Here is a 144,179-nt window from a genome sequence, read left to right on the forward strand (position 1 = left end):
CCAGCACCTGTGGAAATAGAAGCATACCCTTTGCCCCACGTTATTAATTGAAACGGGCCTTCCATCTGTCCAGAGTCAGGGTTTCTAATTAGAAGAGGAGGATGTTCTTTCAGTTTTGCCTGTGTGCTATTTGAAAAGTGTCTAAAGATTGGTGGATCTGCTTCTGTACTTGAACTATTTAGAAAATTAAAACCATACAAAGCCTTACTCAGTCTCATCTGTGGGGTGATTTCCGTTCCCCCTCTCTGTTGATCTAATATGCGTTTTAAGGTTTGATGTGTTCTTTCAATGATTGCTTGGCTTGTGGGAGAGTGGGGAATACCAAAAATGTGTCGAACACCCCATTCATTTAAAAATGTGGCCAATTTTTGAGATATGTATGCGGGACCATTGTCAGTTTTTACTTCTTGGGGTATACCCAATGAAGCAAAAGCTTGCAGGAAATGATGACAGGCATGGCTGCCAGTTTCACCTGTGTGAAGGGAAGCAAAAACTGCACCAGAGAACGTGTCTATGGAAACATGAATATTTTTAAATTTACCAAAAGAAGGCTATTTAGTAACACCTGTTTGCCACAACTGTAGGCTTTGTAAGCCTCGGGGGTTGATTGCTCCTGTAGAAACAGGAGGTTGTACCAATTGACAGTCAGGGCAAGTATGAATGATAGCTTTAGCTTGACTTTTAGTGATTTGGAACATTCGCATGAGTGCTTGTGCATTTTGGTGGAAAAAGGCATGACTCAATTTTGCTTGTTCAAAAATATTTGGCAATGTGTTAGAAATGACCATTGTCAGCTTGTCCGCTCTTGCATTTCCTTCCACTAAAAATCCAGGAAGTGAAGAATGCGCCCTAATGTGAGAAACAAAATATGGATTAGTTCTATATTGCAAAGTTATAAAAAGACATGAAAGCCAATGATGTAAGTTTCATTACTAACATCCTTTAAAATGGAACCTTCTATTCTCCTGACTACATTAGCAACATAAGCAGAATCTGTGACCAAATTAAAAGGCTGAGGAAACAGCTGAAAAGCTCAAACTACTGCAGCAAGCTCAACAATTTGAGGGGATCCCTCTACTGTTTGAATATCAGATTCCCAAACATCAGTCTTTTGATTAAACCAAGTCACAACGGACTTGTGGCTTTTACCAGAGCCATCAGTGAAGAGAGTCACAGCATGTAAAGGTTCTTCACTTAATTTAGGTTTTTCTCTGAAACTCAGTTTTGCTTGCAGTAGTTTGTGAGCTGGATAGTGTATGGAACAAACACCTGGAAAACCTAAGAATGCATATTGTAAATCATCAGAATTTTGCATTGCCCAATTGAAATAATCATTTTTCAATGGCAAATAGATAACTGAACATTCTTGACCTGCCAAAGTTAACAATCTGGTTCTAGCCTTAATTATAATGTATGCAATCATTTCTAAAACTGAGCAAATGGTCTTTGAAAACCTGTAGGGAGGAAAAACCCATTCCATTATTAACAAAGGATCTTGTTCTGTGGCATCCCACTGGAAAATGAGACCACAAAGCTGCATCTTCTCTCCTAAGATTGCAAGAAAGAAAGGATTTTCAGGAACGCAGCGATGAGCTTGTCTTTTTTGAAGAGCTTCTGTGACTTTGTCGAGAGCAGCACGAGCTTCAGGGGTTAAAGTTCTTGGCGAAGTGATGTCGCAACTTCCTCTCAGCAAATGGAAGAGCGGACTCAGTTCATCATTGGTGATTCCCAGCATCGGTCTGACCCAGTTGATTTCTCCTAGAAGTTGTTGTAACTCTTGTAGGTTGTTGACTCTGGTTCGGATCTGAATTTTCTGTGGTATTATTGTCGTCTTCCATCGTCTTCCATCATCTTCCATCCCAGGTACTTCTAAGGTGAAACTTGTTGAATTTTCGTTGCAGAGATTTCAAGTCCAGCTTTTTGAATTTCAGCAACAACACAGTCGCGAGTTTCTTCCATCTCTTCCTTTCAAAGGACTCCACCCTTAAAGCCAATTTTTCTTTCTCTGTATCTATAGATTGACAAACACCAGAACAACCATGTTTTTGCTTAAGTGAAAAAGAGTTCCCCGGAACCACAATTTCCCGAGTGGAAGCAGCCACCTCAGCCTCCACCCCAGGCCCAACAGAATCCAATTCAGGTTTCAGTGTCCCTGCACAAACAATTTTAGGAAGTACAGTCACATTTTCATTTCCATCTTTTACACACTTTGTTCCATCCCCCTTACAAGAGTCACATATTTTTACATTAACAGAACAACGCGAAGAAAAGTCCAAAAGAGTCTCATTTTTTCCCAGAGAGAGAGAAGAAAGATTTTGTTCAACAGAGTTCAAAGCAATACTTTCAGCATTTGCAACAACACTTGTAACATTCTCCGATACTCACACAGTCTCCGGTTTACTGGAATTTAATGAGACAGAACCAGAAGCTTTGTTTTCTGAGTCCAAGTTGATCTTATTATTATCAGTTTGTTTAAAACAGTGCTCCAACAGCGCTCTACAAACCGGCATAAGTTCTCTTAAGCTTTCATCTTTTTTGAGAGAGACTAGATTATAGATTCTCCTGTTTATCTGATCCCAAAAATGAAAAGTAAAAGCAGACTGCAGATTTAAATCTTGCGTATTCGCTTTAACCCAGATAAGTAAGTTTTTAAGCTCAGTTTTTGAAATTTCAGAGTGACCTTTTTCTTGTAACATTGTCTCTAATTGATGAAAAACATCCCATTCAACTTTTGATAAATTCGTTCCCATTTTTGTGTTCTTTTAATAATTTTCTTTTTCTCTATTTTGCCTCCCAACGTCACCCAAGCGCTCTCCCGAGATAAGTTACTTACAATTTTCTTGGCTTCGGCGGGAGAGATGATACAGTGTGCTCCTTGTTAACACTTGGGTCTCCGCAGCTGGTACTTCCACGATTTTTCTTTGTTTTTCTTCTATTCTACGTTCTCACACGAGGCACCAATATGCGGGGGACGGGACAGGTATAAGTCCAATAGTGTCAGGAACCCACGCCTTAAAAAAGGAACCCACTAGGCCGCGGCAAAATATCCAAATATGGATAACATGGTAACCAGACCAGTGAAGAGATTTTTGCTTTTATTTCCAGCACATCAGTCTCAAAATACAAAATGGAGACATGACAGCTCACTGATCCACACCAAAAAATGTCTCCTTCAACAGGGCTCATACAGCAATACATAAAATCATCTCAGACTAGAATTCAGCCAATCAGACACAGAAAACACATCTTGACAAGCATTCTATCCAATCTTATAAAACATAGGTAATCGTAGCTAAAACAAAGACTAGTTGATAAGAGACAAAGAACAGAGTTCTATTCATGCTAACCTTCTAAAGATATACATTAAATAACCTTGTTGCCATCCTAAAGCCAATTCTACAGAAGCCTATTGTTATTTGTCACGTCTACTGCTTGGGAAACTTTTCTGCTTGCATGGAAAACTTTTTCTGCTTGCATGGGAAACTTTTCTGCAATGCTAACAAAACTCCTGTCTAAGGCCTACATACTTCTTTGTAACCATTTCTTAAAAATCCTCTAACCTTATGGATTCCAACATTTCCCCCTCTCTGTTTGACCCAGAAGCTTTCATTTTCTTGTCGCTTGCTATTTGCGTTTCATAGCTCTATTGCAAAATTTCTGCTTATTATCTGCTGAAGACCTATTTTCACTAAACTGAAGCATTGCTATATTACGGCACAGCAACTTAATGCTGTGAAGACCCAATCCCTGAAAGAGAGATATGAATCACGTTTGGCAACAGTCACAAGGCATCGTTCAAAAAACTCTGGTCGATTCCAAGGCCTTAATTCAAAACCTTCGTTCATGTCAATACCCTCATCTACTGCTTTCGTGAGATTTCGTACACTCTCTGTGCTTCTACTTCCTAGTTCTCCTGCTTGAATGACAAAAACTTCTTGGACTGTTTTGTTCATCATTCGCCGAACACAACAGAGTATACAAGGTGCCACTATCAATATCAGTATTAGAACACCTAATATGTAAAGACCTATCTTGCAAAGTTGCCTTAGCCAAGGTGCAAAACTCCAATTTTGAAACAAATCATCCAACCAGGAACCTCCATCTTCTTTAATTTGGGCTGTCAGATCCTTTAATTTTTGAATGCTTTTGTGAATGGATTCGGAATGATCAGACAAATTCATACAACACAATCCTTCAAATTCCTCACAACCATGTCCTTGTGCCAGTAAAAGAAAATCAATGGCTGCTCTGTTTTGAAGAGTAGCATGTCTAATACTATCAACATCGGTCAACATATCACTGATTGCGGAGGATGTGGCATTAGCTTGTTTGCTCAGCCAACATCCAACTTGATCTAATTGTCTCAATGCCACAGCTGAAGCCAATTGGGGTAGAAATATACCTGCTGAAAGCCTTCTGGCGGCATTCCAAGGCATAAAATCACTCTGACAGTTCTCATCATAATGAGGAACAGCTCTTGTTTTCCTTTGTTTCTTTTTCATCACTGCTTTGGCAGTGGGGGCAATTATGGTAAGCATACCAATGCTACAAGGGCCACCTTCAAGGTGGGCTGGAATGCCTTGCCAACCTCTGTCTCCGCAAATGATCCAATACCCTTTTGGCAATTGCCGTGGATATTGGTCCGTCTCCAGAAACACATCCCAACTGTTTGAAACATTTGCTGCCCTGAGAAGTTTTTTCGAACAAATGTTCCAATTGAAGGAAGGACTGTTTCCATTGTCAATTCCACCTGGTTTACCATTGGATTCTTTTCTGACCAAAGGAAACTCTTTCACTGGCACACCAACCAAACAGGTTGAGAAAGGCTTTTCTGGTTCCGAATTAGACAGGCATATAGTATCCGATCCGGCAGCCTTGGCTAAGGTCACCCAAACACTCGTTTTCGGTTGATCCACAGGCAAATCTGCACGACAAAAAACAATTAAAATCAAGCAAAACAAGTATACCATTTGATTCTTCCCCATCTCTTTCAAGAACTAAGTTTTGGCAGAATTCTTTCTAAACAAAAACAATAACCTAAATTTTCAGCCAAAAATTAGCTTTGTTAAACAAACATTCAGCATTCAATTCGTATACTCATAAATAACATTGGCACAAAATCAGAGTTCATGGGTTCCACCGATGCACAAAGAACGTCAGGCACAAGAGGCGTCAGGCGAGACCCGGGATCCTTCCATTCGGTCCACGTCTGCGTACTCGCTTCCTCAGTTCTAGGCTCGACAACAGGTTCTGAAGTGCGATACGGTTTGACGTTTTTGGCAGGAACCCACTTAATTCTTCCAGCACCTGTGGAAATAGAAGCATACCCTTTGCCCCACGTTATTAATTGAAACGGGCCTTCCATCTGTCCAGAGTCAGGGTTTCTAATTAGAAGAGGAGGATGTTCTTTCAGTTTTGCCTGTGTGCTATTTGAAAAGTGTCTAAAGATTGGTGGATCTGGTTCTGTACTTGAACTATTTAGAAAATTAAAACCATACAAAGCCTTACTCAGTCTCATCTGTGGGGTGATTTCCGTTCCCCCTCTCTGTTGATCTAATATGCGTTTTAAGGTTTGATGTGTTCTTTCAATGATTGCTTGGCTTGTGGGAGAGTGGGGAATACCAAAAATGTGTCGAACACCCCATTCATTTAAAAATGTGGCCAATTTTTGAGATATGTATGCGGGACCATTGTCAGTTTTTACTTCTTGGGGTATACCCAATGAAGCAAAAGCTTGCAGGAAATGATGACAGGCATGGCTGCCAGTTTCACCTGTGTGAAGGGAAGCAAAAACTGCACCAGAGAACGTGTCTATGGAAACATGAATATTTTTAAATTTACCAAAAGAAGGCTATTTAGTAACACCTGTTTGCCACAACTGTAGGCTTTGTAAGCCTCGGGGGTTGATTGCTCCTGTAGAAACAGGAGGTTGTACCAATTGACAGTCAGGGCAAGTATGAATGATAGCTTTAGCTTGACTTTTAGTGATTTGGAACATTCGCATGAGTGCTTGTGCATTTTGGTGGAAAAAGGCATGACTCAATTTTGCTTGTTCAAAAATATTTGGCAATGTGTTAGAAATGACCATTGTCAGCTTGTCCGCTCTTGCATTTCCTTCCACTAAAAATCCAGGAAGTGAAGAATGCGCCCTAATGTGAGAAACAAAATATGGATTAGTTCTATATTGCAAAGTTATAAAAAGACATGAAAGCCAACGATGTAAGTTTCATTACTAACATCCTTTAAAATGGAACCTTCTATTCTCCTGACTACATTAGCAACATAAGCAGAATCTGTGACCAAATTAAAAGGCTGAGGAAACAGCTGAAAAGCTCAAACTACTGCAGCAAGCTCAACAATTTGAGGGGATCCCTCTACTGTTTGAATATCAGATTCCCAAACATCAGTCTTTTGATTAAACCAAGTCACAACGGACTTGTGGCTTTTACCAGAGCCATCAGTGAAGAGAGTCACAGCATGTAAAGATTCTTCACTTAATTTAGGTTTTTCTCTGAAACTCAGTTTTGCTTGCAGTAGTTTGTGAGCTGGATAGTGTATGGAACAAACACCTGGAAAACCTAAGAATGCATATTGTAAATCATCAGAATTTTGCATTGCCCAATTGAAATAATCATTTTTCAATGGCAAATAGATAACTGAACATTCTTGACCTGCCAAAGTTAACAATCTGGTTCTAGCCTTAATTATAATGTATGCAATCATTTCTAAAACTGAGCAAATGGTCTTTGAAAACCTGTAGGGAGGAAAAACCCATTCCATTATTAACAAAGGATCTTGTTCTGTGGCATCCCACTGGAAAATGAGACCACAAAGCTGCATCTTCTCTCCTAAGATTGCAAGAAAGAAAGGATTTTCAGGAACGCAGCGATGAGCTTGTCTTTTTTGAAGAGCTTCTGTGACTTTGTCGAGAGCAGCACGAGCTTCAGGGGTTAAAGTTCTTGGCGAAGTGATGTCGCAACTTCCTCTCAGCAAATGGAAGAGCGGACTCAGTTCATCATTGGTGATTCCCAGCATCGGTCTGACCCAGTTGATTTCTCCTAGAAGTTGTTGTAACTCTTGTAGGTTGTTGACTCTGGTTCGGATCTGAATTTTCTGTGGTATTATTGTCGTCTTCCATTGTCTTCCATCATCTTCCATCCCAGGTACTTCTAAGGTGAAACTTGTTGAATTTTCGTTGCAGAGATTTCAAGTCCAGCTTTTTGAATTTCAGCAACAACACAGTCGCGAGTTTCTTCCATCTCTTCCTTTCAAAGGACTCCACCCTTAAAGCCAATTTTTCTTTCTCTGTATCTATAGATTGACAAACACCAGAACAACCATGTTTTTGCTTAAGTGAAAAAGAGTTCCCCGGAACCACAATTTCCCGAGTGGAAGCAGCCACCTCAGCCTCCACCCCAGGCCCAACAGAATCCAATTCAGGTTTCAGTGTCCCTGCACAAACAATTTTAGGAAGTACAGTCACATTTTCATTTCCATCTTTTACACACTTTGTTCCATCCCCCTTACAAGAGTCACATATTTTTACATTAACAGAACAACGCGAAGAAAAGTCCAAAAGAGTCTCATTTTTTCCCAGAGAGAGAGAAGAAAGATTTTGTTCAACAGAGTTCAAAGCAATACTTTCAGCATTTGCAACAACACTTGTAACATTCTCCGATACTCACACAGTCTCCGGTTTACTGGAATTTAATGAGACAGAACCAGAAGCTTTGTTTTCTGAGTCCAAGTTGATCTTATTATTATCAGTTTGTTTAAAACAGTGCTCCAACAGCGCTCTACAAACCGGCATAAGTTCTCTTAAGCTTTCATCTTTTTTGAGAGAGACTAGATTATAGATTCTCCAGTTTATCTGATCCCAAAAATGAAAAGTAAAAGCAGACTGCAGATTTAAATCTTGCGTATTCGCTTTAACCCAGATAAGTAAGTTTTTAAGCTCAGTTTTTGAAATTTCAGAGTGACCTTTTTCTTGTAACATTGTCTCTAATTGATGAAAAACATCCCATTCAACTTTTGATAAATTCGTTCCCATTTTTGTGTTCTTTTAATAATTTTCTTTTTCGCTATTTTGCCTCCCAACGTCACCCAAGCGCTCTCCCGAGATAAGTTACTTACAATTTTCTTGGCTTCGGCGGGAGAGATGATACAGTGTGCTCCTTGTTAACACTTGGGTCTCCGCAGCTGGTACTTCCACGATTTTTCTTTGTTTTTCTTCTATTCTACGTTCTCACACGAGGCACCAATATGCGGGGGACGGGACAGGTATAAGTCCAATAGTGTCAGGAACCCACGCCTTAAAAAAGGAACCCACTAGGTCGCGGCAAAATATCCAAATATGGATAACATGGTAACCAGACCAGTGAAGAGATTTTTGCTTTTATTTCCAGCACATCAGTCTCAAAATACAAAATGGAAACATGACAGCTCACTGATCCACACCAAAAAATGTCTTCTTCAACAGGGCTCATACAGCAATACATAAAATCATCTCAGACTAGAATTCAGCCAATCAGACACAGAAAACACATCTTGACAAGCATTCTATCCAATCCTATAAAACATAGGTAATCGTAGCTAAAACAAAGACTAGTTGATAAGAGACAAAGAACAGAGTTCTATTCATGCTAACCTTCTAAAGATATACATTAAATAACCTTGTTGCCATCCTAAAGCCAATTCTACAGAAGCCTATTGTTATTTGTCACGTCTACTGCTTGGGAAACTTTTCTGCTTGCATGGAAAACTTTTTCTGCTTGCATGGGAAACTTTTCTGCAATGCTAACAAAACTCCTGTCTAAGGCCTACATACTTCTTTGTAACCATTTCTTAAAAATCCTCTAACCTTATGGATTCCAACATTTCCCCCTCTCTGTTTGACCCAGAAGCTTTCATTTTCTTGTCGCTTGCTAATTGCGTTTCATAGCTCTATTGCAAAATTTCTGCTTATTATCTGCTGAAGACCTATTTTCACTAAACTGAAGCATTGCTATATTACGGCACAGCAACTTAATGCTGTGAAGACCCAATCCCTGAAAGAGAGATATGAATCACGTTTGGCAACAGTCACAAGGCATCGTTCAAAAAACTCTGGTCGATTCCAAGGCCTTAATTCAAAATCTTCGTTCATGTCAATACCCTCATCTACTGCTTTCGTGAGATTTCGTACACTCTCTGTGCTTCTACTTCCTAATTCTCCTGCTTGAATGACAAAAACTTCTCGGACTGTTTTGTTCATCACTCGCCGAACACAACAGAGTATACAAGGTGCCACTATCAATATCAGTATTAGAACACCTATTATGTAAAGACCTATCTTGCAAAGTTGCCTTAGCCAAGGTGCAAAACTCCAATTTTGAAACAAATCATCCAACCAGGAACCTCCATCTTCTTTAATTTGGGCTGTCAGATCCTTTAATTTTTGAATGCTTTTGTGAATGGATTCAGAATGATCAGACAAATTCATACAACCCAATCCTTCAAATTCCTCACAACCATGTCCTTGTGCCAGTAAGAGAAAATCAATGGCTGCTCTGTTTTGAAGAGTAGCATGTCTAATACTATCAACATCGGTCAACATATCACTGATTGCGGAGGATGTGGCATTAGCTTGTTTGCTCAGCCAACATCCAACTCAATCTAATTGTCTCAATGCCACAGCTGAAGCCAATTGGGGTAGAAATATACCTGCTGAAAGCCTTCTGGCGGCATTCCAAGGCATAAAATCACTCTGACAGTTCTCATCATAATGAGGAACAGCTCTTGTTTTCCTTTGTTTCTTTTTCATCACTGCTTTGGCAGTGGGGGCAATTATGGTAAGCATACCAATGCTACAAGGGCCACCTTCAAGGTGGGCTGGAATGCCTTGCCAACCTCTGTCTCCGCAAATGATCCAATACCCTTCTGGCAATTGCCGTGGATATTGGTCCGTCTCCAGAAACACATCCCAACTGTTTGAAACATTTGCTGCCCTGAGAAGTTTTTTCGAACAAATGTTCCAATTGAAGGAAGGACTGTTTCCATTGTCAATTCCACCTGGTTTACCATTGGATTCTTTTCTGACCAAAGGAAACTCTTTCACTGGCACACCAACCAAACAGGTTGAGAAAGGCTTTTCTGGTTCCGAATTAGACAGGCATATAGTATCCGATCCGGCAGCCTTGGCTAAGGTCACCCAAACACTCGTTTTCGGTTGATCCACAGGCAAATCTGCACGACAAAAAACAATTAAAATCAAGCAAAACAAGTATACCATTTGATTCTTCCCCATCTCTTTCAAGAACTAAGTTTTGGCAGAATTCTTTCTAAACAAAAACAATAACCTAAATTTTCAGCCAAAAATTAGCTTTGTTAAACAAACATTCAGCATTCAATTCGTATACTCATAAATAACATTGGCACAAAATCAGAGTTCATGGGTTCCACCGATGCACAAAGAACGTCAGGCACAAGAGGCGTCAGGCGAGACCCGGGATCCTTCCATTCGGTCCACGTCTGCGTACTCGCTTCCTCAGTTCTAGGCTCGACAACAGGTTCTGAAGTGCGATACGGTTTGACGTTTTTGGCAGGAACCCACTTAATTCTTCCAGCACCTGTGGAAATAGAAGCATACCCTTTGCCCCACGTTATTAATTGAAACGGGCCTTCCATCTGTCCAGAGTCAGGGTTTCTAATTAGAAGAGGAGGATGTTCTTTCAGTTTTGCCTGTGTGCTATTTGAAAAGTGTCTAAAGATTGGTGGATCTGGTTCTGTACTTGAACTATTTAGAAAATTAAAACCATACAAAGCCTTACTCAGTCTCATCTGTGGGGTGATTTCCGTTCCCCCTCTCTGTTGATCTAATATGCGTTTTAAGGTTTGATGTGTTCTTTCAATGATTGCTTGGCTTGTGGGAGAGTGGGGAATACCAAAAATGTGTCGAACACCCCATTCATTTAAAAATGTGGCCAATTTTTGAGATATGTATGCGGGACCATTGTCAGTTTTTACTTCTTGGGGTATACCCAATGAAGCAAAAGCTTGCAGGAAATGATGACAGGCATGGCTGCCAGTTTCACCTGTGTGAAGGGAAGCAAAAACTGCACCAGAGAACGTGTCTATGGAAACATGAATATTTTTAAATTTACCAAAAGAAGGCTATTTAGTAACACCTGTTTGCCACAACTGTAGGCTTTGTAAGCCTCGGGGGTTGATTGCTCCTGTAGAAACAGGAGGTTGTACCAATTGACAGTCAGGACAAGTATGAATGATAGCTTTAGCTTGACTTTTAGTGATTTGGAACATTCGCATGAGTGCTTGTGCATTTTGGTGGAAAAAGGCATGACTCAATTTTGCTTGTTCAAAAATATTTGGCAATGTGTTAGAAATGACCATTGTCAGCTTGTCCGCTCTTGCATTTCCTTCCACTAAAAATCCAGGAAGTGAAGAATGCGCCCTAATGTGAGAAACAAAATATGGATTAGTTCTATATTGCAAAGTTATAAAAAGACATGAAAGCCAACGATGTACAGTTTCATTACTAACATCCTTTAAAATGGAACCTTCTATTCTCCTGACTACATTAGCAACATAAGCAGAATCTGTGACCAAATTAAAAGGCTGAGGAAACAGCTGAAAAGCTCAAACTACTGCAGCAAGCTCAACAATTTGAGGGGATCCCTCTACTGTTTGAATATCAGATTCCCAAACATCAGTCTTTTGATTAAACCAAGTCACAACGGACTTGTGGCTTTTACCAGAGCCATCAGTGAAGAGAGTCACAGCATGTAAAGGTTCTTCACTTAATTTAGGTTTTTCTCTGAAACTCAGTTTTGCTTGCAGTAGTTTGTGAGCTGGATAGTGTATGGAACAAACACCTGGAAAACCTAAGAATGCATATTGTAAATCATCAGAATTTTGCATTGCCCAATTGAAATAATCATTTTTCAATGGCAAATAGATAACTGAACATTCTTGACCTGCCAAAGTTAACAATCTGGTTCTAGCCTTAATTATAATGTATGCAATCATTTCTAAAACTGAGCAAATGGTCTTTGAAAACCTGTAGGGAGGAAAAACCCATTCCATTATTAACAAAGGATCTTGTTCTGTGGCATCCCACTGGAAAATGAGACCACAAAGCTGCATCTTCTCTCCTAAGATTGCAAGAAAGAAAGGATTTTCAGGAACGCAGCGATGAGCTTGTCTTTTTTGAAGAGCTTCTGTGACTTTGTCGAGAGCAGCACGAGCTTCAGGGGTTAAAGTTCTTGGCGAAGTGATGTCGCAACTTCCTCTCAGCAAATGGAAGAGCGGACTCAGTTCATCATTGGTGATTCCCAGCATCGGTCTGACCCAGTTGATTTCTCCTAGAAGTTGTTGTAACTCTTGTAGGTTGTTGACTCTGGTTCGGATCTGAATTTTCTGTGGTATTATTGTCGTCTTCCATCGTCTTCCATCATCTTCCATCCCAGGTACTTCTAAGGTGAAACTTGTTGAATTTTCGTTGCAGAGATTTCAAGTCCAGCTTTTTGAATTTCAGCAACAACACAGTCGCGAGTTTCTTCCATCTCTTCCTTTCAAAGGACTCCACCCTTAAAGCCAATTTTTCTTTCTCTGTATCTATAGATTGACAAACACCAGAACAACCATGTTTTTGCTTAACTGAAAAAGAGTTCCCCGGAACCACAATTTCCCGAGTGGAAGCAGCCACCTCAGCCTCCACCCCAGGCCCAACAGAATCCAATTCAGGTTTCAGTGTCCCTGCACAAACAATTTTAGGAAGTACAGTCACATTTTCATTTCCATCTTTTACACACTTTGTTCCATCCCCCTTACAAGAGTCACATATTTTTACATTAACAGAACAACGCGAAGAAAAGTCCAAAAGAGTCTCATTTTTTCCCAGAGAGAGAGAAGAAAGATTTTGTTCAACAGAGTTCAAAGCAATACTTTCAGCATTTGCAACAACACTTGTAACATTCTCCGATACTCACACAGTCTCCTGTTTACTGGAATTTAATGAGACAGAACCAGAAGCTTTGTTTTCTGAGTCCAAGTTGATCTTATTATTATCAGTTTGTTTAAAACAGTGCTCCAACAGCGCTCTACAAACCGGCATAAGTTCTCTAAAGCTTTCATCTTTTTTGAGAGAGACTAGATTATAGATTCTCCAGTTTATCTGATCCCAAAAATGAAAAGTAAAAGCAGACTGCAGATTTAAATCTTGCGTATTTGCTTTAACCCAGATAAGTAAGTTTTTAAGCTCAGTTTTTGAAATTTCAGAGTGACCTTTTTCTTGTAACATTGTCTCTAATTGATGAAAAACATCCCATTCAACTTTTGATAAATTCGTTCCCATTTTTGTGTTCTTTTAATAATTTTCTTTTTCTCTATTTTGCCTCCCAACGTCACCCAAGCGCTCTCCCGAGATAAGTTACTTACAATTTTCTTGGCTTCGGCGGGAGAGATGATACAGTGTGCTCCTTGTTAACACTTGGGTCTCCGCAGCTGGTACTTCCACGATTTTTCTTTGTTTTTCTTCTATTCTACGTTCTCACACGAGGCACCAATATGCGGGGGACGGGACAGGTATAAGTCCAATAGTGTCAGGAATCCACGCCTTAAAAAAGGAACCCACTAGGCCGCGGCAAAATATCCAAATATGGATAACATGGTAACCAGACCAGTGAAGAGATTTTTGCTTTTATTTCCAGCACATCAGTCTCAAAATACAAAATGGAGACATGACAGCTCACTGATCCACACCAAAAAATGTCTCCTTCAACAGGGCTCATACAGCAATACATAAAATCATCTCAGACTAGAATTCAGCCAATCAGACACAGAAAACACATCTTGACAAGCATTCTATCCAATCTTATAAAACATAGGTAATCGTAGCTAAAACAAAGACTAGTTGATAAGAGACAAAGAACAGAGTTCTATTCATGCTAACCTTCTAAAGATATACATTAAATAACCTTGTTGCCATCCTAAAGCCTATTCTACAGAAGCCTATTGTTATTTGTCACGTCTACTGCTTGGGAAACTTTTCTGCTTGCATGGAAAACTTTTTCTGCTTGCATGGGAAACTTTTCTGCAATGCTAACAAAACTCCTGTCTAAGGCCTACATACTTCTTTGTAACCATTTCTTAAAAATCCTCTAACCTTATGGATTCCAACATTTCCCCCTCTCTGTTTGACCCAGAAGCTTTCATTTTCTTGTCGCTTGCTATTTGCGTTTCATAGCTCTATTGCAAAATTTCTGCTTATTATCTGCTGAAGACCTATTTTCACTAAACTGAAGCATTGCTATATTACGGCACAGCAACTTAATGCTGTGAAGACCCAATCCCTGAAAGAGAGATATGAATCACGTTTGGCAACAGTCACAAGGCATCGTTCAAAAAACTCTGGTCGATTCCAAGGCCTTAATTCAAAACCTTCGTTCATGTCAATACCCTCATCTACTGCTTTCGTGAGATTTCGTACACTCTCTGTGCTTCTACTTCCTAGTTCTCCTGCTTGAATGACAAAAACTTCTTGGACTGTTTTGTTCATCATTCGCCGAACACAACAGAGTATACAAGGTGCCACTATCAATATCAGTATTAGAACACCTAATATGTAAAGACCTATCTTGCAAAGTTGCCTTAGCCAAGGTGCAAAACTCCAATTTTGAAACAAATCATCCAACCAGGAACCTCCATCTTCTTTAATTTGGGCTGTCAGATCCTTTAATTTTTGAATGCTTTTGTGAATGGATTCGGAATGATCAGACAAATTCATACAACACAATCCTTCAAATTCCTCACAACCATGTCCTTGTGCCAGTAAAAGAAAATCAATGGCTGCTCTGTTTTGAAGAGTAGCATGTCTAATACTATCAACATCGGTCAACATATCACTGATTGCGGAGGATGTGGCATTAGCTTGTTTGCTCAGCCAACATCCAACTCGATCTAATTGTCTCAATGCCACAGCTGAAGCCAATTGGGGTAGAAATATACCTGCTGAAAGCTTTCTGGCGGCATTCCAAGGCATAAAATCACTCTGACAGTTCTCATCATAATGAGGAACAGCTCTTGTTTTCCTTTGTTTCTTTTTCATCACTGCTTTGGCAGTGGGGGCAATTATGGTAAGCATACCAATGCTACAAGGGCCACCTTCAAGGTGGGCTGGAATGCCTTGCCAACCTCTGTCTCCGCAAATGATCCAATACCCTTTTGGCAATTGCCGTGGATATTGGTCCGTCTCCAGAAACACATCCCAACTGTTTGAAACATTTGCTGCCCTGAGAAGTTTTTTCGAACAAATGTTCCAATTGAAGGAAGGACTGTTTCCATTGTCAATTCCACCTGGTTTACCATTGGATTCTTTTCTGACCAAAGGAAACTCTTTCACTGGCACACCAACCAAACAGGTTGAGAAAGGCTTTTCTGGTTCCGAATTAGACAGACATATAGTATCCGATCCGGCAGCCTTGGCTAAGGTCACCCAAACACTCGTTTTCGGTTGATCCACAGGCAAATCTGCACGACAAAAAACAATTAAAATCAAGCAAAACAAGTATACCATTTGATTCTGCCCCATCTCTTTCAAGAACTAAGTTTTGGCAGAATTCTTTCTAAACAAAAACAATAACCTAAATTTTCAGCCAAAAATTAGCTTTGTTAAACAAACATTCAGCATTCAATTCGTATACTCATAAATAACATTGGCACAAAATCAGAGTTCATGGGTTCCACCGATGCACAAAGAACGTCAGGCACAAGAGGCGTCAGGCGAGACCCGGGATCCTTCCATTCGGTCCACGTCTGCGTACTCGCTTCCTCAGTTCTAGGCTCGACAACAGGTTCTGAAGTGCGATACGGTTTGACGTTTTTGGCAGGAACCCACTTAATTCTTCCAGCACCTGTGGAAATAGAAGCATACCCTTTGCCCCACGTTATTAATTGAAACGGGCCTTCCATCTGTCCAGAGTCAGGGTTTCTAATTAGAAGAGGAGGATGTTCTTTCAGTTTTGCCTGTGTGCTATTTGAAAAGTGTCTAAAGATTGGTGGATCTGGTTCTGTACTTGAACTATTTAGAAAATTAAAACCATACAAAGCCTTACTCAGTCTCATCTGTGGGGTGATTTCCGTTCCCCCTCTCTGTTGATCTAATATGCGTTTTAAGGTTTGATGTGTTCTTTCAATGATTGCTTGGCTTGTGGGAGAGTGGGGAATACCAAAAATGTGTCGAACACCCCATTCATTTAAAAATGTGGCCAATTTTTGAGATATGTATGCGGGACCATTGTCAGTTTTTACTTCTTGGGGTATACCCAATGAAGCAAAAGCTTGCAGGAAATGATGACAGGCATGGCTGCCAGTTTCACCTGTGTGAAGGGAAGCAAAAACTGCACCAGAGAACGTGTCTATGGAAACATGAATATTTTTAAATTTACCAAAAGAAGGCTATTTAGTAACACCTGTTTGCCACAACTGTAGGCTTTGTAAGCCTCGGGGGTTGATTGCTCCTGTAGAAACAGGAGGTTGTACCAATTGACAGTCAGGGCAAGTATGAATGATAGCTTTAGCTTGACTTTTAGTGATTTGGAACATTCGCATGAGTGCTTGTGCATTTTGGTGGAAAAAGGCATGACTCAATTTTGCTTGTTCAAAAATATTTGGCAATGTGTTAGAAATGACCATTGTCAGCTTGTCCGCTCTTGCATTTCCTTCCACTAAAAATCCAGGAAGTGAAGAATGCGCCCTAATGTGAGAAACAAAATATGGATTAGTTCTATATTGCAAAGTTATAAAAAGACATGAAAGCCAACGATGTACAGTTTCATTACTAACATCCTTTAAAATGGAACCTTCTATTCTCCTGACTACATTAGCAACATAAGCAGAATCTGTGACCAAATTAAAAGGCTGAGGAAACAGCTGAAAAGCTCAAACTACTGCAGCAAGCTCAACAATTTGAGGGGATCCCTCTACTGTTTGAATATCAGATTCCCAAACATCAGTCTTTTGATTAAACCAAGTCACAACGGACTTGTGGCTTTTACCAGAGCCATCAGTGAAGAGAGTCACAGCATGTAAAGGTTCTTCACTTAATTTAGGTTTTTCTCTGAAACTCAATTTTGCTTGCAGTAGTTTGTGAGCTGGATAGTGTATGGAACAAACACCTGGAAAACCTAAGAATGCATATTGTAAATCATCAGAATTTTGCATTGCCCAATTGAAATAATCATTTTTCAATGGCAAATAGATAACTGAACATTCTTGACCTGCCAAAGTTAACAATCTGGTTCTAGCCTTAATTATAATGTATGCAATCATTTCTAAAACTGAGCAAATGGTCTTTGAAAACCTGTAGGGAGGAAAAACCCATTCCATTATTAACAAAGGATCTTGTTCTGTGGCATCCCACTGGAAAATGAGACCACAAAGCTGCATCTTCTCTCCTAAGATTGCAAGAAAGAAAGGATTTTCAGGAACGCAGCGATGAGCTTGTCTTTTTTGAAGAGCTTCTGTGACTTTGTCGAGAGCAGCACGAGCTTCAGGGGTTAAAGTTCTTGGCGAAGTGATGTCGCAACTTCCTCTCAGCAAATGGAAGAGCGGACTCAGTTCATCATTGGTGATTCCCAGCATCGGTCTGACCCAGTTGATTTCTCCTAGAAGTTGTTGTCACTCTTGTAGGTTGTTGACTCTGGTTCGGATCTGAATTTTCTGTGGTATTATTGTCGTCTTCCATCGTCTTCCATCATCTTCCATCCCAGGTACTTCTAAGGTGAAACTTGTTGAATTTTCGTTGCAGAGATTTCAAGTCCAGCTTTTTGAATTTCAGCAACAACACAGTCGCGAGTTTCTTCCATCTCTTCCTTTCAAAGGACTCCACCCTTAAAGCCAATTTTTCTTTCTCTGTATCTATAGATTGACAAACACCAGAACAACCATGCTTTTGCTTAAGTGAAAACGAGTTCCCCGGAACCACAATTTCCCGAGTGGAAGCAGCCACCTCAGCCTCCACCCCAGGCCCAACAGAATCCAATTCAGGTTTCAGTGTCCCTGCACAAACAATTTTAGGAAGTACAGTCACATTTTCATTTCCATCTTGTGCACACTTTGTTCCATCCCCCTTACAAGAGTCACATATTTTTACATTAACAGAACAACGCGAAGAAAAGTCCAAAAGAGTCTCATTTTTTCCCAGAGAGAGAGAAGAAAGATTTTGTTCAACAGAGTTCAAAGCAATACTTTCAGCATTTGCAACAACACTTGTAACATTCTCCGATACTCACACAGTCTCCGGTTTACTGGAATTTAATGAGACAGAACCAGAAGCTTTGTTTTCTGAGTCCAAGTTGATCTTATTATTATCAGTTTGTTTAAAACAGTGCTCCAACAGCGCTCTACAAACCGGCATAAGTTCTCTTAAGCTTTCATCTTTTTTGAGAGAGACTAGATTATAGATTCTCCAGTTTATCTGATCCCAAAAATGAAAAGTAAAAGCAGACTGCAGATTTAAATCTTGCGTATTTGCTTTAACCCAGATAAGTAAGTTTTTAAGCTCAGTTTTTGAAATTTCAGAGTGACCTTTTTCTTGTAACATTGTCTCTAATTGATGAAAAACATCCCATTCAACTTTTGATAAATTCGTTCCCATTTTTGTGTTCTTTTAATAATTTTCTTTTTCTCTATTTTGCCTCCCAACGTCACCCAAGCGCTCTCCCGAGATAAGTTACTTACAATTTTCTTGGCTTCCGCGGGAGAGATGATACAGTGTGCTCCTTGTTAACACTTGGGTCTCCGCAGCTGGTACTTCCACGATTTTTCTTTGTTTTTCTTCTATTCTACGTTCTCACACGAGGCACCAATATGCGGGGGACGGGACAGGTATAAGTCCAATAGTGTCATGAACCCACGCCTTAAAAAAGGAACCCACTAGGCCGCGGCAAAATATCCAAATATGGATAACATGGTAACCAGACCAGTGAAGAGATTTTTGCTTTTATTTCCAGCACATCAGTCTCAAAATACAAAATGGAGACATGACAGCTCACTGATCCACACCAAAAAATGTCTCCTTCAACAGGGCTCATACAGCAATACATAAAATCATCTCAGACTAGAATTCAGCCAATCAGACACAGAAAACACATCTTGACAAGCATTCTATCCAATCTTATAAAACATAGGTAATCGTAGCTAAAACAAAGACTAGTTGATAAGAGACAAAGAACAGAGTTCTATTCATGCTAACCTTCTAAAGATATACATTAAATAACCTTGTTGCCATCCTAAAGCCAATTCTACAGAAGCCTATTGTTATTTGTCACGTCTACTGCTTGGGAAACTTTTCTGCTTGCATGGAAAACTTTTTCTGCTTGCATGGGAAACTTTTCTGCAATGCTAACAAAACTCCTGTCTAAGGCCTACATACTTCTTTGTAACCATTTCTTAAAAATCCTCTAACCTTATGGATTCCAACATTTCCCCCTCTCTGTTTGACCCAGAAGCTTTCATTTTCTTGTCGCTTGCTATTTGCGTTTCATAGCTCTATTGCAAAATTTCTGCTTATTATCTGCTGAAGACCTATTTTCACTAAACTGAAGCATTGCTATATTACGGCACAGCAACTTAATGCTGTGAAGACCCAATCCCTGAAAGAGAGATATGAATCACGTTTGGCAACAGTCACAAGGCATCGTTCAAAAAACTCTGGTCGATTCCAAGGCCTTAATTCAAAACCTTCGTTCATGTCAATACCCTCATCTACTGCTTTCGTGAGATTTCGTACACTCTCTGTGCTTCTACTTCCTAGTTCTCCTGCTTGAATGACAAAAACTTCTTGGACTGTTTTGTTCATCATTCGCCGAACACAACAGAGTATACAAGGTGCCACTATCAATATCAGTATTAGAACACCTAATATGTAAAGACCTATCTTGCAAAGTTGCCTTAGCCAAGGTGCAAAACTCCAATTTTGAAACAAATCATCCAACCAGGAACCTCCATCTTCTTTAATTTGGGCTGTCAGATCCTTTAATTTTTGAATGCTTTTGTGAATGGATTCGGAATGATCAGACAAATTCATACAACACAATCCTTCAAATTCCTCACAACCATGTCCTTTTGCCAGTAAAAGAAAATCAATGGCTGCTCTGTTTTGAAGAGTAGCATGTCTAATACTATCAACATCGGTCAACATATCACTGATTGCGGAGGATGTGGCATTAGCTTGTTTGCTCAGCCAACATCCAACTCGATCTAATTGTCTCAATGCCACAGCTGAAGCCAATTGGGGTAGAAATATACCTGCTGAAAGCTTTCTGGCGGCATTCCAAGGCATAAAATCACTCTGACAGTTCTCATCATAATGAGGAACAGCTCTTGTTTTCCTTTGTTTCTTTTTCATCACTGCTTTGGCAGTGGGGGCAATTATGGTAAGCATACCAATGCTACAAGGGCCACCTTCAAGGTGGGCTGGAATGCCTTGCCAACCTCTGTCTCCGCAAATGATCCAATACCCTTTTGGCAATTGCCGTGGATATTGGTCCGTCTCCAGAAACACATCCCAACTGTTTGAAACATTTGCTGCCCTGAGAAGTTTTTTCGAACAAATGTTCCAATTGAAGGAAGGACTGTTTCCATTGTCAATTCCACCTGGTTTACCATTGGATTCTTTTCTGACCAAAGGAAACTCTTTCACTGGCACACCAACCAAACAGGTTGAGAAAGGCTTTTCTGGTTCCGAATTAGACAGACATATAGTATCCGATCCGGCAGCCTTGGCTAAGGTCACCCAAACACTCGTTTTCGGTTGATCCACAGGCAAATCTGCACGACAAAAAACAATTAAAATCAAGCAAAACAAGTATACCATTTGATTCTGCCCCATCTCTTTCAAGAACTAAGTTTTGGCAGAATTCTTTCTAAACAAAAACAATAACCTAAATTTTCAGCCAAAAATTAGCTTTGTTAAACAAACATTCAGCATTCAATTCGTATACTCATAAATAACATTGGCACAAAATCAGAGTTCATGGGTTCCACCGATGCACAAAGAACGTCAGGCACAAGAGGCGTCAGGCGAGACCCGGGATCCTTCCATTCGGTCCACGTCTGCGTACTCGCTTCCTCAGTTCTAGGCTCGACAACAGGTTCTGAAGTGCGATACGGTTTGACGTTTTTGGCAGGAACCCACTTAATTCTTCCAGCACCTGTGGAAATAGAAGCATACCCTTTGCCCCACGTTATTAATTGAAACGGGCCTTCCATCTGTCCAGAGTCAGGGTTTCTAATTAGAAGAGGAGGATGTTCTTTCAGTTTTGCCTGTGTGCTATTTGAAAAGTGTCTAAAGATTGGTGGATCTGGTTCTGTACTTGAACTATTTAGAAAATTAAAACCATACAAAGCCTTACTCAGTCTCATCTGTGGGGTGATTTCCGTTCCCCCTCTCTGTTGATCTAATATGCGTTTTAAGGTTTGATGTGTTCTTTCAATGATTGCTTGGCTTGTGGGAGAGTGGGGAATACCAAAAATGTGTCGAACACCCCATTCATTTAAAAATGTGGCCAATTTTTGAGATATGTATGCGGGACCATTGTCAGTTTTTACTTCTTGGGGTATACCCAATGAAGCAAAAGCTTGCAGGAAATGATGACAGGCATGGCTGCCAGTTTCACCTGTGTGAAGGGAAGCAAAAACTGCACCAGAGAACGTGTCTATGGAAACATGAATATTTTTAAATTTACCAAAAGAAGGCTATTTAGTAACACCTGTTTGCCACAACTGTAGGCTTTGTAAGCCTCGGGGGTTGATTGCTCCTGTAGAAACAGGAGGTTGTACCAATTGACAGTCAGGGCAAGTATGAACGATAGCTTTAGCTTGACTTTTAGTGATTTGGAACATTCGCATGAGTGCTTGTGCATTTTGGTGGAAAAAGGCATGACTCAATTTTGCTTGTTCAAAAATATTTGGCAATGTGTTAGAAATGACCATTGTCAGCTTGTCCGCTCTTGCATTTCCTTCCACTAAAAATCCAGGAAGTGAAGAATGCGCCCTAATGTGAGAAACAAAATATGGATTAGTTCTATATTGCAAAGTTATAAAAAGACATGAAAGCCAACGATGTACAGTTTCATTACTAACATCCTTTAAAATGGAACCTTCTATTCTCCTGACTACATTAGCAACATAAGCAGAATCTGTGACCAAATTAAAAGGCTGAGGAAACAGCTGAAAAGCTCAAACTACTGCAGCAAGCTCAACAATTTGAGGGGATCCCTCTACTGTTTGAATATCAGATTCCCAAACATCAGTCTTTTGATTAAACCAAGTCACAACGGACTTGTGGCTTTTACCAGAGCCATCAGTGAAGAGAGTCACAGCATGTAAAGGTTCTTCACTTAATTTAGGTTTTTCTCTGAAACTCAATTTTGCTTGCAGTAGTTTGTGAGCTGGATAGTGTATGGAACAAACACCTGGAAAACCTAAGAATGCATATTGTAAATCATCAGAATTTTGCATTGCCCAATTGAAATAATCATTTTTCAATGGCAAATAGATAACTGAACATTCTTGACCTGCCAAAGTTAACAATCTGGTTCTAGCCTTAATTATAATGTATGCAATCATTTCTAAAACTGAGCAAATGGTCTTTGAAAACCTGTAGGGAGGAAAAACCCATTCCATTATTAACAAAGGATCTTGTTCTGTGGCATCCCACTGGAAAATGAGACCACAAAGCTGCATCTTCTCTCCTAAGATTGCAAGAAAGAAAGGATTTTCAGGAACGCAGCGATGAGCTTGTCTTTTTTGAAGAGCTTCTGTGACTTTGTCGAGAGCAGCACGAGCTTCAGGGGTTAAAGTTCTTGGCGAAGTGATGTCGCAACTTCCTCTCAGCAAATGGAAGAGCGGACTCAGTTCATCATTGGTGATTCCCAGCATCGGTCTGACCCAGTTGATTTCTCCTAGAAGTTGTTGTAACTCTTGTAGGTTGTTGACTCTGGTTCGGATCTGAATTTTCTGTGGTATTATTGTCGTCTTCCATCGTCTTCCATCATCTTCCATCCCAGGTACTTCTAAGGTGAAACTTGTTGAATTTTCGTTGCAGAGATTTCAAGTCCAGCTTTTTGAATTTCAGCAACAACACAGTCGCGAGTTTCTTCCATCTCTTCCTTTCAAAGGACTCCACCCTTAAAGCCAATTTTTCTTTCTCTGTATCTATAGATTGACAAACACCAGAACAACCATGCTTTTGCTTAAGTGAAAACGAGTTCCCCGGAACCACAATTTCCCGAGTGGAAGCAGCCACCTCAGCCTCCACCCCAGGCCCAACAGAATCCAATTCAGGTTTCAGTGTCCCTGCACAAACAATTTTAGGAAGTACAGTCACATTTTCATTTCCATCTTGTGCACACTTTGTTCCATCCCCCTTACAAGAGTCACATATTTTTACATTAACAGAACAACGCGAAGAAAAGTCCAAAAGAGTCTCATTTTTTCCCAGAGAGAGAGAAGAAAGATTTTGTTCAACAGAGTTCAAAGCAATACTTTCAGCATTTGCAACAACACTTGTAACATTCTCCGATACTCACACAGTCTCCGGTTTACTGGAATTTAATGAGACAGAACCAGAAGCTTTGTTTTCTGAGTCCAAGTTGATCTTATTATTATCAGTTTGTTTAAAACAGTGCTCCAACAGCGCTCTACAAACCGGCATAAGTTCTCTTAAGCTTTCATCTTTTTTGAGAGAGACTAGATTATAGATTCTCCAGTTTATCTGATCCCAAAAATGAAAAGTAAAAGCAGACTGCAGATTTAAATCTTGCGTATTTGCTTTAACCCAGATAAGTAAGTTTTTAAGCTCAGTTTTTGAAATTTCAGAGTGACCTTTTTCTTGTAACATTGTCTCTAATTGATGAAAAACATCCCATTCAACTTTTGATAAATTCGTTCCCATTTTTGTGTTCTTTTAATAATTTTCTTTTTCTCTATTTTGCCTCCCAACGTCACCCAAGCGCTCTCCCGAGATAAGTTACTTACAATTTTCTTGGCTTCGGCGGGAGAGATGATACAGTGTGCTCCTTGTTAACACTTGGGTCTCCGCAGCTGGTACTTCCACGATTTTTCTTTGTTTTTCTTCTATTCTACGTTCTCACACGAGGCACCAATATGCGGGGGACGGGACAGGTATAAGTCCAATAGTGTCATGAACCCACGCCTTAAAAAAGGAACCCACTAGGCCGCGGCAAAATATCCAAATATGGATAACATGGTAACCAGACCAGTGAAGAGATTTTTGCTTTTATTTCCAGCACATCAGTCTCAAAATACAAAATGGAGACATGACAGCTCACTGATCCACACCAAAAAATGTCTCCTTCAACAGGGCTCATACAGCAATACATAAAATCATCTCAGACTAGAATTCAGCCAATCAGACACAGAAAACACATCTTGACAAGCATTCTATCCAATCTTATAAAACATAGGTAATCGTAGCTAAAACAAAGACTAGTTGATAAGAGACAAAGAACAGAGTTCTATTCATGCTAACCTTCTAAAGATATACATTAAATAACCTTGTTGCCATCCTAAAGCCAATTCTACAGAAGCCTATTGTTATTTGTCACGTCTACTGCTTGGGAAACTTTTCTGCTTGCATGGAAAACTTTTTCTGCTTGCATGGGAAACTTTTCTGCAATGCTAACAAAACTCCTGTCTAAGGCCTACATACTTCTTTGTAACCATTTCTTAAAAATCCTCTAACCTTATGGATTCCAACATTTCCCCCTCTCTGTTTGACCCAGAAGCTTTCATTTTCTTGTCGCTTGCTATTTGCGTTTCATAGCTCTATTGCAAAATTTCTGCTTATTATCTGCTGAAGACCTATTTTCACTAAACTGAAGCATTGCTATATTACGGCACAGCAACTTAATGCTGTGAAGACCCAATCCCTGAAAGAGAGATATGAATCACGTTTGGCAACAGTCACAAGGCATCGTTCAAAAAACTCTGGTCGATTCCAAGGCCTTAATTCAAAACCTTCGTTCATGTCAATACCCTCATCTACTGCTTTCGTGAGATTTCGTACACTCTCTGTGCTTCTACTTCCTAGTTCTCCTGCTTGAATGACAAAAACTTCTTGGACTGTTTTGTTCATCATTCGCCGAACACAACAGAGTATACAAGGTGCCACTATCAATATCAGTATTAGAACACCTAATATGTAAAGACCTATCTTGCAAAGTTGCCTTAGCCAAGGTGCAAAACTCCAATTTTGAAACAAATCATCCAACCAGGAACCTCCATCTTCTTTAATTTGGGCTGTCAGATCCTTTAATTTTTGAATGCTTTTGTGAATGGATTCGGAATGATCAGACAAATTCATACAACACAATCCTTCAAATTCCTCACAACCATGTCCTTTTGCCAGTAAAAGAAAATCAATGGCTGCTCTGTTTTGAAGAGTAGCATGTCTAATACTATCAACATCGGTCAACATATCACTGATTGCGGAGGATGTGGCATTAGCTTGTTTGCTCAGCCAACATCCAACTCGATCTAATTGTCTCAATGCCACAGCTGAAGCCAATTGGGGTAGAAATATACCTGCTGAAAGCTTTCTGGCGGCATTCCAAGGCATAAAATCACTCTGACAGTTCTCATCATAATGAGGAACAGCTCTTGTTTTCCTTTGTTTCTTTTTCATCACTGCTTTGGCAGTGGGGGCAATTATGGTAAGCATACCAATGCTACAAGGGCCACCTTCAAGGTGGGCTGGAATGCCTTGCCAACCTCTGTCTCCGCAAATGATCCAATACCCTTTTGGCAATTGCCGTGGATATTGGTCCGTCTCCAGAAACACATCCCAACTGTTTGAAACATTTGCTGCCCTGAGAAGTTTTTTCGAACAAATGTTCCAATTGAAGGAAGGACTGTTTCCATTGTCAATTCCACCTGGTTTACCATTGGATTCTTTTCTGACCAAAGGAAACTCTTTCACTGGCACACCAACCAAACAGGTTGAGAAAGGCTTTTCTGGTTCCGAATTAGACAGACATATAGTATCCGATCCGGCAGCCTTGGCTAAGGTCACCCAAACACTCGTTTTCGGTTGATCCACAGGCAAATCTGCACGACAAAAAACAATTAAAATCAAGCAAAACAAGTATACCATTTGATTCTGCCCCATCTCTTTCAAGAACTAAGTTTTGGCAGAATTCTTTCTAAACAAAAACAATAACCTAAATTTTCAGCCAAAAATTAGCTTTGTTAAACAAACATTCAGCATTCAATTCGTATACTCATAAATAACATTGGCACAAAATCAGAGTTCATGGGTTCCACCGATGCACAAAGAACGTCAGGCACAAGAGGCGTCAGGCGAGACCCGGGATCCTTCCATTCGGTCCACGTCTGCGTACTCGCTTCCTCAGTTCTAGGCTCGACAACAGGTTCTGAAGTGCGATACGGTTTGACGTTTTTGGCAGGAACCCACTTAATTCTTCCAGCACCTGTGGAAATAGAAGCATACCCTTTGCCCCACGTTATTAATTGAAACGGGCCTTCCATCTGTCCAGAGTCAGGGTTTCTAATTAGAAGAGGAGGATGTTCTTTCAGTTTTGCCTGTGTGCTATTTGAAAAGTGTCTAAAGATTGGTGGATCTGGTTCTGTACTTGAACTATTTAGAAAATTAAAACCATACAAAGCCTTACTCAGTCTCATCTGTGGGGTGATTTCCGTTCCCCCTCTCTGTTGATCTAATATGCGTTTTAAGGTTTGATGTGTTCTTTCAATGATTGCTTGGCTTGTGGGAGAGTGGGGAATACCAAAAATGTGTCGAACACCCCATTCATTTAAAAATGTGGCCAATTTTTGAGATATGTATGCGGGACCATTGTCAGTTTTTACTTCTTGGGGTATACCCAATGAAGCAAAAGCTTGCAGGAAATGATGACAGGCATGGCTGCCAGTTTCACCTGTGTGAAGGGAAGCAAAAACTGCACCAGAGAACGTGTCTATGGAAACATGAATATTTTTAAATTTACCAAAAGAAGGCTATTTAGTAACACCTGTTTGCCACAACTGTAGGCTTTGTAAGCCTCGGGGGTTGATTGCTCCTGTAGAAACAGGAGGTTGTACCAATTGACAGTCAGGGCAAGTATGAATGATAGCTTTAGCTTGACTTTTAGTGATTTGGAACATTCGCATGAGTGCTTGTGCATTTTGGTGGAAAAAGGCATGACTCAATTTTGCTTGTTCAAAAATATTTGGCAATGTGTTAGAAATGACCATTGTCAGCTTGTCCGCTCTTGCATTTCCTTCCACTAAAAATCCAGGAAGTGAAGAATGCGCCCTAATGTGAGAAACAAAATATGGATTAGTTCTATATTGCAAAGTTATAAAAAGACATGAAAGCCAACGATGTACAGTTTCATTACTAACATCCTTTAAAATGGAACCTTCTATTCTCCTGACTACATTAGCAACATAAGCAGAATCTGTGACCAAATTAAAAGGCTGAGGAAACAGCTGAAAAGCTCAAACTACTGCAGCAAGCTCAACAATTTGAGGGGATCCCTCTACTGTTTGAATATCAGATTCCCAAACATCAGTCTTTTGATTAAACCAAGTCACAACGGACTTGTGGCTTTTACCAGAGCCATCAGTGAAGAGAGTCACAGCATGTAAAGGTTCTTCACTTAATTTAGGTTTTTCTCTGAAACTCAATTTTGCTTGCAGTAGTTTGTGAGCTGGATAGTGTATGGAACAAACACCTGGAAAACCTAAGAATGCATATTGTAAATCATCAGAATTTTGCATTGCCCAATTGAAATAATCATTTTTCAATGGCAAATAGATAACTGAACATTCTTGACCTGCCAAAGTTAACAATCTGGTTCTAGCCTTAATTATAATGTATGCAATCATTTCTAAAACTGAGCAAATGGTCTTTGAAAACCTGTAGGGAGGAAAAACCCATTCCATTATTAACAAAGGATCTTGTTCTGTGGCATCCCACTGGAAAATGAGACCACAAAGCTGCATCTTCTCTCCTAAGATTGCAAGAAAGAAAGGATTTTCAGGAACGCAGCGATGAGCTTGTCTTTTTTGAAGAGCTTCTGTGACTTTGTCGAGAGCAGCACGAGCTTCAGGGGTTAAAGTTCTTGGCGAAGTGATGTCGCAACTTCCTCTCAGCAAATGGAAGAGCGGACTCAGTTCATCATTGGTGATTCCCAGCATCGGTCTGACCCAGTTGATTTCTCCTAGAAGTTGTTGTAACTCTTGTAGGTTGTTGACTCTGGTTCGGATCTGAATTTTCTGTGGTATTATTGTCGTCTTCCATCGTCTTCCATCATCTTCCATCCCAGGTACTTCTAAGGTGAAACTTGTTGAATTTTCGTTGCAGAGATTTCAAGTCCAGCTTTTTGAATTTCAGCAACAACACAGTCGCGAGTTTCTTCCATCTCTTCCTTTCAAAGGACTCCACCCTTAAAGCCAATTTTTCTTTCTCTGTATCTATAGATTGACAAACACCAGAACAACCATGCTTTTGCTTAAGTGAAAACGAGTTCCCCGGAACCACAATTTCCCGAGTGGAAGCAGCCACCTCAGCCTCCACCCCAGGCCCAACAGAATCCAATTCAGGTTTCAGTGTCCCTGCACAAACAATTTTAGGAAGTACAGTCACATTTTCATTTCCATCTTGTGCACACTTTGTTCCATCCCCCTTACAAGAGTCACATATTTTTACATTAACAGAACAACGCGAAGAAAAGTCCAAAAGAGTCTCATTTTTTCCCAGAGAGAGAGAAGAAAGATTTTGTTCAACAGAGTTCAAAGCAATACTTTCAGCATTTGCAACAACACTTGTAACATTCTCCGATACTCACACAGTCTCCGGTTTACTGGAATTTAATGAGACAGAACCAGAAGCTTTGTTTTCTGAGTCCAAGTTGATCTTATTATTATCAGTTTGTTTAAAACAGTGCTCCAACAGCGCTCTAAAAACCGGCATAAGTTCTCTTAAGCTTTCATCTTTTTTGAGAGAGACTAGATTATAGATTCTCCAGTTTATCTGATCCCAAAAATGAAAAGTAAAAGCAGACTGCAGATTTAAATCTTGCGTATTTGCTTTAACCCAGATAAGTAAGTTTTTAAGCTCAGTTTTTGAAATTTCAGAGTGACCTTTTTCTTGTAACATTGTCTCTAATTGATGAAAAACATCCCATTCAACTTTTGATAAATTCGTTCCCATTTTTGTGTTCTTTTAATAATTTTCTTTTTCTCTATTTTGCCTCCCAACGTCACCCAAGCGCTCTCCCGAGATAAGTTACTTACAATTTTCTTGGCTTCCGCGGGAGAGATGATACAGTGTGCTCCTTGTTAACACTTGGGTCTCCGCAGCTGGTACTTCCACGATTTTTCTTTGTTTTTCTTCTATTCTACGTTCTCACACGAGGCACCAATATGCGGGGGACGGGACAGGTATAAGTCCAATAGTGTCATGAACCCACGCCTTAAAAAAGGAACCCACTAGGCCGCGGCAAAATATCCAAATATGGATAACATGGTAACCAGACCAGTGAAGAGATTTTTGCTTTTATTTCCAGCACATCAGTCTCAAAATACAAAATGGAGACATGACAGCTCACTGATCCACACCAAAAAATGTCTCCTTCAACAGGGCTCATACAGCAATACATAAAATCATCTCAGACTAGAATTCAGCCAATCAGACACAGAAAACACATCTTGACAAGCATTCTATCCAATCTTATAAAACATAGGTAATCGTAGCTAAAACAAAGACTAGTTGATAAGAGACAAAGAACAGAGTTCTATTCATGCTAACCTTCTAAAGATATACATTAAATAACCTTGTTGCCATCCTAAAGCCAATTCTACAGAAGCCTATTGTTATTTGTCACGTCTACTGCTTGGGAAACTTTTCTGCTTGCATGGAAAACTTTTTCTGCTTGCATGGGAAACTTTTCTGCAATGCTAACAAAACTCCTGTCTAAGGCCTACATACTTCTTTGTAACCATTTCTTAAAAATCCTCTAACCTTATGGATTCCAACATTTCCCCCTCTCTGTTTGACCCAGAAGCTTTCATTTTCTTGTCGCTTGCTATTTGCGTTTCATAGCTCTATTGCAAAATTTCTGCTTATTATCTGCTGAAGACCTATTTTCACTAAACTGAAGCATTGCTATATTACGGCACAGCAACTTAATGCTGTGAAGACCCAATCCCTGAAAGAGAGATATGAATCACGTTTGGCAACAGTCACAAGGCATCGTTCAAAAAACTCTGGTCGATTCCAAGGCCTTAATTCAAAACCTTCGTTCATGTCAATACCCTCATCTACTGCTTTCGTGAGATTTCGTACACTCTCTGTGCTTCTACTTCCTAGTTCTCCTGCTTGAATGACAAAAACTTCTTGGACTGTTTTGTTCATCATTCGCCGAACACAACAGAGTATACAAGGTGCCACTATCAATATCAGTATTAGAACACCTAATATGTAAAGACCTATCTTGCAAAGTTGCCTTAGCCAAGGTGCAAAACTCCAATTTTGAAACAAATCATCCAACCAGGAACCTCCATCTTCTTTAATTTGGGCTGTCAGATCCTTTAATTTTTGAATGCTTTTGTGAATGGATTCGGAATGATCAGACAAATTCATACAACACAATCCTTCAAATTCCTCACAACCATGTCCTTTTGCCAGTAAAAGAAAATCAATGGCTGCTCTGTTTTGAAGAGTAGCATGTCTAATACTATCAACATCGGTCAACATATCACTGATTGCGGAGGATGTGGCATTAGCTTGTTTGCTCAGCCAACATCCAACTCGATCTAATTGTCTCAATGCCACAGCTGAAGCCAATTGGGGTAGAAATATACCTGCTGAAAGCCTTCTGGTGGCATTCCAAGGCATAAAATCACTCTGACAGTTCTCATCATAATGAGGAACAGCTCTTGTTTTCCTTTGTTTCTTTTTCATCACTGCTTTGGCAGTGGGGGCAATTATGGTAAGCATACCAATGCTACAAGGGCCACCTTCAAGGTGGGCTGGAATGCCTTGCCAACCTCTGTCTCCGCAAATGATCCAATACCCTTTTGGCAATTGCCGTGGATATTGGTCCGTCTCCAGAAACACATCCCAACTGTTTGAAACATTTGCTGCCCTGAGAAGTTTTTGGGACCAAATGTTCCAATTGAAGGAGGGACTCTTTCCATTGTCAATTCCACCTGGTTTACCATTGGATTCTTTTCTGACCAAAGGAAACTCTTTCACTGGCACACCAACCAAACAGGTTGAGAAAGGCTTTTCTGGTTCCGAATTAGACAGACATATAGTATCCGATCCGGCAGCCTTGGCTAAGGTCACCCAAACACTCGTTTTCGGTTGATCCACAGGCAAATCTGCACGACAAAAAACAATTAAAATCAAGCAAAACAAGTATACCATTTGATTCTGCCCCATCTCTTTCAAGAACTAAGTTTTGGCAGAATTCTTTCTAAACAAAAACAATAACCTAAATTTTCAGCCAAAAATTAGCTTTGTTAAACAAACATTCAGCATTCAATTCGTATACTCATAAATAACATTGGCACAAAATCAGAGTTCATGGGTTCCACCGATGCACAAAGAACGTCAGGCACAAGAGGCGTCAGGCGAGACCCGGGATCCTTCCATTCGGTCCACGTCTGCGTACTCGCTTCCTCAGTTCTAGGCTCGACAACAGGTTCTGAAGTGCGATACGGTTTGACGTTTTTGGCAGGAACCCACTTAATTCTTCCAGCACCTGTGGAAATAGAAGCATACCCTTTGCCCCACGTTATTAATTGAAACGGGCCTTCCATCTGTCCAGAGTCAGGGTTTCTAATTAGAAGAGGAGGATGTTCTTTCAGTTTTGCCTGTGTGCTATTTGAAAAGTGTCTAAAGATTGGTGGATCTGGTTCTGTACTTGAACTATTTAGAAAATTAAAACCATACAAAGCCTTACTCAGTCTCATCTGTGGGGTGATTTCCGTTCCCCCTCTCTGTTGATCTAATATGCGTTTTAAGGTTTGATGTGTTCTTTCAATGATTGCTTGGCTTGTGGGAGAGTGGGGAATACCAAAAATGTGTCGAACACCCCATTCATTTAAAAATGTGGCCAATTTTTGAGATATGTATGCGGGACCATTGTCAGTTTTTACTTCTTGGGGTATACCCAATGAAGCAAAAGCTTGCAGGAAATGATGACAGGCATGGCTGCCAGTTTCACCTGTGTGAAGGGAAGCAAAAACTGCACCAGAGAACGTGTCTATGGAAACATGAATATTTTTAAATTTACCAAAAGAAGGCTATTTAGTAACACCTGTTTGCCACAACTGTAGGCTTTGTAAGCCTCGGGGGTTGATTGCTCCTGTAGAAACAGGAGGTTGTACCAATTGACAGTCAGGGCAAGTATGAATGATAGCTTTAGCTTGACTTTTAGTGATTTGGAACATTCGCATGAGTGCTTGTGCATTTTGGTGGAAAAAGGCATGACTCAATTTTGCTTGTTCAAAAATATTTGGCAATGTGTTAGAAATGACCATTGTCAGCTTGTCCGCTCTTGCATTTCCTTCCACTAAAAATCCAGGAAGTGAAGAATGCGCCCTAATGTGAGAAACAAAATATGGATTAGTTCTATATTGCAAAGTTATAAAAAGACATGAAAGCCAACGATGTACAGTTTCATTACTAACATCCTTTAAAATGGAACCTTCTATTCTCCTGACTACATTAGCAACATAAGCAGAATCTGTGACCAAATTAAAAGGCTGAGGAAACAGCTGAAAAGCTCAAACTACTGCAGCAAGCTCAACAATTTGAGGGGATCCCTCTACTGTTTGAATATCAGATTCCCAAACATCAGTCTTTTGATTAAACCAAGTCACAACGGACTTGTGGCTTTTACCAGAGCCATCAGTGAAGAGAGTCACAGCATGTAAAGGTTCTTCACTTAATTTAGGTTTTTCTCTGAAACTCAGTTTTGCTTGCAGTAGTTTGTGAGCTGGATAGTGTATGGAACAAACACCTGGAAAACCTAAGAATGCATATTGTAAATCATCAGAATTTTGCATTGCCCAATTGAAATAATCATTTTTCAATGGCAAATAGATAACTGAACATTCTTGACCTGCCAAAGTTAACAATCTGGTTCTAGCCTTAATTATAATGTATGCAATCATTTCTAAAACTGAGCAAATGGTCTTTGAAAACCTGTAGGGAGGAAAAACCCATTCCATTATTAACAAAGGATCTTGTTCTGTGGCATCCCACTGGAAAATGAGACCACAAAGCTGCATCTTCTCTCCTAAGATTGCAAGAAAGAAAGGATTTTCAGGAACGCAGCGATGAGCTTGTCTTTTTTGAAGAGCTTCTGTGACTTTGTTGAGAGCAGCACGAGCTTCAGGGGTTAAAGTTCTTGGCGAAGTAATGTCGCAACTTCCTCTCAGCAAATGGAAGAGCGGACTCAGTTCATCATTGGTGATTCCCAGCATCGGTCTGACCCAGTTGATTTCTCCTGGAAGTTGTTGTAACTCTTGTAGGTTGTTGACTCTGGTTCGGATCTGAATTTTCTGTGGTATTATTGTCGTCTTCCATCGTCTTCCATCATCTTCCATCCCAGGTACTTCTAAGGTGAAACTTGTTGAATTTTCGTTGCAGAGATTTCAAGTCCAGCTTTTTGAATTTCAGCAACAACACAGTCGCGAGTTTCTTCCATCTCTTCCTTTCAAAGGACTCCACCCTTAAAGCCAATTTTTCTTTCTCTGTATCTATAGATTGACAAACACCAGAACAACCATGTTTTTGCTTAACTGAAAAAGAGTTCCCCGGAACCACAATTTCCCAAGTGGAAGCAGCCACCTCAGCCTCCACCCCAGGCCCAACAGAATCCAATTCAGGTTTCAGTGTCCCTGCACAAACAATTTTAGGAAGTACAGTCACATTTTCATTTCCATCTTTTACACACTTTGTTCCATCCCCCTTACAAGAGTCACATATTTTTACATTAACAGAACAACGCGAAGAAAAGTCCAAAAGAGTCTCATTTTTTCCCAGAGAGAGAGAAGAAAGATTTTGTTCAACAGAGTTCAAAGCAATACTTTCAGCATTTGCAACAACACTTGTAACATTCTCCGATACTCACACAGTCTCCGGTTTACTGGAATTTAATGAGACAGAACCAGAAGCTTTGTTTTCTGAGTCCAAGTTGATCTTATTATTATCAGTTTGTTTAAAACAGTGCTCCAACAGCGATCTACAAACCGGCATAAGTTCTCTTAAGCTTTCATCTTTTTTGAGAGAGACTAGATTATAGATTCTCCAGTTTATCTGATCCCAAAAATGAAAAGTAAAAGCAGACTGCAGATTTAAATCTTGCGTATTCGCTTTAACCCAGATAAGTAAGTTTTTAAGCTCAGTTTTTGAAATTTCAGAGTGACCTTTTTCTTGTAACATTGTCTCTAATTGATGAAAAACATCCCATTCAACTTTTGATAAATTCGTTCCCATTTTTGTGTTCTTTTAATAATTTTCTTTTTCGCTATTTTGCCTCCCAACGTCACCCAAGCGCTCTCCCGAGATAAGTTACTTACAATTTTCTTGGCTTCGGCGGGAGAGATGATACAGTGTGCTCCTTGTTAACACTTGGGTCTCCGCAGCTGGTACTTCCACGATTTTTCTTTGTTTTTCTTCTATTCTACGTTCTCACACGAGGCACCAATATGCGGGGGACGGGACAGGTATAAGTCCAATAGTGTCAGGAACCCACGCCTTAAAAAAGGAACCCACTAGGTCGCGGCAAAATATCCAAATATGGATAACATGGTAACCAGACCAGTGAAGAGATTTTTGCTTTTATTTCCAGCACATCAGTCTCAAAATACAAAATGGAAACATGACAGCTCACTGATCCACACCAAAAAATGTCTTCTTCAACAGGGCTCATACAGCAATACATAAAATCATCTCAGACTAGAATTCAGCCAATCAGAAACAGAAAACACATCTTGACAAGCATTCTATCCAATCCTATAAAACATAGGTAATCGTAGCTAAAACAAAGACTAGTTGATAAGAGACAAAGAACAGAGTTCTATTCATGCTAACCTTCTAAAGATATACATTAAATAACCTTGTTGCCATCCTAAAGCCAATTCTACAGAAGCCTATTGTTATTTGTCACGTCTACTGCTTGGGAAACTTTTCTGCTTGCATGGAAAACTTTTTCTGCTTGCATGGGAAACTTTTCTGCAATGCTAACAAAACTCCTGTCTAAGGCCTACATACTTCTTTGTAACCATTTCTTAAAAATCCTCTAACCTTATGGATTCCAACATTTCCCCCTCTCTGTTTGACCCAGAAGCTTTCATTTTCTTGTCGCTTGCTATTTGCGTTTCATAGCTCTATTGCAAAATTTCTGCTTATTATCTGCTGAAGACCTATTTTCACTAAACTGAAGCATTGCTATATTACGGCACAGCAACTTAATGCTGTGAAGACCCAATCCCTGAAAGAGAGATATGAATCACGTTTGGCAACAGTCACAAGGCATCGTTCAAAAAACTCTGGTCGATTCCAAGGCCTTAATTCAAAATCTTCGTTCATGTCAATACCCTCATCTACTGCTTTCGTGAGATTTCGTACACTCTCTGTGCTTCTACTTCCTAATTCTCCTGCTTGAATGACAAAAACTTCTCGGGCTGTTTTGTTCATCACTCGCCGAACACAACAGAGTATACAAGGTGCCACTATCAATATCAGTATTAGAACACCTAATATGTAAAGACCTATCTTGCAAAGTTGCCTTAGCCAAGGTGCAAAACTCCAATTTTGAAACAAATCATCCAACCAGGAACCTCCATCTTCTTTAATTTGGGCTGTCAGATCCTTTAATTTTTGAATGCTTTTGTGAATGGATTCAGAATGATCAGACAAATTCATACAACCCAATCCTTCAAATTCCTCACAACCATGTCCTTGTGCCAGTAAAAGAAAATCAATGGCTGCTCTGTTTTGAAGAGTAGCATGTCTAATACTATCAACATCGGTCAACATATCACTGATTGTGGAGGATGTGGCATTAGCTTGTTTGCTCAGCCAACATCCAACTCGATCTAATTGTCTCAATGCCACAGCTGAAGCCAATTGGGGTAGAAATATACCTGCTGAAAGCCTTCTGGCGGCATTCCAAGGCATAAAATCACTCTGACAGTTCTCATCATAATGAGGAACAGCTCTTGTTTTCCTTTGTTTCTTTTTCATCACTGCTTTGGCAGTGGGGGCAATTATGGTAAGCATACCAATGCTACAAGGGCCACCTTCAAGGTGGGCTGGAATGCCTTGCCAACCTCTGTCTCCGCAAATGATCCAATACCCTTTGGCAATTGCCGTGGATATTGGTCCGTCTCCAGAAACACATCCCAACTGTTTGAAACATTTGCTGCCCTGAGAAGTTTTTTCGAACAAATGTTCCAATTGAAGGAAGGACTGTTTCCATTGTCAATTCCACCTGGTTTACCATTGGATTCTTTTCTGACCAAAGGAAACTCTTTCACTGGCACACCAACCAAACAGGTTGAGAAAGGCTTTTCTGGTTCCGAATTAGACAGACATATAGTATCCGATCCGGCAGCCTTGGCTAAGGTCACCCAAACACTCGTTTTCGGTTGATCCACAGGCAAATCTGCACGACAAAAAACAATTAAAATCAAGCAAAACAAGTATACCATTTGATTCTTCCCATCTCTTTCAAGAACTAAGTTTTGGCAGAATTCTTTCTAAACAAAAACAATAACCTAAATTTTCAGTCAAAAATTAGCTTTGTTAAACAAACATTCAGCATTCAATTCGTATACTCATAAATAACATTGGCACAAAATCAGAGTTCATGGGTTCCACCGATGCACAAAGAACGTCAGGCACAAGAGGCGTCAGGCGAGACCCGGGATCCTTCCATTCGGTCCACGTCTGCGTACTCGCTTCCTCAGTTCTAGGCTCGACAACAGGTTCTGAAGTGCGATACGGTTTGACGTTTTTGGCAGGAACCCACTTAATTCTTCCAGCACCTGTGGAAATAGAAGCATACCCTTTGCCCCACGTTATTAATTGAAACGGGCCTTCCATCTGTCCAGAGTCAGGGTTTCTAATTAGAAGAGGAGGATGTTCTTTCAGTTTTGCCTGTGTGCTATTTGAAAAGTGTCTAAAGATTGGTGGATCTGGTTCTGTACTTGAACTATTTAGAAAATTAAAACCATACAAAGCCTTACTCAGTCTCATCTGTGGGGTGATTTCCGTTCCCCCTCTCTGTTGATCTAATATGCGTTTTAAGGTTTGATGTGTTCTTTCAATGATTGCTTGGCTTGTGGGAGAGTGGGGAATACCAAAAATGTGTCGAACACCCCATTCATTTAAAAATGTGGCCAATTTTTGAGATATGTATGCGGGACCATTGTCAGTTTTTACTTCTTGGGGTATACCCAATGAAGCAAAAGCTTGCAGGAAATGATGACAGGCATGGCTGCCAGTTTCACCTGTGTGAAGGGAAGCAAAAACTGCACCAGAGAACGTGTCTATGGAAACATGAATATTTTTAAATTTACCAAAAGAAGGCTATTTAGTAACACCTGTTTGCCACAACTGTAGGCTTTGTAAGCCTCGGGGGTTGATTGCTCCTGTAGAAACAGGAGGTTGTACCAATTGACAGTCAGGGCAAGTATGAATGATAGCTTTAGCTTGACTTTTAGTGATTTGGAACATTCGCATGAGTGCTTGTGCATTTTGGTGGAAAAAGGCATGACTCAATTTTGCTTGTTCAAAAATATTTGGCAATGTGTTAGAAATGACCATTGTCAGCTTGTCCGCTCTTGCATTTCCTTCCACTAAAAATCCAGGAAGTGAAGAATGCGCCCTAATGTGAGAAACAAAATATGGATTAGTTCTATATTGCAAAGTTATAAAAAGACATGAAAGCCAACGATGTACAGTTTCATTACTAACATCCTTTAAAATGGAACCTTCTATTCTCCTGACTACATTAGCAACATAAGCAGAATCTGTGACCAAATTAAAAGGCTGAGGAAACAGCTGAAAAGCTCAAACTACTGCAGCAAGCTCAACAATTTGAGGAGATCCCTCTACTGTTTGAATATCAGATTCCCAAACATCAGTCTTTTGATTAAACCAAGTCACAACGGACTTGTGGCTTTTACCAGAGCCATCAGTGAAGAGAGTCACAGCATGTAAAGGTTCTTCACTTAATTTAGGTTTTTCTCTGAAACTCAGTTTTGCTTGCAGTAGTTTGTGAGCTGGATAGTGTATGGAACAAACACCTGGAAAACCTAAGAATGCATATTGTAAATCATCAGAATTTTGCATTGCCCAATTGAAATAATCATTTTTCAATGGCAAATAGATAACTGAACATTCTTGACCTGCCAAAGTTAACAATCTGGTTCTAGCCTTAATTATAATGTATGCAATCATTTCTAAAACTGAGCAAATGGTCTTTGAAAACCTGTAGGGAGGAAAAACCCATTCCATTATTAACAAAGGATCTTGTTCTGTGGCATCCCACTGGAAAATGAGACCACAAAGCTGCATCTTCTCTCCTAAGATTGCAAGAAAGAAAGGATTTTCAGGAACGCAGCGATGAGCTTGTCTTTTTTGAAGAGCTTCTGTGACTTTGTCGAGAGCAGCACGAGCTTCAGGGGTTAAAGTTCTTGGCGAAGTGATGTCGCAACTTCCTCTCAGCAAATGGAAGAGCGGACTCAGTTCATCATTGGTGATTCCCAGCATCGGTCTGACCCAGTTGATTTCTCCTAGAAGTTGTTGTAACTCTTGTAGGTTGTTGACTCTGGTTCGGATCTGAATTTTCTGTGGTATTATTGTCGTCTTCCATCGTCTTCCATCATCTTCCATCCCAGGTACTTCTAAGGTGAAACTTGTTGAATTTTCGTTGCAGAGATTTCAAGTCCAGCTTTTTGAATTTCAGCAACAACACAGTCGCGAGTTTCTTCCATCTCTTCCTTTCAAAGGACTCCACCCTTAAAGCCAATTTTTCTTTCTCTGTATCTATAGATTGACAAACACCAGAACAACCATGTTTTTGCTTAAGTGAAAAAGAGTTCCCCGGAACCACAATTTCCCAAGTGGAAGCAGCCACCTCAGCCTCCACCCCAGGCCCAACAGAATCCAATTCAGGTTTCAGTGTCCCTGCACAAACAATTTTAGGAAGTACAGTCACATTTTCATTTCCATCTTTTACACACTTTGTTCCATCCCCCTTACAAGAGTCACATATTTTTACATTAACAGAACAACGCGAAGAAAAGTCCAAAAGAGTCTCATTTTTTCCCAGAGAGAGAGAAGAAAGATTTTGTTCAACAGAGTTCAAAGCAATACTTTCAGCATTTGCAACAACACTTGTAACATTCTCCGATACTCACACAGTCTCCGGTTTACTGGAATTTAATGAGACAGAACCAGAAGCTTTGTTTTCTGAGTCCAAGTTGATCTTATTATTATCAGTTTGTTTAAAACAGTGCTCCAACAGCGCTCTACAAACCGGCATAAGTTCTCTTAAGCTTTCATCTTTTTTGAGAGAGACTAGATTATAGATTCTCCAGTTTATCTGATCCCAAAAATGAAAAGTAAAAGCAGACTGCAGATTTAAATCTTGCGTATTCGCTTTAACCCAGATAAGTAAGTTTTTAAGCTCAGTTTTTGAAATTTCAGAGTGACCTTTTTCTTGTAACATTGTCTCTAATTGATGAAAAACATCCCATTCAACTTTTGATAAATTCGTTCCCATTTTTGTGTTCTTTTAATAATTTTCTTTTTCGCTATTTTGCCTCCCAACGTCACCCAAGCGCTCTCCCGAGATAAGTTACTTACAATTTTCTTGGCTTCGGCGGGAGAGATGATACAGTGTCCTCCTTGTTAACACTTGGGTCTCCGCAGCTGGTACTTCCACGATTTTTCTTTGTTTTTCTTCTATTCTACGTCCTCACACGAGGCACCAATATGCGGGGGACGGGACAGGTATAAGTCCAATAGTGTCAGGAACCCACGCCTTAAAAAAGGAACCCACTAGGCCGCGGCAAAATATCCAAATATGGATAACATGGTAACCAGACCAGTGAAGAGATTTTTGCTTTTATTTCCAGCACATCAGTCTCAAAATACAAAATGGAAACATGACAGCTCACTGATCCACACCAAAAAATGTCTCCTTCAACAGGGCTCATACAGCAATACATAAAATCATCTCAGACTAGAATTCAGCCAATCAGAAACAGAAAACACATCTTGACAAGCATTCTATCCAATCTCATAAAACATAGGTAATCGTAGCTAAAACAAAGACTAGTTGATAAGAGACAAAGAACAGAGTTCTATTCATGCTAACCTTCTAAAGATATACATTAAATAACCTTGTTGCCATCCTAAAGCCAATTCTACAGAAGCCTATTGTTATTTGTCACGTCTACTGCTTGGGAAACTTTTCTGCTTGCATGGAAAACTTTTTCTGCTTGCATGGGAAACTTTTCTGCAATGCTAACAAAACTCCAGTCTAAGGCCTACATACTTCTTTGTAACCATTTCTTAAAAATCCTCTAACCTTATGGATTCCAACATTTCCCCCTCTCTGTTTGACCCAGAAGCTTTCATTTTCTTGTCGCTTGCTATTTGCGTTTCATAGCTCTATTGCAAAATTTCTGCTTATTATCTGCTGAAGACCTATTTTCACTAAACTGAAGCATTGCTATATTACGGCACAGCAACTTAATGCTGTGAAGACCCAATCCCTGAAAGAGAGATATGAATCACGTTTGGCAACAGTCACAAGGCATCGTTCAAAAAACTCTGGTCGATTCCAAGGCCTTAATTCAAAACCTTCGTTCATGTCAATACCCTCATCTACTGCTTTCGTGAGATTTCGTACACTCTCTGTGCTTCTACTTCCTAATTCTCCTGCTTGAATGACAAAAACTTCTCGGACTGTTTTGTTCATCACTCGCCGAACACAACAGAGTATACAAGGTGCCACTATCAATATCAGTATTAGAACACCTAATATGTAAAGACCTATCTTGCAAAGTTGCCTTAGCCAAGGTGCAAAACTCCAATTTTGAAACAAATCATCCAACCAGGAACCTCCATCTTCTTTAATTTGGGCTGTCAGATCCTTTAATTTTTGAATGCTTTTGTGAATGGATTCAGAATGATCAGACAAATTCATACAACCCAATCCTTCAAATTCCTCACAACCATGTCCTTGTGCCAGTAAAAGAAAATCAATGGCTGCTCTGTTTTGAAGAGTAGCATGTCTAATACTATCAACATCGGTCAACATATCACTGATTGTGGAGGATGTGGCATTAGCTTGTTTGCTCAGCCAACATCCAACTCGATCTAATTGTCTCAATGCCACAGCTGAAGCCAATTGGGGTAGAAATATACCTGCTGAAAGCCTTCTGGCGGCATTCCAAGGCATAAAATCACTCTGACAGTTCTCATCATAATGAGGAACAGCTCTTGTTTTCCTTTGTTTCTTTTTCATCACTGCTTTGGCAGTGGGGGCAATTATGGTAAGCATACCAATGCTACAAGGGCCACCTTCAAGGTGGGCTGGAATGCCTTGCCAACCTCTGTCTCCGCAAATGATCCAATACCCTTTGGCAATTGCCGTGGATATTGGTCCGTCTCCAGAAACACATCCCAACTGTTTGAAACATTTGCTGCCCTGAGAAGTTTGTTGGAACAAATATTCCAATTGAAGGAAGGACTGTTTCCATTGTCAATTCCACCTGGTTTACCATTGGATTCTTTTCTGACCAAAGGAAACTCTTTCACTGGCACACCAACCAAACAGGTTGAGAAAGGCTTTTCTGGTTCCGAATTAGACAGACATATAGTATCCGATCCGGCAGCCTTGGCTAAGGTCACCCAAACACTCGTTTTCGGTTGATCCACAGGCAAATCTGCACGACAAAAAACAATTAAAATCAAGCAAAACAAGTATACCATTTGATTCTGCCCCATCTCTTTCAAGAACTAAGTTTTGGCAGAATTCTTTCTAAACAAAAACAATAACCTAAATTTTCAGCCAAAAATTAGCTTTGTTAAACAAACATTCAGCATTCAATTCGTATACTCATAAATAACATTGGCACAAAATCAGAGTTCATGGGTTCCACCGATGCACAAAGAACGTCAGGCACAAGAGGCGTCAGGCGAGACCCGGGATCCTTCCATTCGGTCCACGTCTGCGTACTCGCTTCCTCAGTTCTAGGCTCGACAACAGGTTCTGAAGTGCGATACGGTTTGACGTTTTTGGCAGGAACCCACTTAATTCTTCCAGCACCTGTGGAAATAGAAGCATACCCTTTGCCCCACGTTATTAATTGAAACGGGCCTTCCATCTGTCCAGAGTCAGGGTTTCTAATTAGAAGAGGAGGATGTTCTTTCAGTTTTGCCTGTGTGCTATTTGAAAAGTGTCTAAAGATTGGTGGATCTGGTTCTGTACTTGAACTATTTAGAAAATTAAAACCATACAAAGCCTTACTCAGTCTCATCTGTGGGGTGATTTCCGTTCCCCCTCTCTGTTGATCTAATATGCGTTTTAAGGTTTGATGTGTTCTTTCAATGATTGCTTGGCTTGTGGGAGAGTGGGGAATACCAAAAATGTGTCGAACACCCCATTCATTTAAAAATGTGGCCAATTTTTGAGATATGTATGCGGGACCATTGTCAGTTTTTACTTCTTGGGGTATACCCAATGAAGCAAAAGCTTGCAGGAAATGATGACAGGCATGGCTGCCAGTTTCACCTGTGTGAAGGGAAGTAAAAACTGCACCAGAGAACGTGTCTATGGAAACATGAATATTTTTAAATTTACCAAAAGAAGGCTATTTAGTAACACCTGTTTGCCACAACTGTAGGCTTTGTAAGCCTCGGGGGTTGATTGCTCCTGTAGAAACAGGAGGTTGTACCAATTGACAGTCAGGGCAAGTATGAATGATAGCTTTAGCTTGACTTTTAGTGATTTGGAACATTCGCATGAGTGCTTGTGCATTTTGGTGGAAAAAGGCATGACTCAATTTTGCTTGTTCAAAAATATTTGGCAATGTGTTAGAAATGACCATTGTCAGCTTGTCCGCTCTTGCATTTCCTTCCACTAAAAATCCAGGAAGTGAAGAATGCGCCCTAATGTGAGAAACAAAATATGGATTAGTTCTATATTGCAAAGTTATAAAAAGACATGAAAGCCAACGATGTAAGTTTCATTACTAACATCCTTTAAAATGGAACCTTCTATTCTCCTGACTACATTAGCAACATAAGCAGAATCTGTGACCAAATTAAAAGGCTGAGGAAACAGCTGAAAAGCTCAAACTACTGCAGCAAGCTCAACAATTTGAGGGGATCCCTCTACTGTTTGAATATCAGATTCCCAAACATCAGTCTTTTGATTAAACCAAGTCACAACGGACTTGTGGCTTTTACCAGAGCCATCAGTGAAGAGAGTCACAGCATGTAAAGGTTCTTCACTTAATTTAGGTTTTTCTCTGAAACTCAATTTTGCTTGCAGTAGTTTGTGAGCTGGATAGTGTATGGAACAAACACCTGGAAAACCTAAGAATGCATATTGTAAATCATCAGAATTTTGCATTGCCCAATTGAAATAATCATTTTTCAATGGCAAATAGATAACTGAACATTCTTGACCTGCCAAAGTTAACAATCTGGTTCTAGCCTTAATTATAATGTATGCAATCATTTCTAAAACTGAGCAAATGGTCTTTGAAAACCTGTAGGGAGGCAAAACCCATTCCATTATTAACAAAGGATCTTGTTCTGTGGCATCCCACTGGAAAATGAGACCACAAAGCTGCATCTTCTCTCCTAAGATTGCAAGAAAGAAAGGATTTTCAGGAACGCAGCGATGAGCTTGTCTTTTTTGAAGAGCTTCTGTGACTTTGTCGAGAGCAGCACGAGCTTCAGGGGTTAAAGTTCTTGGCGAAGTGATGTCGCAACTTCCTCTCAGCAAATGGAAGAGCGGACTCAGTTCATCATTGGTGATTCCCAGCATCGGTCTGACCCAGTTGATTTCTCCTAGAAGTTGTTGTAACTCTTGTAGGTTGTTGACTCTGGTTCGGATCTGAATTTTCTGTGGTCTTCTTGTCGTCTTCCATCGTCTTCCATCAACTTCCATCCCAGGTACTTCTAAGGTGAAACTTGTTGAATTTTCGTTGCAGAGATTTCAAGTCCAGCTTTTTGAATTTCAGCAACAACACAGTCGCGAGTTTCTTCCATCTCTTCCTTTCAAAGGACTCCACCCTTAAAGCCAATTTTTCTTTCTCTGTATCTATAGATTGACAAACACCAGAACAACCATGTTTTTGCTTAACTGAAAAAGAGTTCCCCGGAACCACAATTTCCCGAGTGCAAGCAGCCACCTCAGCCTCCACCCCAGGCCCAACAGAATCCAATTCAGGCTTCAGTGTCCCTGCACAAACAATTTTAGGAAGTACAGTCACTTTTTCATTTCCATCTTTTACACACTTTGTTCCATCCCCCTTACAAGAGTCACATATTTTTACATTAACAGAACAACGCGAAGAAAAGTCCAAAAGAGTCTCATTTTTTCCCAGAGAGAGAGAAGAAAGATTTTGTTCAACAGAGTTCAAAGCAATACTTTCAGCATTTGCAACAACACTTGTAACATTCTCCGATACTCACACAGTCTCCGGTTTACTGGAATTTAATGAGACAGAACCAGAAGCTTTGTTTTCTGAGTCCAAGTTGATCTTATTATTATCAGTTTGTTTAAAACAGCGCTCCAACAGCGCTCTACAAACCAGCATAAGTTCTCTTAAGCTTTCATCTTTTTTGAGAGAGACTAGATTATAGATTCTCCAGTTTATCTGATCCCAAAAATGAAAAGTAAAAGCAGACTGCAGATTTAAATCTTGCGTATTCGCTTTAACCCAGATAAGTAAGTTTTTAAGCTCAGTTTTTGAAATTTCAGAGTGACCTTTTTCTTGTAACATTGTCTCTAATTGATGAAAAACATCCCATTCAACTTTTGATAAATTCGTTCCCATTTTTGTGTTCTTTTAATAATTTTCTTTTTCTCTATTTTGCCTCCCAACGTCACCCAAGCGCTCTCCCGAGATAAGTTACTTACAATTTTCTTGGCTTCGGCGGGAGAGATGATACAGTGTGCTCCTTGTTAACACTTGGGTCTCCGCAGCTGGTACTTCCACGATTTTTCTTTGTTTTTCTTCTATTCTACGTTCTCACACGAGGCACCAATATGCGGGGGACAGGACAGGTATAAGTCCAATAGTGTCAGGAACCCACGCCTTAAAAAAGGAACCCACTAGGCCGCGGCAAAATATCCAAATATGGATAACATGGTAACCAGACCAGTGAAGAGATTTTTGCTTTTATTTCCAGCACATCAGTCTCAAAATACAAAATGGAGACATGACAGCTCACTGATCCACACCAAAAAATGTCTCCTTCAACAGGGCTCATACAGCAATACATAAAATCATCTCAGACTAGAATTCAGCCAATCAGACACAGAAAACACATCTTGACAAGCATTCTATCCAATCTTATAAAACATAGGTAATCGTAGCTAAAACAAAGACTAGTTGATAAGAGACAAAGAACAGAGTTCTATTCATGCTAACCTTCTAAAGATATACATTAAATAACCTTGTTGCCATCCTAAAGCCAATTCTACAGAAGCCTATTGTTATTTGTCACGTCTACTGCTTGGGAAACTTTTCTGCTTGCATGGAAAACTTTTTCTGCTTGCATGGGAAACTTTTCTGCAATGCTAACAAAACTCCAGTCTAAGGCCTACATACTTCTTTGTAACCATTTCTTAAAAATCCTCTAACCTTATGGATTCCAACATTTCCCCCTCTCTGTTTGACCCAGAAGCTTTCATTTTCTTGTCGCTTGCTATTTGCGTTTCATAGCTCTATTGCAAAATTTCTGCTTATTATCTGCTGAAGACCTATTTTCACTAAACTGAAGCATTGCTATATTACGGCACAGCAACTTAATGCTGTGAAGACCCAATCCCTGAAAGAGAGATATGAATCACGTTTGGCAACAGTCACAAGGCATCGTTCAAAAAACTCTGGTCGATTCCAAGGCCTTAATTCAAAACCTTCGTTCATGTCAATACCCTCATCTACTGCTTTCGTGAGATTTCGTACACTCTCTGTGCTTCTACTTCCTAGTTCTCCTGCTTGAATGACAAAAACTTCTCGGACTGTTTTGTTCATCATTCGCCGAACACAACAGAGTATACAAGGTGCCACTATCAATATCAGTATTAGAACACCTAATATGTAAAGACCTATCTTGCAAAGTTGCCTTAGCCAAGGTGCAAAACTCCAATTTGGAAACAAATCATCCAACCAGGAACCTCCATCTTCTTTATTTGGGCTGTCAGATCCTTTAATTTTTGAATGCTTTTGTGAATGGATTCGGAATGATCAGACAAATTCATACAACACAATCCTTCCAATTCCTCACAACCATGTCCTTGTGCCAGTAAAAGAAAATCAATGGCTGCTCTGTTTTGAAGAGTAGCATGTCCAATACTATCAACATCGGTCAACATATCACTGATTGCGGAGGATGTGGCATTAGCTTGTTTGCTCAGCCAACATCCAACTCGATCTAATTGTCTCAATGCCACAGCTGAAGCCAATTGGGGTAGAAATATACCTGCTGAAAGCCTTCTGGCGGCATTCCAAGGCATAAAATCACTCTGACAGTTCTCATCATAATGAGGAACAGCTCTTGTTTTCCTTTGTTTCTTTTTCATCACTGCTTTGGCAGTGGGGGCAATTATGGTAAGCATACCAATGCTACAAGGGCCACCTTCAAGGTGGGCTGGAATGCCTTGCCAACCTCTGTCTCCGCAAATGATCCAATACCCTTTGGCAATTGCCGTGGATATTGGTCCGTCTCCAGAAACACATCCCAACTGTTTGAAACATTTGCTGCCCTGAGAAGTTTGTTGGAACAAATATTCCAATTGAAGGAAGGTCTGTTTCCATTGTCAATTCCACCTGGTTTACCATTGGATTCTTTTCTGACCAAAGGAAACTCTTTCACTGGCACACCAACCAAACAGGTTGAGAAAGGCTTTTCTGGTTCCGAATTAGACAGACATATAGTATCCGATCCGGCAGCCTTGGCTAAGGTCACCCAAACACTCGTTTTCGGTTGATCCACAGGCAAATCTGCATGACAAAAAACAATTAAAATCAAGCAAAACAAGTATACCATTTGATTCTTCCCCATCTCTTTCAAGAACTAAGTTTTGGCAGAATTCTTTCTAAACAAAAACAATAACCTAAATTTTCAGCCAAAAATTAGCTTTGTTAAACAAACATTCAGCATTCAATTCGTATACTCATAAATAACATTGGCACAAAATCAGAGTTCATGGGTTCCACCGATGCACAAAGAACGTCAGGCACAAGAGGCGTCAGGCGAGACCCGGGATCCTTCCATTCGGTCCACGTCTGCGTACTCGCTTCCTCAGTTCTAGGCTCGACAACAGGTTCTGAAGTGCGATACGGTTTGACGTTTTTGGCAGGAACCCACTTAATTCTTCCAGCACCTGTGGAAATAGAAGCATACCCTTTGCCCCACGTTATTAATTGAAACGGGCCTTCCATCTGTCCAGAGTCAGGGTTTCTAATTAGAAGAGGAGGATGTTCTTTCAGTTTTGCCTGTGTGCTATTTGAAAAGTGTCTAAAGATTGGTGGATCTGGTTCTGTACTTGAACTATTTAGAAAATTAAAACCATACAAAGCCTTACTCAGTCTCATCTGTGGGGTGATTTCCGTTCCCCCTCTCTGTTGATCTAATATGCGTTTTAAGGTTTGATGTGTTCTTTCAATGATTGCTTGGCTTGTGGGAGAGTGGGGAATACCAAAAATGTGTCGAACACCCCATTCATTTAAAAATGTGGCCAATTTTTGAGATATGTATGCGGGACCATTGTCAGTTTTTACTTCTTGGGGTATACCCAATGAAGCAAAAGCTTGCAGGAAATGATGACAGGCATGGCTGCCAGTTTCACCTGTGTGAAGGGAAGCAAAAACTGCACCAGAGAACGTGTCTATGGAAACATGAATATTTTTAAATTTACCAAAAGAAGGCTATTTAGTAACACCTGTTTGCCACAACTGTAGGCTTTGTAAGCCTCGGGGGTTGATTGCTCCTGTAGAAACAGGAGGTTGTACCAATTGACAGTCAGGGCAAGTATGAATGATAGCTTTAGCTTGACTTTTAGTGATTTGGAACATTCGCATGAGTGCTTGTGCATTTTGGTGGAAAAAGGCATGACTCAATTTTGCTTGTTCAAAAATATTTGGCAATGTGTTAGAAATGACCATTGTCAGCTTGTCCGCTCTTGCATTTCCTTCCACTAAAAATCCAGGAAGTGAAGAATGCGCCCTAATGTGAGAAACAAAATATGGATTAGTTCTATATTGCAAAGTTATAAAAAGACATGAAAGCCAACGATGTAAGTTTCATTACTAACATCCTTTAAAATGGAACCTTCTATTCTCCTGACTACATTAGCAACATAAGCAGAATCTGTGACCAAATTAAAAGGCTGAGGAAACAGCTGAAAAGCTCAAACTACTGCAGCAAGCTCAACAATTTGAGGGGATCCCTCTACTGTTTGAATATCAGATTCCCAAACATCAGTCTTTTGATTAAACCAAGTCACAACGGACTTGTGGCTTTTACCAGAGCCATCAGTGAAGAGAGTCACAGCATGTAAAGGTTCTTCACTTAATTTAGGTTTTTCTCTGAAACTCAATTTTGCTTGCAGTAGTTTGTGAGCTGGATAGTGTATGGAACAAACACCTGGAAAACCTAAGAATGCATATTGTAAATCATCAGAATTTTGCATTGCCCAATTGAAATAATCATTTTTCAATGGCAAATAGATAACTGAACATTCTTGACCTGCCAAAGTTAACAATCTGGTTCTAGCCTTAATTATAATGTATGCAATCATTTCTAAAACTGAGCAAATGGTCTTTGAAAACCTGTAGGGAGGAAAAACCCATTCCATTATTAACAAAGGATCTTGTTCTGTGGCATCCCACTGGAAAATGAGACCACAAAGCTGCATCTTCTCTCCTAAGATTGCAAGAAAGAAAGGATTTTCAGGAACGCAGCGATGAGCTTGTCTTTTTTGAAGAGCTTCTGTGACTTTGTCGAGAGCAGCACGAGCTTCAGGGGTTAAAGTTCTTGGCGAAGTGATGTCGCAACTTCCTCTCAGCAAATGGAAGAGCGGACTCAGTTCATCATTGGTGATTCCCAGCATCGGTCTGACCCAGTTGATTTCTCCTAGAAGTTGTTGTAACTCTTGTAGGTTGTTGACTCTGGTTCGGATCTGAATTTTCTGTGGTATTATTGTCGTCTTCCATCGTCTTCCATCATCTTCCATCCCAGGTACTTCTAAGGTGAAACTTGTTGAATTTTCGTTGCAGAGATTTCAAGTCCAGCTTTTTGAATTTCAGCAACAACACAGTCGCGAGTTTCTTCCATCTCTTCCTTTCAAAGGACTCCACCCTTAAAGCCAATTTTTCTTTCTCTGTATCTATAGATTGACAAACACCAGAACAACCATGTTTTTGCTTAACTGAAAAAGAGTTCCCCGGAACCACAATTTCCCGAGTGGAAGCAGCCACCTCAGCCTCCACCCCAGGCCCAACAGAATCCAATTCAGGCTTCAGTGTCCCTGCACAAACAATTTTAGGAAGTACAGTCACTTTTTCATTTCCATCTTTTACACACTTTGTTCCATCCCCCTTACAAGAGTCACATATTTTTACATTAACAGAACAACGCGAAGAAAAGTCCAAAAGAGTCTCATTTTTTCCCAGAGAGAGAGAAGAAAGATTTTGTTCAACAGAGTTCAAAGCAATACTTTCAGCATTTGCAACAACACTTGTAACATTCTCCGATACTCACACAGTCTCCGGTTTACTGGAATTTAATGAGACAGAACCAGAAGCTTTGTTTTCTGAGTCCAAGTTGATCTTATTATTATCAGTTTGTTTAAAACAGCGCTCCAACAGCGCTCTACAAACCAGCATAAGTTCTCTTAAGCTTTCATCTTTTTTGAGAGAGACTAGATTATAGATTCTCCAGTTTATCTGATCCCAAAAATGAAAAGTAAAAGCAGACTGCAGATTTAAATCTTGCGTATTCGCTTTAACCCAGATAAGTAAGTTTTTAAGCTCAGTTTTTGAAATTTCAGAGTGACCTTTTTCTTGTAACATTGTCTCTAATTGATGAAAAACATCCCATTCAACTTTTGATAAATTCGTTCCCATTTTTGTGTTCTTTTAATAATTTTCTTTTTCTCTATTTTGCCTCCCAACGTCACCCAAGCGCTCTCCCGAGATAAGTTACTTACAATTTTCTTGGCTTCGGCGGGAGAGATGATACAGTGTCCTCCTTGTTAACACTTGGGTCTCCGCAGCTGGTACTTCCACGATTTTTCTTTGTTTTTCTTCTATTCTACGTCCTCACACGAGGCACCAATATGCGGGGGACGGGACAGGTATAAGTCCAATAGTGTCAGGAACCCACGCCTTAAAAAAGGAACCCACTAGGCCGCGGCAAAATATCCAAATATGGATAACATGGTAACCAGACCAGTGAAGAGATTTTTGCTTTTATTTCCAGCACATCAGTCTCAAAATACAAAATGGAAACATGACAGCTCACTGATCCACACCAAAAAATGTCTCCTTCAACAGGGCTCATACAGCAATACATAAAATCATCTCAGACTAGAATTCAGCCAATCAGAAACAGAAAACACATCTTGACAAGCATTCTATCCAATCTCATAAAACATAGGTAATCGTAGCTAAAACAAAGACTAGTTGATAAGAGACAAAGAACAGAGTTCTATTCATGCTAACCTTCTAAAGATATACATTAAATAACCTTGTTGCCATCCTAAAGCCAATTCTACAGAAGCCTATTGTTATTTGTCACGTCTACTGCTTGGGAAACTTTTCTGCTTGCATGGAAAACTTTTTCTGCTTGCATGGGAAACTTTTCTGCAATGCTAACAAAACTCCAGTCTAAGGCCTACATACTTCTTTGTAACCATTTCTTAAAAATCCTCTAACCTTATGGATTCCAACATTTCCCCCTCTCTGTTTGACCCAGAAGCTTTCATTTTCTTGTCGCTTGCTATTTGCGTTTCATAGCTCTATTGCAAAATTTCTGCTTATTATCTGCTGAAGACCTATTTTCACTAAACTGAAGCATTGCTATATTACGGCACAGCAACTTAATGCTGTGAAGACCCAATCCCTGAAAGAGAGATATGAATCACGTTTGGCAACAGTCACAAGGCATCGTTCAAAAAACTCTGGTCGATTCCAAGGCCTTAATTCAAAACCTTCGTTCATGTCAATACCCTCATCTACTGCTTTCGTGAGATTTCGTACACTCTCTGTGCTTCTACTTCCTAATTCTCCTGCTTGAATGACAAAAACTTCTCGGACTGTTTTGTTCATCACTCGCCGAACACAACAGAGTATACAAGGTGCCACTATCAATATCAGTATTAGAACACCTAATATGTAAAGACCTATCTTGCAAAGTTGCCTTAGCCAAGGTGCAAAACTCCAATTTTGAAACAAATCATCCAACCAGGAACCTCCATCTTCTTTAATTTGGGCTGTCAGATCCTTTAATTTTTGAATGCTTTTGTGAATGGATTCAGAATGATCAGACAAATTCATACAACCCAATCCTTCAAATTCCTCACAACCATGTCCTTGTGCCAGTAAAAGAAAATCAATGGCTGCTCTGTTTTGAAGAGTAGCATGTCTAATACTATCAACATCGGTCAACATATCACTGATTGTGGAGGATGTGGCATTAGCTTGTTTGCTCAGCCAACATCCAACTCGATCTAATTGTCTCAATGCCACAGCTGAAGCCAATTGGGGTAGAAATATACCTGCTGAAAGCCTTCTGGCGGCATTCCAAGGCATAAAATCACTCTGACAGTTCTCATCATAATGAGGAACAGCTCTTGTTTTCCTTTGTTTCTTTTTCATCACTGCTTTGGCAGTGGGGGCAATTATGGTAAGCATACCAATGCTACAAGGGCCACCTTCAAGGTGGGCTGGAATGCCTTGCCAACCTCTGTCTCCGCAAATGATCCAATACCCTTTGGCAATTGCCGTGGATATTGGTCCGTCTCCAGAAACACATCCCAACTGTTTGAAACATTTGCTGCCCTGAGAAGTTTGTTGGAACAAATATTCCAATTGAAGGAAGGACTGTTTCCATTGTCAATTCCACCTGGTTTACCATTGGATTCTTTTCTGACCAAAGGAAACTCTTTCACTGGCACACCAACCAAACAGGTTGAGAAAGGCTTTTCTGGTTCCGAATTAGACAGACATATAGTATCCGATCCGGCAGCCTTGGCTAAGGTCACCCAAACACTCGTTTTCGGTTGATCCACAGGCAAATCTGCACGACAAAAAACAATTAACATCAAGCAAAACAAGTATACCATTTGATTCTGCCCCATCTCTTTCAAGAACTAAGTTTTGGCAGAATTCTTTCTAAACAAAAACAATAACCTAAATTTTCAGCCAAAAATTAGCTTTGTTAAACAAACATTCAGCATTCAATTCGTATACTCATAAATAACATTGGCACAAAATCAGAGTTCATGGGTTCCACCGATGCACAAAGAACGTCAGGCACAAGAGGCGTCAGGCGAGACCCGGGATCCTTCCATTCGGTCCACGTCTGCGTACTCGCTTCCTCAGTTCTAGGCTCGACAACAGGTTCTGAAGTGCGATACGGTTTGACGTTTTTGGCAGGAACCCACTTAATTCTTCCAGCACCTGTGGAAATAGAAGCATACCCTTTGCCCCACGTTATTAATTGAAACGGGCCTTCCATCTGTCCAGAGTCAGGGTTTCTAATTAGAAGAGGAGGATGTTCTTTCAGTTTTGCCTGTGTGCTATTTGAAAAGTGTCTAAAGATTGGTGGATCTGGTTCTGTACTTGAACTATTTAGAAAATTAAAACCATACAAAGCCTTACTCAGTCTCATCTGTGGGGTGATTTCCGTTCCCCCTCTCTGTTGATCTAATATGCGTTTTAAGGTTTGATGTGTTCTTTCAATGATTGCTTGGCTTGTGGGAGAGTGGGGAATACCAAAAATGTGTCGAACACCCCATTCATTTAAAAATGTGGCCAATTTTTGAGATATGTATGCGGGACCATTGTCAGTTTTTACTTCTTGGGGTATACCCAATGAAGCAAAAGCTTGCAGGAAATGATGACAGGCATGGCTGCCAGTTTCACCTGTGTGAAGGGAAGCAAAAACTGCACCAGAGAACGTGTCTATGGAAACATGAATATTTTTAAATTTACCAAAAGAAGGCTATTTAGTAACACCTGTTTGCCACAACTGTAGGCTTTGTAAGCCTCGGGGGTTGATTGCTCCTGTAGAAACAGGAGGTTGTACCAATTGACAGTCAGGGCAAGTATGAATGATAGCTTTAGCTTGACTTTTAGTGATTTGGAACATTCGCATGAGTGCTTGTGCATTTTGGTGGAAAAAGGCATGACTCAATTTTGCTTGTTCAAAAATATTTGGCAATGTGTTAGAAATGACCATTGTCAGCTTGTCCGCTCTTGCATTTCCTTCCACTAAAAATCCAGGAAGTGAAGAATGCGCCCTAATGTGAGAAACAAAATATGGATTAGTTCTATATTGCAAAGTTATAAAAAGACATGAAAGCCAACGATGTAAGTTTCATTACTAACATCCTTTAAAATGGAACCTTCTATTCTCCTGACTACATTAGCAACATAAGCAGAATCTGTGACCAAATTAAAAGGCTGAGGAAACAGCTGAAAAGCTCAAACTACTGCAGCAAGCTCAACAATTTGAGGGGATCCCTCTACTGTTTGAATATCAGATTCCCAAACATCAGTCTTTTGATTAAACCAAGTCACAACGGACTTGTGGCTTTTACCAGAGCCATCAGTGAAGAGAGTCACAGCATGTAAAGATTCTTCACTTAATTTAGGTTTTTCTCTGAAACTCAATTTTGCTTGCAGTAGTTTGTGAGCTGGATAGTGTATGGAACAAACACCTGGAAAACCTAAGAATGCATATTGTAAATCATCAGAATTTTGCATTGCCCAATTGAAATAATCATTTTTCAATGGCAAATAGATAACTGAACATTCTTGACCTGCCAAAGTTAACAATCTGGTTCTAGCCTTAATTATAATGTATGCAATCATTTCTAAAACTGAGCAAATGGTCTTTGAAAACCTGTAGGGAGGAAAAACCCATTCCATTATTAACAAAGGATCTTGTTCTGTGGCATCCCACTGGAAAATGAGACCACAAAGCTGCATCTTCTCTCCTAAGATTGCAAGAAAGAAAGGATTTTCAGGAACGCAGCGATGAGCTTGTCTTTTTTGAAGAGCTTCTGTGACTTTGTCGAGAGCAGCACGAGCTTCAGGGGTTAAAGTTCTTGGCGAAGTGATGTCGCAACTTCCTCTCAGCAAATGGAAGAGCGGACTCAGTTCATCATTGGTGATTCCCAGCATCGGTCTGACCCAGTTGATTTCTCCTAGAAGTTGTTGTAACTCTTGTAGGTTGTTGACTCTGGTTCGGATCTGAATTTTCTGTGGTCTTCTTGTCGTCTTCCATCGTCTTCCATCAACTTCCATCCCAGGTACTTCTAAGGTGAAACTTGTTGAATTTTCGTTGCAGAGATTTCAAGTCCAGCTTTTTGAATTTCAGCAACAACACAGTCGCGAGTTTCTTCCATCTCTTCCTTTCAAAGGACTCCACCCTTAAAGCCAATTTTTCTTTCTCTGTATCTATAGATTGACAAACACCAGAACAACCATGTTTTTGCTTAACTGAAAAAGAGTTCCCCGGAACCACAATTTCCCGAGTGGAAGCAGCCACCTCAGCCTCCACCCCAGGCCCAACAGAATCCAATTCAGGCTTCAGTGTCCCTGCACAAACAATTTTAGGAAGTACAGTCACTTTTTCATTTCCATCTTTTACACACTTTGTTCCATCCCCCTTACAAGAGTCACATATTTTTACATTAACAGAACAACGCGAAGAAAAGTCCAAAAGAGTCTCATTTTTTCCCAGAGAGAGAGAAGAAAGATTTTGTTCAACAGAGTTCAAAGCAATACTTTCAGCATTTGCAACAACACTTGTAACATTCTCCGATACTCACACAGTCTCCGGTTTACTGGAATTTAATGAGACAGAACCAGAAGCTTTGTTTTCTGAGTCCAAGTTGATCTTATTATTATCAGTTTGTTTAAAACAGCGCTCCAACAGCGCTCTACAAACCAGCATAAGTTCTCTTAAGCTTTCATCTTTTTTGAGAGAGACTAGATTATAGATTCTCCAGTTTATCTGATCCCAAAAATGAAAAGTAAAAGCAGACTGCAGATTTAAATCTTGCGTATTCGCTTTAACCCAGATAAGTAAGTTTTTAAGCTCAGTTTTTGAAATTTCAGAGTGACCTTTTTCTTGTAACATTGTCTCTAATTGATGAAAAACATCCCATTCAACTTTTGATAAATTCGTTCCCATTTTTGTGTTCTTTTAATAATTTTCTTTTTCTCTATTTTGCCTCCCAACGTCACCCAAGCGCTCTCCCGAGATAAGTTACTTACAATTTTCTTGGCTTCGGCGGGAGAGATGATACAGTGTGCTCCTTGTTAACACTTGGGTCTCCGCAGCTGGTACTTCCACGATTTTTCTTTGTTTTTCTTCTATTCTACGTTCTCACACGAGGCACCAATATGCGGGGGACGGGACAGGTATAAGTCCAATAGTGTCAGGAACCCACGCCCTAAAAAAGGAACCCACTAGGCCGCGGCAAAATATCCAAATATGGATAACATGGTAACCAGACCAGTGAAGAGATTTTTGCTTTTATTTCCAGCACATCAGTCTCAAAATACAAAATGGAGACATGACAGCTCACTGATCCACACCAAAAAATGTCTCCTTCAACAGGGCTCATACAGCAATACATAAAATCATCTCAGACTAGAATTCAGCCAATCAGACACAGAAAACACATCTTGACAAGCATTCTATCCAATCTTATAAAACATAGGTAATCGTAGCTAAAACAAAGACTAGTTGATAAGAGACAAAGAACAGAGTTCTATTCATGCTAACCTTCTAAAGATATACATTAAATAACCTTGTTGCCATCCTAAAGCCAATTCTACAGAAGCCTATTGTTATTTGTCACGTCTACTGCTTGGGAAACTTTTCTGCTTGCATGGAAAACTTTTTCTGCTTGCATGGGAAACTTTTCTGCAATGCTAACAAAACTCCAGTCTAAGGCCTACATACTTCTTTGTAACCATTTCTTAAAAATCCTCTAACCTTATGGATTCCAACATTTCCCCCTCTCTGTTTGACCCAGAAGCTTTCATTTTCTTGTCGCTTGCTATTTGCGTTTCATAGCTCTATTGCAAAATTTCTGCTTATTATCTGCTGAAGACCTATTTTCACTAAACTGAAGCATTGCTATATTACGGCACAGCAACTTAATGCTGTGAAGACCCAATCCCTGAAAGAGAGATATGAATCACGTTTGGCAACAGTCACAAGGCATCGTTCAAAAAACTCTGGTCGATTCCAAGGCCTTAATTCAAAACCTTCGTTCATGTCAATACCCTCATCTACTGCTTTCGTGAGATTTCGTACACTCTCTGTGCTTCTACTTCCTAGTTCTCCTGCTTGAATGACAAAAACTTCTCGGACTGTTTTGTTCATCATTCGCCGAACACAACAGAGTATACAAGGTGCCACTATCAATATCAGTATTAGAACACCTAATATGTAAAGACCTATCTTGCAAAGTTGCCTTAGCCAAGGTGCAAAACTCCAATTTGGAAACAAATCATCCAACCAGGAACCTCCATCTTCTTTATTTGGGCTGTCAGATCCTTTAATTTTTGAATGCTTTTGTGAATGGATTCGGAATGATCAGACAAATTCATACAACACAATCCTTCCAATTCCTCACAACCATGTCCTTGTGCCAGTAAAAGAAAATCAATGGCTGCTCTGTTTTGAAGAGTAGCATGTCCAATACTATCAACATCGGTCAACATATCACTGATTGCGGAGGATGTGGCATTAGCTTGTTTGCTCAGCCAACATCCAACTCGATCTAATTGTCTCAATGCCACAGCTGAAGCCAATTGGGGTAGAAATATACCTGCTGAAAGCCTTCTGGCGGCATTCCAAGGCATAAAATCACTCTGACAGTTCTCATCATAATGAGGAACAGCTCTTGTTTTCCTTTGTTTCTTTTTCATCACTGCTTTGGCAGTGGGGGCAATTATGGTAAGCATACCAATGCTACAAGGGCCACCTTCAAGGTGGGCTGGAATGCCTTGCCAACCTCTGTCTCCGCAAATGATCCAATACCCTTTGGCAATTGCCGTGGATATTGGTCCGTCTCCAGAAACACATCCCAACTGTTTGAAACATTTGCTGCCCTGAGAAGTTTTTTCGAACAAATGTTCCAATTGAAGGAGGGACTGTTTCCATTGTCAATTCCACCTGGTTTACCATTGGATTCTTTTCTGACCAAAGGAAACTCTTTCACTGGCACACCAACCAAACAGGTTGAGAAAGGCTTTTCTGGTTCCGAATTAGACAGCCATATAGTATCCGATCCGGCAGCCTTGGCTAAGGTCACCCAAACACTCGTTTTCGGTTGATCCACAGGCAAATCTGCATGACAAAAAACAATTAAAATCAAGCAAAACAAGTATACCATTTGATTCTTCCCCATCTCTTTCAAGAACTAAGTTTTGGCAGAATTCTTTCTAAACAAAAACAATAACCTAAATTTTCAGCCAAAAATTAGCTTTGTTAAACAAACATTCAGCATTCAATTCGTATACTCATAAATAACATTGGCACAAAATCAGAGTTCATGGGTTCCACCGATGCACAAAGAACGTCAGGCACAAGAGGCGTCAGGCGAGACCCGGGATCCTTCCATTCGGTCCACGTCTGCGTACTCGCTTCCTCAGTTCTAGGCTCGACAACAGGTTCTGAAGTGCGATACGGTTTGACGTTTTTGGCAGGAACCCACTTAATTCTTCCAGCACCTGTGGAAATAGAAGCATACCCTTTGCCCCACGTTATTAATTGAAACGGGCCTTCCATCTGTCCAGAGTCAGGGTTTCTAATTAGAAGAGGAGGATGTTCTTTCAGTTTTGCCTGTGTGCTATTTGAAAAGTGTCTAAAGATTGGTGGATCTGGTTCTGTACTTGAACTATTTAGAAAGTTAAAACCATACAAAGCCTTACTCAGTCTCATCTGTGGGGTGATTTCCGTTCCCCCTCTCTGTTGATCTAATATGCGTTTTAAGGTTTGATGTGTTCTTTCAATGATTGCTTGGCTTGTGGGAGAGTGGGGAATACCAAAAATGTGTCGAACACCCCATTCATTTAAAAATGTGGCCAATTTTTGAGATATGTATGCGGGACCATTGTCAGTTTTTACTTCTTGGGGTATACCCAATGAAGCAAAAGCTTGCAGGAAATGATGACAGGCATGGCTGCCAGTTTCACCTGTGTGAAGGGAAGCAAAAACTGCACCAGAGAACGTGTCTATGGAAACATGAATATTTTTAAATTTACCAAAAGAAGGCTATTTAGTAACACCTGTTTGCCACAACTGTAGGCTTTGTAAGCCTCGGGGGTTGATTGCTCCTGTAGAAACAGGAGGTTGTACCAATTGACAGTCAGGGCAAGTATGAATGATAGCTTTAGCTTGACTTTTAGTGATTTGGAACATTCGCATGAGTGCTTGTGCATTTTGGTGGAAAAAGGCATGACTCAATTTTGCTTGTTCAAAAATATTTGGCAATGTGTTAGAAATGACCATTGTCAGCTTGTCCGCTCTTGCATTTCCTTCCACTAAAAATCCGGGAAGTGAAGAATGCGCCCTAATGTGAGAAACAAAATATGGATTAGTTCTATATTGGAAAGTTATAAAAAGACATGAAAGCCAACGATGTAAAGTTTCATTACTAACATCCTTTAAAATGGAACCTTCTATTCTCCTGACTACATTAGCAACATAAGCAGAATCTGTGACCAAATTAAAAGGCTGAGGAAACAGCTGAAAAGCTCAAACTACTGCAGCAAGCTCAACAATTTGAGGGGATCCCTCTACTGTTTGAATATCAGATTCCCAAACATCAGTCTTTTGATTAAACCAAGTCACAACGGACTTGTGGCTTTTACCAGAGCCATCAGTGAAGAGAGTCACAGCATGTAAAGGTTCTTCACTTAATTTAGGTTTTTCTCTGAAACTCAATTTTGCTTGCAGTAGTTTGTGAGCTGGATAGTGTATGGAACAAACACCTGGAAAACCTAAGAATGCATATTGTAAATCATCAGAATTTTGCATTGCCCAATTGAAATAATCATTTTTCAATGGCAAATAGATAACTGAACATTCTTGACCTGCCAAAGTTAACAATCTGGTTCTAGCCTTAATTATAATGTATGCAATCATTTCTAAAACTGAGCAAATGGTCTTTGAAAACCTGTAGGGAGGAAAAACCCATTCCATTATTAACAAAGGATCTTGTTCTGTGGCATCCCACTGGAAAATGAGACCACAAAGCTGCATCTTCTCTCCTAAGATTGCAGGAAAGAAAGGATTTTCAGGAACGCAGCGATGAGCTTGTCTTTTTTGAAGAGCTTCTGTGACTTTGTCGAGAGCAGCACGAGCTTCAGGGGTTAAAGTTCTTGGCGAAGTGATGTCGCAACTTCCTCTCAGCAAATGGAAGAGCGGACTCAGTTCATCATTGGTGATTCCCAGCATCGGTCTGACCCAGTTGATTTCTCCTAGAAGTTGTTGTAACTCTTGTAGGTTGTTGACTCTGGTTCGGATCTGAATTTTCTGTGGTATTATTGTCGTCTTCCATTGTCTTCCATCATCTTCCATCCCAGGTACTTCTAAGGTGAAACTTGTTGAATTTTCGTTGCAGAGATTTCAAGTCCAGCTTTTTGAATTTCAGCAACAACACAGTCGCGAGTTTCTTCCATCTCTTCCTTTCAAAGGACTCCACCCTTAAAGCCAATTTTTCTTTCTCTGTATCTATAGATTGACAAACACCAGAACAACCATGTTTTTGCTTAAGTGAAAAAGAGTTCCCCGGAACCACAATTTCCCGAGTGGAAGCAGCCACCTCAGCCTCCACCCCAGGCCCAACAGAATCCAATTCAGGCTTCAGTGTCCCTGCACAAACAATTTTAGGAAGTACAGTCACATTTTCATTTCCATCTTTTACACACTTTGTTCCATCCCCCTTACAAGAGTCACATATTTTTACATTAACAGAACAACGCGAAGAAAAGTCCAAAAGAGTCTCATTTTTTCCCAGAGAGAGAGAAGAAAGATTTTGTTCAACAGAGTTCAAAGCAATACTTTCAGCATTTGCAACAACACTTGTAACATTCTCCGATACTCACACAGTCTCCGGTTTACTGGAATTTAATGAGACAGAACCAGAAGCTTTGTTTTCTGAGTCCAAGTTGATCTTATTATTATCAGTTTGTTTAAAACAGTGCTCCAACAGCGCTCTACAAACCGGCATAAGTTCTCTTAAGCTTTCATCTTTTTTGAGAGAGACTAGATTATAGATTCTCCAGTTTATCTGATCCCAAAAATGAAAAGTAAAAGCAGACTGCAGATTTAAATCTTGCGTATTCGCTTTAACCCAGATAAGTAAGTTTTTAAGCTCAGTTTTTGAAATTTCAGAGTGACCTTTTTCTTGTAACATTGTCTCTAATTGATGAAAAACATCCCATTCAACTTTTGATAAATTCGTTCCCATTTTTGTGTTCTTTTAATAATTTTCTTTTTCGCTATTTTGCCTCCCCACGTCACCCAAGCGTTCTCCCGAGATAAGTTACTTACAATTTTCTTGGCTTCGGCGGGAGAGATGATACAGTGTGCTCCTTGTTAACACTTGGGTCTCCGCAGCTGGTACTTCCACGATTTTTCTTTGTTTTTCTTCTATTCTACGTCCTCACACGAGGCACCAATATGCGGGGGACGGGACAGGTATAAGTCCAATGGTGTCAGGAGCCCACGCCTTTAAAAAGGAACCCACTAGGTCGCGGCAAATTATCCAAATATGGATAACATGGTAACCAGACCAGTGAAGAGATTTTTGCTTTTATTTCCAGCACATCAGTCTCAAAATACAAAATGGAGACATGACAGCTCACTGATCCACACCAAAAAATGTCTCCTTCAACAGGGCTCATACAGCAATACATAAAATCATCTCAGACTAGAATTCAGCCAATCAGACACAGAAAACACATCTTGACAAGCATTCTATCCAATCTTATAAAACATAGGTAATCGTAGCTAAAACAAAGACTAGTTGATAAGAGACAAAGAACAGAGTTCTATTCATGCTAACCTTCTAAAGATATACATTAAATAACCTTGTTGCCATCCTAAAGCCAATTCTACAGAAGCCTATTGTTATTTGTCACGTCTACTGCTTGGGAAACTTTTCTGCTTGCATGGAAAACTTTTTCTGCTTGCATGGGAAACTTTTCTGCAATGCTAACAAAACTCCAGTCTAAGGCCTACATACTTCTTTGTAACCATTTCTTAAAAATCCTCTAACCTTATGGATTCCAACATTTCCCCCTCTCTGTTTGACCCAGAAGCTTTCATTTTCTTGTCGCTTGCTATTTGCGTTTCATAGCTCTATTGCAAAATTTCTGCTTATTATCTGCTGAAGACCTATTTTCACTAAACTGAAGCATTGCTATATTACGGCACAGCAACTTAATGCTGTGAAGACCCAATCCCTGAAAGAGAGATATGAATCACGTTTGGCAACAGTCACAAGGCATCGTTCAAAAAACTCTGGTCGATTCCAAGGCCTTAATTCAAAATCTTCGTTCATGTCAATACCCTCATCTACTGCTTTCGTGAGATTTCGTACACTCTCTGTGCTTCTACTTCCTAATTCTCCTGCTTGAATGACAAAAACTTCTCGGACTGTTTTGTTCATCATTCGCCGAACACAACAGAGTATACAAGGTGCCACTATCAATATCAGTATTAGAACACCTAATATGTAAAGACCTATCTTGCAAAGTTGCCTTAGCCAAGGTGCAAAACTCCAATTTGGAAACAAATCATCCAACCCGGAACCTCCATCTTCTTTAATTTGGGCTGTCAGATCCTTTAATTTTTGAATACTTTTGTGAATGGATTCAGAATGATCAGACAAATTCATACAACCCAATCCTTCAAATTCCTCACAACCATGTCCTTCTGCCAGTAAGAGAAAATCAATGGCTGCTCTGTTTTGAAGAGTAGCATGTCTAATACTATCAACATCGGTCAACATATCACTGATTGCGGAGGATGTGGCATTAGCTTGTTTGCTCAGCCAACATCCAACTCGATCTAATTGTCTCAATGCCACAGCTGAAGCCAATTGGGGTAGAAATATACCTGCTGAAAGCCTTCTGGCGGCATTCCAAGGCATAAAATCACTCTGACAGTTCTCATCATAATGAGGAACAGCTCTTGTTTTCCTTTGTTTCTTTTTCATCACTGCTTTGGCAGTGGGGGCAATTATGGTAAGCATACCAATGCTACAAGGGCCACCTTCAAGGTGGGCTGGAATGCCTTGCCAACCTCTGTCTCCGCAAATGATCCAATACCCTTTTGGCAATTGCCGTGGATATTGGTCCGTCTCCAGAAACACATCCCAACTGTTTGAAACATTTGCTGCCCTGAGAAGTTTTTTCGAACAAATGTTCCAATTGAAGGAAGGACTGTTTCCATTGTCAATTCCACCTGGTTTACCATTGGATTCTTTTCTGACCAAAGGAAACTCTTTCACTGGCACACCAACCAAACAGGTTGAGAAAGGCTTTTCTGGTTCCGAATTAGACAGACATATAGTATCCGATCCGGCAGCCTTGGCTAAGGTCACCCAAACACTCGTTTTCGGTTGATCCACAGGCAAATCTGCACGACAAAAAACAATTAAAATCAAGCAAAACAAGTATACCATTTGATTCTGCCCCATCTCTTTCAAGAACTAAGTTTTGGCAGAATTCTTTCTAAACAAAAACAATAACCTAAATTTTCAGCCAAAAATTAGCTTTGTTAAACAAACATTCAGCATTCAATTCGTATACTCATAAATAACATTGGCACAAAATCAGAGTTCATGGGTTCCACCGATGCACAAAGAACGTCAGGCACAAGAGGCGTCAGGCGAGACCCGGGATCCTTCCATTCGGTCCACGTCTGCGTACTCGCTTCCTCAGTTCTAGGCTTGACAACAGGTTCTGAAGTGCGATACGGTTTGACGTTTTTGGCAGGAACCCACTTAATTCTTCCAGCACCTGTGGAAATAGAAGCATACCCTTTGCCCCACGTTATTAATTGAAACGGGCCTTCCATCTGTCCAGAGTCAGGGTTTCTAATTAGAAGAGGAGGATGTTCTTTCAGTTTTGCCTGTGTGCTATTTGAAAAGTGTCTAAAGATTGGTGGATCTGGTTCTGTACTTGAACTATTTAGAAAATTAAAACCATACAAAGCCTTACTCAGTCTCATCTGTGGGGTGATTTCCGTTCCCCCTCTCTGTTGATCTAATATGCGTTTTAAGGTTTGATGTGTTCTTTCAATGATTGCTTGGCTTGTGGGAGAGTGGGGAATACCAAAAATGTGTCGAACACCCCATTCATTTAAAAATGTGGCCAATTTTTGAGATATGTATGCGGGACCATTGTCAGTTTTTACTTCTTGGGGTATACCCAATGAAGCAAAAGCTTGCAGGAAATGATGACAGGCATGGCTGCCAGTTTCACCTGTGTGAAGGGAAGCAAAAACTGCACCAGAGAACGTGTCTATGGAAACATGAATATTTTTAAATTTACCAAAAGAAGGCTATTTAGTAACACCTGTTTGCCACAACTGTAGGCTTTGTAAGCCTCGGGGGTTGATTGCTCCTGTAGAAACAGGAGGTTGTACCAATTGACAGTCAGGGCAAGTATGAATGATAGCTTTAGCTTGACTTTTAGTGATTTGGAACATTCGCATGAGTGCTTGTGCATTTTGGTGGAAAAAGGCATGACTCAATTTTGCTTGTTCAAAAATATTTGGCAATGTGTTAGAAATGACCATTGTCAGCTTGTCCGCTCTTGCATTTCCTTCCACTAAAAATCCAGGAAGTGAAGAATGCGCCCTAATGTGAGAAACAAAATATGGATTAGTTCTATATTGCAAAGTTATAAAAAGACATGAAAGCCAACGATGTACAGTTTCATTACTAACATCCTTTAAAATGGAACCTTCTATTCTCCTGACTACATTAGCAACATAAGCAGAATCTGTGACCAAATTAAAAGGCTGAGGAAACAGCTGAAAAGCTCAAACTACTGCAGCAAGCTCAACAATTTGAGGGGATCCCTCTACTGTTTGAATATCAGATTCCCAAACATCAGTCTTTTGATTAAACCAAGTCACAATGGACTTGTGGCTTTTACCAGAGCCATCAGTGAAGAGAGTCACAGCATGTAAAGGTTCTTCACTTAATTTAGGTTTTTCTCTGAAACTCAATTTTGCTTGCAGTAGTTTGTGAGCTGGATAGTGTATGGAACAAACACCTGGAAAACCTAAGAATGCATATTGTAAATCATCAGAATTTTGCATTGCCCAATTGAAATAATCATTTTTCAATGGCAAATAGATAACTGAACATTCTTGACCTGCCAAAGTTAACAATCTGGTTCTAGCCTTAATTATAATGTATGCAATCATTTCTAAAACTGAGCAAATGGTCTTTGAAAACCTGTAGGGAGGAAAAACCCATTCCATTATTAACAAAGGATCTTGTTCTGTGGCATCCCACTGGAAAATGAGACCACAAAGCTGCATCTTCTCTCCTAAGATTGCAAGAAAGAAAGGATTTTCAGGAACGCAGCGATGAGCTTGTCTTTTTTGAAGAGCTTCTGTGACTTTGTCGAGAGCAGCACGAGCTTCAGGGGTTAAAGTTCTTGGCGAAGTGATGTCGCAACTTCCTCTCAGCAAATGGAAGAGCGGACTCAGTTCATCATTGGTGATTCCCAGCATCGGTCTGACCCAGTTGATTTCTCCTAGAAGTTGTTGTAACTCTTGTAGGTTGTTGACTCTGGTTCGGATCTGAATTTTCTGTGGTATTATTGTCGTCTTCCATTGTCTTCCATCATCTTCCATCCCAGGTACTTCTAAGGTGAAACTTGTTGAATTTTCGTTGCAGAGATTTCAAGTCCAGCTTTTTGAATTTCAGCAACAACACAGTCGCGAGTTTCTTCCATCTCTTCCTTTCAAAGGACTCCACCCTTAAAGCCAATTTTTCTTTCTCTGTATCTATAGATTGACAAACACCAGAACAACCATGTTTTTGCTTAAGTGAAAAAGAGTTCCCCGGAACCACAATTTCCCGAGTGGAAGCAGCCACCTCAGCCTCCACCCCAGGCCCAACAGAATCCAATTCAGGCTTCAGTGTCCCTGCACAAACAATTTTAGGAAGTACAGTCACATTTTCATTTCCATCTTTTACACACTTTGTTCCATCCCCCTTACAAGAGTCACATATTTTTACATTAACAGAACAACGCGAAGAAAAGTCCAAAAGAGTCTCATTTTTTCCCAGAGAGAGAGAAGAAAGATTTTGTTCAACAGAGTTCAAAGCAATACTTTCAGCATTTGCAACAACACTTGTAACATTCTCCGATACTCACACAGTCTCCGGTTTACTGGAATTTAATGAGACAGAACCAGAAGCTTTGTTTTCTGAGTCCAAGTTGATCTTATTATTATCAGTTTGTTTAAAACAGTGCTCCAACAGCGCTCTACAAACCGGCATAAGTTCTCTTAAGCTTTCATCTTTTTTGAGAGAGACTAGATTATAGATTCTCCTGTTTATCTGATCCCAAAAATGAAAAGTAAAAGCAGACTGCAGATTTAAATCTTGCGTATTCGCTTTAACCCAGATAAGTAAGTTTTTAAGCTCAGTTTTTGAAATTTCAGAGTGACCTTTTTCTTGTAACATTGTCTCTAATTGATGAAAAACATCTCATTCAACTTTTGATAAATTCGTTCCCATTTTTGTGTTCTTTTAATAATTTTCTTTTTCGCTATTTTGCCTCCCCACGTCACCCAAGCGTTCTCCCGAGATAAGTTACTTACAATTTTCTTGGCTTCGGCGGGAGAGATGATACAGTGTGCTCCTTGTTAACACTTGGGTCTCCGCAGCTGGTACTTCCACGATTTTTCTTTGTTTTTCTTCTATTCTACGTCCTCACACGAGGCACCAATATGCGGGGGACGGGACAGGTATAAGTCCAATGGTGTCAGGAGCCCACGCCTTTAAAAAGGAACCCACTAGGTCGCGGCAAATTATCCAAATATGGATAACATGGTAACCAGACCAGTGAAGAGATTTTTGCTTTTATTTCCAGCACATCAGTCTCAAAATACAAAATGGAGACATGACAGCTCACTGATCCACACCAAAAAATGTCTCCTTCAACAGGGCTCATACAGCAATACATAAAATCATCTCAGACTAGAATTCAGCCAATCAGACACAGAAAACACATCTTGACAAGCATTCTATCCAATCTTATAAAACATAGGTAATCGTAGCTAAAACAAAGACTAGTTGATAAGAGACAAAGAACAGAGTTCTATTCATGCTAACCTTCTAAAGATATATATTAAATAACTTTGTTGCCATCCTAAAGCCAATTCTACAGAAGCCTATTGTTATTTGTCACGTCTACTGCTTGGGAAACTTTTCTGCTTGCATGGAAAACTTTTTCTGCTTGCATGGGAAACTTTTCTGCAATGCTAACAAAACTCCAGTCTAAGGCCTACATACTTCTTTGTAACCATTTCTTAAAAATCCTCTAACCTTATGGATTCCAACGTTTCCCCCTCTCTGTTTGACCCAGAAGCTTTCATTTTCTTGTCGCTTGCTATTTGCGTTTCATAGCTCTATTGCAAAATTTCTGCTTATTATCTGCTGAAGACCTATTTTCACTAAACTGAAGCATTGCTATATTACGGCACAGCAACTTAATGCTGTGAAGACCCAATCCCTGAAAGAGAGATATGAATCACGTTTGGCAACAGTCACAAGGCATCGTTCAAAAAACTCTGGTCGATTCCAAGGCCTTAATTCAAAATCTTCGTTCATGTCAATACCCTCATCTACTGCTTTCGTGAGATTTCGTACACTCTCTGTGCTTCTACTTCCTAATTCTCCTGCTTGAATGACAAAAACTTCTCGGACTGTTTTGTTCATCATTCGCCGAACACAACAGAGTATACAAGGTGCCACTATCAATATCAGTATTAGAACACCTAATATGTAAAGACCTATCTTGCAAAGTTGCCTTAGCCAAGGTGCAAAACTCCAATTTTGAAACAAATCATCCAACCAGGAACCTCCATCTTCTTTAATTTGGGCTGTCTGATCCTTTAATTTTTGAATACTTTTGTGAATGGATTCAGAATGATCAGACAAATTCATACAACCCAATCCTTCAAATTCCTCACAACCATGTCCTTCTGCCAGTAAGAGAAAATCAATGGCTGCTCTGTTTTGAAGAGTAGCATGTCTAATACTATCAACATCGGTCAACATATCACTGATTGCGGAGGATGTGGCATTAGCTTGTTTGCTCAGCCAACATCCAACTCGATCTAATTGTCTCAATGCCACAGCTGAAGCCAATTGGGGTAGAAATATACCTGCTGAAAGCCTTCTGGCGGCATTCCAAGGCATAAAATCACTCTGACAGTTCTCATCATAATGAGGAACAGCTCTTGTTTTCCTTTGTTTCTTTTTCATCACTGCTTTGGCAGTGGGGGCAATTATGGTAAGCATACCAATGCTACAAGGGCCACCTTCAAGGTGGGCTGGAATGCCTTGCCAACCTCTGTCTCCGCAAATGATCCAATACCCTTTTGGCAATTGCCGTGGATATTGGTCCGTCTCCAGAAACACATCCCAACTGTTTGAAACATTTGCTGCCCTGAGAAGTTTTTTCGAACAAATGTTCCAATTGAAGGAAGGACTGTTTCCATTGTCAATTCCACCTGGTTTACCATTGGATTCTTTTCTGACCAAAGGAAACTCTTTCACTGGCACACCAACCAAACAGGTTGAGAAAGGCTTTTCTGGTTCCGAATTAGACAGACATATAGTATCCGATCCGGCAGCCTTGGCTAAGGTCACCCAAACACTCGTTTTCGGTTGATCCACAGGCAAATCTGCACGACAAAAAACAATTAAAATCAAGCAAAACAAGTATACCATTTGATTCTGCCCCATCTCTTTCAAGAACTAAGTTTTGGCAGAATTCTTTCTAAACAAAAACAATAACCTAAATTTTCAGCCAAAAATTAGCTTTGTTAAACAAACATTCAGCATTCAATTCGTATACTCATAAATAACATTGGCACAAAATCAGAGTTCATGGGTTCCACCGATGCACAAAGAACGTCAGGCACAAGAGGCGTCAGGCGAGACCCGGGATCCTTCCATTCGGTCCACGTCTGCGTACTCGCTTCCTCAGTTCTAGGCTTGACAACAGGTTCTGAAGTGCGATACGGTTTGACGTTTTTGGCAGGAACCCACTTAATTCTTCCAGCACCTGTGGAAATAGAAGCATACCCTTTGCCCCACGTTATTAATTGAAACGGGCCTTCCATCTGTCCAGAGTCAGGGTTTCTAATTAGAAGAGGAGGATGTTCTTTCAGTTTTGCCTGTGTGCTATTTGAAAAGTGTCTAAAGATTGGTGGATCTGGTTCTGTACTTGAACTATTTAGAAAATTAAAACCATACAAAGCCTTACTCAGTCTCATCTGTGGGGTGATTTCCGTTCCCCCTCTCTGTTGATCTAATATGCGTTTTAAGGTTTGATGTGTTCTTTCAATGATTGCTTGGCTTGTGGGAGAGTGGGGAATACCAAAAATGTGTCGAACACCCCATTCATTTAAAAATGTGGCCAATTTTTGAGATATGTATGCGGGACCATTGTCAGTTTTTACTTCTTGGGGTATACCCAATGAAGCAAAAGCTTGCAGGAAATGATGACAGGCATGGCTGCCAGTTTCACCTGTGTGAAGGGAAGCAAAAACTGCACCAGAGAACGTGTCTATGGAAACATGAATATTTTTAAATTTACCAAAAGAAGGCTATTTAGTAACACCTGTTTGCCACAACTGTAGGCTTTGTAAGCCTCGGGGGTTGATTGCTCCTGTAGAAACAGGAGGTTGTACCAATTGACAGTCAGGGCAAGTATGAATGATAGCTTTAGCTTGACTTTTAGTGATTTGGAACATTCGCATGAGTGCTTGTGCATTTTGGTGGAAAAAGGCATGACTCAATTTTGCTTGTTCAAAAATATTTGGCAATGTGTTAGAAATGACCATTGTCAGCTTGTCCGCTCTTGCATTTCCTTCCACTAAAAATCCAGGAAGTGAAGAATGCGCCCTAATGTGAGAAACAAAATATGGATTAGTTCTATATTGCAAAGTTATAAAAAGACATGAAAGCCAACGATGTACAGTTTCATTACTAACATCCTTTAAAATGGAACCTTCTATTCTCCTGACTACATTAGCAACATAAGCAGAATCTGTGACCAAATTAAAAGGCTGAGGAAACAGCTGAAAAGCTCAAACTACTGCAGCAAGCTCAACAATTTGAGGGGATCCCTCTACTGTTTGAATATCAGATTCCCAAACATCAGTCTTTTGATTAAACCAAGTCACAATGGACTTGTGGCTTTTCCCAGAGCCATCAGTGAAGAGAGTCACAGCATGTAAAGGTTCTTCACTTAATTTAGGTTTTTCTCTGAAACTCAATTTTGCTTGCAGTAGTTTGTGAGCTGGATAGTGTATGGAACAAACACCTGGAAAACCTAAGAATGCATATTGTAAATCATCAGAATTTTGCATTGCCCAATTGAAATAATCATTTTTCAATGGCAAATAGATAACTGAACATTCTTGACCTGCCAAAGTTAACAATCTGGTTCTAGCCTTAATTATAATGTATGCAATCATTTCTAAAACTGAGCAAATGGTCTTTGAAAACCTGTAGGGAGGAAAAACCCATTCCATTATTAACAAAGGATCTTGTTCTGTGGCATCCCACTGGAAAATGAGACCACAAAGCTGCATCTTCTCTCCTAAGATTGCAAGAAAGAAAGGATTTTCAGGAACGCAGCGATGAGCTTGTCTTTTTTGAAGAGCTTCTGTGACTTTGTCGAGAGCAGCACGAGCTTCAGGGGTTAAAGTTCTTGGCGAAGTGATGTCGCAACTTCCTCTCAGCAAATGGAAGAGCGGACTCAGTTCATCATTGGTGATTCCCAGCATCGGTCTGACCCAGTTGATTTCTCCTAGAAGTTGTTGTAACTCTTGTAGGTTGTTGACTCTGGTTCGGATCTGAATTTTCTGTGGTATTATTGTCGTCTTCCATTGTCTTCCATCATCTTCCATCCCAGGTACTTCTAAGGTGAAACTTGTTGAATTTTCGTTGCAGAGATTTCAAGTCCAGCTTTTTGAATTTCAGCAACAACACAGTCGCGAGTTTCTTCCATCTCTTCCTTTCAAAGGACTCCACCCTTAAAGCCAATTTTTCTTTCTCTGTATCTATAGATTGACAAACACCAGAACAACCATGTTTTTGCTTAACTGAAAAAGAGTTCCCCGGAACCACAATTTCCCGAGTGGAAGCAGCCACCTCAGCCTCCACCCCAGGCCCAACAGAATCCAATTCAGGCTTCAGTGTCCCTGCACAAACAATTTTAGGAAGTACAGTCACATTTTCATTTCCATCTTTTACACACTTTGTTCCATCCCCCTTACAAGAGTCACATATTTTTACATTAACAGAACAACGCGAAGAAAAGTCCAAAAGAGTCTCATTTTTTCCCAGAGAGAGAGAAGAAAGATTTTGTTCAACAGAGTTCAAAGCAATACTTTCAGCATTTGCAACAACACTTGTAACATTCTCCGATACTCACACAGTCTCCGGTTTACTGGAATTTAATGAGACAGAACCAGAAGCTTTGTTTTCTGAGTCCAAGTTGATCTTATTATTATCAGTTTGTTTAAAACAGTGCTCCAACAGCGCTCTACAAACCGGCATAAGTTCTCTTAAGCTTTCATCTTTTTTGAGAGAGACTAGATTATAGATTCTCCTGTTTATCTGATCCCAAAAATGAAAAGTAAAAGCAGACTGCAGATTTAAATCTTGCGTATTCGCTTTAACCCAGATAAGTAAGTTTTTAAGCTCAGTTTTTGAAATTTCAGAGTGACCTTTTTCTTGTAACATTGTCTCTAATTGATGAAAAACATCCCATTCAACTTTTGATAAATTCGTTCCCATTTTTGTGTTCTTTTAATAATTTTCTTTTTCGCTATTTTGCCTCCCCACGTCACCCAAGCGTTCTCCCGAGATAAGTTACTTACAATTTTCTTGGCTTCGGCGGGAGAGATGATACAGTGTGCTCCTTGTTAACACTTGGGTCTCCGCAGCTGGTACTTCCACGATTTTTCTTTGTTTTTCTTCTATTCTACGTCCTCACACGAGGCACCAATATGCGGGGGACGGGACAGGTATAAGTCCAATGGTGTCAGGAGCCCACGCCTTTAAAAAGGAACCCACTAGGTCGCGGCAAATTATCCAAATATGGATAACATGGTAACCAGACCAGTGAAGAGATTTTTGCTTTTATTTCCAGCACATCAGTCTCAAAATACAAAATGGAGACATGACAGCTCACTGATCCACACCAAAAAATGTCTCCTTCAACAGGGCTCATACAGCAATACATAAAATCATCTCAGACTAGAATTCAGCCAATCAGACACAGAAAACACATCTTGACAAGCATTCTATCCAATCTTATAAAACATAGGTAATCGTAGCTAAAACAAAGACTAGTTGATAAGAGACAAAGAACAGAGTTCTATTCATGCTAACCTTCTAAAGATATATATTAAATAACTTTGTTGCCATCCTAAAGCCAATTCTACAGAAGCCTATTGTTATTTGTCACGTCTACTGCTTGGGAAACTTTTCTGCTTGCATGGAAAACTTTTTCTGCTTGCATGGGAAACTTTTCTGCAATGCTAACAAAACTCCAGTCTAAGGCCTACATACTTCTTTGTAACCATTTCTTAAAAATCCTCTAACCTTATGGATTCCAACGTTTCCCCCTCTCTGTTTGACCCAGAAGCTTTCATTTTCTTGTCGCTTGCTATTTGCGTTTCATAGCTCTATTGCAAAATTTCTGCTTATTATCTGCTGAAGACCTATTTTCACTAAACTGAAGCATTGCTATATTACGGCACAGCAACTTAATGCTGTGAAGACCCAATCCCTGAAAGAGAGATATGAATCACGTTTGGCAACAGTCACAAGGCATCGTTCAAAAAACTCTGGTCGATTCCAAGGCCTTAATTCAAAATCTTCGTTCATGTCAATACCCTCATCTACTGCTTTCGTGAGATTTCGTACACTCTCTGTGCTTCTACTTCCTAATTCTCCTGCTTGAATGACAAAAACTTCTCGGACTGTTTTGTTCATCATTCGCCGAACACAACAGAGTATACAAGGTGCCACTATCAATATCAGTATTAGAACACCTAATATGTAAAGACCTATCTTGCAAAGTTGCCTTAGCCAAGGTGCAAAACTCCAATTTTGAAACAAATCATCCAACCAGGAACCTCCATCTTCTTTAATTTGGGCTGTCTGATCCTTTAATTTTTGAATACTTTTGTGAATGGATTCAGAATGATCAGACAAATTCATACAACCCAATCCTTCAAATTCCTCACAACCATGTCCTTCTGCCAGTAAGAGAAAATCAATGGCTGCTCTGTTTTGAAGAGTAGCATGTCTAATACTATCAACATCGGTCAACATATCACTGATTGCGGAGGATGTGGCATTAGCTTGTTTGCTCAGCCAACATCCAACTCGATCTAATTGTCTCAATGCCACAGCTGAAGCCAATTGGGGTAGAAATATACCTGCTGAAAGCCTTCTGGCGGCATTCCAAGGCATAAAATCACTCTGACAGTTCTCATCATAATGAGGAACAGCTCTTGTTTTCCTTTGTTTCTTTTTCATCACTGCTTTGGCAGTGGGGGCAATTATGGTAAGCATACCAATGCTACAAGGGCCACCTTCAAGGTGGGCTGGAATGCCTTGCCAACCTCTGTCTCCGCAAATGATCCAATACCCTTTTGGCAATTGCCGTGGATATTGGTCCGTCTCCAGAAACACATCCCAACTGTTTGAAACATTTGCTGCCCTGAGAAGTTTTTTCGAACAAATGTTCCAATTGAAGGAAGGACTGTTTCCATTGTCAATTCCACCTGGTTTACCATTGGATTCTTTTCTGACCAAAGGAAACTCTTTCACTGGCACACCAACCAAACAGGTTGAGAAAGGCTTTTCTGGTTCCGAATTAGACAGACATATAGTATCCGATCCGGCAGCCTTGGCTAAGGTCACCCAAACACTCGTTTTCGGTTGATCCACAGGCAAATCTGCACGACAAAAAACAATTAAAGTCAAGCAAAACAAGTATACCATTTGATTCTGCCCCATCTCTTTCAAGAACTAAGTTTTGGCAGAATTCTTTCTAAACAAAAACAATAACCTAAATTTTCAGCCAAAAATTAGCTTTGTTAAACAAACATTCAGCATTCAATTCGTATACTCATAAATAACATTGGCACAAAATCAGAGTTCATGGGTTCCACCGATGCACAAAGAACGTCAGGCACAAGAGGCGTCAGGCGAGACCCGGGATCCTTCCATTCGGTCCACGTCTGCGTACTCGCTTCCTCAGTTCTAGGCTTGACAACAGGTTCTGAAGTGCGATACGGTTTGACGTTTTTGGCAGGAACCCACTTAATTCTTCCAGCACCTGTGGAAATAGAAGCATACCCTTTGCCCCACGTTATTAATTGAAACGGGCCTTCCATCTGTCCAGAGTCAGGGTTTCTAATTAGAAGAGGAGGATGTTCTTTCAGTTTTGCCTGTGTGCTATTTGAAAAGTGTCTAAAGATTGGTGGATCTGGTTCTGTACTTGAACTATTTAGAAAATTAAAACCATACAAAGCCTTACTCAGTCTCATCTGTGGGGTGATTTCCGTTCCCCCTCTCTGTTGATCTAATATGCGTTTTAAGGTTTGATGTGTTCTTTCAATGATTGCTTGGCTTGTGGGAGAGTGGGGAATACCAAAAATGTGTCGAACACCCCATTCATTTAAAAATGTGGCCAATTTTTGAGATATGTATGCGGGACCATTGTCAGTTTTTACTTCTTGGGGTATACCCAATGAAGCAAAAGCTTGCAGGAAATGATGACAGGCATGGCTGCCAGTTTCACCTGTGTGAAGGGAAGCAAAAACTGCACCAGAGAACGTGTCTATGGAAACATGAATATTTTTAAATTTACCAAAAGAAGGCTATTTAGTAACACCTGTTTGCCACAACTGTAGGCTTTGTAAGCCTCGGGGGTTGATTGCTCCTGTAGAAACAGGAGGTTGTACCAATTGACAGTCAGGGCAAGTATGAATGATAGCTTTAGCTTGACTTTTAGTGATTTGGAACATTCGCATGAGTGCTTGTGCATTTTGGTGGAAAAAGGCATGACTCAATTTTGCTTGTTCAAAAATATTTGGCAATGTGTTAGAAATGACCATTGTCAGCTTGTCCGCTCTTGCATTTCCTTCCACTAAAAATCCAGGAAGTGAAGAATGCGCCCTAATGTGAGAAACAAAATATGGATTAGTTCTATATTGCAAAGTTATAAAAAGACATGAAAGCCAACGATGTACAGTTTCATTACTAACATCCTTTAAAATGGAACCTTCTATTCTCCTGACTACATTAGCAACATAAGCAGAATCTGTGACCAAATTAAAAGGCTGAGGAAACAGCTGAAAAGCTCAAACTACTGCAGCAAGCTCAACAATTTGAGGGGATCCCTCTACTGTTTGAATATCAGATTCCCAAACATCAGTCTTTTGATTAAACCAAGTCACAACGGACTTGTGGCTTTTACCAGAGCCATCAGTGAAGAGAGTCACAGCATGTAAAGGTTCTTCACTTAATTTAGGTTTTTCTCTGAAACTCAATTTTGCTTGCAGTAGTTTGTGAGCTGGATAGTGTATGGAACAAACACCTGGAAAACCTAAGAATGCATATTGTAAATCATCAGAATTTTGCATTGCCCAATTGAAATAATCATTTTTCAATGGCAAATAGATAACTGAACATTCTTGACCTGCCAAAGTTAACAATCTGGTTCTAGCCTTAATTATAATGTATGCAATCATTTCTAAAACTGAGCAAATGGTCTTTGAAAACCTGTAGGGAGGAAAAACCCATTCCATTATTAACAAAGGATCTTGTTCTGTGGCATCCCACTGGAAAATGAGACCACAAAGCTGCATCTTCTCTCCTAAGATTGCAAGAAAGAAAGGATTTTCAGGAACGCAGCGATGAGCTTGTCTTTTTTGAAGAGCTTCTGTGACTTTGTCGAGAGCAGCACGAGCTTCAGGGTTCTTGGCGAAGTGATGTCGCAACTTCCTCTCAGCAAATGGAAGAGCGGACTCAGTTCATCATTGGTGATTCCCAGCATCGGTCTGACCCAGTTGATTTCTCCTAGAAGTTGTTGTAACTCTTGTAGGTTGTTGACTCTGGTTCGGATCTGAATTTTCTGTGGTATTATTGTCGTCTTCCATCGTCTTCCATCATCTTCCATCCCAGGTACTTCTAAGGTGAAACTTGTTGAATTTTCGTTGCAGAGATTTCAAGTCCAGCTTTTTGAATTTCAGCAACAACACAGTCACGAGTTTCTTCCATCTCTTCCTTTCAAAGGACTCCACCCTTAAAGCCAATTTTTCTTTCTCTGTATCTATAGATTGACAAACACCAGAACAACCATGTTTTTGCTTAACTGAAAAAGAGTTCCCCGGAACCACAATTTCCCGAGTGGAAGCAGCCACCTCAGCCTCCACCCCAGGCCCAACAGAATCCAATTCAGGTTTCAGTGTCCCTGCACAAACAATTTTAGGAAGTACAGTCACTTTTTCATTTCCATCTTTTACACACTTTGTTCCATCCCCCTTACAAGAGTCACATATTTTTACATTAACAGAACAACGCGAAGAAAAGTCCAAAAGAGTCTCATTTTTTCCCAGAGAGAGAGAAGAAAGATTTTGTTCAACAGAGTTCAAAGCAATACTTTCAGCATTTGCAACAACACTTGTAACATTCTCCGATACTCACACAGTCTCCGGTTTACTGGAATTTAATGAGACAGAACCAGAAGCTTTGTTTTCTGAGTCCAAGTTGATCTTATTATTATCAGTTTGTTTAAAACAGTGCTCCAACAGCGCTCTACAAACCGGCATAAGTTCTCTTAAGCTTTCATCTTTTTTGAGAGAGACTAGATTATAGATTCTCCAGTTTATCTGATCCCAAAAATGAAAAGTAAAAGCAGACTGCAGATTTAAATCTTGCGTATTCGCTTTAACCCAGATAAGTAAGTTTTTAAGCTCAGTTTTTGAAATTTCAGAGTGACCTTTTTCTTGTAACATTGTCTCTAATTGATGAAAAACATCCCATTCAACTTTTGATAAATTCGTTCCCATTTTTGTGTTCGTTTAATAATTTTCTTTTTCTCTATTTTGCCTCCCAACGTCACCCAAGCGCTCTCCTGAGATAAGTAACTTACAATTTTCTTGGCTTCGGCGGGAGAGATGATACAGTGTGCTCCTTGTTAACACTTGGGTCTCCGCAGCTGGTACTTCCACGATTTTTCTTTGTTTTTCTTCTATTCTACGTCCTCACACGAGGCACCAATATGCGGGGGACGGGACAGGTATAAGTCCAATGGTGTCAGGAGCCCACGCCTTTAAAAAGGAACCCACTAGGTCGCGGCAAATTATCCAAATATGGATAACATGGTAACCAGACCAGTGAAGAGATTTTTGCTTTTATTTCCGGCTCATCAGTCTCAAAATACAAAATGGAGACATGACAGCTCACTGATCCACACCAAAAAATGTCTCCTTCAACAGGGCTCATACAGCAATACATAAAATCATCTCAGACTAGAATTCAGCCAATCAGACACAGAAAACACATCTTGACAAGCATTCTATCCAATCTTATAAAACATAGGTAATCGTAGCTAAAACAAAGACTAGTTGATAAGAGACAAAGAACAGAGTTCTATTCATGCTAACCTTCTAAAGATATATATTAAATAACTTTGTTGCCATCCTAAAGCCAATTCTACAGAAGCCTATTGTTATTTGTCACGTCTACTGCTTGGGAAACTTTTCTGCTTGCATGGAAAACTTTTTCTGCTTGCATGGGAAACTTTTCTGCAATGCTAACAAAACTCCAGTCTAAGGCCTACATACTTCTTTGTAACCATTTCTTAAAAATCCTCTAACCTTATGGATTCCAACATTTCCCCCTCTCTGTTTGACCCAGAAGCTTTCATTTTCTTGTCGCTTGCTATTTGCGTTTCATAGCTCTATTGCAAAATTTCTGCTTATTATCTGCTGAAGACCTATTTTCACTAAACTGAAGCATTGCTATATTACGGCACAGCAACTTAATGCTGTGAAGACCCAATCCCTGAAAGAGAGATATGAATCACGTTTGGCAACAGTCACAAGGCATCGTTCAAAAAACTCTGGTCGATTCCAAGGCCTTAATTCAAAATCTTCGTTCATGTCAATACCCTCATCTACTGCTTTCGTGAGATTTCGTACACTCTCTGTGCTTCTACTTCCTAATTCTCCTGCTTGAATGACAAAAACTTCTCGGACTGTTTTGTTCATCATTCGCCGAACACAACAGAGTATACAAGGTGCCACTATCAATATCAGTATTAGAACACCTAATATGTAAAGACCTATCTTGCAAAGTTGCCTTAGCCAAGGTGCAAAACTCCAATTTTGAAACAAATCATCCAACCAGGAACCTCCATCTTCTTTAATTTGGGCTGTCTGATCCTTTAATTTTTGAATGCTTTTGTGAATGGATTCAGAATGATCAGACAAATTCATACAACCCAATCCTTCAAATTCCTCACAACCATGTCCTTCTGCCAGTAAGAGAAAATCAATGGCTGCTCTGTTTTGAAGAGTAGCATGTCTAATACTATCAACATCGGTCAACATATCACTGATTGCGGAGGATGTGGCATTAGCTTGTTTGCTCAGCCAACATCCAACTCGATCTAATTGTCTCAATGCCACAGCTGAAGCCAATTGGGGTAGAAATATACCTGCTGAAAGCCTTCTGGTGGCATTCCAAGGCATAAAATCACTCTGACAGTTCTCATCATAATGAGGAACAGCTCTTGTTTTCCTTTGTTTCTTTTTCATCACTGCTTTGGCAGTGGGGGCAATTATGGTAAGCATACCAATGCTACAAGGGCCACCTTCAAGGTGGGCTGGAATGCCTTGCCAACCTCTGTCTCCGCAAATGATCCAATACCCTTTTGGCAATTGCCGTGGATATTGGTCCGTCTCCAGAAACACATCCCAACTGTTTGAAACATTTGCTGCCCTGAGAAGTTTTTTGGACCAAATGTTCCAATTGAAGGAGGGACTGTTTCCATTGTCAATTCCACCTGGTTTACCATTGGATTCTTTTCTGACCAAAGGAAACTCTTTCACTGGCACACCAACCAAACAGGTTGAGAAAGGCTTTTCTGGTTCCGAATTAGACAGACATATAGTATCCGATCCGGCAGCCTTGGCTAAGGTCACCCAAACACTCGTTTTCGGTTGATCCACAGGCAAATCTGCACGACAAAAAACAATTAAAATCAAGCAAAACAAGTATACCATTTGATTCTTCCCCATCTCTTTCAAGAACTAAGTTTTGGCAGAATTCTTTCTAAACAAAAACAATAACCTAAATTTTCAGCCAAAAATTAGCTTTGTTAAACAAACATTCAGCATTCAATTCGTATACTCATAAATAACATTGGCACAAAATCAGAGTTCATGGGTTCCACCGATGCACAAAGAACGTCAGGCACAAGAGGCGTCAGGCGAGACCCGGGATCCTTCCATTCGGTCCACGTCTGCGTACTCGCTTCCTCAGTTCTAGGCTCGACAACAGGTTCTGAAGTGCGATACGGTTTGACGTTTTTGGCAGGAACCCACTTAATTCTTCCAGCACCTGTGGAAATAGAAGCATACCCTTTGCCCCACGTTATTAATTGAAACGGGCCTTCCATCTGTCCAGAGTCAGGGTTTCTAATTAGAAGAGGAGGATGTTCTTTCAGTTTTGCCTGTGTGCTATTTGAAAAGTGTCTAAAGATTGGTGGATCTGGTTCTGTACTTGAACTATTTAGAAAATTAAAACCATACAAAGCCTTACTCAGTCTCATCTGTGGGGTGATTTCCGTTCCCCCTCTCTGTTGATCTAATATGCGTTTTAAGGTTTGATGTGTTCTTTCAATGATTGCTTGGCTTGTGGGAGAGTGGGGAATACCAAAAATGTGTCGAACACCCCATTCATTTAAAAATGTGGCCAATTTTTGAGATATGTATGCGGGACCATTGTCAGTTTTTACTTCTTGGGGTATACCCAATGAAGCAAAAGCTTGCAGGAAATGATGACAGGCATGGCTGCCAGTTTCACCTGTGTGAAGGGAAGCAAAAACTGCACCAGAGAACGTGTCTATGGAAACATGAATATTTTTAAATTTACCAAAAGAAGGCTATTTAGTAACACCTGTTTGCCACAACTGTAGGCTTTGTAAGCCTCGGGGGTTGATTGCTCCTGTAGAAACAGGAGGTTGTACCAATTGACAGTCAGGGCAAGTATGAATGATAGCTTTAGCTTGACTTTTAGTGATTTGGAACATTCGCATGAGTGCTTGTGCATTTTGGTGGAAAAAGGCATGACTCAATTTTGCTTGTTCAAAAATATTTGGCAATGTGTTAGAAATGACCATTGTCAGCTTGTCCGCTCTTGCATTTCCTTCCACTAAAAATCCAGGAAGTGAAGAATGCGCCCTAATGTGAGAAACAAAATATGGATTAGTTCTATATTGCAAAGTTATAAAAAGACATGAAAGCCAACGATGTACAGTTTCATTACTAACATCCTTTAAAATGGAAACTTCTATTCTCCTGACTACATTAGCAACATAAGCAGAATCTGTGACCAAATTAAAAGGCTGAGGAAACAGCTGAAAAGCTCAAACTACTGCAGCAAGCTCAACAATTTGAGGGGATCCCTCTACTGTTTGAATATCAGATTCCCAAACATCAGTCTTTTGATTAAACCAAGTCACAACGGACTTGTGGCTTTTACCAGAGCCATCAGTGAAGAGAGTCACAGCATGTAAAGGTTCTTCACTTAATTTAGGTTTTTCTCTGAAACTCAATTTTGCTTGCAGTAGTTTGTGAGCTGGATAGTGTATGGAACAAACACCTGGAAAACCTAAGAATGCATATTGTAAATCATCAGAATTTTGCATTGCCCAATTGAAATAATCATTTTTCAATGGCAAATAGATAACTGAACATTCTTGACCTGCCAAAGTTAACAATCTGGTTCTAGCCTTAATTATAATGTATGCAATCATTTCTAAAACTGAGCAAATGGTCTTTGAAAACCTGTAGGGAGGAAAAACCCATTCCATTATTAACAAAGGATCTTGTTCTGTGGCATCCCACTGGAAAATGAGACCACAAAGCTGCATCTTCTCTCCTAAGATTGCAAGAAAGAAAGGATTTTCAGGAACGCAGCGATGAGCTTGTCTTTTTTGAAGAGCTTCTGTGACTTTGTCGAGAGCAGCACGAGCTTCAGGGTTCTTGGCGAAGTGATGTCGCAACTTCCTCTCAGCAAATGGAAGAGCGGACTCAGTTCATCATTGGTGATTCCCAGCATCGGTCTGACCCAGTTGATTTCTCCTAGAAGTTGTTGTAACTCTTGTAGGTTGTTGACTCTGGTTCGGATCTGAATTTTCTGTGGTATTATTGTCGTCTTCCATCGTCTTCCATCATCTTCCATCCCAGGTACTTCTAAGGTGAAACTTGTTGAATTTTCGTTGCAGAGATTTCAAGTCCAGCTTTTTGAATTTCAGCAACAACACAGTCACGAGTTTCTTCCATCTCTTCCTTTCAAAGGACTCCACCCTTAAAGCCAATTTTTCTTTCTCTGTATCTATAGATTGACAAACACCAGAACAACCATGTTTTTGCTTAACTGAAAAAGAGTTCCCCGGAACCACAATTTCCCGAGTGGAAGCAGCCACCTCAGCCTCCACCCCAGGCCCAACAGAATCCAATTCAGGTTTCAGTGTCCCTGCACAAACAATTTTAGGAAGTACAGTCACTTTTTCATTTCCATCTTTTACACACTTTGTTCCATCCCCCTTACAAGAGTCACATATTTTTACATTAACAGAACAACGCGAAGAAAAGTCCAAAAGAGTCTCATTTTTTCCCAGAGAGAGAGAAGAAAGATTTTGTTCAACAGAGTTCAAAGCAATACTTTCAGCATTTGCAACAACACTTGTAACATTCTCCGATACTCACACAGTCTCCGGTTTACTGGAATTTAATGAGACAGAACCAGAAGCTTTGTTTTCTGAGTCCAAGTTGATCTTATTATTATCAGTTTGTTTAAAACAGTGCTCCAACAGCGCTCTACAAACCGGCATAAGTTCTCTTAAGCTTTCATCTTTTTTGAGAGAGACTAGATTATAGATTCTCCAGTTTATCTGATCCCAAAAATGAAAAGTAAAAGCAGACTGCAGATTTAAATCTTGCGTATTCGCTTTAACCCAGATAAGTAAGTTTTTAAGCTCAGTTTTTGAAATTTCAGAGTGACCTTTTTCTTGTAACATTGTCTCTAATTGATGAAAAACATCCCATTCAACTTTTGATAAATTCGTTCCCATTTTTGTGTTCGTTTAATAATTTTCTTTTTCTCTATTTTGCCTCCCAACGTCACCCAAGCGCTCTCCTGAGATAAGTAACTTACAATTTTCTTGGCTTCGGCGGGAGAGATGATACAGTGTGCTCCTTGTTAACACTTGGGTCTCCGCAGCTGGTACTTCCACGATTTTTCTTTGTTTTTCTTCTATTCTACGTCCTCACACGAGGCACCAATATGCGGGGGACGGGACAGGTATAAGTCCAATGGTGTCAGGAGCCCACGCCTTTAAAAAGGAACCCACTAGGTCGCGGCAAAATATCCAAATATGGATAACATGGTAACCAGACCAGTGAAGAGATTTTTGCTTTTATTTCCAGCACATCAGTCTCAAAATACAAAATGGAGACATGACAGCTCTCTGATCCACACCAAAAAATGTCTCCTTCAACAGGGCTCATACAGCAATACATAAAATCATCTCAGACTAGAATTCAGCCAATCAGACACAGAAAACACATCTTGACAAGCATTCTATCCAATCTTATAAAACATAGGTAATCGTAGCTAAAACAAAGACTAGTTGATAAGAGACAAAGAACAGAGTTCTATTCATGCTAACCTTCTAAAGATATATATTAAATAACTTTGTTGCCATCCTAAAGCCAATTCTACAGAAGCCTATTGTTATTTGTCACGTCTACTGCTTGGGAAACTTTTCTGCTTGCATGGAAAACTTTTTCTGCTTGCATGGGAAACTTTTCTGCAATGCTAACAAAACTCCAGTCTAAGGCCTACATACTTCTTTGTAACCATTTCTTAAAAATCCTCTAACCTTATGGATTCCAACATTTCCCCCTCTCTGTTTGACCCAGAAGCTTTCATTTTCTTGTCGCTTGCTATTTGCGTTTCATAGCTCTATTGCAAAATTTCTGCTTATTATCTGCTGAAGACCTATTTTCACTAAACTGAAGCATTGCTATATTACGGCACAGCAACTTAATGCTGTGAAGACCCAATCCCTGAAAGAGAGATATGAATCACGTTTGGCAACAGTCACAAGGCATCGTTCAAAAAACTCTGGTCGATTCCAAGGCCTTAATTCAAAATCTTCGTTCATGTCAATACCCTCATCTACTGCTTTCGTGAGATTTCGTACACTCTCTGTGCTTCTACTTCCTAATTCTCCTGCTTGAATGACAAAAACTTCTCGGACTGTTTTGTTCATCATTCGCCGAACACAACAGAGTATACAAGGTGCCACTATCAATATCAGTATTAGAACACCTAATATGTAAAGACCTATCTTGCAAAGTTGCCTTAGCCAAGGTGCAAAACTCCAATTTTGAAACAAATCATCCAACCAGGAACCTCCATCTTCTTTAATTTGGGCTGTCTGATCCTTTAATTTTTGAATGCTTTTGTGAATGGATTCAGAATGATCAGACAAATTCATACAACCCAATCCTTCAAATTCCTCACAACCATGTCCTTCTGCCAGTAAGAGAAAATCAATGGCTGCTCTGTTTTGAAGAGTAGCATGTCTAATACTATCAACATCGGTCAACATATCACTGATTGCGGAGGATGTGGCATTAGCTTGTTTGCTCAGCCAACATCCAACTCGATCTAATTGTCTCAATGCCACAGCTGAAGCCAATTGGGGTAGAAATATACCTGCTGAAAGCCTTCTGGTGGCATTCCAAGGCATAAAATCACTCTGACAGTTCTCATCATAATGAGGAACAGCTCTTGTTTTCCTTTGTTTCTTTTTCATCACTGCTTTGGCAGTGGGGGCAATTATGGTAAGCATACCAATGCTACAAGGGCCACCTTCAAGGTGGGCTGGAATGCCTTGCCAACCTCTGTCTCCGCAAATGATCCAATACCCTTTTGGCAATTGCCGTGGATATTGGTCCGTCTCCAGAAACACATCCCAACTGTTTGAAACATTTGCTGCCCTGAGAAGTTTTTTGGACCAAATGTTCCAATTGAAGGAGGGACTGTTTCCATTGTCAATTCCACCTGGTTTACCATTGGATTCTTTTCTGACCAAAGGAAACTCTTTCACTGGCACACCAACCAAACAGGTTGAGAAAGGCTTTTCTGGTTCCGAATTAGACAGACATATAGTATCCGATCCGGCAGCCTTGGCTAAGGTCACCCAAACACTCGTTTTCGGTTGATCCACAGGCAAATCTGCACGACAAAAAACAATTAAAATCAAGCAAAACAAGTATACCATTTGATTCTTCCCCATCTCTTTCAAGAACTAAGTTTTGGCAGAATTCTTTCTAAACAAAAACAATAACCTAAATTTTCAGCCAAAAATTAGCTTTGTTAAACAAACATTCAGCATTCAATTCGTATACTCATAAATAACATTGGCACAAAATCAGAGTTCATGGGTTCCACCGATGCACAAAGAACGTCAGGCACAAGAGGCGTCAGGCGAGACCCGGGATCCTTCCATTCGGTCCACGTCTGCGTACTCGCTTCCTCAGTTCTAGGCTCGACAACAGGTTCTGAAGTGCGATACGGTTTGACGTTTTTGGCAGGAACCCACTTAATTCTTCCAGCACCTGTGGAAATAGAAGCATACCCTTTGCCCCACGTTATTAATTGAAACGGGCCTTCCATCTGTCCAGAGTCAGGGTTTCTAATTAGAAGAGGAGGATGTTCTTTCAGTTTTGCCTGTGTGCTATTTGAAAAGTGTCTAAAGATTGGTGGATCTGGTTCTGTACTTGAACTATTTAGAAAATTAAAACCATACAAAGCCTTACTCAGTCTCATCTGTGGGGTGATTTCCGTTCCCCCTCTCTGTTGATCTAATATGCGTTTTAAGGTTTGATGTGTTCTTTCAATGATTGCTTGGCTTGTGGGAGAGTGGGGAATACCAAAAATGTGTCGAACACCCCATTCATTTAAAAATGTGGCCAATTTTTGAGATATGTATGCGGGACCATTGTCAGTTTTTACTTCTTGGGGTATACCCAATGAAGCAAAAGCTTGCAGGAAATGATGACAGGCATGGCTGCCAGTTTCACCTGTGTGAAGGGAAGCAAAAACTGCACCAGAGAACGTGTCTATGGAAACATGAATATTTTTAAATTTACCAAAAGAAGGCTATTTAGTAACACCTGTTTGCCACAACTGTAGGCTTTGTAAGCCTCGGGGGTTGATTGCTCCTGTAGAAACAGGAGGTTGTACCAATTGACAGTCAGGGCAAGTATGAATGATAGCTTTAGCTTGACTTTTAGTGATTTGGAACATTCGCATGAGTGCTTGTGCATTTTGGTGGAAAAAGGCATGACTCAATTTTGCTTGTTCAAAAATATTTGGCAATGTGTTAGAAATGACCATTGTCAGCTTGTCCGCTCTTGCATTTCCTTCCACTAAAAATCCAGGAAGTGAAGAATGCGCCCTAATGTGAGAAACAAAATATGGATTAGTTCTATATTGCAAAGTTATAAAAAGACATGAAAGCCAACGATGTACAGTTTCATTACTAACATCCTTTAAAATGGAACCTTCTATTCTCCTGACTACATTAGCAACATAAGCAGAATCTGTGACCAAATTAAAAGGCTGAGGAAACAGCTGAAAAGCTCAAACTACTGCAGCAAGCTCAACAATTTGAGGGGATCCCTCTACTGTTTGAATATCAGATTCCCAAACATCAGTCTTTTGATTAAACCAAGTCACAACGGACTTGTGGCTTTTACCAGAGCCATCAGTGAAGAGAGTCACAGCATGTAAAGGTTCTTCACTTAATTTAGGTTTTTCTCTGAAACTCAATTTTGCTTGCAGTAGTTTGTGAGCTGGATAGTGTATGGAACAAACACCTGGAAAACCTAAGAATGCATATTGTAAATCATCAGAATTTTGCATTGCCCAATTGAAATAATCATTTTTCAATGGCAAATAGATAACTGAACATTCTTGACCTGCCAAAGTTAACAATCTGGTTCTAGCCTTAATTATAATGTATGCAATCATTTCTAAAACTGAGCAAATGGTCTTTGAAAACCTGTAGGGAGGAAAAACCCATTCCATTATTAACAAAGGATCTTGTTCTGTGGCATCCCACTGGAAAATGAGACCACAAAGCTGCATCTTCTCTCCTAAGATTGCAAGAAAGAAAGGATTTTCAGGAACGCAGCGATGAGCTTGTCTTTTTTGAAGAGCTTCTGTGACTTTGTCGAGAGCAGCACGAGCTTCAGGGGTTAAAGTTCTTGGCGAAGTGATGTCGCAACTTCCTCTCAGCAAATGGAAGAGCGGACTCAGTTCATCATTGGTGATTCCCAGCATCGGTCTGACCCAGTTGATTTCTCCTAGAAGTTGTTGTAACTCTTGTAGGTTGTTGACTCTGGTTCGGATCTGAATTTTCTGTGGTCTTCTTGTCGTCTTCCATCGTCTTCCATCAACTTCCATCCCAGGTACTTCTAAGGTGAAACTTGTTGAATTTTCGTTGCAGAGATTTCAAGTCCAGCTTTTTGAATTTCAGCAACAACACAGTCGCGAGTTTCTTCCATCTCTTCCTTTCAAAGGACTCCACCCTTAAAGCCAATTTTTCTTTCTCTGTATCTATAGATTGACAAACACCAGAACAACCATGTTTTTGCTTAACTGAAAAAGAGTTCCCCGGAACCACAATTTCCCGAGTGGAAGCAGCCACCTCAGCCTCCACCCCAGGCCCAACAGAATCCAATTCAGGTTTCAGTGTCCCTGCACAAACAATTTTAGGAAGTACAGTCACTTTTTCATTTCCATCTTTTACACACTTTGTTCCATCCCCCTTACAAGAGTCACATATTTTTACATTAACAGAACAACGCGAAGAAAAGTCCAAAAGAGTCTCATTTTTTCCCAGAGAGAGAGAAGAAAGATTTTGTTCAACAGAGTTCAAAGCAATACTTTCAGCATTTGCAACAACACTTGTAACATTCTCCGATACTCACACAGTCTCCGGTTTACTGGAATTTAATGAGACAGAACCAGAAGCTTTGTTTTCTGAGTCCAAGTTGATCTTATTATTATCAGTTTGTTTAAAACAGTGCTCCAACAGCGCTCTACAAACCGGCATAAGTTCTCTTAAGCTTTCATCTTTTTTGAGAGAGACTAGATTATAGATTCTCCTGTTTATCTGATCCCAAAAATGAAAAGTAAAAGCAGACTGCAGATTTAAATCTTGCGTATTCGCTTTAACCCAGATAAGTAAGTTTTTAAGCTCAGTTTTTGAAATTTCAGAGTGACCTTTTTCTTGTAACATTGTCTCTAATTGATGAAAAACATCCCATTCAACTTTTGATAAATTCGTTCCCATTTTTGTGTTCGTTTAATAATTTTCTTTTTCTCTATTTTGCCTCCCAACGTCACCCAAGCGCTCTCCTGAGATAAGTAACTTACAATTTTCTTGGCTTCGGCGGGAGAGATGATACAGTGTGCTCCTTGTTAACACTTGGGTCTCCGCAGCTGGTACTTCCACGATTTTTCTTTGTTTTTCTTCTATTCTACGTCCTCACACGAGGCACCAATATGCGGGGGACGGGACAGGTATAATTCCAATGGTGTCAGGAGCCCACGCCTTTAAAAAGGAACCCACTAGGTCGCGGCAAATTATCCAAATATGGATAACATGGTAACCAGACCAGTGAAGAGATTTTTGCTTTTATTTCCGGCTCATCAGTCTCAAAATACAAAATGGAGACATGACAGCTCACTGATCCACACCAAAAAATGTCTCCTTCAACAGGGCTCATACAGCAATACATAAAATCATCTCAGACTAGAATTCAGCCAATCAGACACAGAAAACACATCTTGACAAGCATTCTATCCAATCTTATAAAACATAGGTAATCGTAGCTAAAACAAAGACTAGTTGATAAGAGACAAAGAACAGAGTTCTATTCATGCTAACCTTCTAAAGATATATATTAAATAACTTTGTTGCCATCCTAAAGCCAATTCTACAGAAGCCTATTGTTATTTGTCACGTCTACTGCTTGGGAAACTTTTCTGCTTGCATGGAAAACTTTTTCTGCTTGCATGGGAAACTTTTCTGCAATGCTAACAAAACTCCAGTCTAAGGCCTACATACTTCTTTGTAACCATTTCTTAAAAATCCTCTAACCTTATGGATTCCAACATTTCCCCCTCTCTGTTTGACCCAGAAGCTTTCATTTTCTTGTCGCTTGCTATTTGCGTTTCATAGCTCTATTGCAAAATTTCTGCTTATTATCTGCTGAAGACCTATTTTCACTAAACTGAAGCATTGCTATATTACGGCACAGCAACTTAATGCTGTGAAGACCCAATCCCTGAAAGAGAGATATGAATCACGTTTGGCAACAGTCACAAGGCATCGTTCAAAAAACTCTGGTCGATTCCAAGGCCTTAATTCAAAATCTTCGTTCATGTCAATACCCTCATCTACTGCTTTCGTGAGATTTCGTACACTCTCTGTGCTTCTACTTCCTAATTCTCCTGCTTGAATGACAAAAACTTCTCGGACTGTTTTGTTCATCATTCGCCGAACACAACAGAGTATACAAGGTGCCACTATCAATATCAGTATTAGAACACCTAATATGTAAAGACCTATCTTGCAAAGTTGCCTTAGCCAAGGTGCAAAACTCCAATTTTGAAACAAATCATCCAACCAGGAACCTCCATCTTCTTTAATTTGGGCTGTCTGATCCTTTAATTTTTGAATACTTTTGTGAATGGATTCAGAATGATCAGACAAATTCATACAACCCAATCCTTCAAATTCCTCACAACCATGTCCTTCTGCCAGTAAGAGAAAATCAATGGCTGCTCTGTTTTGAAGAGTAGCATGTCTAATACTATCAACATCGGTCAACATATCACTGATTGCGGAGGATGTGGCATTAGCTTGTTTGCTCAGCCAACATCCAACTCGATCTAATTGTCTCAATGCCACAGCTGAAGCCAATTGGGGTAGAAATATACCTGCTGAAAGCCTTCTGGCGGCATTCCAAGGCATAAAATCACTCTGACAGTTCTCATCATAATGAGGAACAGCTCTTGTTTTCCTTTGTTTCTTTTTCATCACTGCTTTGGCAGTGGGGGCAATTATGGTAAGCATACCAATGCTACAAGGGCCACCTTCAAGGTGGGCTGGAATGCCTTGCCAACCTCTGTCTCCGCAAATGATCCAATACCCTTTTGGCAATTGCCGTGGATATTGGTCCGTCTCCAGAAACACATCCCAACTGTTTGAAACATTTGCTGCCCTGAGAAGTTTTTTGGACCAAATGTTCCAATTGAAGGAGGGACTGTTTCCATTGTCAATTCCACCTGGTTTACCATTGGATTCTTTTCTGACCAAAGGAAACTCTTTCACTGGCACACCAACCAAACAGGTTGAGAAAGGCTTTTCTGGTTCCGAATTAGACAGACATATAGTATCCGATCCGGCAGCCTTGGCTAAGGTCACCCAAACACTCGTTTTCGGTTGATCCACAGGCAAATCTGCACGACAAAAAACAATTAAAATCAAGCAAAACAAGTATACCATTTGATTCTGCCCCATCTCTTTCAAGAACTAAGTTTTGGCAGAATTCTTTCTAAACAAAAACAATAACCTAAATTTTCAGCCAAAAATTAGCTTTGTTAAACAAACATTCAGCATTCAATTCGTATACTCATAAATAACATTGGCACAAAATCAGAGTTCATGGGTTCCACCGATGCACAAAGAACGTCAGGCACAAGAGGCGTCAGGCGAGACCCGGGATCCTTCCATTCGGTCCACGTCTGCGTACTCGCTTCCTCAGTTCTAGGCTCGACAACAGGTTCTGAAGTGCGATACGGTTTAACGTTTTTGGCAGGAACCCACTTAATTCTTCCAGCACCTGTGGAAATAGAAGCATACCCTTTGCCCCACGTTATTAATTGAAACGGGCCTTCCATCTGTCCAGAGTCAGGGTTTCTAATTAGAAGAGGAGGATGTTCTTTCAGTTTTGCCTGTGTGCTATTTGAAAAGTGTCTAAAGATTGGTGGATCTGGTTCTGTACTTGAACTATTTAGAAAATTAAAACCATACAAAGCCTTACTCAGTCTCATCTGTGGGGTGATTTCCGTTCCCCCTCTCTGTTGATCTAATATGCGTTTTAAGGTTTGATGTGTTCTTTCAATGATTGCTTGGCTTGTGGGAGAGTGGGGAATACCAAAAATGTGTCGAACACCCCATTCATTTAAAAATGTGGCCAATTTTTGAGATATGTATGCGGGACCATTGTCAGTTTTTACTTCTTGGGGTATACCCAATGAAGCAAAAGCTTGCAGGAAATGATGACAGGCATGGCTGCCAGTTTCACCTGTGTGAAGGGAAGCAAAAACTGCACCAGAGAACGTGTCTATGGAAACATGAATATTTTTAAATTTACCAAAAGAAGGCTATTTAGTAACACCTGTTTGCCACAACTGTAGGCTTTGTAAGCCTCGGGGGTTGATTGCTCCTGTAGAAACAGGAGGTTGTACCAATTGACAGTCAGGGCAAGTATGAATGATAGCTTTAGCTTGACTTTTAGTGATTTGGAACATTCGCATGAGTGCTTGTGCATTTTGGTGGAAAAAGGCATGACTCAATTTTGCTTGTTCAAAAATATTTGGCAATGTGTTAGAAATGACCATTGTCAGCTTGTCCGCTCTTGCATTTCCTTCCACTAAAAATCCGGGAAGTGAAGAATGCGCCCTAATGTGAGAAACAAAATATGGATTAGTTCTATATTGGAAAGTTATAAAAAGACATGAAAGCCAACGATGTACAGTTTCATTACTAACATCCTTTAAAATGGAACCTTCTATTCTCCTGACTACATTAGCAACATAAGCAGAATCTGTGACCAAATTAAAAGGCTGAGGAAACAGCTGAAAAGCTCAAACTACTGCAGCAAGCTCAACAATTTGAGGGGATCCCTCTACTGTTTGAATATCAGATTCCCAAACATCAGTCTTTTGATTAAACCAAGTCACAACGGACTTGTGGCTTTTACCAGAGCCATCAGTGAAGAGAGTCACAGCATGTAAAGGTTCTTCACTTAATTTAGGTTTTTCTCTGAAACTCAATTTTGCTTGCAGTAGTTTGTGAGCTGGATAGTGTATGGAACAAACACCTGGAAAACCTAAGAATGCATATTGTAAATCATCAGAATTTTGCATTGCCCAATTGAAATAATCATTTTTCAATGGCAAATAGATAACTGAACATTCTTGACCTGCCAAAGTTAACAATCTGGTTCTAGCCTTAATTATAATGTATGCAATCATTTCTAAAACTGAGCAAATGGTCTTTGAAAACCTGTAGGGAGGAAAAACCCATTCCATTATTAACAAAGGATCTTGTTCTGTGGCATCCCACTGGAAAATGAGACCACAAAGCTGCATCTTCTCTCCTAAGATTGCAAGAAAGAAAGGATTTTCAGGAACGCAGCGATGAGCTTGTCTTTTTTGAAGAGCTTCTGTGACTTTGTCGAGAGCAGCATGAGCTTCAGGGTTCTTGGCGAAGTGATGTCGCAACTTCCTCTCAGCAAATGGAAGAGCGGACTCAGTTCATCATTGGTGATTCCCAGCATCGGTCTGACCCAGTTGATTTCTCCTAGAAGTTGTTGTAACTCTTGTAGGTTGTTGACTCTGGTTCGGATCTGAATTTTCTGTGGTATTATTGTCGTCTTCCATCGTCTTCCATCATCTTCCATCCCAGGTACTTCTAAGGTGAAACTTGTTGAATTTTCGTTGCAGAGATTTCAAGTCCAGCTTTTTGAATTTCAGCAACAACACAGTCACGAGTTTCTTCCATCTCTTCCTTTCAAAGGACTCCACCCTTAAAGCCAATTTTTCTTTCTCTGTATCTATAGATTGACAAACACCAGAACAACCATGTTTTTGCTTAACTGAAAAAGAGTTCCCCGGAACCACAATTTCCCGAGTGGAAGCAGCCACCTCAGCCTCCACCCCAGGCCCAACAGAATCCAATTCAAGTTTCTGTGTCCCTGCACAAACAATTTTAGGAAGTACAGTCAATTTTTCATTTCCATCTTTTACACACTTTGTTCCATCCCCCTTACAAGTGTCACATATTTTTACATTAACAGAACAACGCGAAGAAAAGTCCAAAAGAGTCTCATTTTTTCCCAGAGAGAGAGAAGAAAGATTTTGTTCAACAGAGTTCAAAGCAATACTTTCAGCATTTGCAACAACACTTGTAACATTCTCCGATACTCACACAGTCTCCGGTTTACTGGAATTTAATGAGACAGAACCAGAAGCTTTGTTTTCTGAGTCCAAGTTGATCTTATTATTATCAGTTTGTTTAAAACAGTGCTCCAACAGCGCTCTACAAACCGGCATAAGTTCTCTTAAGCTTTCATCTTTTTTGAGAGAGACTAGATTATAGATTCTCCAGTTTATCTGATCCCAAAAATGAAAAGTAAAAGCAGACTGCAGATTTAAATCTTGCGTATTCGCTTTAACCCAGATAAGTAAGTTTTTAAGCTCAGTTTTTGAAATTTCAGAGTGACCTTTTTCTTGTAACATTGTCTCTAATTGATGAAAAACATCCCATTCAACTTTTGATAAATTCGTTCCCATTTTTGTGTTCTTTTAATAATTTTCTTTTTCTCTATTTTGCCTCCCAACGTCACCCAAGCGCTCTCCCGAGATAAGTTACTTACAATTTTCTTGGCTTCGGCGGGAGAGATGATACAGTGTGCTCCTTGTTAACACTTGGGTCTCCGCAGCTGGTACTTCCACGATTTTTCTTTGTTTTTCTTCTATTCTACGTCCTCACACGAGGCACCAATATGCGGGGGACGGGACAGGTATAAGTCCAATGGTGTCAGGAGCCCACGCCTTTAAAAAGGAACCCACTAGGTCGCGGCAAATTATCCAAATATGGATAACATGGTAACCAGACCAGTGAAGAGATTTTTGCTTTTATTTCCGGCTCATCAGTCTCAAAATACAAAATGGAGACATGACAGCTCACTGATCCACACCAAAAAATGTCTCCTTCAACAGGGCTCATACAGCAATACATAAAATCATCTCAGACTAGAATTCAGCCAATCAGACACAGAAAACACATCTTGACAAGCATTCTATCCAATCTTATAAAGCATAGGTAATCGTAGCTAAAACAAAGACTAGTTGATAAGAGACAAAGAACAGAGTTCTATTCATGCTAACCTTCTAAAGATATATATTAAATAACTTTGTTGCCATCCTAAAGCCAATTCTACAGAAGCCTATTGTTATTTGTCACGTCTACTGCTTGGGAAACTTTTCTGCTTGCATGGAAAACTTTTTCTGCTTGCATGGGAAACTTTTCTGCAATGCTAACAAAACTCCAGTCTAAGGCCTACATACTTCTTTGTAACCATTTCTTAAAAATCCTCTAACCTTATGGATTCCAACATTTCCCCCTCTCTGTTTGACCCAGAAGCTTTCATTTTCTTGTCGCTTGCTATTTGCGTTTCATAGCTCTATTGCAAAATTTCTGCTTATTATCTGCTGAAGACCTATTTTCACTAAACTGAAGCATTGCTATATTACGGCACAGCAACTTAATGCTGTGAAGACCCAATCCCTGAAAGAGAGATATGAATCACGTTTGGCAACAGTCACAAGGCATCGTTCAAAAAACTCTGGTCGATTCCAAGGCCTTAATTCAAAATCTTCGTTCATGTCAATACCCTCATCTACTGCTTTCGTGAGATTTCGTACACTCTCTGTGCTTCTACTTCCTAATTCTCCTGCTTGAATGACAAAAACTTCTCGGACTGTTTTGTTCATCATTCGCCGAACACAACAGAGTATACAAGGTGCCACTATCAATATCAGTATTAGAACACCTAATATGTAAAGACCTATCTTGCAAAGTTGCCTTAGCCAAGGTGCAAAACTCCAATTTTGAAACAAATCATCCAACCAGGAACCTCCATCTTCTTTAATTTGGGCTGTCTGATCCTTTAATTTTTGAATGCTTTTGTGAATGGATTCAGAATGATCAGACAAATTCATACAACCCAATCCTTCAAATTCCTCACAACCATGTCCTTGTGCCAGTAAGAGAAAATCAATGGCTGCTCTGTTTTGAAGAGTAGCATGTCTAATACTATCAACATCGGTCAACATATCACTGATTGCGGAGGATGTGGCATTAGCTTGTTTGCTCAGCCAACATCCAACTCGATCTAATTGTCTCAATGCCACAGCTGAAGCCAATTGGGGTAGAAATATACCTGCTGAAAGCCTTCTGGCGGCATTCCAAGGCATAAAATCACTCTGACAGTTCTCATCATAATGAGGAACAGCTCTTGTTTTCCTTTGTTTCTTTTTCATCACTGCTTTGGCAGTGGGGGCAATTATGGTAAGCATACCAATGCTACAAGGGCCACCTTCAAGGTGGGCTGGAATGCCTTGCCAACCTCTGTCTCCGCAAATGATCCAATACCCTTTTGGCAATTGCCGTGGATATTGGTCCGTCTCCAGAAACACATCCCAACTGTTTGAAACATTTGCTGCCCTGAGAAGTTTTTTGGACCAAATGTTCCAATTGAAGGAGGGACTGTTTCCATTGTCAATTCCACCTGGTTTACCATTGGATTCTTTTCTGACCAAAGGAAACTCTTTCACTGGCACACCAACCAAACAGGTTGAGAAAGGCTTTTCTGGTTCCGAATTAGACAGACATATAGTATCCGATCCGGCAGCCTTGGCTAAGGTCACCCAAACACTCGTTTTCGGTTGATCCACAGGCAAATCTGCACGACAAAAAACAATTAAAATCAAGCAAAACAAGTATACCATTTGATTCTTCCCCATCTCTTTCAAGAACTAAGTTTTGGCAGAATTCTTTCTAAACAAAAACAATAACCTAAATTTTCAGCCAAAAATTAGCTTTGTTAAACAAACATTCAGCATTCAATTCGTATACTCATAAATAACATTGGCACAAAATCAGAGTTCATGGGTTCCACCGATGCACAAAGAACGTCAGGCACAAGAGGCGTCAGGCGAGACCCGGGATCCTTCCATTCGGTCCACGTCTGCGTACTCGCTTCCTCAGTTCTAGGCTCGACAACAGGTTCTGAAGTGCGATACGGTTTGACGTTTTTGGCAGGAACCCACTTAATTCTTCCAGCACCTGTGGAAATAGAAGCATACCCTTTGCCCCACGTTATTAATTGAAACGGGCCTTCCATCTGTCCAGAGTCAGGGTTTCTAATTAGAAGAGGAGGATGTTCTTTCAGTTTTGCCTGTGTGCTATTTGAAAAGTGTCTAAAGATTGGTGGATCTGGTTCTGTACTTGAACTATTTAGAAAATTAAAACCATACAAAGCCTTACTCAGTCTCATCTGTGGGGTGATTTCCGTTCCCCCTCTCTGTTGATCTAATATGCGTTTTAAGGTTTGATGTGTTCTTTCAATGATTGCTTGGCTTGTGGGAGAGTGGGGAATACCAAAAATGTGTCGAACACCCCATTCATTTAAAAATGTGGCCAATTTTTGAGATATGTATGCGGGACCATTGTCAGTTTTTACTTCTTGGGGTATACCCAATGAAGCAAAAGCTTGCAGGAAATGATGACAGGCATGGCTGCCAGTTTCACCTGTGTGAAGGGAAGCAAAAACTGCACCAGAGAACGTGTCTATGGAAACATGAATATTTTTAAATTTACCAAAAGAAGGCTATTTAGTAACACCTGTTTGCCACAACTGTAGGCTTTGTAAGCCTCGGGGGTTGATTGCTCCTGTAGAAACAGGAGGTTGTACCAATTGACAGTCAGGGCAAGTATGAATGATAGCTTTAGCTTGACTTTTAGTGATTTGGAACATTCGCATGAGTGCTTGTGCATTTTGGTGGAAAAAGGCATGACTCAATTTTGCTTGTTCAAAAATATTTGGCAATGTGTTAGAAATGACCATTGTCAGCTTGTCCGCTCTTGCATTTCCTTCCACTAAAAATCCAGGAAGTGAAGAATGCGCCCTAATGTGAGAAACAAAATATGGATTAGTTCTATATTGCAAAGTTATAAAAAGACATGAAAGCCAACGATGTAAGTTTCATTACTAACATCCTTTAAAATGGAACCTTCTATTCTCCTGACTACATTAGCAACATAAGCAGAATCTGTGACCAAATTAAAAGGCTGAGGAAACAGCTGAAAAGCTCAAACTACTGCAGCAAGCTCAACAATTTGAGGGGATCCCTCTACTGTTTGAATATCAGATTCCCAAACATCAGTCTTTTGATTAAACCAAGTCACAACGGACTTGTGGCTTTTACCAGAGCCATCAGTGAAGAGAGTCACAGCATGTAAAGGTTCTTCACTTAATTTAGGTTTTTCTCTGAAACTCAATTTTGCTTGCAGTAGTTTGTGAGCTGGATAGTGTATGGAACAAACACCTGGAAAACCTAAGAATGCATATTGTAAATCATCAGAATTTTGCATTGCCCAATTGAAATAATCATTTTTCAATGGCAAATAGATAACTGAACATTCTTGACCTGCCAAAGTTAACAATCTGGTTCTAGCCTTAATTATAATGTATGCAATCATTTCTAAAACTGAGCAAATGGTCTTTGAAAACCTGTAGGGAGGAAAAACCCATTCCATTATTAACAAAGGATCTTGTTCTGTGGCATCCCACTGGAAAATGAGACCACAAAGCTGCATCTTCTCTCCTAAGATTGCAAGAAAGAAAGGATTTTCAGGAACGCAGCGATGAGCTTGTCTTTTTTGAAGAGCTTCTGTGACTTTGTCGAGAGCAGCACGAGCTTCAGGGGTTAAAGTTCTTGGCGAAGTGATGTCGCAACTTCCTCTCAGCAAATGGAAGAGGGGACTCAGTTCATCATTGGTGATTCCCAGCATCGGTCTGACCCAGTTGATTTCTCCTAGAAGTTGTTGTAACTCTTGTAGGTTGTTGACTCTGGTTCGGATCTGAATTTTCTGTGGTCTTCTTGTCGTCTTCCATCGTCTTCCATCAACTTCCATCCCAGGTACTTCTAAGGTGAAACTTGTTGAATTTTCGTTGCAGAGATTTCAAGTCCAGCTTTTTGAATTTCAGCAACAACACAGTCGCGAGTTTCTTCCATCTCTTCCTTTCAAAGGACTCCACCCTTAAAGCCAATTTTTCTTTCTCTGTATCTATAGATTGACAAACACCAGAACAACCATGTTTTTGCTTAACTGAAAAAGAGTTCCCCGGAACCACAATTTCCCGAGTGGAAGCAGCCACCTCAGCCTCCACCCCAGGCCCAACAGAATCCAATTCAGGTTTCAGTGTCCCTGCACAAACAATTTTAGGAAGTACAGTCACTTTTTCATTTCCATCTTTTACACACTTTGTTCCATCCCCCTTACAAGAGTCACATATTTTTACATTAACAGAACAACGCGAAGAAAAGTCCAAAAGAGTCTCATTTTTTCCCAGAGAGAGAGAAGAAAGATTTTGTTCAACAGAGTTCAAAGCAATACTTTCAGCATTTGCAACAACACTTGTAACATTCTCCGATACTCACACAGTCTCCGGTTTACTGGAATTTAATGAGACAGAACCAGAAGCTTTGTTTTCTGAGTCCAAGTTGATCTTATTATTATCAGTTTGTTTAAAACAGTGCTCCAACAGCGCTCTACAAACCGGCATAAGTTCTCTTAAGCTTTCATCTTTTTTGAGAGAGACTAGATTATAGATTCTCCAGTTTATCTGATCCCAAAAATGAAAAGTAAAAGCAGACTGCAGATTTAAATCTTGCGTATTCGCTTTAACCCAGATAAGTAAGTTTTTAAGCTCAGTTTTTGAAATTTCAGAGTGACCTTTTTCTTGTAACATTGTCTCTAATTGATGAAAAACATCCCATTCAACTTTTGATAAATTCGTTCCCATTTTTGTGTTCTTTTAATAATTTTCTTTTTCGCTATTTTGCCTCCCCACGTCACCCAAGCGCTCTCCCGAGATAAGTTACTTACAATTTTCTTGGCTTCGGCGGGAGAGATGATACAGTGTGCTCCTTGTTAACACTTGGGTCTCCGCAGCTGGTACTTCCACGATTTTTCTTTGTTTTTCTTCTATTCTACGTCCTCACACGAGGCACCAATATGCGGGGGACGGGACAGGTATAAGTCCAATAGTTTCATGAACCCACGCCTTAAAAAAGGAACCCACTAGGCCGCGGCAACATATCCAAATATGGATAACATGGTAACCAGACCAGTGAAGAGATTTTTGCTTTTATTTCCAGCACATCAGTCTCAAAATACAAAATGGAGACATGACAGCTCACTGATCCACACCAAAAAATGTCTCCTTCAACAGGGCTCATACAGCAATACATAAAATCATCTCAGACTAGAATTCAGCCAATCAGACACAGAAAACACATCTTGACAAGCATTCTATCCAATCTTATAAAACATAGGTAATCGTAGCTAAAACAAAGACTAGTTGATAAGAGACAAAGAACAGAGTTCTATTCATGCTAGCCTTCTAAAGATATACATTAAATAACCTTGTTGCCATCCTAAAGCCAATTCTACAGAAGCCTATTGTTATTTGTCACGTCTACTGCTTGGGAAACTTTTCTGCTTGCATGGAAAACTTTTTCTGCTTGCATGGGAAACTTTTCTGCAATGCTAACAAAACTCCAGTCTAAGGCCTACATACTTCTTTGTAACCATTTCTTAAAAATCCTCTAACCTTATGGATTCCAACATTTCCCCCTCTCTGTTTGACCCAGAAGCTTTCATTTTCTTGTCGCTTGCTATTTGCGTTTCATAGCTCTATTGCAAAATTTCTGCTTATTATCTGCTGAAGACCTATTTTCACTAAACTGAAGCATTGCTATATTACGGCACAGCAACTTAATGCTGTGAAGACCCAATCCCTGAAAGAGAGATATGAATCACGTTTGGCAACAGTCACAAGGCATCGTTCAAAAAACTCTGGTCGATTCCAAGGCCTTAATTCAAAATCTTCGTTCATGTCAATACCCTCATCTACTGCTTTCGTGAGATTTCGTACACTCTCTGTGCTTCTACTTCCTAATTCTCCTGCTTGAATGACAAAAACTTCTCGGACTGTTTTGTTCATCATTCGCCGAACACAACAGAGTATACAAGGTGCCACTATCAATATCAGTATTAGAACACCTAATATGTAAAGACCTATCTTGCAAAGTTGCCTTAGCCAAGGTGCAAAACTCCAATTTTGAAACAAATCATCCAACCAGGAACCTCCATCTTCTTTAATTTGGGCTGTCTGATCCTTTAATTTTTGAATGCTTTTGTGAATGGATTCAGAATGATCAGACAAATTCATACAACCCAATCCTTCAAATTCCTCACAACCATGTCCTTGTGCCAGTAAAAGAAAATCAATGGCTGCTCTGTTTTGAAGAGTAGCATGTCTAATACTATCAACATCGGTCAACATATCACTGATTGCGGAGGATGTGGCATTAGCTTGTTTGCTCAGCCAACATCCAACTCGATCTAATTGTCTCAATGCCACAGCTGAAGCCAATTGGGGTAGAAATATACCTGCTGAAAGCCTTCTGGTGGCATTCCAAGGCATAAAATCACTCTGACAGTTCTCATCATAATGAGGAACAGCTCTTGTTTTCCTTTGTTTCTTTTTCATCACTGCTTTGGCAGTGGGGGCAATTATGGTAAGCATACCAATGCTACAAGGGCCACCTTCAAGGTGGGCTGGAATGCCTTGCCAACCTCTGTCTCCGCAAATGATCCAATACCCTTTTGGCAATTGCCGTGGATATTGGTCCGTCTCCAGAAACACATCCCAACTGTTTGAAACATTTGCTGCCCTGAGAAGTTTTTTGGACCAAATGTTCCAATTGAAGGAGGGACTGTTTCCATTGTCAATTCCACCTGGTTTACCATTGGATTCTTTTCTGACCAAAGGAAACTCTTTCACTGGCACACCAACCAAACAGGTTGAGAAAGGCTTTTCTGGTTCCGAATTAGACAGACATATAGTATCCGATCCGGCAGCCTTGGCTAAGGTCACCCAAACACTCGTTTTCGGTTGATCCACAGGCAAATCTGCACGACAAAAAACAATTAAAATCAAGCAAAACAAGTATACCATTTGATTCTTCCCCATCTCTTTCAAGAACTAAGTTTTGGCAGAATTCTTTCTAAACAAAAACAATAACCTAAATTTTCAGCCAAAAATTAGCTTTGTTAAACAAACATTCAGCATTCAATTCGTATACTCATAAATAACATTGGCACAAAATCAGAGTTCATGGGTTCCACCGATGCACAAAGAACGTCAGGCACAAGAGGCGTCAGGCGAGACCCGGGATCCTTCCATTCGGTCCACGTCTGCGTACTCGCTTCCTCAGTTCTAGGCTCGACAACAGGTTCTGAAGTGCGATACGGTTTGACGTTTTTGGCAGGAACCCACTTAATTCTTCCAGCACCTGTGGAAATAGAAGCATACCCTTTGCCCCACGTTATTAATTGAAACGGGCCTTCCATCTGTCCAGAGTCAGGGTTTCTAATTAGAAGAGGAGGATGTTCTTTCAGTTTTGCCTGTGTGCTATTTGAAAAGTGTCTAAAGATTGGTGGATCTGGTTCTGTACTTGAACTATTTAGAAAATTAAAACCATACAAAGCCTTACTCAGTCTCATCTGTGGGGTGATTTCCGTTCCCCCTCTCTGTTGATCTAATATGCGTTTTAAGGTTTGATGTGTTCTTTCAATGATTGCTTGGCTTGTGGGAGAGTGGGGAATACCAAAAATGTGTCGAACACCCCATTCATTTAAAAATGTGGCCAATTTTTGAGATATGTATGCGGGACCATTGTCAGTTTTTACTTCTTGGGGTATACCCAATAAAGCAAAAGCTTGCAGGAAATGATAACAGGTATGGCTGCCAGTTTCACCTGTGTGAAGGGAAGCAAAAACTGCACCAGAGAACGTGTCTATGGAAACATGAATATTTTTAAATTTACCAAAAGAAGGCTATTTAGTAACACCTGTTTGCCACAACTGTAGGCTTTGTAAGCCTCGGGGGTTGATTGCTCCTGTAGAAACAGGAGGTTGTACCAATTGACAGTCAGGGCAAGTATGAATGATAGCTTTAGCTTGACTTTTAGTGATTTGGAACATTCGCATGAGTGCTTGTGCATTTTGGTGGAAAAAGGCATGACTCAATTTTGCTTGTTCAAAAATATTTGGCAATGTGTTAGAAATGACCATTGTCAGCTTGTCCGCTCTTGCATTTCCTTCCACTAAAAATCCAGGAAGTGAAGAATGCGCCCTAATGTGAGAAACAAAATATGGATTAGTTCTATATTGCAAAGTTATAAAAAGACATGAAAGCCAACGATGTAAAGTTTCATTACTAACATCCTTTAAAATGGAACCTTCTATTCTCCTGACTACATTAGCAACATAAGCAGAATCTGTGACCAAATTAAAAGGCTGAGGAAACAGCTGAAAAGCCCAAACTACTGCAGCAAGCTCAACAATTTGAGGGGATCCCTCTACTGTTTGAATATCAGATTCCCAAACATCAGTCTTTTGATTAAACCAAGTCACAACGGACTTGTGGCTTTTACCAGAGCCATCAGTGAAGAGAGTCACAGCATGTAAAGGTTCTTCACTTAATTTAGGTTTTTCTCTGAAACTCAATTTTGCTTGCAGTAGTTTGTGAGCTGGATAGTGTATGGAACAAACACCTGGAAAACCTAAGAATGCATATTGTAAATCATCAGAATTTTGCATTGCCCAATTGAAATAATCATTTTTCAATGGCAAATAGATAACTGAACATTCTTGACCTGCCAAAGTTAACAATCTGGTTCTAGCCTTAATTATAATGTATGCAATCATTTCTAAAACTGAGCAAATGGTCTTTGAAAACCTGTAGGGAGGAAAAACCCATTCCATTATTAACAAAGGATCTTGTTCTGTGGCATCCCACTGGAAAATGAGACCACAAAGCTGCATCTTCTCTCCTAAGATTGCAAGAAAGAAAGGATTTTCAGGAACGCAGCGATGAGCTTGTCTTTTTTGAAGAGCTTCTGTGACTTTGTCGAGAGCAGCACGAGCTTCAGGGGTTAAAGTTCTTGGCGAAGTGATGTCGCAACTTCCTCTCAGCAAATGGAAGAGCGGACTCAGTTCATCATTGGTGATTCCCAACATCGGTCTGACCCAGTTGATTTCTCCTAGAAGTTGTTGTAACTCTTGTAGGTTGTTGACTCTGGTTCGGATCTGAATTTTCTGTGGTATTATTGTCGTCTTCCATCGTCTTCCATCATCTTCCATCCCAGGTACTTCTAAGGTGAAACTTGTTGAATTTTCGTTGCAGAGATTTCAAGTCCAGCTTTTTGAATTTCAGCAACAACACAGTCGCGAGTTTCTTCCATCTCTTCCTTTCAAAGGACTCCACCCTTAAAGCCAATTTTTCTTTCTCTGTATCTATAGATTGACAAACACCAGAACAACCATGTTTTTGCTTAAGTGAAAAAGAGTTCCCCGGAACCACAATTTCCCGAGTGGAAGCAGCCACCTCAGCCTCCACCCCAGGCCCAACAGAATCCAATTCAGGTTTCAGTGTCCCTGCACAAACAATTTTAGGAAGTACAGTCACTTTTTCATTTCCATCTTTTACACACTTTGTTCCATCCCCCTTACAAGAGTCACATATTTTTACATTAACAGAACAACGCGAAGAAAAGTCCAAAAGAGTCTCATTTTTTCCCAGAGAGAGAGAAGAAAGATTTTGTTCAACAGAGTTCAAAGCAATACTTTCAGCATTTGCAACAACACTTGTAACATTCTCCGATACTCACACAGTCTCCGGTTTACTGGAATTTAATGAGACAGAACCAGAAGCTTTGTTTTCTGAGTCCAAGTTGATCTTATTATTATCAGTTTGTTTAAAACAGTGCTCCAACAGCGCTCTACAAACCGGCATAAGTTCTCTTAAGCTTTCATCTTTTTTGAGAGAGACTAGATTATAGATTCTCCTGTTTATCTGATCCCAAAAATGAAAAGTAAAAGCAGACTGCAGATTTAAATCTTGCGTATTCGCTTTAACCCAGATAAGTAAGTTTTTAAGCTCAGTTTTTGAAATTTCAGAGTGACCTTTTTCTTGTAACATTGTCTCTAATTGATGAAAAACATCCCATTCAACTTTTGATAAATTCGTTCCCATTTTTGTGTTCTTTTAATAATTTTCTTTTTCTCTATTTTGCCTCCCAACGTCACCCAAGCGCTCTCCCGAGATAAGTTACTTACAATTTTCTTGGCTTCGGCGGGAGAGATGATACAGTGTGCTCCTTGTTAACACTTGGGTCTCCGCAGCTGGTACTTCCACGATTTTTCTTTGTTTTTCTTCTATTCTACGTTCTCACACGAGGCACCAATATGCGGGGGACGGGACAGGTATAAGTCCAATAGTGTCAGGAACCCACGCCTTAAAAAAGGAACCCACTAGGCCGCGGCAAAATATCCAAATATGGATAACATGGTAACCAGACCAGTGAAGAGATTTTTGCTTTTATTTCCAGCACATCAGTCTCAAAATACAAAATGGAGACATGACAGCTCACTGATCCACACCAAAAAATGTCTCCTTCAACAGGGCTCATACAGCAATACATAAAATCATCTCAGACTAGAATTCAGCCAATCAGACACAGAAAACACATCTTGACAAGCATTCTATCCAATCTTATAAAACATAGGTAATCGTAGCTAAAACAAAGACTAGTTGATAAGAGACAAAGAACAGAGTTCTATTCATGCTAACCTTCTAAAGATATACATTAAATAACCTTGTTGCCATCCTAAAGCCAATTCTACAGAAGCCTATTGTTATTTGTCACGTCTACTGCTTGGGAAACTTTTCTGCTTGCATGGAAAACTTTTTCTGCTTGAATGGGAAACTTTTCTGCAATGCTAACAAAACTCCTGTCTAAGGCCTACATACTTCTTTGTAACCATTTCTTAAAAATCCTCTAACCTTATGGATTCCAACATTTCCCCCTCTCTGTTTGACCCAGAAGCTTTCCTTTTCTTGTCGCTTGCTATTTGCGTTTCATAGCTCTATTGCAAAATTTCTGCTTATTATCTGCTGAAGACCTATTTTCACTAAACTGAAGCATTGCTATATTACGGCACAGCAACTTAATGCTGTGAAGACCCAATCCCTGAAAGAGAGATATGAATCACGTTTGGCAACAGTCACAAGGCATCGTTCAAAAAACTCTGGTCGATTCCAAGGCCTTAATTCAAAACCTTCGTTCATGTCAATACCCTCATCTACTGTTTTCGTGAGATTTCGTACACTCTCTGTGCTTCTACTTCCTAATTCTCCTGCTTGAATGACAAAAACTTCTCGGACTGTTTTGTTCATCATTCACCGAAGACAACAGAGTATACAAGGTGCCACTATCAATATCAGTATTAGAACACCTAATATGTAAAGACCTATCTTGCAAAGTTGCCTTAGCCAAGGTGCAAAACTCCAATTTTGAAACAAATCATCCAACCAGGAACCTCCATCTTCTTTAATTTGGGCTGTCAGATCCTTTAATTTTTGAATGCTTTTGTGAATGGATTCAGAATGATCAGACAAATTCATACAACCCAATCCTTCAAATTCCTCACAACCATGTCCTTCTGCCAGTAAGAGAAAATCAATGGCTGCTCTGTTTTGAAGAGTAGCATGTCTAATACTGTCAACATCGGTCAACATATCACTGATTGCGGAGGATGTGGCATTAGCTTGTTTGCTCAGCCAACATCCAACTCGATCTAAATGTCTCAATGCCACAGCTGAAGCCAATTGGGGTAGAAATATACCTGCTGAAAGCCTTCTGGCGGCATTCCAAGGCATAAAATCACTCTGACAGTTCTCATCATAATGAGGAACAGCTCTTGTTTTCCTTTGTTTCTTTTTCATCACTGCTTTGGCAGTGGGGGCAATTATGGTAAGCATACCAATGCTACAAGGGCCACCTTCAAGGTGGGCTGGAATGCCTTACCAACCTCTGTCTCCGCAAATGATCCAATACCCTTTTGGCAATTGCCGTGGATATTGGTCCGTCTCCAGAAGCACATCCCAACTGTTTGAAACATTTGCTGCCCTGAGAAGTTTGTTGGAACAAATGTTCCAATTGAAGGAAGGACTGTTTCCATTGTCAATTCCACCTGGTTTACCATTGGATTCTTTTCTGACCAAAGGAAACTCTTTCACTGGCACACCAACCAAACAGGTTGAGAAAGGCTTTTCTGGTTCCGAATTAGACAGACATATAGTATCCGATCCGGCAGCCTTGGCTAAGGTCACCCAAACACTCGTTTTCGGTTGATCCACAGGCAAATCTGCACGACAAAAAGCAATTAAAATCAAGCAAAACAAGTATACCATTTGATTCTGCCCCATCTCTTTCAAGAACTAAGTTTTGGCAAAATTCTTTCTAAACAAAAACAATAACCTAAATTTTCAGCCAAAAATTAGCTTTGTTAAACAAACATTCAGCATTCAATTCGTATACTCATAAATAACATTGGCACAAAATCAGAGTTCATGGGTTCCACCGATGCACAAAGAACGTCAGGCACAAGAGGCGTCAGGCGAGACCCGGGATCCTTCCATTCGGTCCACGTCTGCGTACTCGCTTCCTCAGTTCTAGGCTCGACAACAGGTTCTGAAGTGCGATACGGTTTGACGTTTTTGGCAGGAACCCACTTAATTCTTCCAGCACCTGTGGAAATAGAAGCATACCCTTTGCCCCACGTTATTAATTGAAACGGGCCTTCCATCTGTCCAGAGTCAGGGTTTCTAATTAGAAGAGGAGGATGTTCTTTCAGTTTTGCCTGTGTGCTATTTGAAAAGTGTCTAAAGATTGGTGGATCTGGTTCTGTACTTGAACTATTTAGAAAATTAAAACCATACAAAGCCTTACTCAGTCTCATCTGTGGGGTGATTTCCGTTCCCCCTCTCTGTTGATCTAATATGCGTTTTAAGGTTTGATGTGTTCTTTCAATGATTGCTTGGCTTGTGGGAGAGTGGGGAATACCAAAAATGTGTCGAACACCCCATTCATTTAAAAATGTGGCCAATTTTTGAGATATGTATGCGGGACCATTGTCAGTTTTTACTTCTTGGGGTATACCCAATAAAGCAAAAGCTTGCAGGAAATGATGACAGGCATGGCTGCCAGTTTCACCTGTGTGAAGGGAAGCAAAAACTGCACCAGAGAACGTGTCTATGGAAACATGAATATTTTTAAATTTACCAAAAGAAGGCTATTTAGTAACACCTGTTTGCCACAACTGTAGGCTTTGTAAGCCTCGGGGGTTGATTGCTCCTGTAGAAACAGGAGGTTGTACCAATTGACAGTCAGGGCAAGTATGAATGATAGCTTTAGCTTGACTTTTAGTGATTTGGAACATTCGCATGAGTGCTTGTGCATTTTGGTGGAAAAAGGCATGACTCAATTTTGCTTGTTCAAAAATATTTGGCAATGTGTTAGAAATGACCATTGTCAGCTTGTCCGCTCTTGCATTTCCTTCCACTAAAAATCCAGGAAGTGAAGAATGCGCCCTAATGTGAGAAACAAAATATGGATTAGTTCTATATTGCAAAGTTATAAAAAGACATGAAAGCCAACGATGTACAGTTTCATTACTAACATCCTTTAAAATGGAACCTTCTATTCTCCTGACTACATTAGCAACATAAGCAGAATCTGTGACCAAATTAAAAGGCTGAGGAAACAGCTGAAAAGCTCAAACTACTGCAGCAAGCTCAACAATTTGAGGGGATCCCTCTACTGTTTGAATATCAGATTCCCAAACATCAGTCTTTTGATTAAACCAAGTCACAACGGACTTGTGGCTTTTACCAGAGCCATCAGTGAAGAGAGTCACAGCATGTAAAGGTTCTTCACTTAATTTAGGTTTTTCTCTGAAACTCAATTTTGCTTGCAGTAGTTTGTGAGCTGGATAGTGTATGGAACAAACACCTGGAAAACCTAAGAATGCATATTGTAAATCATCAGAATTTTGCATTGCCCAATTGAAATAATCATTTTTCTATGGCAAATAGATAACTGAACATTCTTGACCTGCCAAAGTTAACAATCTGGTTCTAGCCTTAATTATAATGTATGCAATCATTTCTAAAACTGAGCAAATGGTCTTTGAAAACCTGTAGGGAGGAAAAACCCATTCCATTATTAACAAAGGATCTTGTTCTGTGGCATCCCACTGGAAAATGAGACCACAAAGCTGCATCTTCTCTCCTAAGATTGCAAGAAAGAAAGGATTTTCAGGAATGCAGCGATGAGCTTGTCTTTTTTGAAGAGCTTCTGTGACTTTGTCGAGAGCAGCATGAGCTTCAGGGTTCTTGACGAAGTGATGTCGCAACTTCCTCTCAGCAAATGGAAGAGCGGACTCAGTTCATCATTGGTGATTCCCAGCATCGGTCTGACCCAGTTGATTTCTCCTAGAAGTTGTTGTAACTCTTGTAGGTTGTTGACTCTGGTTCGGATCTGAATTTTCTGTGGTATTATTGTCGTCTTCCATCGTCTTCCATCATCTTCCATCCCAGGTACTTCTAAGGTGAAACTTGTTGAATTTTCGTTGCAGAGATTTCAAGTCCAGCTTTTTGAATTTCAGCAACAACACAGTCACGAGTTTCTTCCATCTCTTCCTTTCAAAGGACTCCACCCTTAAAGCCAATTTTTCTTTCTCTGTATCTATAGATTGACAAACACCAGAACAACCATGTTTTTGCTTAACTGAAAAAGAGTTCCCCGGAACCACAATTTCCCGAGTGGAAGCAGCCACCTCAGCCTCCACCCCAGGCCCAACAGAATCCAATTCAAGTTTCAGTGTCCCTGCATAAACAATTTTATGAAGTACAGTCAATTTTTCATTTCCATCTTTTACACACTTTGTTCCATCCCCCTTACAAGAGTCACATATTTTTACATTAACAGAACAACGCGAAGAAAAGTCCAAAAGAGTCTCATTTTTTCCCAGAGAGAGAGAAGAAAGATTTTGTTCAACAGAGTTCAAAGCAATACTTTCAGCATTTGCAACAACACTTGTAACATTCTCCGATACTCACACAGTCTCCGGTTTACTGGAATTTAATGAGACAGAACCAGAAGCTTTGTTTTCTGAGTCCAAGTTGATCTTATTATTATCAGTTTGTTTAAAACAGTGCTCCAACAGCGCTCTACAAACCGGCATAAGTTCTCTTAAGCTTTCATCTTTTTTGAGAGAGACTAGATTATAGATTCTCCAGTTTATCTGATCCCAAAAATGAAAAGTAAAAGCAGACTGCAGATTTAAATCTTGCGTATTCGCTTTAACCCAGATAAGTAAGTTTTTAAGCTCAGTTTTTGAAATTTCAGAGTGACCTTTTTCTTGTAACATTGTCTCTAATTGATGAAAAACATCCCATTCAACTTTTGATAAATTCGTTCCCATTTTTGTGTTCTTTTAATAATTTTCTTTTTCGCTATTTTGCCTCCCCACGTCACCCAAGCGCTCTCCCGAGATAAGTTACTTACAATTTTCTTGGCTTCGGCGGGAGAGATGATACAGTGTGCTCCTTGTTAACACTTGGGTCTCCGCAGCTGGTACTTCCACGATTTTTCTTTGTTTTTCTTCTATTCTACGTCCTCACACGAGGCACCAATATGCGGGGGACGGGACAGGTATAAGTCCAATAGTGTCATGAACCCACGCCTTAAAAAAGGAACCCACTAGGCCGCGGCAACATATCCAAATATGGATAACATGGTAACCAGACCAGTGAAGAGATTTTTGCTTTTATTTCCAGCACATCAGTCTCAAAATACAAAATGGAGACATGACAGCTCACTGATCCACACCAAAAAATGTCTCCTTCAACAGGGCTCATACAGCAATACATAAAATCATCTCAGACTAGAATTCAGCCAATCAGACACAGAAAACACATCTTGACAAGCATTCTATCCAATCTTATAAAACATAGGTAATCGTAGCTAAAACAAAGACTAGTTGATAAGAGACAAAGAACAGAGTTCTATTCATGCTAGCCTTCTAAAGATATACATTAAATAACCTTGTTGCCATCCTAAAGCCAATTCTACAGAAGCCTATTGTTATTTGTCACGTCTACTGCTTGGGAAACTTTTCTGCTTGCATGGAAAACTTTTTCTGCTTGCATGGGAAACTTTTCTGCAATGCTAACAAAACTCCAGTCTAAGGCCTACATACTTCTTTGTAACCATTTCTTAAAAATCCTCTAACCTTATGGATTCCAACATTTCCCCCTCTCTGTTTGACCCAGAAGCTTTCATTTTCTTGTCGCTTGCTATTTGCGTTTCATAGCTCTATTGCAAAATTTCTGCTTATTATCTGCTGAAGACCTATTTTCACTAAACTGAAGCATTGCTATATTACGGCACAGCAACTTAATGCTGTGAAGACCCAATCCCTGAAAGAGAGATATGAATCACGTTTGGCAACAGTCACAAGGCATCGTTCAAAAAACTCTGGTCGATTCCAAGGCCTTAATTCAAAACCTTCGTTCATGTCAATACTCTCATCTACTGCTTTCGTGAGATTTCGTACACTCTCTGTGCTTCTACTTCCTAATTCTCCTGCTTGAATGACAAAAACTTCTCGGACTGTTTTGTTCATCATTCGCCGAAGACAACAGAGTATACAAGGTGCCACTATCAATATCAGTATTAGAACACCTAATATGTAAAGACCTATCTTGCAAAGTTGCCTTAGCCAAGGTGCAAAACTCCAATTTTGAAACAAATCATCCAACCAGGAACCTCCATCTTCTTTAATTTGGGCTGTCAGATCCTTTAATTTTTGAATGCTTTTGTGAATGGATTCGGAATGATCAGACAAATTCATACAACCCAATCCTTCAAATTCCTCACAACCATGTCCTTCTGCCAGTAAGAGAAAATCAATGGCTGCTCTGTTTTGAAGAGTAGCATGTCTAATACTATCAACATCGGTCAACATATCACTGATTGCGGAGGATGTGGCATTAGCTTGTTTGCTCAGCCAACATCCAACTCGATCTAATTGTCTCAATGCCACAGCTGAAGCCAATTGGGGTAGAAATATACCTGCTGAAACCTTCTGGTGGCATTCCAAGGCATAAAATCACTCTGACAGTTCTCATCATAATGAGGAACAGCTCTTGTTTTCCTTTGTTTCTTTTTCATCACTGCTTTGGCAGTGGGGGCAATTATGGTAAGCATACCAATGCTACAAGGGCCACCTTCAAGGTGGGCTGGAATGCCTTGCCAACCTCTGTCTCCGCAAATGATCCAATACCCTTTTGGCAATTGCCGTGGATATTGGTCCGTCTCCAGAAACACATCCCAACTGTTTGAAACATTTGCTGCCCTGAGAAGTTTTTTGGACCAAATGTTCCAATTGAAGGAGGGACTGTTTCCATTGTCAATTCCACCTGGTTTACCATTGGATTCTTTTCTGACCAAAGGAAACTCTTTCACTGGCACACCAACCAAACAGGTTGAGAAAGGCTTTTCTGGTTCCGAATTAGACAGACATATAGTATCCGATCCGGCAGCCTTGGCTAAGGTCACCCAAACACTCGTTTTCGGTTGATCCACAGGCAAATCTGCACGACAAAAAACAATTAAAGTCAAGCAAAACAAGTATACCATTTGATTCTTCCCCATCTCTTTCAAGAACTAAGTTTTGGCAGAATTCTTTCTAAACAAAAACAATAACCTAAATTTTCAGCCAAAAATTAGCTTTGTTAAACAAACATTCAGCATTCAATTCGTATACTCATAAATAACATTGGCACAAAATCAGAGTTCATGGGTTCCACCGATGCACAAAGAACGTCAGGCACAAGAGGCGTCAGGCGAGACCCGGGATCCTTCCATTCGGTCCACGTCTGCGTACTCGCTTCCTCAGTTCTAGGCTCGACAACAGGTTCTGAAGTGCGATACGGTTTGACGTTTTTGGCAGGAACCCACTTAATTCTTCCAGCACCTGTGGAAATAGAAGCATACCCTTTGCCCCACGTTATTAATTGAAACGGGCCTTCCATCTGTCCAGAGTCAGGGTTTCTAATTAGAAGAGGAGGATGTTCTTTCAGTTTTGCCTGTGTGCTATTTGAAAAGTGTCTAAAGATTGGTGGATCTGGTTCTGTACTTGAACTATTTAGAAAATTAAAACCATACAAAGCCTTACTCAGTCTCATCTGTGGGGTGATTTCCGTTCCCCCTCTCTGTTGATCTAATATGCGTTTTAAGGTTTGATGTGTTCTTTCAATGATTGCTTGGCTTGTGGGAGAGTGGGGAATACCAAAAATGTGTCGAACACCCCATTCATTTAAAAATGTGGCCAATTTTTGAGATATGTATGCGGGACCATTGTCAGTTTTTACTTCTTGGGGTATACCCAATAAAGCAAAAGCTTGCAGGAAATGATGACAGGCATGGCTGCCAGTTTCACCTGTGTGAAGGGAAGCAAAAACTGCACCAGAGAACGTGTCTATGGAAACATGAATATTTTTAAATTTACCAAAAGAAGGCTATTTAGTAACACCTGTTTGCCACAACTGTAGGCTTTGTAAGCCTCGGGGGTTGATTGCTCCTGTAGAAACAGGAGGTTGTACCAATTGACAGTCAGGGCAAGTATGAATGATAGCTTTAGCTTGACTTTTAGTGATTTGGAACATTCGCATGAGTGCTTGTGCATTTTGGTGGAAAAAGGCATGACTCAATTTTGCTTGTTCAAAAATATTTGGCAATGTGTTAGAAATGACCATTGTCAGCTTGTCCGCTCTTGCATTTCCTTCCACTAAAAATCCAGGAAGTGAAGAATGCGCCCTAATGTGAGAAACAAAATATGGATTAGTTCTATATTGCAAAGTTATAAAAAGACATGAAAGCCAACGATGTAAAGTTTCATTACTAACATCCTTTAAAATGGAACCTTCTATTCTCCTGACTACATTAGCAACATAAGCAGAATCTGTGACCAAATTAAAAGGCTGAGGAAACAGCTGAAAAGCTCAAACTACTGCAGCAAGCTCAACAATTTGAGGGGATCCCTCTACTGTTTGAATATCAGATTCCCAAACATCAGTCTTTTGATTAAACCAAGTCACAACGGACTTGTGGCTTTTACCAGAGCCATCAGTGAAGAGAGTCACAGCATGTAAAGGTTCTTCACTTAATTTAGGTTTTTCTCTGAAACTCAATTTTGCTTGCAGTAGTTTGTGAGCTGGATAGTGTATGGAACAAACACCTGGAAAACCTAAGAATGCATATTGTAAATCATCAGAATTTTGCATTGCCCAATTGAAATAATCATTTTTCAATGGCAAATAGATAACTGAACATTCTTGACCTGCCAAAGTTAACAATCTGGTTCTAGCCTTAATTATAATGTATGCAATCATTTCTAAAACTGAGCAAATGGTCTTTGAAAACCTGTAGGGAGGAAAAACCCATTCCATTATTAACAAAGGATCTTGTTCTGTGGCATCCCACTGGAAAATGAGACCACAAAGCTGCATCTTCTCTCCTAAGATTGCAAGAAAGAAAGGATTTTCAGGAACGCAGCGATGAGCTTGTCTTTTTTGAAGAGCTTCTGTGACTTTGTTGAGAGCAGCACGAGCTTCAGGGGTTAAAGTTCTTGGCGAAGTGATGTCGCAACTTCCTCTCAGCAAATGGAAGAGCGGACTCAGTTCATCATTGGTGATTCCCAGCATCGGTCTGACCCAGTTGATTTCTCCTAGAAGTTGTTGTAACTCTTGTAGGTTGTTGACTCTGGTTCGGATCTGAATTTTCTGTGGTATTATTGTCGTCTTCCATCGTCTTCCATCATCTTCCATCCCAGGTACTTCTAAGGTGAAACTTGTTGAATTTTCGTTGCAGAGATTTCAAGTCCAGCTTTTTGAATTTCAGCAACAACACAGTCGCGAGTTTCTTCCATCTCTTCCTTTCAAAGGACTCCACCCTTAAAGCCAATTTTTCTTTCTCTGTATCTATAGATTGACAAACACCAGAACAACCATGTTTTTGCTTAAGTGAAAAAGAGTTCCCCGGAACCACAATTTCCCGAGTGGAAGCAGCCACCTCAGCCTCCACCCCAGGCCCAACAGAATCCAATTCAGGTTTCAGTGTCCCTGCACAAACAATTTTAGGAAGTACAGTCACTTTTTCATTTCCATCTTTTACACACTTTGTTCCATCCCCCTTACAAGAGTCACATATTTTTACATTAACAGAACAACGCAAAGAAAAGTCCAAAAGAGTCTCATTTTTTCCCAGAGAGAGAGAAGAAAGATTTTGTTCAACAGAGTTCAAAGCAATACTTTCAGCATTTGCAACAACACTTGTAACATTCTCCGATACTCACACAGTCTCCGGTTTACTGGAATTTAATGAGACAGAACCAGAAGCTTTGTTTTCTGAGTCCAAGTTGATCTTATTATTATCAGTTTGTTTAAAACAGTGCTCCAACAGCGCTCTACAAACCGGCATAAGTTCTCTTAAGCTTTCATCTTTTTTGAGAGAGACTAGATTATAGATTCTCCTGTTTATCTGATCCCAAAAATGAAAAGTAAAAGCAGACTGCAGATTTAAATCTTGCGTATTCGCTTTAACCCAGATAAGTAAGTTTTTAAGCTCAGTTTTTGAAATTTCAGAGTGACCTTTTTCTTGTAACATTGTCTCTAATTGATGAAAAACATCCCATTCAACTTTTGATAAATTCGTTCCCATTTTTGTGTTCTTTTAATAATTTTATTTTTCTCTATTTTGCCTCCCAACGTCACCCAAGCGCTCTCCCGAGATAAGTTACTTACAATTTTCTTGGCTTCGGCGGGAGAGATGATACAGTGTGCTCCTTGTTAACACTTGGGTCTCCGCAGCTGGTACTTCCACGATTTTTCTTTGTTTTTCTTCTATTCTACGTTCTCACACGAGGCACCAATATGCGGGGGACGGGACAGGTATAAGTCCAATAGTGTCAGGAACCCACGCCTTAAAAAAGGAACCCACTAGGCCGCGGCAAAATATCCAAATATGGATAACATGGTAACCAGACCAGTGAAGAGATTTTTGCTTTTATTTCCAGCACATCAGTCTCAAAATACAAAATGGAGACATGACAGCTCACTGATCCACACCAAAAAATGTCTCCTTCAACAGGGCTCATTCAGCAATACATAAAATCATCTCACACATTCAGACACAGAAAACACATCTTGACAAGCATTCTATCCAATCTTATAAAACATAGGTAATCGTAGCTAAAACAAAGACTAGTTGATAAGAGACAAAGAACAGAGTTCTATTCATGCTAACCTTCTAAAGATATACATTAAATAACCTTGTTGCCATCCTAAAGCCAATTCTACAGAAGCCTATTGTTATTTGTCACGTCTACTGCTTGGGAAACTTTTCTGCTTGCATGGAAAACTTTTTCTGCTTGCATGGGAAACTTTTCTGCAATGCTAACAAAACTCCTGTCTAAGGCCTACATACTTCTTTGTAACCATTTCTTAAAAATCCTCTAACCTTATGGATTCCAACATTTCCCCCTCTCTGTTTGACCCAGAAGCTTTCCTTTTCTTGTCGCTTGCTATTTGCGTTTCATAGCTCTATTGCAAAATTTCTGCTTATTATCTGCTGAAGACCTATTTTCACTAAACTGAAGCATTGCTATAGTAGGGCACAGCAACTTAATGCTGTGAAGACCCAATCCCTGAAAGAGAGATATGAATCACGTTTGGCAACAGTCACAAGGCATCGTTCAAAAAACTCTGGTCGATTCCAAGGCCTTAATTCAAAACCTTCGCTCATGTCAATACCCTCATCTACTGTTTTCGTGAGATTTCGTACACTCTCTGTGCTTCTACTTCCTAATTCTCCTGCTTGAATGACAAAAACTTCTCGGACTGTTTTGTTCATCATTCACCGAAGACAACAGAGTATACAAGGTGCCACTATCAATATCAGTATTAGAACACCTAATATGTAAAGACCTATCTTGCAAAGTTGCCTTAGCCAAGGTGCAAAACTCCAATTTTGAAACAAATCATCCAACCAGGAACCTCCATCTTCTTTAATTTGGGCTGTCAGATCCTTTAATTTTTGAATGCTTTTGTGAATGGATTCAGAATGATCAGACAAATTCATACAACCCAATCCTTCAAATTCCTCACAACCATGTCCTTCTGCCAGTAAGAGAAAATCAATGGCTGCTCTGTTTTGAAGAGTAGCATGTCTAATACTGTCAACATCGGTCAACATATCACTGATTGCGGAGGATGTGGCATTAGCTTGTTTGCTCAGCCAACATCCAACTCGATCTAATTGTCTCAATGCCACAGCTGAAGCCAATTGGGGTAGAAATATACCTGCTGAAAGCCTTCTGGCGGCATTCCAAGGCATAAAATCACTCTGACAGTTCTCATCATAATGAGGAACAGCTCTTGTTTTCCTTTGTTTCTTTTTCATCACTGCTTTGGCAGTGGGGGCAATTATGGTAAGCATACCAATGCTACAAGGGCCACCTTCAAGGTGGGCTGGAATGCCTTACCAACCTCTGTCTCCGCAAATGATCCAATACCCTTTTGGCAATTGCCGTGGATATTGGTCCGTCTCCAGAAACACATCCCAACTGTTTGAAACATTTGCTGCCCTGAGAAGTTTTTTCGAACAAATGTTCCAATTGAAGGAAGGACTGTTTCCATTGTCAATTCCACCTGGTTTACCATTGGATTCTTTTCTGACCAAAGGAAACTCTTTCACTGGCACACCAACCAAACAGGTTGAGAAAGGCTTTTCTGGTTCCGAATTAGACAGACATATAGTATCCGATCCGGCAGCCTTGGCTAAGGTCACCCAAACACTCGTTTTCGGTTGATCCACAGGCAAATCTGCACGACAAAAAGCAATTAAAATCAAGCAAAACAAGTATACCATTTGATTCTTCCCCATCTCTTTCAAGAACTGAGTTTTGGCAAAATTCTTTCTAAACAAAAACAATAACCTAAATTTTCAGCCAAAAATTAGCTTTGTTAAACAAACATTCAGCATTCAATTCGTATACTCATAAATAACATTGGCACAAAATCAGAGTTCATGGGTTCCACCGATGCACAAAGAACGTCAGGCACAAGAGGCGTCAGGCGAGACCCGGGATCCTTCCATTCGGTCCACGTCTGCGTACTCGCTTCCTCAGTTCTAGGCTCGACAACAGGTTCTGAAGTGCGATACGGTTTGACGTTTTTGGCAGGAACCCACTTAATTCTTCCAGCACCTGTGGAAATAGAAGCATACCCTTTGCCCCACGTTATTAATTGAAACGGGCCTTCCATCTGTCCAGAGTCAGGGTTTCTAATTAGAAGAGGAGGATGTTCTTTCAGTTTTGCCTGTGTGCTATTTGAAAAGTGTCTAAAGATTGGTGGATCTGGTTCTGTACTTGAACTATTTAGAAAATTAAAACCATACAAAGCCTTACTCAGTCTCATCTGTGGGGTGATTTCCGTTCCCCCTCTCTGTTGATCTAATATGCGTTTTAAGGTTTGATGTGTTCTTTCAATGATTGCTTGGCTTGTGGGAGAGTGGGGAATACCAAAAATGTGTCGAACACCCCATTCATTTAAAAATGTGGCCAATTTTTGAGATATGTATGCGGGACCATTGTCAGTTTTTACTTCTTGGGGTATACCCAATGAAGCAAAAGCTTGCAGGAAATGATGACAGGCATGGCTGCCAGTTTCACCTGTGTGAAGGGAAGCAAAAACTGCACCAGAGAACGTGTCTATGGAAACATGAATATTTTTAAATTTACCAAAAGAAGGCTATTTAGTAACACCTGTTTGCCACAACTGTAGGCTTTGTAAGCCTCGGGGGTTGATTGCTCCTGTAGAAACAGGAGGTTGTACCAATTGACAGTCAGGGCAAGTATGAATGATAGCTTTAGCTTGACTTTTAGTGATTTGGAACATTCGCATGAGTGCTTGTGCATTTTGGTGGAAAAAGGCATGACTCAATTTTGCTTGTTCAAAAATATTTGGCAATGTGTTAGAAATGACCATTGTCAGCTTGTCCGCTCTTGCATTTCCTTCCACTAAAAATCCAGGAAGTGAAGAATGCGCCCTAATGTGAGAAACAAAATATGGATTAGTTCTATATTGCAAAGTTATAAAAAGACATGAAAGCCAACGATGTACAGTTTCATTACTAACATCCTTTAAAATGGAACCTTCTATTCTCCTGACTACATTAGCAACATAAGCAGAATCTGTGACCAAATTAAAAGGCTGAGGAAACAGCTGAAAAGCTCAAACTACTGCAGCAAGCTCAACAATTTGAGGGGATCCCTCTACTGTTTGAATATCAGATTCCCAAACATCAGTCTTTTGATTAAACCAAGTCACAACGGACTTGTGGCTTTTACCAGAGCCATCAGTGAAGAGAGTCACAGCATGTAAAGGTTCTTCACTTAATTTAGGTTTTTCTCTGAAACTCAATTTTGCTTGCAGTAGTTTGTGAGCTGGATAGTGTATGGAACAAACACCTGGAAAACCTAAGAATGCATATTGTAAATCATCAGAATTTTGCATTGCCCAATTGAAATAATCATTTTTCAATGGCAAATAGATAACTGAACATTCTTGACCTGCCAAAGTTAACAATCTGGTTCTAGCCTTAATTATAATGTATGCAATCATTTCTAAAACTGAGCAAATGGTCTTTGAAAACCTGTAGGGAGGAAAAACCCATTCCATTATTAACAAAGGATCTTGTTCTGTGGCATCCCACTGGAAAATGAGACCACAAAGCTGCATCTTCTCTCCTAAGATTGCAAGAAAGAAAGGATTTTCAGGAATGCAGCGATGAGCTTGTCTTTTTTGAAGAGCTTCTGTGACTTTGTCGAGAGCAGCATGAGCTTCAGGGTTCTTGACGAAGTGATGTCGCAACTTCCTCTCAGCAAATGGAAGAGCGGACTCAGTTCATCATTGGTGATTCCCAGCATCGGTCTGACCCAGTTGATTTCTCCTAGAAGTTGTTGTAACTCTTGTAGGTTGTTGACTCTGGTTCGGATCTGAATTTTCTGTGGTATTATTGTCGTCTTCCATCGTCTTCCATCATCTTCCATCCCAGGTACTTCTAAGGTGAAACTTGTTGAATTTTCGTTGCAGAGATTTCAAGTCCAGCTTTTTGAATTTCAGCAACAACACAGTCACGAGTTTCTTCCATCTCTTCCTTTCAAAGGACTCCACCCTTAAAGCCAATTTTTCTTTCTCTGTATCTATAGATTGACAAACACCAGAACAACCATGTTTTTGCTTAACTGAAAAAGAGTTCCCCGGAACCACAATTTCCCGAGTGGAAGCAGCCACCTCAGCCTCCACCCCAGGCCCAACAGAATCCAATTCAAGTTTCAGTGTCCCTGCACAAACAATTTTATGAAGTACAGTCAATTTTTCATTTCCATCTTTTACACACTTTGTTCCATCCCCCTTACAAGAGTCACATATTTTTACATTAACAGAACAACGCAAAGAAAAGTCCAAAAGAGTCTCATTTTTTCCCAGAGAGAGAGAAGAAAGATTTTGTTCAACAGAGTTCAAAGCAATACTTTCAGCATTTGCAACAACACTTGTAACATTCTCCGATACACACACAGTCTCCGGTTTACTGGAATTTAATGAGACAGAACCAGAAGCTTTGTTTTCTGAGTCCAAGTTGATCTTATTATTATCAATTTGTTTAAAACAGTGCTCCAACAGCGCTCTACAAACCGGCATAAGTTCTCTTAAGCTTTCATCTTTTTTGAGAGAGACTAGATTATAGATTCTCCAGTTTATCTGATCCCAAAAATGAAAAGTAAAAGCAGACTGCAGATTTAAATCTTGCGTATTCGCTTTAACCCAGATAAGTAAGTTTTTAAGCTCAGTTTTTGAAATTTCAGAGTGACCTTTTTCTTGTAACATTGTCTCTAATTGATGAAAAACATCCCATTCAACTTTTGATAAATTCGTTCCCATTTTTGTGTTCTTTTAATAATTTTCTTTTTCGCTATTTTGCCTCCCCACGTCACCCAAGCGCTCTCCCGAGATAAGTTACTTACAATTTTCTTGGCTTCGGCGGGAGAGATGATACAGTGTGCTCCTTGTTAACACTTGGGTCTCCGCAGCTGGTACTTCCACGATTTTTCTTTGTTTTTCTTCTATTCTACGTCCTCACACGAGGCACCAATATGCGGGGGACGGGACAGGTATAAGTCCAATAGTGTCATGAACCCACGCCTTAAAAAAGGAACCCACTAGGCCGCGGCAACATATCCAAATATGGATAACATGGTAACCAGACCAGTGAAGAGATTTTTGCTTTTATTTCCAGCACATCAGTCTCAAAATACAAAATGGAGACATGACAGCTCACTGATCCACACCAAAAAATGTCTCCTTCAACAGGGCTCATACAGCAATACATAAAATCATCTCAGACTAGAATTCAGCCAATCAGACACAGAAAACACATCTTGACAAGCATTCTATCCAATCTTATAAAACATAGGTAATCGTAGCTAAAACAAAGACTAGTTGATAAGAGACAAAGAACAGAGTTCTATTCATGCTAGCCTTCTAAAGATATACATTAAATAACCTTGTTGCCATCCTAAAGCCAATTCTACAGAAGCCTATTGTTATTTGTCACGTCTACTGCTTGGGAAACTTTTCTGCTTGCATGGAAAACTTTTTCTGCTTGCATGGGAAACTTTTCTGCAATGCTAACAAAACTCCAGTCTAAGGCCTACATACTTCTTTGTAACCATTTCTTAAAAATCCTCTAACCTTATGGATTCCAACATTTCCCCCTCTCTGTTTGACCCAGAAGCTTTCATTTTCTTGTCGCTTGCTATTTGCGTTTCATAGCTCTATTGCAAAATTTCTGCTTATTATCTGCTGAAGACCTATTTTCACTAAACTGAAGCATTGCTATATTACGGCACAGCAACTTAATGCTGTGAAGACCCAATCCCTGAAAGAGAGATATGAATCACGTTTGGCAACAGTCACAAGGCATCGTTCAAAAAACTCTGGTCGATTCCAAGGCCTTAATTCAAAACCTTCGTTCATGTCAATACTCTCATCTACTGCTTTCGTGAGATTTCGTACACTCTCTGTGCTTCTACTTCCTAATTCTCCTGCTTGAATGACAAAAACTTCTCGGACTGTTTTGTTCATCATTCGCCGAAGACAACAGAGTATACAAGGTGCCACTATCAATATCAGTATTAGAACACCTAATATGTAAAGACCTATCTTGCAAAGTTGCCTTAGCCAAGGTGCAAAACTCCAATTTTGAAACAAATCATCCAACCAGGAACCTCCATCTTCTTTAATTTGGGCTGTCAGATCCTTTAATTTTTGAATGCTTTTGTGAATGGATTCGGAATGATCAGACAAATTCATACAACCCAATCCTTCAAATTCCTCACAACCATGTCCTTCTGCCAGTAAGAGAAAATCAATGGCTGCTCTGTTTTGAAGAGTAGCATGTCTAATACTATCAACATCGGTCAACATATCACTGATTGCGGAGGATGTGGCATTAGCTTGTTTGCTCAGCCAACATCCAACTCGATCTAATTGTCTCAATGCCACAGCTGAAGCCAATTGGGGTAGAAATATACCTGCTGAAAGCCTTCTGGTGGCATTCCAAGGCATAAAATCACTCTGACAGTTCTCATCATAATGAGGAACAGCTCTTGTTTTCCTTTGTTTCTTTTTCATCACTGCTTTGGCAGTGGGGGCAATTATGGTAAGCATACCAATGCTACAAGGGCCACCTTCAAGGTGGGCTGGAATGCCTTGCCAACCTCTGTCTCCGCAAATGATCCAATACCCTTTTGGCAATTGCCGTGGATATTGGTCCGTCTCCAGAAACACATCCCAACTGTTTGAAACATTTGCTGCCCTGAGAAGTTTTTTGGACCAAATGATCCAATTGAAGGAGGGACTGTTTCCATTGTCAATTCCACCTGGTTTACCATTGGATTCTTTTCTGACCAAAGGAAACTCTTTCACTGGCACACCAACCAAACAGGTTGAGAAAGGCTTTTCTGGTTCCGAATTAGACAGACATATAGTATCCGATCCGGCAGCCTTGGCTAAGGTCACCCAAACACTCGTTTTCGGTTGATCCACAGGCAAATCTGCACGACAAAAAGCAATTAAAATCAAGCAAAACAAGTATACCATTTGATTCTGCCCCATCTCTTTCAAGAACTAAGTTTTGGCAGAATTCTTTCTAAACAAAAACAATAACCTAAATTTTCAGCCAAAAATTAGCTTTGTTAAACAAACATTCAGCATTCAATTCGTATACTCATAAATAACATTGGCACAAAATCAGAGTTCATGGGTTCCACCGATGCACAAAGAACGTCAGGCACAAGAGGCGTCAGGCGAGACCCGGGATCCTTCCATTCGGTCCACGTCTGCGTACTCGCTTCCTCAGTTCTAGGCTCGACAACAGGTTCTGAAGTGCGATACGGTTTGACGTTTTTGGCAGGAACCCACTTAATTCTTCCAGCACCTGTGGAAATAGAAGCATACCCTTTGCCCCACGTTATTAATTGAAACGGGCCTTCCATCTGTCCAGAGTCAGGGTTTCTAATTAGAAGAGGAGGATGTTCTTTCAGTTTTGCCTGTGTGCTATTTGAAAAGTGTCTAAAGATTGGTGGATCTGGTTCTGTACTTGAACTATTTAGAAAATTAAAACCATACAAAGCCTTACTCAGTCTCATCTGTGGGGTGATTTCCGTTCCCCCTCTCTGTTGATCTAATATGCGTTTTAAGGTTTGATGTGTTCTTTCAATGATTGCTTGGCTTGTGGGAGAGTGGGGAATACCAAAAATGTGTCGAACACCCCATTCATTTAAAAATGTGGCCAATTTTTGAGATATGTATGCGGGACCATTGTCAGTTTTTACTTCTTGGGGTATACCCAATAAAGCAAAAGCTTGCAGGAAATGATAACAGGCATGGCTGCCAGTTTCACCTGTGTGAAGGGAAGCAAAAACTGCACCAGAGAACGTGTCTATGGAAACATGAATATTTTTAAATTTACCAAAAGAAGGCTATTTAGTAACACCTGTTTGCCACAACTGTAGGCTTTGTAAGCCTCGGGGGTTGATTGCTCCTGTAGAAACAGGAGGTTGTACCAATTGACAGTCAGGGCAAGTATGAATGATAGCTTTAGCTTGACTTTTAGTGATTTGGAACATTCGCATGAGTGCTTGTGCATTTTGGTGGAAAAAGGCATGACTCAATTTTGCTTGTTCAAAAATATTTGGCAATGTGTTAGAAATGACCATTGTCAGCTTGTCCGCTCTTGCATTTCCTTCCACTAAAAATCCAGGAAGTGAAGAATGCGCCCTAATGTGAGAAACAAAATATGGATTAGTTCTATATTGCAAAGTTATAAAAAGACATGAAAGCCAACGATGTAAAGTTTCATTACTAACATCCTTTAAAATGGAACCTTCTATTCTCCTGACTACATTAGCAACATAAGCAGAATCTGTGACCAAATTAAAAGGCTGAGGAAACAGCTGAAAAGCTCAAACTACTGCAGCAAGCTCAACAATTTGAGGGGATCCCTCTACTGTTTGAATATCAGATTCCCAAACATCAGTCTTTTGATTAAACCAAGTCACAACGGACTTGTGGCTTTTACCAGAGCCATCAGTGAAGAGAGTCACAGCATGTAAAGGTTCTTCACTTAATTTAGGTTTTTCTCTGAAACTCAATTTTGCTTGCAGTAGTTTGTGAGCTGGATAGTGTATGGAACAAACACCTGGAAAACCTAAGAATGCATATTGTAAATCATCAGAATTTTGCATTGCCCAATTGAAATAATCATTTTTCAATGGCAAATAGATAACTGAACATTCTTGACCTGCCAAAGTTAACAATCTGGTTCTAGCCTTAATTATAATGTATGCAATCATTTCTAAAACTGAGCAAATGGTCTTTGAAAACCTGTAGGGAGGAAAAACCCATTCCATTATTAACAAAGGATCTTGTTCTGTGGCATCCCACTGGAAAATGAGACCACAAAGCTGCATCTTCTCTCCTAAGATTGCAAGAAAGAAAGGATTTTCAGGAACGCAGCGATGAGCTTGTCTTTTTTGAAGAGCTTCTGTGACTTTGTCGAGAGCAGCACGAGCTTCAGGGGTTAAAGTTCTTGGCGAAGTGATGTCGCAACTTCCTCTCAGCAAATGGAAGAGCGGACTCAGTTCATCATTGGTGATTCCCAGCATCGGTCTGACCCAGTTGATTTCTCCTAGAAGTTGTTGTAACTCTTGTAGGTTGTTGACTCTGGTTCGGATCTGAATTTTCTGTGGTCTTCTTGTCGTCTTCCATCGTCTTCCATCATCTTCCATCCCAGGTACTTCTAAGGTGAAACTTGTTGAATTTTCGTTGCAGAGATTTCAAGTCCAGCTTTTTGAATTTCAGCAACAACACAGTCGCGAGTTTCTTCCATCTCTTCCTTTCAAAGGACTCCACCCTTAAAGCCAATTTTTCTTCCTCTGTATCTATAGATTGACAAACACCAGAACAACCATGTTTTTGCTTAAGTGAAAAAGAGTTCCCCGGAACCACAATTTCCCGAGTGGAAGCAGCCACCTCAGCCTCCACCCCAGGCCCAACAGAATCCAATTCAGGTTTCAGTGTCCCTGCACAAACAATTTTAGGAAGTACAGTCACTTTTTCATTTCCATCTTTTACACACTTTGTTCCATCCCCCTTACAAGAGTCACATATTTTTACATTAACAGAACAACGCGAAGAAAAGTCCAAAAGAGTCTCATTTTTTCCCAGAGAGAGAGAAGAAAGATTTTGTTCAACAGAGTTCAAAGCAATACTTTCAGCATTTGCAACAACACTTGTAACATTCTCCGATACTCACACAGTCTCCGGTTTACTGGAATTTAATGAGACAGAACCAGAAGCTTTGTTTTCTGAGTCCAAGTTGATCTTATTATTATCAGTTTGTTTAAAACAGTGCTCCAACAGCGCTCTACAAACCGGCATAAGTTCTCTTAAGCTTTCATCTTTTTTGAGAGAGACTAGATTATAGATTCTCCAGTTTATCTGATCCCAAAAATGAAAAGTAAAAGCAGACTGCAGATTTAAATCTTGCGTATTCGCTTTAACCCAGATAAGTAAGTTTTTAAGCTCAGTTTTTGAAATTTCAGAGTGACCTTTTTCTTGTAACATTGTCTCTAATTGATGAAAAACATCCCATTCAACTTTTGATAAATTCGTTCCCATATTTGTGTTCTTTTAATAATTTTCTTTTTCTCTATTTTGCCTCCCAACGTCACCCAAGCGCTCTCCCGAGATAAGTTACTTACAATTTTCTTGGCTTCGGCGGGAGAGATGATACAGTGTGCTCCTTGTTAACACTTGGGTCTTCGCAGCTGGTACTTCCACGATTTTTCTTTGTTTTTCTTCTATTCTACGTTCTCACACGAGGCACCAATATGCGGGGGACGGGACAGGTATAAGTCCAATAGTGTCAGGAACCCACGCCTTAAAAAAGGAACCCACTAGGCCGCGGCAAAATATCCAAATATGGATAACATGGTAACCAGACCAGTGAAGAGATTTTTTCTTTTATTTCCAGCACATCAGTCTCAAAATACAAAATGGAGACATGACAGCTCACTGATCCACACCAAAAAATGTCTCCTTCAACAGGGCTCATACAGCAATACATAAAATCATCTCAGACTAGAATTCAGCCAATCAGACACAGAAAACACATCTTGACAAGCATTCTATCCAATCTTATAAAACATAGGTAATCGTAGCTAAAACAAAGACTAGTTGATAAGAGACAAAGAACAGAGTTCTATTCATGCTAACCTTCTAAAGATATACATTAAATAACCTTGTTGCCATCCTAAAGCCAATTCTACAGAAGCCTATTGTTATTTGTCACGTCTACTGCTTGGGAAACTTTTCTGCTTGCATGGAAAACTTTTTCTGCTTGCATGGGAAACTTTTCTGCAATGCTAACAAAACTCCTGTCTAAGGCCTACATACTTCTTTGTAACCATTTCTTAAAAATCCTCTAACCTTATGGATTCCAACATTTCCCCCTCTCTGTTTGACCCAGAAGCTTTCCTTTTCTTGTCGCTTGCTATTTGCGTTTCATAGCTCTATTGCAAAATTTCTGCTTATTATCTGCTGAAGACCTATTTTCACTAAACTGAAGCATTGCTATAGTAGGGCACAGCAACTTAATGCTGTGAAGACCCAATCCCTGAAAGAGAGATATGAATCACGTTTGGCAACAGTCACAAGGCATCGTTCAAAAAACTCTGGTCGATTCCAAGGCCTTAATTCAAAACCTTCGCTCATGTCAATACCCTCATCTACTGTTTTCGTGAGATTTCGTACACTCTCTGTGCTTCTACTTCCTAATTCTCCTGCTTGAATGACAAAAACTTCTCGGACTGTTTTGTTCATCATTCGCCGAAGACAACAGAGTATACAAGGTGCCACTATCAATATCAGTATTAGAACACCTAATATGTAAAGACCTATCTTGCAAAGTTGCCTTAGCCAAGGTGCAAAACTCCAATTTGGAAACAAATCATCCAACCAGGAACCTCCATCTTCTTTAATTTGGGCTGTCAGATCCTTTAATTTTTGAATGCTTTTGTGAATGGATTCAGAATGATCAGACAAATTCATACAACCCAATCCTTCAAATTCCTCACAACCATGTCCTTCTGCCAGTAAGAGAAAATCAATGGCTGCTCTGTTTTGAAGAGTAGCTTGTCTAATACTGTCAACATCGGTCAACATATCACTGATTGCGGAGGATGTGGCATTAGCTTGTTTGCTCAGCCAACATCCAACTCGATCTAATTGTCTCAATGCCACAGCTGAAGCCAATTGGGGTAGAAATATACCTGCTGAAAGCCTTCTGGCGGCATTCCAAGGCATAAAATCACTCTGACAGTTCTCATCATAATGAGGAACAGCTCTTGTTTTCCTTTGTTTCTTTTTCATCACTGCTTTGGCAGTGGGGGCAATTATGGTAAGCATACCAATGCTACAAGGGCCACCTTCAAGGTGGGCTGGAATGCCTTACCAACCTCTGTCTCCGCAAATGATCCAATACCCTTTTGGCAATTGCCGTGGATATTGGTCCGTCTCCAGAAACACATCCCAACTGTTTGAAACATTTGCTGCCCTGAGAAGTTTTTTCGAACAAATGTTCCAATTGAAGGAAGGACTGTTTCCATTGTCAATTCCACCTGGTTTACCATTGGATTCTTTTCTGACCAAAGGAAACTCTTTCACTGGCACACCAACCAAACAGGTTGAGAAAGGCTTTTCTGGTTCCGAATTAGACAGACATATAGTATCCGATCCGGCAGCCTTGGCTAAGGTCACCCAAACACTCGTTTTCGGTTGATCCACAGGCAAATCTGCACGACAAAAAGCAATTAAAATCAAGCAAAACAAGTATACCATTTGATTCTGCCCCATCTTTTTCAAGAACTAAGTTTTGGCAGAATTCTTTCTAAACAAAAACAATAACCTAAATTTTCAGCCAAAAATTAGCTTTGTTAAACAAACATTCAGCATTCAATTCGTATACTCATAAATAACATTGGCACAAAATCAGAGTTCATGGGTTCCACCGATGCACAAAGAACGTCAGGCACAAGAGGCGTCAGGCGAGACCCGGGATCCTTCCATTCGGTCCACGTCTGCGTACTCGCTTCCTCAGTTCTAGGCTCGACAACAGGTTCTGAAGTGCGATACGGTTTGACGTTTTTGGCAGGAACCCACTTAATTCTTCCAGCACCTGTGGAAATAGAAGCATACCCTTTGCCCCACGTTATTAATTGAAACGGGCCTTCCATCTGTCCAGAGTCAGGGTTTCTAATTAGAAGAGGAGGATGTTCTTTCAGTTTTGCCTGTGTGCTATTTGAAAAGTGTCTAAAGATTGGTGGATCTGGTTCTGTACTTGAACTATTTAGAAAATTAAAACCATACAAAGCCTTACTCAGTCTCATCTGTGGGGTGATTTCCGTTCCCCCTCTCTGTTGATCTAATATGCGTTTTAAGGTTTGATGTGTTCTTTCAATGATTGCTTGGCTTGTGGGAGAGTGGGGAATACCAAAAATGTGTCGAACACCCCATTCATTTAAAAATGTGGCCAATTTTTGAGATATGTATGCGGGACCATTGTCAGTTTTTACTTCTTGGGGTATACCCAATAAAGCAAAAGCTTGCAGGAAATGATAACAGGCATGGCTGCCAGTTTCACCTGTGTGAAGGGAAGCAAAAATTGCACCAGAGAACGTGTCTATGGAAACATGAATATTTTTAAATTTACCAAAAGAAGGCTATTTAGTAACACCTGTTTGCCACAACTGTAGGCTTTGTAAGCCTCGGGGGTTGATTGCTCCTGTAGAAACAGGAGGTTGTACCAATTGACAGTCAGGGCAAGTATGAATGATAGCTTTAGCTTGACTTTTAGTGATTTGGAACATTCGCATGAGTGCTTGTGCATTTTGGTGGAAAAAGGCATGACTCAATTTTGCTTGTTCAAAAATATTTGGCAATGTGTTAGAAATGACCATTGTCAGCTTGTCCGCTCTTGCATTTCCTTCCACTAAAAATCCAGGAAGTGAAGAATGCGCCCTAATGTGAGAAACAAAATATGGATTAGTTCTATATTGCAAAGTTATAAAAAGACATGAAAGCCAACGATGTAAAGTTTCATTACTAACATCCTTTAAAATGGAACCTTCTATTCTCCTGACTACATTAGCAACATAAGCAGAATCTGTGACCAAATTAAAAGGCTGAGGAAACAGCTGAAAAGCTCAAACTACTGCAGCAAGCTCAACAATTTGAGGGGATCCCTCTACTGTTTGAATATCAGATTCCCAAACATCAGTCTTTTGATTAAACCAAGTCACAACGGACTTGTGGCTTTTACCAGAGCCATCAGTGAAGAGAGTCACAGCATGTAAAGGTTCTTCACTTAATTTAGGTTTTTCTCTGAAACTCAATTTTGCTTGCAGTAGTTTGTGAGCTGGATAGTGTATGGAACAAACACCTGGAAAACCTAAGAATGCATATTGTAAATCATCAGAATTTTGCATTGCCCAATTGAAATAATCATTTTTCAATGGCAAATAGATAACTGAACATTCTTGACCTGCCAAAGTTAACAATCTGGTTCTAGCCTTAATTATAATGTATGCAATCATTTCTAAAACTGAGCAAATGGTCTTTGAAAACCTGTAGGGAGGAAAAACCCATTCCATTATTAACAAAGGATCTTGTTCTGTGGCATCCCACTGGAAAATGAGACCACAAAGCTGCATCTTCTCTCCTAAGATTGCAAGAAAGAAAGGATTTTCAGGAACGCAGCGATGAGCTTGTCTTTTTTGAAGAGCTTCTGTGACTTTGTCGAGAGCAGCACGAGCTTCAGGGGTTAAAGTTCTTGGCGAAGTGATGTCGCAACTTCCTCTCAGCAAATGGAAGAGCGGACTCAGTTCATCATTGGTGATTCCTAGCATCGGTCTGACCCAGTTGATTTCTCCTAGAAGTTGTTGTAACTCTTGTAGGTTGTTGACTCTGGTTCGGATCTGAATTTTCTGTGGTCTTCTTGTCGTCTTCCATCGTCTTCCATCATCTTCCATCCCAGGTACTTCTAAGGTGAAACTTGTTGAATTTTCGTTGCAGAGATTTCAAGTCCAGCTTTTTGAATTTCAGCAACAACACAGTCGCGAGTTTCTTCCATCTCTTCCTTTCAAAGGACTCCACCCTTAAAGCCAATTTTTCTTTCTCTGTATCTATAGATTGACAAACACCAGAACAACCATGTTTTTGCTTAACTGAAAAAGAGTTCCCCGGAACCACAATTTCCCGAGTGGAAGCAGCCACCTCAGCCTCCACCCCAGGCCCAACAGAATCCAATTCAGGCTTCAGTGTCCCTGCACAAACAATTTTAGGAAGTACAGTCACTTTTTCATTTCCATCTTTTACACACTTTGTTCCATCCCCCTTACAAGAGTCACATATTTTTACATTAACAGAACAACGCAAAAAAAAGTCCAAAAGAGTCTCATTTTTTCCCAGAGAGAGAGAAGAAAGATTTTGTTCAACAGAGTTCAAAGCAATACTTTCAGCATTTGCAACAACACTTGTAACATTCTCCGATACTCACACAGTCTCCGGTTTACTGGAATTTAATGAGACAGAACCAGAAGCTTTGTTTTCTGAGTCCAAGTTGATCTTATTATTATCAGTTTGTTTAAAACAGTGCTCCAACAGCGCTCTACAAACCGGCATAAGTTCTCTTAAGCTTTCATCTTTTTTGAGAGAGACTAGATTATAGATTCTCCAGTTTATCTGATCCCAAAAATGAAAAGTAAAAGCAGACTGCAGATTTAAATCTTGCGTATTTGCTTTAACCGAGATAAGTAAGTTTTTAAGCTCAGTTTTTGAAATTTCAGAGTGACCTTTTTCTTGTAACATTGTCTCTAATTGATGAAAAACATCCCATTCAACTTTTGATAAATTCGTTCCCAGTTTTGTGTTCTTTTAATAATTTTCTTTTTCCCTATTTTGCCTCCCAACGTCACCCAAGCGCTCTCCCGAGATAAGTTACTTACAATTTTCTTGGCTTCGGCGGGAGAGATGATACAGTGTCCTCCTTGTTAACACTTGGGTCTCCGCAGCTGGTACTTCCACGATTTTTCTTTGTTTTTCTTCTATTCTACGTCCTCACACGAGGCACCAATATGCGGGGGACGGGACAGGTATAAGTCCAATAGTGTCACGAACCCACGCCTTAAAAAAGGAACCCACTAGGCCGCGGCAAAATATCCAAATATGGATAACATGGTAACCAGACTAGTGAAGAGATTTTTGCTTTTATTTCCAGCACATCAGTCTCAAAATACAAAATGGAGACATGACAGCTCACTGATCCACACCAAAAAATGTCTCCTTCAACAGGGCTCATACAGCAATACATAAAATCATCTCAGACTAGAATTCAGCCAATCAGACACAGAAAACACATCTTGACAAGCATTCTATCCAATCTTATAAAACATAGGTAATCGTAGCTAAAACAAAGACTAGTTGATAAGAGACAAAGAACAGAGTTCTATTCATGCTAACCTTCTAAAGATATACATTAAATAACCTTGTTGCCATCCTAAAGCCAATTCTACAGAAGCCTATTGTTATTTGTCACGTCTACTGCTTGGGAAACTTTTCTGCTTGCATGGAAAACTTTTTCTGCTTGCATGGGAAACTTTTCTGCAATGCTAACAAAACTCCTGTCTAAGGCCTACATACTTCTTTTTAACCATTTCTTAAAAATCCTCTAACCTTATGGATTCCAACATTTCCCCCTCTCTGTTTGACCCAGAAGCTTTCATTTTCTTGTCGCTTGCTATTTGCGTTTCATAGCTCTATTGCAAAATTTCTGCTTATTATCTGCTGAAGACCTATTTTCACTAAACTGAAGCATTGCTATATTACGGCACAGCAACTTAATGCTGTGAAGACCCAATCCCTGAAAGAGAGATATGAATCACGTTTGGCAACAGTCACAAGGCATCGTTCAAAAAACTCTGGTCGATTCCAAGGCCTTAATTCAAAACCTTCGCTCATGTCAATACCCTCATCTACTGTTTTCGTGAGATTTCGTACACTCTCTGTGCTTCTACTTCCTAATTCTCCTGCTTGAATGACAAAAACTTCTCGGGCTGTTTTGTTCATAATTCGCCGAAGACAACAGAGTATACAAGGTGCCACTATCAATATCAGTATTAGAACACCTAATATGTAAAGACCTATCTTGCAAAGTTGCCTTAGCCAAGGTGCAAAACTCCAATTTTGAAACAAATCATCCAACCAGGAACCTCCATCTTCTTTAATTTGGGCTGTCAGATCCTTTAATTTTTGAATGCTTTTGTGAATGGATTCAGAATGATCAGACAAATTCATACAACCCAATCCTTCAAATTCCTCACAACCATGTCCTTCTGCCAGTAAGAGAAAATCAATGGCTGCTCTGTTTTGAAGAGTAGCATGTCTAATACTGTCAACATCGGTCCACATATCACTGATTGCGGAGGATGTGGCATTAGCTTGTTTGCTCAGCCAACATCCAACTCGATCTAATTGTCTCAATGCCACAGCTGAAGCCAATTGGGGTAGAAATATACCTGCTGAAAGCCTTCTGGCGGCATTCCAAGGCATAAAATCACTCTGACAGTTCTCATCATAATGAGGAACAGCTCTTGTTTTCCTTTGTTTCTTTTTCATCACTGCTTTGGCAGTGGGGGCAATTATGGTAAGCATACCAATGCTACAAGGGCCACCTTCAAGGTGGGCTGGAATGCCTTGCCAACCTCTGTCTCCGCAAATGATCCAATACCCTTCTGGCAATTGCCGTGGATATTGGTCCGTCTCCAGAAACACATCCCAACTGTTTGAAACATTTGCTGCCCTGAGAAGTTTTTTCAAACAAATGTTCCAATTGAAGGAAGGACTGTTTCCATTGTCAATTCCACCTGGTTTACCATTGGATTCTTTTCTGACCAAAGGAAACTCTTTCACTGGCACACCAACCAAACAGGTTGAGAAAGGCTTTTCTGGTTCCGAATTAGACAGACATATAGTATCCGATCCGGCAGCCTTGGCTAAGGTCACCCAAACACTCGTTTTCGGTTGATCCACAGGCAAATCTGCACGACAAAAAACAATTAAAATCAAGCAAAACAAGTATACCATTTGATTCTGCCCCATCTCTTTCAAGAACTAAGTTTTGGCAGAATTCTTTCTAAATAAAAACAAGAACCTAAATTTTCAGCCAAAAATTAGCTTTGTTAAACAAACATTCAGCATTCAATTCGTATACTCATAAATAACATTGGCACAAAATCAGAGTTCATGGGTTCCACCGATGCACAAAGAACGTCAGGCACAAGAGGCGTCAGGCGAGACCCGGGATCCTTCCATTCGGTCCACGTCTGCGTACTCGCTTCCTCAGTTCTAGGCTCGACAACAGGTTCTGAAGTGCGATACGGTTTGACGTTTTTGGCAGGAACCCACTTAATTCTTCCAGCACCTGTGGAAATAGAAGCATACCCTTTGCCCCACGTTATTAATTGAAACGGGCCTTCCATCTGTCCAGAGTCAGGGTTTCTAATTAGAAGAGGAGGATGTTCTTTCAGTTTTGCCTGTGTGCTATTTGAAAAGTGTCTAAAGATTGGTGGATCTGGTTCTGTACTTGAACTATTTAGAAAATTAAAACCATACAAAGCCTTACTCAGTCTCATCTGTGGGGTGATTTCCGTTCCCCCTCTCTGTTGATCTAATATGCGTTTTAAGGTTTGATGTGTTCTTTCAATGATTGCTTGGCTTGTGGGAGAGTGGGGAATACCAAAAATGTGTCGAACACCCCATTCATTTAAAAATGTGGCCAATTTTTGAGATATGTATGCGGGACCATTGTCAGTTTTTACTTCTTGGGGTATACCCAATGAAGCAAAAGCTTGCAGGAAATGATGACAGGCATGGCTGCCAGTTTCACCTGTGTGAAGGGAAGCAAAAACTGCACCAGAGAACGTGTCTATGGAAACATGAATATTTTTAAATTTACCAAAAGAAGGCTATTTAGTAACACCTGTTTGCCACAACTGTAGGCTTTGTAAGCCTCGGGGGTTGATTGCTCCTGTAGAAACAGGAGGTTGTACCAATTGACAGTCAGGGCAAGTATGAATGATAGCTTTAGCTTGACTTTTAGTGATTTGGAACATTCGCATGAGTGCTTGTGCATTTTGGTGGAAAAAGGCATGACTCAATTTTGCTTGTTCAAAAATATTTGGCAATGTGTTAGAAATGACCATTGTCAGCTTGTCCGCTCTTGCATTTCCTTCCACTAAAAATCCAGGAAGTGAAGAATGCGCCCTAATGTGAGAAACAAAATATGGATTAGTTCTATATTGCAAAGTTATAAAAAGACATGAAAGCCAACGATGTAAAGTTTCATTACTAACATCCTTTAAAATGGAACCTTCTATTCTCCTGACTACATTAGCAACATAAGCAGAATCTGTGACCAAATTAAAAGGCTGAGGAAACAGCTGAAAAGCTCAAACTACTGCAGCAAGCTCAACAATTTGAGGGGATCCCTCTACTGTTTGAATATCAGATTCCCAAACATCAGTCTTTTGATTAAACCAAGTCACAACGGACTTGTGGCTTTTACCAGAGCCATCAGTGAAGAGAGTCACAGCATGTAAAGGTTCTTCACTTAATTTAGGTTTTTCTCTGAAACTCAATTTTGCTTGCAGTAGTTTGTGAGCTGGATAGTGTATGGAACAAACACCTGGAAAACCTAAGAATGCATATTGTAAATCATCAGAATTTTGCATTGCCCAATTGAAATAATCATTTTTCAATGGCAAATAGATAACTGAACATTCTTGACCTGCCAAAGTTAACAATCTGGTTCTAGCCTTAATTATAATGTATGCAATCATTTCTAAAACTGAGCAAATGGTCTTTGAAAACCTGTAGGGAGGAAAAACCCATTCCATTATTAACAAAGGATCTTGTTCTGTGGCATCCCACTGGAAAATGAGACCACAAAGCTGCATCTTCTCTCCTAAGATTGCAAGAAAGAAAGGATTTTCAGGAACGCAGCGATGAGCTTGTCTTTTTTGAAGAGCTTCTGTGACTTTGTCGAGAGCAGCACGAGCTTCAGGGGTTAAAGTTCTTGGCGAAGTGATGTCGCAACTTCCTCTCAGCAAATGGAAGAGCGGACTCAGTTCATCATTGGTGATTCCCAGCATCGGTCTGACCCAGTTGATTTCTCCTAGAAGTTGTTGTAACTCTTGTAGGTTGTTGACTCTGGTTCGGATCTGAATTTTCTGTGGTATTATTGTCGTCTTCCATCGTCTTCCATCATCTTCCATCCCAGGTACTTCTAAGGTGAAACTTGTTGAATTTTCGTTGCAGAGATTTCAAGTCCAGCTTTTTGAATTTCAGCAACAACACAGTCGCGAGTTTCTTCCATCTCTTCCTTTCAAAGGACTCCACCCTTAAAGCCAATTTTTCTTCCTCTGTATCTATAGATTGACAAACACCAGAACAACCATGTTTTTGCTTAACTGAAAAAGAGTTCCCCGGAACCACAATTTCCCGAGTGGAAGCAGCCACCTCAGCCTCCACCCCAGGCCCAACAGAATCCAATTCAGGCTTCAGTGTCCCTGCACAAACAATTTTAGGAAGTACAGTCACTTTTTCATTTCCATCTTTTACACACTTTGTTCCATCCCCCTTACAAGAGTCACATATTTTTACATTAACAGAACAACGCGAAGAAAAGTCCAAAAGAGTCTCATTTTTTCCCAGAGAGAGAGAAGAAAGATTTTGTTCAACAGAGTTCAAAGCAATACTTTCAGCATTTGCAACAACACTTGTAACATTCTCCGATACTCACACAGTCTCCGGTTTACTGGAATTTAATGAGACAGAACCAGAAGCTTTGTTTTCTGAGTCCAAGTTGATCTTATTATTATCAGTTTGTTTAAAACAGTGCTCCAACAGCGCTCTACAAACCGGCATAAGTTCTCTTAAGCTTTCATCTTTTTTGAGAGAGACTAGATTATAGATTCTCCAGTTTATCTGATCCCAAAAATGAAAAGTAAAAGCAGACTGCAGATTTAAATCTTGCGTATTCGCTTTAACCCAGATAAGTAAGTTTTTAAGCTCAGTTTTTGAAATTTCAGAGTGACCTTTTTCTTGTAACATTGTCTCTAATTGATGAAAAACATCCCATTCAACTTTTGATAAATTCGTTCCCATTTTTGTGTTCTTTTAATAATTGTCTTTTTCCCTATTTTGCCTCCCAACGTCACCCAAGCGCTCTCCCGAGATAAGTTACTTACAATTTTCTTGGCTTCGGCGGGAGAGATGATACAGTGTGCTCCTTGTTAACACTTGGGTCTCCGCAGCTGGTACTTCCACGATTTTTCTTTGTTTTTCTTCTATTCTACGTCCTCACACGAGGCACCAATATGCGGGGGACGGGACAGGTATAAGTCCAATAGTGTCACGAACCCACGCCTTAAAAAAGGAACCCACTAGGCCGCGGCAAAATATCCAAATATGGATAACATGGTAACCAGACTAGTGAAGAGATTTTTGCTTTTATTTCCAGCACATCAGTCTCAAAATACAAAATGGAGACATGACAGCTCACTGATCCACACCAAAAAATGTCTCCTTCAACAGGGCTCATACAGCAATACATAAAATCATCTCAGACTAGAATTCAGCCAATCAGACACAGAAAACACATCTTGACAAGCATTCTATCCAATCTTATAAAACATAGGTAATCGTAGCTAAAACAAAGACTAGTTGATAAGAGACAAAGAACAGAGTTCTATTCATGCTAACCTTCTAAAGATATACATTAAATAACCTTGTTGCCATCATAAAGCCAATTCTACAGAAGCCTATTGTTATTTGTCACGTCTACTGCTTGGGAAACTTTTCTGCTTGCATGGAAAACTTTTTCTGCTTGCATGGGAAACTTTTCTGCAATGCTAACAAAACTCCAGTCTAAGGCCTACATACTTCTTTTTAACCATTTCTTAAAAATCCTCTAACCTTATGGATTCCAACATTTCCCCCTCTCTGTTTGACCCAGAAGCTTTCATTTTCTTGTCGCTTGCTATTTGCGTTTCATAGCTCTATTGCAAAATTTCTGCTTATTATCTGCTGAAGACCTATTTTCACTAAACTGAAGCATTGCTATATTACGGCACAGCAACTTAATGCTGTGAAGACCCAATCCCTGAAAGAGAGATATGAATCACGTTTGGCAACAGTCACAAGGCATCGTTCAAAAAACTCTGGTCGATTCCAAGGCCATAATTCAAAACCTTCGCTCATGTCAATACCCTCATCTACTGTTTTCGTGAGATTTCGTACACTCTCTGTGCTTCTACTTCCTAATTCTCCTGCTTGAATGACAAAAACTTCTCGGGCTGTTTTGTTCATAATTCGCCGAAGACAACAGAGTATACAAGGTGCCACTATCAATATCAGTATTAGAACACCTAATATGTAAAGACCTATCTTGCAAAGTTGCCTTAGCCAAGGTGCAAAACTCCAATTTGGAAACAAATCATCCAACCAGGAACCTCCATCTTCTTTAATTTGGGCTGTCAGATCCTTTAATTTTTGAATGCTTTTGTGAATGGATTCAGAATGATCAGACAAATTCATACAACCCAATCCTTCAAATTCCTCACAACCATGTCCTTCTGCCAGTAAGAGAAAATCAATGGCTGCTCTGTTTTGAAGAGTAGCATGTCTAATACTGTCAGCATCGGTCAACATATCACTGATTGCGGAGGATGTGGCATTAGCTTGTTTGCTCAGCCAACATCCAACTCGATCTAATTGTCTCAATGCCACAGCTGAAGACAATTGGGGTAGAAATATACCTGCTGAAAGCCTTCTGGCGGCATTCCAAGGCATAAAATCACTCTGACAGTTCTCATCATAATGAGGAACAGCTCTTGTTTTCCTTTGTTTCTTTTTCATCACTGCTTTGGCAGTGGGGGCAATTATGGTAAGCATACCAATGCTTCAAGGGCCACCTTCAAGGTGGGCTGGAATGCCTTGCCAACCTCTGTCTCCGCAAATGATCCAATACCCTTTTGGCAATTGCCGTGGATATTGGTCCGTCTCCAGAAACACATCCCAACTGTTTGAAACATTTGCTGCCCTGAGAAGTTTTTTGGACCAAATGTTCCAATTGAAGGAGGGACTGTTTCCATTGTCAATTCCACCTGGTTTACCATTGGATTCTTTTCTGACCAAAGGAAACTCTTTCACTGGCACACCAACCAAACAGGTTGAGAAAGGCTTTTCTGGTTCCGAATTAGACAGACATATAGTATCCGATCCGGCAGCCTTGGCTAAGGTCACCCAAACATTCGTTTTCGGTTGATCCACAGGCAAATCTGCACGACAAAAAACAATTAAAATCAAGCAAAACAAGTATACCATTTGATTCTGCCCCATCTCTTTCAAGAACTAAGTTTTGGCAGAATTCTTTCTAAACAAAAACAATAACCTAAATTTTCAGCCAAAAATTAGCTTTGTTAAACAAACATTCAGCATTCAATTCGTATACTCATAAATAACATTGGCACAAAATCAGAGTTCATGGGTTCCACCGATGCACAAAGAACGTCAGGCACAAGAGGCGTCAGGCGAGACCCCGGATCCTTCCATTCGGTCCACGTCTGCGTACTCGCTTCCTCAGTTCTAGGCTCGACAACAGGTTCTGAAGTGCGATACGGTTTGACGTTTTTGGCAGGAACCCACTTAATTCTTCCAGCACCTGTGGAAATAGAAGCATACCCTTTGCCCCACGTTATTAATTGAAACGGGCCTTCCATCTGTCCAGAGTCAGGGTTTCTAATTAGAAGAGGAGGATGTTCTTTCAGTTTTGCCTGTGTGCTATTTGAAAAGTGTCTAAAGATTGGTGGATCTGGTTCTGTACTTGAACTATTTAGAAAATTAAAACCATACAAAGCCTTACTCAGTCTCATCTGTGGGGTGATTTCCGTTCCCCTTCTCTGTTGATCTAATATGCGTTTTAAGGTTTGATGTGTTCTTTCAATGATTGCTTGGCTTGTGGGAGAGTGGGGAATACCAAAAATGTGTCGAACACCCCATTCATTTAAAAATGTGGCCAATTTTTGAGATATGTATGCGGGACCATTGTCAGTTTTTACTTCTTGGGGTATACCCAATGAAGCAAAACCTTGCAGGAAATGATGACAGGCATGGCTGCCAGTTTCACCTGTGTGAAGGGAAGCAAAAACTGCACCAGAGAACGTGTCTATGGAAACATGAATATTTTTAAATTTACCAAAAGAAGGCTATTTAGTAACACCTGTTTGCCACAACTGTAGGCTTTGTAAGCCTCGGGGGTTGATTGCTCCTGTAGAAACAGGATGTTGTACCAATTGACAGTCAGGGCAAGTATGAATGATAGCTTTAGCTTGACTTTTAGTGATTTGGAACATTCGCATGAGTGCTTGTGCATTTTGGTGGAAAAAGGCATGACTCAATTTTGCTTGTTCAAAAATATTTGGCAATGTGTTAGAAATGACCATTGTCAGCTTGTCCGCTCTTGCATTTCCTTCCACTAAAAATCCAGGAAGTGAAGAATGCGCCCTAATGTGAGAAACAAAATATGGATTAGTTCTATATTGCAAAGTTATAAAAAGACATGAAAGCCAACGATGTACAGTTTCATTACTAACATCCTTTAAAATGGAACCTTCTATTCTCCTGACTACATTAGCAACATAAGCAGAATCTGTGACCAAATTAAAAGGCTGAGGAAACAGCTGAAAAGCTCAAACTACTGCAGCAAGCTCAACAATTTGAGGGGATCCCTCTACTGTTTGAATATCAGATTCCCAAACATCAGTCTTTTGATTAAACCAAGTCACAACGGACTTGTGGCTTTTACCAGAGCCATCAGTGAAGAGAGTCACAGCATGTAAAGGTTCTTCACTTAATTTAGGTTTTTCTCTGAAACTCAATTTTGCTTGCAGTAGTTTGTGAGCTGGATAGTGTATGGAACAAACACCTGGAAAACCTAAGAATGCATATTGTAAATCATCAGAATTTTGCATTGCCCAATTGAAATAATCATTTTTCAATGGCAAATAGATAACTGAACATTCTTGACCTGCCAAAGTTAACAATCTGGTTCTAGCCTTAATTATAATGTATGCAATCATTTCTAAAACTGAGCAAATGGTCTTTGAAAACCTGTAGGGAGGAAAAACCCATTCCATTATTAACAAAGGATCTTGTTCTGTGGCATCCCACTGGAAAATGAGACCACAAAGCTGCATCTTCTCTCCTAAGATTGCAAGAAAGAAAGGATTTTCAGGAACGCAGCGATGAGCTTGTCTTTTTTGAAGAGCTTCTGTGACTTTGTCGAGAGCAGCACGAGCTTCAGGGGTTAAAGTTCTTGGCGAAGTGATGTCGCAACTTCCTCTCAGCAAATGGAAGAGCGGACTCAGTTCATCATTGGTGATTCCCAACATCGGTCTGACCCAGTTGATTTCTCCTAGAAGTTGTTGTAACTCTTGTAGGTTGTTGACTCTGGTTCGGATCTGAATTTTCTGTGGTCTTCTTGTCGTCTTCCATCGTCTTCCATCATCTTCCATCCCAGGTACTTCTAAGGTGAAACTTGTTGAATTTTCGTTGCAGAGATTTCAAGTCCAGCTTTTTGAATTTCAGCAACAACACAGTCGCGAGTTTCTTCCATCTCTTCCTTTCAAAGGACTCCACCCTTAAAGCCAATTTTTCTTTCTCTGTATCTATAGATTGACAAACACCAGAACAACCATGTTTTTGCTTAACTGAAAAAGAGTTCCCCGGAACCACAATTTCCCGAGTGGAAGCAGCCACCTCAGCCTCCACCCCAGGCCCAACAGAATCCAATTCAGGTTTCAGTGTCCCTGCACAAACAATTTTAGGAAGTACAGTCACTTTTTCATTTCCATCTTTTACACACTTTGTTCCATCCCCCTTACAAGAGTCACATATTTTTACATTAATAGAACAACGCGAAGAAAAGTCCAAAAGAGTCTCATTTTTTCCCAGAGAGAGAGAAGAAAGATTTTGTTCAACAGAGTTCAAAGCAATACTTTCAGCATTTGCAACAACACTTGTAACATTCTCCGATACTCACACAGTCTCCGGTTTACTGGAATTTAATGAGACAGAACCAGAAGCTTTGTTTTCTGAGTCCAAGTTGATCTTATTATTATCAGTTTGTTTAAAACAGTGCTCCAACAGCGCTCTACAAACCGGCATAAGTTCTCTTAAGCTTTCATCTTTTTTGAGAGAGACTAGTTTATAGATTCTCCAGTTTATCTGATCCCAAAAATGAAAAGTAAAAGCAGACTGCAGATTTAAATCTTGCGTATTCGCTTTAACCCAGATAAGTAAGTTTTTAAGCTCAGTTTTTGAAATTTCAGAGTGACCTTTTTCTTGTAACATTGTCTCTAATTGATGAAAAACATCCCATTCAACTTTTGATAAATTCGTTCCCAGTTTTGTGTTCTTTTAATAATTTTCTTTTTCCCTATTTTGCCTCCAAACGTCACCCAAGCGCTCTCCCGAGATAAGTTACTTACAATTTTCTTGGCTTCGGCGGGAGAGATGATACAGTGTCCTCCTTGTTAACACTTGGGTCTCCGCAGCTGGTACTTCCACGATTTTTCTTTGTTTTTCTTCTATTCTACGTCCTCACACGAGGCACCAATATGCGGGGGACGGGACAGGTATAAGTCCAATAGTGTCACGAACCCACGCCTTAAAAAAGGAACCCACTAGGCCGCGGCAAAATATCCAAATATGGATAACATGGTAACCAGACCAGTGAAGAGATTTTTGCTTTTATTTCCAGCACATCAGTCTCAAAATACAAAATGGAGACATGACAGCTCACTGATCCACACCAAAAAATGTCTCCTTCAACAGGGCTCATACAGCAATACATAAAATCATCTCAGACTAGAATTCAGCCAATCAGACACAGAAAACACATCTTGACAAGCATTCTATCCAATCTTATAAAACATAGGTAATCGTAGCTAAAACAAAGACTAGTTGATAAGAGACAAAGAACAGAGTTCTATTCATGCTAACCTTCTAAAGATATACATTAAATAACCTTGTTGCCATCCTAAAGCCAGTTCTACAGAAGCCTATTGTTATTTGTCACGTCTACTGCTTGGGAAACTTTTCTGCTTGCATGGAAAACTTTTTCTGCTTGCATGGGAAACTTTTCTGCAATGCTAACAAAACTCCAGTCTAAGGCCTACATACTTCTTTGTAACCATTTCTTAAAAATCCTCTAACCTTATGGATTCCAACATTTCCCCCTCTCTGTTTGACCCAGAAGCTTTCATTTTCTTGTCGCTTGCTATTTGCGTTTCATAGCTCTATTGCAAAATTTCTGCTTATTATCTGCTGAAGACCTATTTTCACTAAACTGAAGCATTGCTATATTACGGCACAGCAACTTAATGCTGTGAAGACCCAATCCCTGAAAGAGAGATATGAATCACGTTTGGCAACAGTCACAAGGCATCGTTCAAAAAACTCTGGTCGATTCCAAGGCCTTAATTCAAAACCTTCGTTCATGTCAATACCCTCATCTACTGCTTTCGTGAGATTTCGTACACTCTCTGTGCTTCTACTTCCTAGTTCTCCTGCTTGAATGACAAAAACTTCTCGGACTGTTTTGTTCATCATTCGCCGAAGACAACAGAGTATACAAGGTGCCACTATCAATATCAGTATTAGAACACCTAATATGTAAAGACCTATCTTGCAAAGTTGCCTTAGCCAAGGTGCAAAACTCCAATTTTGAAACAAATCATCCAACCAGGAACCTCCATCTTCTTTAATTTGGGCTGTCTGATCCTTTAAATTTGAATGCTTTTGTGAATGGATTCAGAATGATCAGACAAATTCATACAACACAATCCTTCAAATTCCTCACAACCATGTCCTTGTGCCAGTAAAAGAAAATCAATGGCTGCTCTGTTTTGAAGAGTAGCATGTCTAATACTATCAACATCGGTCAACCTATCACTGATTGCGGAGGATGTGGCATTAGCTTGTTTGCTCAGCCAACATCCAACTCGATCTAATTGTCTCAATGCCACAGCTGAAGCCAATTGGGGTAGAAATATACCTGCTGAAAGCCTTCTGGCAGCATTCCAAGGCATAAAATCACTCTGACAGTTCTCATCATAATGAGGAACAGCTCTTGTTTTCCTTTGTTTCTTTTTCATCACTGCTTTGGCAGTGGGGGCAATTATGGTAAGCATACCAATGCTACAAGGGCCACCTTCAAGGTGGGCTGGAATGCCTTGCCAACCTCTGTCTCCGCAAATGATCCAATACCCTTCTGGCAATTGCCGTGGATATTGGTCCGTCTCCAGAAACACATCCCAACTGTTTGAAACATTTGCTGCCCTGAGAAGTTTTTTCGAACAAATGTTCCAATTGAAGGAAGGACTGTTTCCATTGTCAATTCCACCTGGTTTACCATTGGATTCTTTTCTGACCAAAGGAAACTCTTTCACTGGCACACCAACCAAACAGGTTGAGAAAGGCTTTTCTGGTTCCGAATTAGACAGGCATATAGTATCCGAGCCGGCAGCCTTGGCTAAGGTCACCCAAACACTCGTTTTCGGTTGATCCACAGGCAAATCTGCACGACAAAAAACAATTAAAATCAAGCAAAACAAGTATACCATTTGATTCTTCCCCATCTCTTTCAAGAACTAAGTTTTGGCAGAATTCTTTCTAAACAAAAACAATAACCTAAATTTTCAGCCAAAAATTAGCTTTGTTAAACAAACATTCAGCATTCAATTCGTATACTCATAAATAACATTGGCACAAAATCAGAGTTCATGGGTTCCACCGATGCACAAAGAACGTCAGGCACAAGAGGCGTCAGGCGAGACCCGGGATGCTTCCATTCAGTCCACGTCTGCGTACTCGCTTCCTCAGTTCTAGGCTCGACAACAGGTTCTGAAGTGCGATACGGTTTGACGTTTTTGGCAGGAACCCACTTAATTCTTCCAGCACCTGTGGAAATAGAAGCATACCCTTTGCCCCACGTTATTAATTGAAACGGGCCTTCCATCTGTCCAGAGTCAGGGCTTCCAATTAGAAGAGGAGGATGTTCTTTCAGTTTTGCCTGTGTGCTATTTGAAAAGTGTCTAAAGATTGGTGGATCTGGTTCTGTACTTGAACTATTTAGAAAATTAAAACCATACAAAGCCTTACTCAGTCTCATCTGTGGGGTGATTTCCGTTCCCCCTCTCTGTTGATCTAATATGCGTTTTAAGGTTTGATGTGTTCTTTCAATGATTGCTTGGCTTGTGGGAGAGTGGGGAATACCAAAAATGTGTCGAACACCCCATTCATTTAAAAATGTGGCCAATTTTTGAGATATGTATGCGGGACCATTGTCAGTTTTTACTTCTTGGGGTATACCCAATGAAGCAAAAGCTTGCAGGAAATGATGACAGGCATGGCTGCCAGTTTCACCTGTGTGAAGGGAAGCAAAAACTGCACCAGAGAACGTGTCTATGGAAACATGAATATTTTTAAATTTACCAAAAGAAGGCTATTTAGTAACACCTGTTTGCCACAACTGTAGGCTTTGTAAGCCTCGGGGGTTGATTGCTCCTGTAGAAACAGGAGGTTGTACCAATTGACAGTCAGGGCAAGTATGAATGATAGCTTTAGCTTGACTTTTAGTGATTTGGAACATTCGCATGAGTGCTTGTGCATTTTGGTGGAAAAAGGCATGACTCAATTTTGCTTGTTCAAAAATATTTGGCAATGTGTTAGAAATGACCATTGTCAGCTTGTCCGCTCTTGCATTTCCTTCCACTAAAAATCCAGGAAGTGAAGAATGCGCCCTAATGTGAGAAACAAAATATGGATTAGTTCTATATTGCAAAGTTATAAAAAGACATGAAAGCCAACGATGTAAAGTTTCATTACTAACATCCTTTAAAATGGAGCCTTCTATTCTCCTGACTACATTAGCAACATAAGCAGAATCTGTGACCAAATTAAAAGGCTGAGGAAACAGCTGAAAAGCTCAAACTACTGCAGCAAGCTCAACAATTTGAGGGGATCCCTCTACTGTTTGAATATCAGATTCCCAAACATCAGTCTTTTG

This window comes from Melospiza melodia, chromosome W (assembly GCF_035770615.1).
Source record: "Melospiza melodia melodia isolate bMelMel2 chromosome W, bMelMel2.pri, whole genome shotgun sequence".
Classification (NCBI taxonomy): Eukaryota; Metazoa; Chordata; class Aves; order Passeriformes; family Passerellidae; genus Melospiza; species Melospiza melodia.